At 35.4% G+C, this 144,177-nt stretch overlaps 3 protein-coding genes and 1 long non-coding RNA gene across 8 annotated transcripts; 1 reads left to right on the top strand and 3 right to left on the bottom strand.

The window, feature by feature from the left end:
• Positions 1–2,237: 2,237 nt before the first annotated feature.
• On the bottom strand, positions 2,238–8,822 carry LOC123535125 (3 beta-hydroxysteroid dehydrogenase/Delta 5-->4-isomerase type 4-like). The gene is made up of 4 exons (XM_045317670.2): positions 8,368–8,822; positions 6,444–6,608; positions 5,596–5,793; positions 2,238–3,331 (listed from the first exon to the last, which is right to left on the bottom strand). Exons 1-4 carry the CDS (start codon positions 8,522–8,524, stop codon positions 2,745–2,747), a joined length of 1,107 nt encoding a protein of 368 aa, XP_045173605.2. The 5' UTR covers positions 8,525–8,822; the 3' UTR covers positions 2,238–2,744.
• A 16,859-nt stretch (positions 8,823–25,681) lies between these two features.
• LOC123535266 (3 beta-hydroxysteroid dehydrogenase/Delta 5-->4-isomerase type 4-like) lies at positions 25,682–38,797 on the bottom strand. Of its 2 annotated transcripts, none has more exons than XM_045317855.2 (4): positions 38,482–38,797; positions 31,205–31,381; positions 30,000–30,197; positions 25,682–27,177 (listed from the first exon to the last, which is right to left on the bottom strand). In XM_045317855.2, the coding sequence occupies exons 1-4, from the start codon at positions 38,621–38,623 to the stop codon at positions 26,603–26,605; spliced, it is 1,092 nt and encodes a 363-aa protein (XP_045173790.2). In that variant the 5' UTR covers positions 38,624–38,797; the 3' UTR covers positions 25,682–26,602. The 2 variants fall into 2 exon arrangements, with proteins under 2 accessions (XP_045173790.2, XP_045173791.2); XM_045317856.2 differs by having other exon boundaries at positions 31,205–31,369; positions 38,482–38,793.
• Positions 38,798–45,790: 6,993 nt separating this feature from the next.
• Positions 45,791–76,460, bottom strand: LOC123533457 (uncharacterized). Its single transcript, XR_008366542.1, has 3 exons — positions 76,149–76,460; positions 49,206–49,434; positions 45,791–47,769 (listed from the first exon to the last, which is right to left on the bottom strand). It is a non-coding gene; the product is annotated as an uncharacterized LOC123533457 (long non-coding RNA).
• LOC128547437 (P2X purinoceptor 4-like) lies at positions 74,601–133,049 on the top strand. 4 transcript variants are annotated; one of them, XM_053520286.1, is made up of 12 exons: positions 74,601–74,740; positions 89,105–89,258; positions 93,603–93,674; positions 97,092–97,170; positions 100,445–100,544; positions 101,860–101,946; positions 106,192–106,339; positions 112,236–112,366; positions 118,481–118,640; positions 119,692–119,793; positions 124,914–124,942; positions 128,539–133,049. In XM_053520286.1, the coding sequence occupies exons 1-11, from the start codon at positions 74,607–74,609 to the stop codon at positions 124,923–124,925; spliced, it is 1,179 nt and encodes a 392-aa protein (XP_053376261.1). In that variant the 5' UTR covers positions 74,601–74,606; the 3' UTR covers positions 124,926–124,942; positions 128,539–133,049. The 4 variants fall into 4 exon arrangements, with proteins under 4 accessions (XP_053376261.1, XP_053376260.1, XP_053376258.1 ...); XM_053520285.1 differs by lacking the exon at positions 124,914–124,942; XM_053520283.1 differs by lacking the exons at positions 106,192–106,339; positions 124,914–124,942; positions 128,539–133,049 and adding exons at positions 109,163–109,310; positions 121,227–121,364.
• The last annotated feature ends 11,128 nt before the right edge of the window (positions 133,050–144,177 follow it).

Raw genomic sequence — 144,177 nt, 5'->3', positions numbered from 1 at the left:
ACACGACCCAGATTCAAACTTGACCTAGAGGTCATCAAGACAAACATGCTGACCAATTCTCATGAGTTTCAAACTTGAACTGTGGACTCTTAGAGTGTTAACAACATTTTCCTTTGAACTGGCCTAGTTTTTGACTCCACTTAACCCAGTCTCAAAGTTGACTAGTGATTATCTACATGTATACAAACATTCTGACCAAGTTTCAAGAAGATTGGGTTACAACTGTGGCTTCTAGAGTTTTAACAAGCTTTTTCTTTGATTTGATCGGGAGACCTAGTTTTTGACTCCATATAACTCAGATTCGAATTTGACCTAGAAGTCATCAAGACAAACACTCTGACCAATATTCATGAGTTTCCAACTTAAACTCTGGACTCTAGAGTGTTAACAAGATTTTTTACTTTGATATAGCCTACTGACCTAGATTTTGACCCTACATGACCAAGTTTCAAATTTGACCTAGAGATCATCGAGACAAACATTCTGGTCAAGTTTCATAAAAATTGGGTCACAAATGTGGCCTCTAGTGTGTTAACAAGGCAAATGTTGACGGACGACGCACGACGACGGACGCCGGACAATGACTAGTCACAATAGCTCACCTTCGCACAATAAATAGTGTATTCAAACACTTCGCACAAAGCCCAGTGTGTACTATTAGACTGAGTTTATCGGTACATTTATTTATTTGTTTTATTGGGATTAACGTGGCAACGACACAATTATAGGTCATATAGCGACTTTCCAGCTTTGATGGTGGAGGAAGACCCCAGGTGCCCCTCCGTATATTATTTCATCAAGAGCGGGCACCTAGGTAAAACCACCGATCTTCCGTAAGCCAGCTGAATGGCATCCTCACAAGAATTCAACGCCCCGAGTGAGACTCGAACCCACATCTCTCAGGGACAAGTGATTTGAAGTCAGCGATCTTAACCAGTCGGCCACGGAGGCCCCTTTGTCGGTTCAGGTGGAAGACTTCTAAAGGTCGACTTGGACTGAGGTGCTTGGATTTGTCTTCTGGCATGTTTCGTTGGGCTCTTAATGGTGTTCCACTTGTTGCTCTGCATTCTGCAAATGCATTATGAGCACATATGTAAATGCTTCTTTTTATATATTTTACATGGACGCTTTTGTATCTTACAATTTTTGCCTTTTGTTAACTTTACGCATGCAAGGAATTCACCTTGTAGTGATATGTTAATGTATACTGTCCTACAAATATTGAAGATAGTGAGGATGGTTAACTCGAAAGCGAGAGCGCAGATGTACAGATCGCGGGGTCGTGAGTTCGATCCCCGAGCGAGGCGGTATATTTTCCATGACGATATGATAAAAGACATTTGTCTCAAATCATTCGTCCTCCCCTTCTGATTCATGTCGGGAAGTTGGCATTACTTCCGGACAACAGGTTTTTACTGGTACAGAATCGTGTTAAAGGCTGAACTGAAATACTGTTGAAAAACGGCGTTAAACACCAAACAAGCAAAAGAAAACAAAGGCATATGAACCGGTGGTGTTTTGCCGGCGGTGCCCTACTATGCTCCTTTATGCGTTTATCCTTCTAGTCTACTTGTTTGACTCTTAGTCTATTTGTTTGGCTCTGTCTACATATTTTTTCTGTAGATGTCTATCTTCTACTTATCCATATATACAACACTGCATGGGGATTTTGGTTTTGGGAGGTTGCATTCATGGAACATAGCTTTTCCTGTTGGATCTTTGTGACTTTTATTAAAAGGGCATCATGTCTTAGAGAAGTGTATTTTTTGTTTTATAATGCAAAAGCACAAACTTCAATATAAAAAGGGACATCTATTTATTACGTTTCAATTTGGTGGCTACAAAGAACCTTAATATTCAAGATTTGGAATATAAAACGAGATCATTGGCTCACCTGACCAACTGTTTAAATGCTTTTTAGTTTTTTTTTGTTGTTTATTGTTTTGTTTATTTAGATTCAGTTGTCCCCTCAAGCACAACGATCTGAAAACACTTACTATGAAAGGATGATATTGGTACAGATCAAGTGTTTTATGAAAATAAGGTTGTTTTCTTTAACCTATAAATATTATCCAAGCAGGAACAAAATTTGCAAAGACAGCTGGATCATGATGAACTTTAAATATAAATAGTATTTTAAACCAACGGCTCAATGGTATCAAAACGATATTGTTGCTGACCTTAATCTGTTTGAATCATTGATTGATATATTTGTTATCAAGGATAAGGCGGTATGATGGTTCTTGACATCATTTAATCAAACAATACCAATGAATCAGAAATAGACATGTGTGATTATCTTAAACAGCATTGTCAATTTATCACAACAAATTTTAACATCACTGGAAACTTTGCAGAAAACGTAAAACTAACACAGTAAGCTAAATATGCCGTGTGAAATTTTGTCAAAGTAAGCCAGTCATAGAGAAAGTGGTCTTTACTTCAACATTGATTGCAATAGTTACTGAAATTACGTAACAGATACAGTAAAGATGTAAAGTTTCATTGTTACAGTTTCGACAAAAGGAACACTTACACCGAAGGATGATGCAGGTAGCGACGATGCAGAAGACGGTAAGCATTCAATTGACATTAGTCTGTTAACAGTACATGATACACTTTTGTTCTTCGCAGATACGTATAACCATGTGTTTATACACAATAGATATACCGATAATGTTGTTTCGGGGTCTTTAATTTTACTGATTATTCGCTGTGTAATCCAATATAACATTAAAACAATACTACCTATAGTATTGATAACGCTTTGGCAAATATGGCTTGTAGAATTCCACTATTCTTGATTTCGCTTCGGCAAAGCCGTATAATGGCTTATAGCCAAGCTTGGCTGTTGCTTTTTCGTATCTAAACCTATATATTCTCGTAATAGACGAAAATTCAGGGATTCCATGGGAGAAGTTTACTCTATATACTACTGAAATAACACTTAAAAGTAAGTACAGTATATAAAGCGGAAACTGAATACACCATAATGGTATAGGTGGTCCTAACGGCTTCAAACCTAGTTCTGTCATAATCTCACCCAGGAATGCAAAAACACTTGCTTTTGGAGAATCATCTACGATAAAATAACTACTTCCGGTTGAGTCCTGCTCCACTTTACCTCCATAGAGGCTGGTCTCTGCACAAACAAATCCCCATGCAACGTTTCCAACATAGACATGTTCAGCAATGCCATTTTTACAATCTAGGCGAACAAAAGATCCCATTTTCTGTGCTAGAAATCCGTTAACAAGAACTTCTATAGATCGGAATTCTAATTCACCGTACATCATAGATGGGCGTAATGCAAGCGTCTGTAGATTGTGACCTGTAATATATTGTAACATATGCAGATTCTTGACAGGGTATTCAAGCCATATAGCATTACAAAGAAGGTAAACATTGAATAAATTCTCTAACCGGAAGTCGTTGGCAATTTTGTTTCTTACGTTAGATATTTACTGTTGGCAATTAAGTGGTTTTGCCATAAACCTGATCAGTTCGAATTTTAACTGTTTTACACGGTAATTAACCAAAGACACAGAGAACGTACTTTAAAACTTACATTCTGTTTATTGTTGTATGTGTATTGTATAAACAATATATTGCTTTTTAAATATATATGTATTTGCTTTGACATGGACCGTGTTGATTTTATGCCCCGTTTGAGAAACTTCTCTGTACAAAAAGTCAATACTGAATATGAATTAGACAAGCCCCTCCCCCCACTATCCCAGTCTACATTGTGAAAACAAATACTTAATGCTTCGAGGTGTGCAAAAGTTTGTACATATGAAATGACCGAATAACCAATATCTTAAGGAGATGTAAAGGGGAGATAGTTAACAATTATCTTGGAGTAAATTGTGTTTCAAGGACTTAACACTTTCTCATTCGTGCCGTTAGTAATTCAAGAACCTTAAAAATTCCACCCTTAAGCAAAACAATCATTTCGCCAAAGGATACGTTTACTTTGGGCAAAATTTGAAAAAGAAAATAATATAGATATAAATTGCTGAAAATTACAAAACTTAAAACAAGTATATTTGTTTTGGTAAATAGGAAGGAGCGCATTTATTTATTTTATTTTATTTTGGGGGAGTGGGGTGTAAGGGATGAAGAGGGGAGGAGGCGTTTTAACTGGTGTATAGTCAGAACATGTGTATTATGACAATAATCTTTTATTCTGTTGGTAAACAGGGGAGGGACGGGGCTTTATTATTAGGGGGTGCGTTTGTACTTGGATATACAGTGCAACACAAGAATATGCGCAAGATCATTTATAGCAATGTATTTCTATTTGATTAACTAGCTTCCTTCATAACTATTTCAGAAGTTATTCGGTTAGCAAAATATAGCATTCATATATTAATAGTGGGCAACATAGGCCTACAGTATCCTTTTAAATGTCCTAGGGTCATAACTTCTAAACTGGAAACGGAGTGAAGTCACTTCGTAATAATATATTTCTATAAATTTGGCCTATATTTCTTGAAAACTAGGTAGGAGGAGCTATCCGAACAATGTTCATATTAGTATTGAGCTATTTCATCAACATTCTTCAAAGTTTCAAAGGAGCATGGTACATTCCTGTCCTGATATATGCTTTCGTTTCATAGTGAAATATTTCTGTAAGTATAAAAAACAAAGACTGATATCTAACAGAAAAAGCCGCGTTCCAACAACGCAGCTCCCCCACACCACAAACCCATAGCAGTATATGTATGATTAACGTATAAACAAAATTACATTGAGAAATAAGATCTGAAAAGTAAATCGATCCCTCGGAAGCACTGAGAACAAGGCAAACAGTTAAAATTGCAGACTCGGTTTGACTGTTTGTTTGTTTTGGGTTTAACGCCGTTTTCAACAGTATTTCAGTCATGTAACGGCGGGCAGTTAACCTAACCAGTGTTCCTGGATTCTGTACTAGTACAAACCTGTTCTCCGCAAGTAACTGCCAACTTCCCCACATGAATTATCAGAGGTGGAAGACGAATGATTTCAGACATAATGTCTTTATCAAATCGTCACGGAGAACATACGCCCCGCCCAGGGATCGAACTCGCGACCCCGTGATCCGTAGACCAACACTCTGAGTCTGTTCATGAACAGTAATGAAAAATGCAACACTGCCCACGCCCCTAGCACTGGCTTAAGCAGTATTCAATCTTCAAATCTAAACGAGTTGCAATCAATGATCCCGAATGACCAGAAAATATAACAACACTGAGATGAAGTCGGGGCGACTTTTTACGGCCGCCACACAGCACCAGGATTAATTGGGCTTCCTCAAGAACTTGACAACTTTCTGTATAAATCAGAGACTACTGATATTAGGCATATTGTCTACCATCAACTCGCACATTAACTTGGGATCAAACCCGCGACCTCTCGATATATAGTTCCATGTGCTGCCTAACCGGCTACCGTGTCAGTTTAACTTAGTATTTTTTATTGCAGACATGATGGCTGATTACTGACCAAAATCTTGACTGGGAAACATGAGGATTTGTAGCGGAACGATAAACTGTTTGAATTGATAAGTAACATTATGAAGTTAGATCATGTTGATCGGATAAATGTGCTTACAATTTGCTTCTAGTACAAGTCTTTCGGCTTCAATTTTTGATGGTCCATATGGTTTGAACAGATGACTGGTGGTGATTTCCGTATTCTCCTCTGTTCCATCATATATATTCCCTGTCCCAAGCACTACTTCTGTAGAACTCGAGTATAGCAGACGTTTCACTTTGTGTTTTTTACAAGCCGCTATTACATTCTTTGTGCCTGAAAATAAGACCGTTTTAACATCATATTTGAATCTTTATAATATTAACTGAAAGAGTCAAGGGCGGGGATAACTTTTATTTACTACTGTCCTGTGACTTTGGAACATGGTGGTGGTAAGAGTGAGGTTAGGTGCACCATAAACCAGTTTAAGCTCCCCAGTGGTGGTATTGCCACTGACCGTTCCAGGGCGGTGCTCCACTGTGTTCCTTTATTTGTTTGTTTTGGCCTTGTGTGTTTGCTTTGTGCGTGCGCGTGTGTGTGTGCACGTTTTTACATATCATTATCATATTACTAATTTGTTGAATGAAAATAGAAGTCTCAAATCAATTTCAACATCACAGAGCAGAAAATGTTAGTTCCTTTTCAAATGTTATTAGATTCATTGACTAGGATTTCGAGTACGAATGTCAGGTAATGTTGTCTTTACTGCTTCAGGCTAAGAAAAAAGCGTAGTTTAAACAATCCAATCGACTATATACTAGTTGACCATTTCGCAATTCACAAAAAGATATAAATTGCAAAAACGTGTTATAATACTAATCTAACCGTGTACCAAGATAAGGTTTGTAGGGTATTACGCGCGACACATATACTGCTACTTTCCTAATTGTTATAATGACATAACTACTGCCGTCTGAAATCCTTACCTTCAACATTTATTTTGTAGGTCCGATCAACATCCGGTATAAGAGAAATGTCAACTATTCCAGCCAAGTGCATAACACAGTCTACGCCCATACATGCTCTATGAACCAGGTCACTGTCCGTCACGCTCCCAACATACTGTTGCACGGGTATCCTTTCGGCATAATCTGAAACAGTCCAACCCGGTTACCTTGTTAAGTATTACACAGTATGACAGTTGTCAGGAGACACTGGGCCAGGTATATGTTCTACGTGGTGACTGTATGTGTCTAAAGCCCGGTGCTTCATGTGGGGAAGTTGTCAGTCTCTTACAGAGAACATAAAAACAGGAGCAATGATTAGGTTATCTGGCCACCGGTTGTATCGTTGACCTTTTCAGAAAAAAAACACATGCCGAACGTGAAGATTAATAGAACAATAAATATACTTAACCGAAATATGTGGCTATATAAATCATATTGTTTATCACATAAAGATATTTTGACAAATGCATTGTTTATCGAGCTCCCCGAAAAATCTTCAGGGCAGCTTCTTCCGTGCGACGTTGATGTTCAAATAACATTTATCCGGACTAATTCTCGTGCACTATTGGTTGAATTTGAATGAAACTTCATGGAATGATCGGTATGAAGCTTTGCTGTGCATATATTACGCGTTTAACAGCAGAAAATGTTTTCACTGGGTTTTAGACCTTTGATTTTTACAAAAAAAGTCTACATAAAGATTCTTATCTGGACTTACTTCTCAGGGTTTTAACGAAACTAAACTTAAAGCCGATCAAGAGTAAGAAAGGGCTGATTGATTTTTGTACATTAAAGCTATTTCAAAGAGTATGTCCCGACAGCAGACAAAGAGAGGAAAACTCTTTTGTCGCATGTCTGAATATTTTCATCCCGAAATTAAGATGAAAATAGTGTTTAGAAAAGGAGTTGCAGGAAAAGAATTTAAATCGAGAGTTCCTGAGATCGATACCCGGCGGATCCGTATCTTCTTCGTGACGATTTGACCAAAAATTGTCGCTCTTAGCCTAAGCTAACAGGAACAGCCGTTAAGATAAGGGGATTTACTTCGACTATTAAAAAGAAAAACAAAACAAAACAAAAAAAAAAGAAAACAAGAACTGATATTTTCTTTAAAATAGATACGATAATGAAGCACACACACATAAAAATCAATTTAGTATGTCAAATAAAGGTAACCATAATGTGTATTTTTATCTGAAGTTACCATAAGTCGTTGACAAGGACAAGGTAGATAATAATCTAATCTGACCTTGTTTTTTCTATCTGTCTGTCTGTCTGTATGTCACTATCTTTCAATTTTTAGAAATAATTTTAATAATTTGGATATCTTATAAAACAAGGACTAAAACATCGACAAACATGCATACTCTTATTTGATATAATTATATAGTAGACATCAAACTACACAATACGATTCTGTCTTTTTCTCTTTAAAATACTTAACAGCATGGTAGGATAAATATGAAATTATTGCAGGACTATGATATTACATCTGAATTCGCCTACATCTTACAATGTAGATTATCTATAAAATATTTGAGACGTCATCAGTCGAAGGACTGAATCTTTTAACGGAGTCTTGCCATTTTTCCTCTCTGATTAAAATGGCATATATGTTACAGTTCGAACTTATGACTTAATCGATCAAGACTCCCCTCCCCCCCGCTCTTCCCGACCCCTTTGAGGATAATTACGCTTCGTATAATGTGCCTTAACCCGATAACCTTGACGACAAATGAACAATTCGCTTCACAAAGATACAATACATGTATTATTTACACTCCACACTTTGTACAAAAACGAACGTTTTCTTCGGCATAAATATAACAAACAATTTTACGTGAATCATGATTTAAAAATACTGGTGATCAACATTTAGTTTCTAATACCTAAATTCACATACCAAGTTTACTTTTATATGGAGCAACATCTAGGACCCTAATTTCGGTCACATGGTCAGCACGTTCTTGAAGTAATCCAACCACATGTTGTCCCAAAAATCCGGATCCTCCTGTGACCAGAACTACACAAACTTTAGAAGAATCCATAAATATACGCATACGGTAATTGCTGTATTGTCAGTGCAAACTAAATATCAATGTGAAGTTTGTTCTTGTACTGATAATTGCGTATCATATAACATATACATGTAACACGAAACAACCTTCACGACCTACATATATTCATGTAAACCTTTATTGATCTTTAGTCCAATTGAAATGTCCGACAAGAGTCATTAAACTCAAATAATTTAAAAGTACCCAATGTGTAGTAGTAGCTTTATTGAGTTCTGATCAACCAGCTTCATTTTTCCAGTATATTTGATCTACAATGAACACACTTAAAAAATCAGATAAATCAATATTAACACGTCTAATTTGCTGTAATTTACAGGTGTTTTTACCTGTACGAATAGTATCCCTTGACAGAATCAGAGCGTCTTTATAATTGATTTTTAAATGTTTAACAGATAAAACGTACACTCGCTTATTCATCACGTCACGAAACACTGAATAATTTTTATTAAATCTAAGTAGTGCATTGGCTGTTTTAGAACATTTTTCGAATTGTTTTACATAAATTCTGCATAACTTCCTCTGTCAGGTGGCAAAGATGCATTTAAAATTTTAAATACTTAACCTGTATTTGATGCATTTTCATTGTTTTACTCTTTTAACACCTTCTTGATGGAAAAAGCCAGGCCGGTATTTTCTTGAACCATCCAGTAAGCATATTAAACCGGCTCCGTAGCCTAATGGTCTAATAGCAAAAGCATCCGTCGTGTGTAAAGAATTTGGAGTTTTCTGCTACTAACGTAATAAAACAGTGGTGTTTTTGTTTTGTTTTTGTTTATTTGAGTTTTAAAGGCTGATAAAGTTGAACAAATACGGATATCTGCTGGTAGTTGGTTCCAGTCACGAATGACTGACGGTAAAGAATTGTAACATAAAGAAGATTTAGCGTGTATACTATGTATGTCGTCAGAGTTTCTTGGTGAGAAACGTGAGTTACCAGCTTTTGGAACCAAAGATGAGTGATAATCGGGTGTTTGATTTGCCTGCATTTTGTGAAATTAGTGTCTGTGCTTGTCCGATAGAGGTTCCCAATTGATTTCCTGTTATAGATTTTCCAATGAAACGAGTTTTGTTGCTCCAGAGGCAATACGTGCATACTCGTTTTGTACTTTGTCAAGTTGATCGAATTCGTAATGAGCACAATTTCTCCAAACAACGTCAGCATAACTTCTACGGATTTACGGTCTATGGAATACTTTAATTTGCGCATTTCCAAGCCTTGTCTGTGATGTAGTCGATATGTTTGTGCCATGTACACTCACTAGATAGAAAATCACCAAGGTGTATATGCTCAAGGACCGTTGAATATTTGTAGAGGTGGATGCTGCTGACGGTTACGATTTCTGATTACAATAAGAGATTCAAATTTCGATGGATTGAATGTCGCTAACCATTTATCGGCCCAGAACGAATATCTTGATATCAGACTAAAGAAGTGTTTCGGCTGAATCAGGTTGTTCTGCTATTACATAGAGTCTAGTGCCATCTGCAAAGATATTTTTACAAGATCGTATGTCATGCACGATGTCATAAATAACACCTCGTATAAATAGTCGACTGCAGTGTTTTCTTATTATAAATAGTCAGAACAATAAAATGTTGTTATATTTTGTTAGGAACAATTAGTCTTTATTGAAACGTTTTGTAAATTTGATAGATTTTTGTACAGCAACAGGATGTACATGTAAAATGGTTAAGTTAAAAAGTCCCATGAATAATTCAAACAGTTCAACTGGGGCTAGAGGGCGTGGATGGTAGCTTGCATTTCCACTACCGTCCATGAACAGACTCAATCAAATCGAGCTTGTCACAGTTTCGTTTATGTCGTATTGGGCGACCTGTGGTTTTTCACTTTTTTCTATTTTATTCAAGTACTATATATAAACTTGGATGCAGTCAGTAAACGAACGATGGAAGCTCCATACACTCACCCTGGTTACCCTGGTAACTTTAAAATGAATCACTTTTGATTTCTTCGTAACAAATAATTGTTTCTTCTTTTTTTATTTTTGCATATGCTTTTATATGTTTGTTTTACAATTTTGCTCCTCAAGAAAACCTATTTGCGAACTGTGACTGGTGTTTGAATCTTGAAAAAATCTCTAATATAGGTAAACATCACCAAATCCGGCATTTCTTTATGTCACATAAAATCCACTTCCTTAATAACATACTTAATAACTTTATTTCAGCCTAGAATATCGGATTGTCTAAGACTTGTGTTCCCGTTACGAACAATATCGCTACCATAGAAAAAGAAAAAATGGGTGTGATGTAAGTTCTTTACATACAACAACTCACTGAATTTACTCTTTTTCGCTTCTTTCAATGTCTCTTTCCGAGATACAAATTTCTTCCGCAGTCATTCTTAACTAGCATGCGATAGGAGCATGCAGATTTCCATATAATTCAATACACACTGAAACGCAAATAGAGCAAATGAAAATACGATGCTGTTAAGAAAGGGCACGAGGAGAGAAGAAAGATTAGTTTGATTGTTTGGTGTTAGATTTAACGTCACACCGACACAATTATTGGTCATATGGCGACTTTCCAGCCGTTCGTGGTGGAGGAAAACCCCAGGTGCCCTTCCGGGCATTATTTCATCAAGGGCGGGTACCTGGGTAGAACCATCGACCTTCCGTAAAAAAACTGGATGGCTTCCTTACATGAAAAATTTCTTTGCCCCAGTCAGGCTCGAAGGGCAAGTGATTTGCAGTCAGCGACCTTAACCATTCGGCTATGGAGGCCCCTGAGAAAGACAGGACCATTCATATTTGGACTACACTTGCATAGGCTTACGTTTGATCTGGTAGTGGTCAGCCTTAATTTGTGCTAGACTGAAACCTACGCTGTAGATAATCTGTTACTGTTACTGACATGACTGGCTGAAACCCACACGAATCTATAAATAAACGAAAATCTCAGCGCAGGTATATTGTCAATTAACTGCTGTACCGGATTTTGCATTAAATGTGAGCAGACGAAAATATTAAATGTAGATCTACAAACAACTTAGAGGTCAGTGACCAACACCTTAAATGATTTTATACAAACATGAAATACAGTTGTTTTCTGTATTGAAAAAAGGCAGTAGATTATTTTGATCTGATCATTTTGTTGAAATTTTATAGAGGTACCTTGTCTGCCACCACATACAACAAGCGAGCTACAAATATTTGTTAAGTGTACCTTCGAACCGCTTAAGGTAGACTACAACAAGGCAAGCATGCAATTTTTAAAGGAAAATCCCAGACAGATAGTTACAAAGTACGACTTCTGCGGTCTATTGAAAAGCGTATTATAAGGTGTGCACGATGAATAATGCAGCAAGTGCGTTTCGTGCTACAGGAATACACCCTCTGAGTCTAGCTGTTATACATCCTGATGTATATGTCCCTCTAGAACATCACAGTTATTGACAAAGCAAAACCAAGTTAGTGGACCGAGTACAGATACTGTATCGGATAAGACTGCGTCAACAACCCAGACGCACAGGACTGGAAATATCAATGTCAAAGTTACCCCTAAATGCTAATGTACCATCGACATCAAAACCAACCGGGAAAAGAACCACTGCAAGATTTATTCAAGGTACAAAAGGTGTACAAATGTGTTAGCGATAACATTATCAAAACGAGCAAGCGAATAACTTCTGCCCGATGTCTGACAGCAAGAGAGGTTATTGAAGAATTAAAAGCAAAAGATAGGGAAAAGGAACAAAAACAAATAGACAAAGAAAATAGACTCAACGTAAACTAAAGAAAATAAACAAATCTAATACCAAAGACAAATCAAAAGCAGAGAAGTGTTCAACTAACGCTTTAAGGAAAGAAACAAAAGGAGATCAAACAGACTCTTCCAAGAACAACTGCACATACTGTACAGGCTATTATTTTGATGACGACTCCGATGACGAAGACTGGATAAAATGTCAGCAGAGAAGATGCAGCTCGTTGTACCATGAGTAAGGCACTGGAATGTTTTGCAAATCCATGTCTGATTTCTTAAATGAAAAACACATTTAAAATTGTTTCAGAATGTTGTAAAAACACGATTAGTCAATGTGTTTGGAGGTTTGGACAGTTTTTTATTAAGTGCAAATATCGCATGTTTAAGTATATAATGAACGATGATTAATTCGTGTTTAAATAACACCAAATTATTATCCCCCGCCGAAGGTGGAGGGATAACGTTTTGGCGTTGTCCGTCCGTCAGTCTGGCCGTCCTTCTGTACGTTCCACTGATTCAAATCTTCTTGTATTAAGAGCATTGAAATGTAATAAGTGCTTTTTTAACACACGCTGAAATGATTACAAAATGCGTTTTATGATTGTCACCTATGCTCAATACATGTTAAAATGTTAAAAATATTCGCTAAACTTAACCAGGAGCGGAAGAGAGTTGGGTGGGTGCATCGTCTCATTGTCGACACGAGATCAGACTTCTGAAATAATATTCATACAAGAATTAAATGTTATTTATGTGTGTTTACACAGGTATTTGTTTGTTTGTTTGTTTTGGGTTTAACGCCGTTTTTCAACAGTATTTCAGTCATGTAACGGCGGGCAGTTAACCTAACCAGTGTTCCTGGATTCTGTACCAGTACAAACCTGTTCTCCGCAAGTAACTGCCAACTTCCCCACATGAATCAGAGGTGGAGGACTAATGATTTCAGACACAATGTCGTTTATCAAATAGTCACGGAGAACATACGCCCCGCCCGAGGATCGAACTCACAACCCCGCGATCCGTAGACCAACGCTCTTACCTACTGAGCTAAGCGGGCGGGCTTACACAGGTATAAATAGTATTGGGACTTCTTGCAATTTCATGAATCACGCTTACGATTATTTAATAAGAAAATAAACGCTTTTTCCTTCCGTACAAAGAAAACGTTAATAGTTATAAATATTTGCCATATTCTACAGATTAAGCTTACATTACAGAGTCATACTGATAACGTGAATGTTGTAAAGCGGTAAGTAGATGGATGAATGTATCGTCATCTAGAAATATCATTTCTATTTGCTTGATAAGAGCTATATTTAAACAAGAGATCACAGAGTGATCTTGGCGCCCACCACTGAGCCATTTTTGAATGTTCCAAATTTCAGGACTATAGATCAAGGTCAAAATCAAGGTGAAAGTTCATTTTGGTACACAAAACTGTGCATGTGGTCCATGCATGTGGTCCAAATTTGAAGCTGTAGCTAAAGAAATGTGAAAGTAGGATCAATTTCAAAGTCAAAGTTAATTTCTGTACACAAAACTATGCATGTGCTTCAAATTTGAAGGCTGTAGCTTGAGAAATGTTGGTAATAGATAAAAATCAAGGTCAAATTTCAATTCAGAACACAAAACTATGCAAGTGGTCCAAATTTGAAGCCTGTAGCGTGAAAAATGTGAAAGTAGGTCACTAGGTCAATCTAAGTGTCAATGTTCATTTCGGTACACAAAACTATGCATGTGTTCCAAATTTGACGGCTGTAGCTTAAGAATTGTGAAAGTAGGTCACTAGGTCAAAATCAAAGTCAAATTTCAGTACGGAACACAGAACTATACATGTGGTCCAAATTTGAAGCCTGTACCTTCAAAAATGTGAAAGTAGGTCACTAGGTCAACCTCAAGGTCAAAGTTCATTTCAGTACACAAAACTATGCATATGGTCAAAACTTGAAGGCTGTAGCTTGAGAAATGTGAAAGTAGGTCACTAGGTCAAAATCAAGGTCAAATTTCATTTGGAACACAAAACTATGCATGTGGTCCAAATTAAATGTGAAAGTAGGTCATTAGGTCAATGTCAAGGTCAAAGATTATTTCGGTACAAAAACCTACGCAAGTGGTCCAAATTTGAAGGCTGAGCTACAGAAATGTGAAAGTAGGTCACTAGGTCAAGATCAAGGTCAACTCATGTCAAGGTTCATCTAGCCAATCAAAACTATACATAAGGTCCAAATTTGAATGTTGTAGGTTATGACAAGAAGATTTTTAAAGTTTTTCCCTATATAAGTCTATATAATTAAACCATGTGACCCACGGGGCGGGGCCATATTTGACCCTAGGGAAATAATTTGGACAATCTTGGTAGATGACCGCTAGATGATGCTACATACCAAATATCAAAGTCCTAGGCCGTGTGGTTTTGTATAAGAAGATTTTCAAAAAATTTCCCTATATAAATCTATGTCAATTATGAAAATAAACAAAGGTCCATAACTCAAAAATTGTTGAACCAGTCGGATTTTTAGGGGGACACAACTAGGATATCATTACATCATTCTGACAAAGTTTGGTCAAAATCCCCCCAGTAGTTTCTGAGGAGATGCGATAACGAGAAATTGTTAACGGACGGAAGGACGGACGGACGGACGGAAGGACGACGGACCACGGACGCAGAGTGATTTGAATAGCCCATCATCTGATGATGGTGGGCTAACAAGAAATACATGTAGGAAAGATGTTCGGCGCAGTGTAGTTGGAAAATAAGTTATATATAAAGCCTAAGTATTTGCCCTTGAAAAACCCTTGACTTTGAAGGTCTAACATTATGATAGGAATCCATAAAGAAATGAAAAGCTATGTCCAAAATTGAAAAATAAGGTTAGAGTTTGAACGTCAAGGTGTTACGTCTATACATCAATATATATGACTTGGCACTAGAAGTAATGTGTCTGAGTTGCAAAGAGATTAAACTAGAAATAAATGAGTAATAGGCAAGGTTAAACTTTGTGATAGACAGATGGAGCAAAATAAATTACACGAGCAGCGTAAAAATACCGGTAAATAGAAACAGCTAATGTAAACAAAAACCATTCCTGCACAAATCTAACGCGGGAAACCTACTTTCTTTCCGGCAATATCTTGCAGATCTACACTGAGAATGCTGTATTTGGCATTAAAACTATTTGAAGTGATTTCTTTCTACAGCTGAACATCAAACGGAAAACAAAATCATGCATGAAAAAGCTGTAGTTTATCACCCACAAGGGAAACGATTGTCAATTGAAAGGCAGTAACCCTACTTACATCGATAAGTTAATGGAACATGCAGTATGTACTAGTAATACGACCGTACATATTTATAATAAAATTGTATTTTAACGGGACTTTTATTGTATATATTTGACACACTTATTAAATTATTAATTAAGACATACTTATATACTTGCTAAATATGCTGACTGCCACATACCGTTAAAAGTGTAAACATGATTTCAGGACTAATACTTTGTCAATTCACTCAGCTTTTAACAAGTCACAGAGTGGAAAAATATAAAACTATTATCCAATTTGCATGACTGTTGCACGAATGTTTCGTATACCTAAAATACCTAATAATACGTTCTTAAGCAATCTGAGTCACTGGGCGTTTGTTTGTTTTGTGTTTATGCCGTTTTTCAACAGTATATCAGTTATGTAACGGCGGGTAGTTAACCAAAACGATGTTCCTGTACAAACCTGTTCCCAGCTTCCCTAAATAAATCAGAGGTGAAGGACGAATGATTTCAGACACAGTGTCGTTTATCAATTCGTCACGGAGAACCTACGCCTCAAACCTACTCTAGGGGAATGGTACCAAGGGAACAGATCTGTTCGCAGGGAGGAAGTTGTTCTTTCTCGCTGTCGAATAGGTCATACCCGTTTGACTCAACCCGAATGTGTACCATGTCAAACACCGCTAACTATAAAACACATTTTAATCGGCTGTGTGGACTTTGCTACACATATTATGACATTCAATCTTTGAAAGAGTAATTTGATAACGTTTCAGTCGGAAATATTTTATCGTTTTTAAAGCAGATAGGAATATATCAAAAGATCTCACACTTCAAATTTTTATTTACATCTTGCAATATTATTATGTTTGCAGCTGATATTTTAACACACACGTACATACATTTTTACATTACTGATTTTAGATATGCTTTACATTTTTACATGGATGCTTTTAGATATGTTTTACATTATTCATAGTGTTCTTTACATTTTTACATGGATGTTTTTAGGTATGCTGTACATTTTTATATCAATGTTTATGCTTTACAGTTGGCGTTTGCAATATGACTTCTTCTCGCCGATATATGACCATTTTGTGTCGATTCGCCGTAAAACCCAACTCACTCACTCACTCACTGAAAATCGGTAATAAGCAATACCAACAAAGGCATGGCCAAGTTACACAATATGTTTACCTCATAAGATGAACTATTGAAACCTGAAAAGACATAAAAAATGTACAAAGGAATAATTCTTTATATGTAAGTTAATGGGACTTGCACCAACAAACGTTATCTCACCTGTATAACACAGTTCTGAAGTTGTCTATGTATCACGGGTGTATTATATCAGCCAAAAGAATTATCCAATGGAACTGTATGTCGGGAAAGAAGTAATATCCTCTTATTTTTTAAAGTGTAACGTAATATTTACTAAATATCTCTGCGTGTCTTATATGGCAAAAGGAAAACTCTCTATGTGTCGAAGGTATATTTTTTCAATTGCATGTGTATATTATCAAGATAACGTGTTGTTGTTTTTTTTTTTTTCGTGAGAATCCCATCCCGAAGGACTGGTTAGTAACTGATGTTACAACACGGAAGAACATGCGTTAATGTCATTATATAGCGTAAAAAAACAAAGACAAATATCAAACAGAGAATGCCACGTAAATGAGTAGGAATAGTGATATTGTTCTTGCATTACATGTACGTGCATTTTCATGCTTGTATAGCGATGAAAATTATGTCGGCTATATTTTATCGCATATTTTAGATTTAACTGTAGCATATATCTTAAACAAATGAAAATTATGTTTGCTTTCCATTTTTTTTTCATTTTCTTTGGAATTACTGTTAAAGGTCCGTATTGCGTTTATGCTTTGTCATGGAACGCGCACATATAAAAAGGTATTTTAACAGGACATGAGTGCGAGACATTGTTAACACACGTTTACTCTCCTGTTAAAACACTACTTTATAGTTGTAAAACAAGCTATGAATGTTCATGTTGGAGGTAAACTTTTGTAAAGTTGTTTTCACATTGTATTTAAATTTCTTTCAAATGAATGGTTTTAATCAATTCAATAAACATACTACAAAGAACTAGGTTCAACGGACTAGTTGATTCTGAAGTTTTACTTTCAGAAGTTTTTTTATTCATTCATTGGAAAGTTACTGGATGACAACTGAATATCTGAATATGTCACGCGAATATATCTTCATGTTTGCTGATACCTCCTCATCCCTGGATGTATATGTTATGCGAATTATGCGAATACATCTTCATATTTGCTGGTACCTCGCCCCTGGATGTATATGTTATGCGAATATATCTTCATGTTTGCTGGTACCTCGCCGCTGAATGTTTGCTGGATGTATATGGATATAATACATCTTTTAATTCTTCTAAAATGTCTTTCGTATAAAAAGCTCGTCTGACTTTTTAATACTAAAACTATTGTTAGTATTGAAAACTGGTATGGCATGAACAACTAATTTATATTATGAAAAGATATGGACAAAAATAGCATGTTTGCTAAAAGTAAAATTCATGAAGGACAGACCGGTAAGATCAAAACTGGTGCAAACCGTCAGTAATTCAATGCCATTACAGTGCATCGCTATTTTCAAGTTTTCATACTTGTAGTGTTAGATTGTATCATTACCCTTTACGTTAAGCAGTTTGTCAGATAACTTTGACTCCACTAAGTTGAAGTGATACGGTCCTTAAAATATACATAGAGTTTGTGTGATCTTCACTTCATCACTTTGATGATAGCTGCACACTCGTTTTCATGCTAGATACCGTTACATATAGCCTGGTGTTTATCAAAAGGAAAGTGCATTTATTCATCAAGTGCACTTAGTTGTTTTTAATATATCATGGAGCAAGGTAATGGAACGTGATTTTCCCAAAGAAATTTAAACGACTATGACTTTGCATTAGTTGTTTATCCTTCAGTATCAGACCTTATGTATCAATACATTAAGTCTGGTACTGCGCAGTTGTTTTCAATGTCGCACCGACCTTGACTACATCATCGTCTTTATTCGCGAAGTGAGGAAGAGCCAGATTCAGTTGGTCTGTGCAACTTCAACGCTAAACACAAGATGTATCTCTCGCTACTTCTCATTAGTTCGTGTGTATTTGGAACAGTTTACCTACAGATATTTGGTAAGATTTTCTAAATTTATCATTAAGTTTTAATTGATAATAACTATTTTGCACTGAAAATGTAAAATGCCAAAGAAAACAAATAGAAAATTATGTCGGCTATATTTTTATCGCATATCTTATAAAACTATAGCATAGATTTTAAGTAAACGTAACACTATTTAAAGGTGTTTTTTTTTTTTATAGAAGTAAAGATGCTTCATTCCTTGTTCGTTTTATTGAGGAAAATTAATATGCATCTACCCTTATGTTTAAATATGTACTCGTACCCTGCAGTTAACACCCCAATCTCTTACTCGACCTCGCCGTTGCCAAAGAAAACTTCGTAAATTATTCCTTAAGACGACTGCCGTAGCCAAAAGATACTTAGTACATGTCCAAAAAGACGAACAGATGGAAAAGATGGTGAGGCGGATTTAGGTCATAACACTGAAGTGGAGTCGCACAACGGCTAGGTCTACTCCTCAAAATGTCATAGGATACAAGTTATTCTAGTTGCCGTTTATAGGGGCTGTATCCGATCTCAGTTATGTCGGCTGTATTCAAAATAGTGAATTGTTCTCAATTCGAACATTACCCCCATCTCCTTTGACCTCTTCCAAAACACTTGAGCTGCTACATATACCCGACCTGGGTCTTAAACGTTGCCAAAGAAAACTTCGTAAATTATTCCTTAAGACGACTGCCGTAGCCAAAAGATACTTAGTACATGTCCAAAAAGACGAACAGATGGAAAAGATGGTGAGGCGGATTTAGGTCATAACACTGAAGTGGAGTCGCACAACGGCTAGGTCTACTCCTCAAAATGTCATAGGATACAAGTTATTCTAGTTGCCGTTTATAGGGGCTGTATCCGATCTCAGTTATGTCGGCTGTATTCAAAATAGTGAATTGTTCTCAATTCGAACATTACCCCCATCTCCTTTGACCTCTTCCAAAACACTTGAGCTGCTACATATACCCGACCTGGGTCTTAAACGTTGCCAAAGAAAACTTCGTAAATTATTCCTTAAGACGACTGCCGTAGCCAAAAGATACTTAGTACATGTCCAAAAAGACGAACAGATGGAAAAGATGGTGAGGCGGATTTAGGTCATAACACTGAAGTGGAGTCGCACAACGGCTAGGTCTACTCCTCAAAATGTCATAGGATACAAGTTATTCTAGTTGCCGTTTATAGGGGCTGTATCCGATCTCAGTTATGTCGGCTGTATTCAAAATAGTGAATTGTTCTCAATTCGAACATTACCCCCATCTCCTTTGACCTCTTCCAAAACACTTGAGCTGCTACATATACCCGACCTGGGTCTTAAACGGCAGTCAGGAAATATAACTTCACGCTCGTTACTATATTTCCTTGCTATTTGGTCACCACTGGGTTGTAAATCATGTAGGTCTAAAACTACCCCGTCACCACTTAACACTCCAGGACGACCTAAGATACTATGACCAGGAACTTCTTTGTCCATATACATCATTTCCGAGTTAAGAAGTTGAAATTTCGAGTTAGAAAGATAACATATGACTTTGTTATATGGTATATCCATTCAAATCAGTGTTTATATAACGCCGCTTAATAAAATCATATGAAGATCCTTTGGAAGCATAGAATGCAACCAAGCAAAATAATAAAGACTTGATTTGATTGTCTGTTCATGAGAGGTAATGAAAAGTGCAAAACTCCTTCACGCCCCTTAGCACCGGCGTAAGCGGAACTCTATTACATAGGTATCGAGTCGTTTATTGGTGGCTCTAAGGATGTTGAACATTTCATAACCTCTTATAACAGACTCCTTCAAACCGAATCTGCTATTAATTTGTTTCATTGCGTTGTATGCTGCCTGTCGATCTTCTGAATGTTTTATATTTCTTAAAATAAACGGCGTCATATTTCCGTTTTCCGCTATCAAAAACATGAATGCCCATTTTCGACATATATTCGGGTAACTGATTTATTATCATTTTGATTTTAAAAAGAAAATTTTGCACTTGGTAAGAAGGCATATCAGTCAGACGGCACTACTGCAGGCAGAGCAGTGGATGGAAACACTTCACAGATTTTGATCAATTACGCCGGCTGATGTACATATACAAGGGGTGCAAGTGGTGCATTCTGGGAGGTTGATTTGGGCAGAAGATACTTTATTCACCATGTAACCATATACAATCGAAAGGATTGCTGTGGTGGGTACTAGTACATACAGTAGCACTTATGTTTTCGTATTATGTATAGTATGAGTAACATATATCGATCTTGCCCAGATAAGTTACTTAATTGTAGAATTACATTGAGTGTCAAAATGTTACATATATCAAAAAGACATGTAATGGTGTCAATTTAAATAATTACTAATTGTGTGTATGTTATTCCGTTTTCTAACTGTGAGTTCTGCATCAGTTTGAAATAAACTCTTTACATCACTAAAGAACAGAATTGTATTGAACGTCAACCATCCTTATCCTTATATTACTGCCAATATTGCAGTTAGATTTAAGGTAATATTATTCCGTACGTAAATTCAATCTTTAACATTTGCTGCAAATAAAAAGCATTGCCTGTAACAACACAATAACAGTCTCAACAGTATTACACACGCTAGTTCAAAGAAAAATGTATTTACTATTAAAACGGGCTCATGAGGACCAAAGTCCTTAAAGCATACATGGTGTACTCAAACACTTCTGTCACCAAGCGGTGTTGGTAAACTCTTATTCTAGTCTGTTAATATTTCTGGCGAAACCCTAAATAAATTTAAAAATTGATAATTACATGATTTGTTCTGTCAGTACATATAATTTTCCTACTTTGTATACCACTCTACTACATAAGTTGATAAACAACGTCTAATTTTAAATACTTTGCAAGAGCGTGCTGCGTTTCTCGCAAGCAATTTCGAGAAAGCGTTTTAATTAGTTGCTTTGTTAATAATTATATAAGTTGGACCTGTGTCGAAGTAGTTTGTAAAGCCATTTCCTGTTCGTTGAACAACATTTACGTCAGGTGTGGGGCTGCTGTTCTTCCAATAAGTAATTGGTATTCTCAAGGGAAAAAACTGTGCACCCCTTGTTGCAGATTTATTTATAAATATTTTATGCAGGACAATCTTTCTTCAGATACGAAGGCAGACATTATAACTGCATTTAACAATACATCACGCTATCTAAACGCTGTTTTTATGCTGCTCTAACTGCCGCATTTATGCCTCCTGGCTGAATATTTATGACTATGTCCATATGACATAAACTTTTGACATGTACGTTTATATGTCTTTGTATATCATGAACAGCCTCAATCAAATCGAGTCTGCAATATTTTCATTTTTGTCGTGTTGAGGGACCAGTGGAGTAGTTTCCACTTTTTCTATTTAATCCATTAAAAGGCTATATCAAACATTTTCATTTTAAGTCGTGTTGAGGGACCTGTGGCATTTAAACTGTTTATATTACTCAAACGTTGTAAGGCTTTTTGATAACATCTAAAGTTAGATTTTTTAGACTCCTTCGTTATACTAAGCAAAAAAATAGCAGACTTTGTTTCACTAAATTTGTTCATGAGGGGTAATTAAATGATCAATACCCCTCATGCGCCCTAGCTCCGGCTTTCACGGAATTATTTCATACAGAATCATTGAAATGACTAAACAAATACCAGAAATTATAACACCACTTATTCCAAGCATATGACACTTTAATACTGGTGTTGTGATAGTTAAAATCTAAGAGGATCCATTGGAAAAAGTAACTACGCAAAATAATTCTACAATCGATTACATAGAGTTTGTTAATGCGAGGGAATGAAATGTGCAACTTCTCTCACACCCTTGCTCTGGCATCAGCAGAATTCTGTTATAAAGACAAATTAAACGGACTCCATGATATAAAAACACCAGACAATATAACAACAACAGGTCCAAGCAATAGGAGACGACTGCTGTTATGGTAATTGAGAAAACCTATAAGAAGAGCCGTAGAACGCAACAGCAGACTAGGTTTGACTAAGTGTGTTATAGGTTAATAAAATGTACAACTTCCCTCACGCCCCGGCTTAAGCGATATTCTGTTAAACGACACGATGAATGACCAAAAGCCATGATCTAAAAGCACCAACAATGCGGAGTCCAAGTCTCAAACTAACTAAAGAATTGTGGTGACCCAGATTAAAATGACTCTTAAATACTTATTTGGTAAACATTGGATGAAAAAAGGCGTTATTGTAGAAACGTTTCGTATCTTACTGATCCGATAGCCTGATATTACAAATATATACCTTTTGCTATATTTTTGTTAAATGCATTTTGCCGTGTTTGTTTGTAACGTTGTTTAGCGTGTAAGCGTCACGTCAGTTCCGCTATTTATGTTTACCCTGATGAAGCCTTTCGGTGAAACGTCGATATATCAAAATTGTAATAGTTTTTTGTGTATGTAAAATCCACATTTAGTTCAAAATTACTCACTGACACAGAGGTTTAAATTGCTTTTTCAGCTGAACAGCAAAACTATATAGTCCCTTAGCCGCTAATTTAAGACACACCACAACATAGTGACCTACTTTTTATACGCCCGAAGGGACGTATTATGTTATGGTCCCGGTGTCCGTCTGTCCGGACGTCTGTCCGTCCGTCCGTTATCAATTTCGTGTCCGCTCTGTAACTCTTGAACCCCTTGAAGGATTTCAAAGAAACTTGGCACAAATGTTCACCACACTGAGACGACGTGCAGAGCGCATATTTTGGATGTCTCATTTCAAGGTCAAGGTCACACTTAGGGGTCAAAGCTCATAGGAGTGTGTTTCGTGTCCGCTCTGTAACTCTTGAACTGCTTGAAGGATTTCAAAGAAACTTGGCACAAATGTTTACCACACTGAGACGACGTGCAGAGCGCTTATTTCGGATCTAGCTTCAAGGTCAAGGTCACACTTAGGAGTGAAAGGTCATATATGACTTTGCTGTGTCCGCTCTGTAACTCTTGAACTGCTTAAAGGATTTCAAAGAAACTTGGCACAAATGTTCACCACACTGAGAGGACATGCAGAGCGCATGTTTTGGATGACTCGCTTCAAGGTCAAGGTCACACTTAGGGTTCAAAGGTCATATATGACTTTGCTTTGTGTATATTGCTATGCATTGCAGTGCTCTTGTTTTTATTTGGCAGATCCCTTTTGTTCTCTTACAATAATTTTTTTGAATAACTTCCCTTTTTTGTTACTATAAATAGCTTATTTTGAAACTTTTTTATTATTGGCAGTAGGGAAAAACCGAGACCACTTTTCTGTGGTACAACATGGATGGTACATCCAATTTTTAGATTATTTTGACATAACTTTACCTTATAAGAATTTTTTGTGGACTTAGAATGTTTTTTGGGGGGTGGGGTGTGGGGGGGGGAAATTTCTTCTTTTTGTTGTTCCTGTCCTTTGGGCTTCAACAGTCAAGTTCTTTGAATTTTACTCTGATGTAACCCTTCGGGCGTATATTGCTCCGCTTGGCGGCGCTCTTGTTCCTCCCACATGAACGTCGTGCAAATCATTCTGATAACACTGGTATAATACAGCTATATTACAAGATGAGAATTCAGGCTTTTCCCGAATTAATGTGTTTTCACAACTTCGCTGTCCGGAAAACTTGTTCAACCATTCCCTTTTCAGTACAGTTTTAAAAACTAGAAGAATATTTAATATCTTACACTGTAGAAACAAAGCAAAGTGTTATCTAAAGTCACCTTAATACATCAATTACTGTGCATACTACCACATTAATTTAATAATAGCTTTAGACATTAAACACATTGCCTAAGCCTTATATATGACACTGTAGATTTGTAACGAGATACTTGTTATTTCTCTTTTTTCATGCAAACCATGTTTAATTACCATGGTCGAACAAAAGAATACTGTTATTTTGTAGTGCGTCTTTAAAGAAAAAACAAACGACCGATATTTTCATAGAGTTTTAGTCCTTGTTTTGTATATAATAATTGTATTATGTAGTAGATAGTGAACTGATTGATTGGTTATTTTGAGTGTTTCAATGTTTATTAAAACTGAAAACAATGTACGCATTTTTGTTTTTAGTGAGACATATTAATGACCTGTCATGACTTGTGAAGAATGCCTGGCTGTATAGTATAGTATAAATACGTGCAAATGCTTATGAGTTACAGTGGGTCGGACAGACTATATTTACATGAACAGTTTATACTATAAAGACCACACATTCTTAACATGTTATGACAGTTCATTTACCTTGAACATTTTCTATCTATAAAAAGCAATTTGGGAGTGGAATTCAACAGTGCAATTCAAAGATAGACTTTTTCATTTTAACCTTTATCTTAAAGAAGTCACACGCAAAATGCCGTTCAGTTCGAATTTGGACCTTTATTAAAACCAATATACAGCAAAAGTGCTCCGTGTAACATGACCACGACCTTCGTCGACCGCTTGGCAGGTACATACCAATGCTGTCTAGTTATTTCGCTTGTTTCGTGACCCCTCTACATCGCAAGTCCATAGTTGGTACATTTGTACCATTGACCGGTCCATAGTTCAAGACTGGTTAGATTAGATAAAGTCAAAAACTGGAATTGATTTCTCATAAAATATATTAAGCACTTATTGTATGGCTTGCAAGTCAGTAGGCAAAACAATTAACTCCCAGTCCTTCGAAACGCGGACAAAAATTTTACTTTTGACCGGCAAGTCAGTAAATATTTAAGTTTAATTAAGGTCCATCCGCCCTTCCAGATACAATAAGCATAGCTGCCATGTAGAGTATAGACCACTGGACCGGCAAGCCATTTAGTAAGTGTATATTACAGCGTGTGTCATATACATATATAATGCAATCTTTTCTTCTAGCAATACAAAACAGACTTCTGCTGGACAATGCTACCATTGTGATATATTGTGCTGTTCTTACAAAGAATACATTCATCTGCAGGTTTCAGTTTGGGAGTGTTGAGGACAAGTACAATGTAACAAGATTTTATTGCATTAAACATAACACAAATACAAACAAATACAAATAAAATTAAGCGATGAAAACGTATCCAAAAGAGAGGGAAAGAAACATTCATGAATTGTCTGTTCCTACATATTATTATAATATATAAAGACTCACTGATTTCACTTAAATAAAAACAATTAAGAAAGTGCAAAGATAAGTTTACCAATGTATTTGCAAAGATCAAGTTAGTCTTTGATTAAAGCTGGCCATCGGCAAAAATAATCACCGAATTGCCATTTTGTGGTAAACAGTGCTAACGGCACAACTCGGAGTCAAGATCATCGGATCTGCTGTAACATACTTGTAATCACAATGGAGTGGTTGACATGTTTAGAAATGCTCGACCTTTGTGTTCGGTAATGTCGATACGTTCGGTAATGCATGCAATAGCACGTTATTTACAGTTTACATGTCGGCAACAAGCTCAAACGAAAAAGCACAGTTTACAGCGTGTAAATATTTTTTTTTCAAAATGAGTCATACGAGTATATTACCGGACAAACGAAATTGTCGTGTAAGTGTTTGGTAATATTTGGTCCCATTATACAAACATACCAATTTCGTGTTCATTAGCAGATGCCCATTCCAATTTCTAAGGAATTATATTTCTAATGACATTTCATGCGGCTGCAAGAAAAATTTTGCTTCATAACTTAAAATAAAAATAAACAGCAATCATAGAAAGTCATTGACTTAGTGCATTCGTTGCTTTGAATAATGAAATAGTTATCATAAAAACATCCCTGCAATTGAGATCACACGATAATCTGATTCTAATCACTTCAACTGACAAATTTCACCAGTAACTATAATTATGCGTTTAAAATCATGAAAAGGAACTTCAATAGATATGTATTATATCGAAGTATAACTGACACTAGCTCTACGAACGAGTAGACAAACATGACTGAAAAAATTTAACTGTTCTTTGTTTTGCTTCATCGTAGCTGTACAAAGGCTTATAGCCAAGATATTTGCTAGCTTTCTCATATCTAAACAGACAAATTCTATGCAAAGACATAAACGGAATTATTCCAACGAAAAAATTTACCCTGTGTACTATCGAAATAAGACTAAGTAATAAGTAAAGTATATAAAGAGGAAAGACAAAAATCCATATTGGTAAAGTTAGTGCGAAAGGCTTCAGACCTATTTCTAACAAAATGTTGTCCATGAATGCAGAGAGATTTGTTCTTGGAGAATCGTCTACGATAAAATAACCACATCCGGTTGAGCCCTGTTGAATTCTACCTTCGTGGAAGTTGTTTTCTGCAGAAACAAATCCCCAAGCCACATTGCCGACATAAACGTGTTCGACAAGACCGTTCTTACAATCTAAGCGAACATAACGACCCATCTTCTGTGCTAAAAATCCGGTCGCATGACGCCCTAGAGATCTCCATTCTAATTCTCCGTACATCACGGCTGGTCGTAATGCAAGCGTCTTCAGTTCACTGCCTGAAATAATTTATGTTCTGCAGGTTATTGCCCGTTATACTGATGGATATAGATAGAATACATGACGTTTATATTACCATACCCGGGGTAACAAACAAAGCATTCTAATGATTTTGTTGCCTGTCGTGTTTCGGTAACTGACCTGTTTCGGTGACTTTCTTTCCATGCATGCTATATTTTTTGCAGAGTTACACGATGTAAATCACTGTTCGGTTTTTAGTGTTAACAAACTTCTATCATAGCTGTCGAAAAAAGTCAAAATGCTCTTCAAAGACATAAGTACAGTCCGTATTATTGCATTCTTTTTTACTAATTATTTCAAATTTGCCCTCTAATGTCCTAAAAATAAAGAATCTTACTTTTTATCGATAATGCGTTAGTTGTCATCTGCTTCGCGAAATCACTTTGTGTAAAATAGACCCGTCAATTTTTCTATGTAATGTGTGTGCTAAAACATTTTTGTTATTTTCATTTCGACATCTTATTCAGGAAATGTACCAGACGTGTAAAGATTGAGGGCAATTAATTGATATTTTCAGGCTCTTCCCAAGAACATCAGATTGAACAGAGTTGCATTCGGGGCCTGTTTACCAGTACCAGTGGAGGGCTGGTAAACAACATTGCGCGATATAGCATTAGGATGAGCTATAGATCTAATATACTTTATTCATAGCAATATATATATATAGTCTATAAATTGTACTGTATAAATCAGCACTATGGAATATACAGAAAGAAATTATAATACTTGTAAAATCGTTGTCGAATTTATGATCTTCATTTCAACAATTCAGATGATGTAAGTTACTAGCCTTATCACTTTAGGTCCATCAACAGAGCTATATCAGGAAAAAATCTATCTTATGTAATATTTGAAGTATATGGCCAAGCTTGATTTTGAATATATCTCATCCGAAGAGATTAGTATCGTATCTAACTATACCATTTACTGAAAGAAATGAGATAAACATCACCCATGAAATGGTTCAAGGGTTTTATGAAACGATGGCTTGAACTTTGTAATCAAACCTAGGCCCCATTATAATTACAGTGCGTAAGTCATTGTGGGTGTTTAAAAGGCTTGAAAATGCACTGACTAATCATTACCTAAAAGACAAACCTCATTATGTAATACAGTGTCGACGAATACGGTAATATACAAACAGCACACTCCTCATTAAATTGTAAGCTCAGAATGGTCAGTGCCAGCAATTACATTTTGGGAATGGACATGTACGTGGCACCATGTTGCCACCCTTTTATATCTTTAAAGGTAAAAAAATCCAGAAGTTTCAACAACTGATGGCCCTGGTTTCGTGACTGACAGCTGTTGGTCAGATGCTAAAGCTTTTAGGGCCTTTTTGAAGACCACTTCATCAATACGTTGTGATCACCAGACAGATAATGGTATTTTAAGGACAGAAATCTCACATCAATACACCTATCGTAGAATGGGCAAAAGATATACAACATTGAACTATTCGTCCTGCCTGCATATACTAGCCAAATTATCAAGCCTTTAAATGTTTGGTGCTTTGGTCCGCTGAAAAGAATTTACAGAAGTGTATGTTAAAAAAGTCATTTGCAACAATCCATATTTTAACACGACACGATACAGTGTTGCAAAATTGTCTTCCAAGGCATATGTACATGCATTTTCAGTTCCTAAGCTCAAGTAAACCTTTTTGAGCACTGGTATTTACGAATTCGATCCCTTAGCATTGCACCTGATAAACTCATTTTCTGCAACTACATATGAACCCCTAGCTATATGTTCAGTATCAATTCAGTTCAAGGTGAACCACCATCCTTCAAAGAACAGGAATGCAGAGAAGAAAGAGTTCAATACCTTGAGTTAAAAGACAACTGATACTTGTATAACTGACACAGGAACTGTACAAATAATCAAGGGCCATCAAACAATACAGAAAAGCTCAACTGATAAACAAGAAGTTGTACATTAAAAAAGCAACACGTTCGCTTTGAAGAATCTCACGAGTGGCTAGACCATCCGGTATGCAACCTGCTGTTACTTCAGATGGTAAATCGGATGACAGTGAACTTCTAGAAAAAGACAAGTTTTATTTCTGTCAAAAGTTTCTGTCTGAGAACTGAAGCAGTATTATCATTGGTAATTACTAAATGGGACAATCTGATGTTCCACAGTGCTTTCACTAGACAAACCTGATTTAATGCTGCAAAGGAAGGATGGTAAAACGGCATAACAAATTTGTCTCTCCTTACCATGCTGAAGAATAACTTAAACCAATTATAACAGAGAAAAAAGCATAGTAATGTTTAAAACTAAATACAGACCGTATATTGGATAAAAATGTCACCGAAACAGGTCCTACACATTTCCTGATTACCAAAGTAATATAGGTCAACAAAATGGCAGCCTCCAGCGTCAGTTAACGCTTATTTATACAAACGATATTGCGCATCGACGGAAAATGAATTAAACTAAAGGTAAGATGTCAGTCTGTTGTACTGTTCATCGTTTTTAATCAATGATCTATTCTCAAGGTCTCAAGTCCGCTTGAAATGTGCGGATCTCTTAAATCATGGGGAAAATATTCAAAAATAAGGAGACGGAGCTCTTCAATAAAAGATAATACCGGTATATTGATTAACAAACATGTTGTCTTCCGTGAAACGTTTGCTTTGCCTGCGGGATGGGACTCCCGATTCATGTCTTTATCTACTTAGCTAACCATGTATGATATCTGACAGTCAGAATAATTTACAGAAGAAATGAATCAAACATAAAGCAAATGATGCCAGGTAAACTGTCCAATTAATCTGGTAAATGATTATCTTACAATTTGCTTCTAGTACAAGTCTTTCGGCTTCAACTTTGGTAGATCCATATGCCTTGAACAGATGGCTAGTAGCGTATTCTGTATTATCCTCTGTTCCATCATATATATTTCCTGTCCCAGTCACGACTTCTACCGTACTGCAGTATAACAGCCGTTTGACGCCATTCTTTCGGCAACCTGCTATCACGTTCTTTGTGCCTTGAAAGAAAAATGATTGAAAATCATAGCTGATGTAAGAATAGCATAGAATAAAATAAAGCATTGTCAATTATGATCTGATGATTTCACTCAGAATATTGTCTAGAAATGAATAACATAGTTATTGTATATTTTCTTAGATATTGTTAATAATCTCTTTGTCAAACAACAAAGGGTAATACATTTGTTATCCTGTCACTTGCAAATGTATCAAGCAGGAAAATATGTTCTTAATTTTAAATGATAATGCCACGATTCAGTCTTCAGTGTGAATTTCAATTAAATGTTGACTTTATAGAAGTTTGACAGATGTACATGTGTATAGACAAATAGAAAAAGGAAGCACCTGAACATAAACATTTATGAACAAGATCATTGCCACCCAAAGTACCGACCCTTCTTTTTACGTCATGTTGCCAGAATTACACTTATTAGTCTCAATGATAGAATCTCAAATGTTAAAGGTGTCTTAATTTTTAATTCTGCACTCCTGGCATTCTTATAGGGTAAACATAAATTGTATGAAGTGTAATTAAAAAAAAACAACATTAAATACCCAAGTTGTAACAGTGTTTTCTGGAAAAAATATCATTAATGTTCTGGATTTAAGTTAACATAGTATTATTCATATAAAAATCTTAAAGCCTCATTATGCCTTTGTTTAAAATGTGGCTAGCACATTTTTTATGAAAATAAAATCTATTAGTTTCTTGTAAAAATCCTATATTTGATAATTGTTTTCTCTAATGTTTGTCAAATGTTTTAACACTGATTAATATAATATAAATATGATAGGATCCATTGTCTTTCATTATCTCCCTTTATGGCTCTAACTTTATATGGTCATGTGCAGTAATGAAAGTAGTGCTTATCTGACCATGTAATTATGCATAACAACTATAAAGACACCTGTTTCATCTGTTTCTAACATGTAATTTTAAAGCCTTATGCACCTTTAAACTACCGAAACTATTGACACTTGAAAACGATGATCACAGTCACCTTACCAGCAACATTTATTTTGTAGCTCAGGTCCTCATCAGGTATAAGAGATGTATCTACTATACTAGCCACATGCATTACACAGTCCACACCCTTGCATGCTCTTTGAACCAGGTCTTTGTCCGTCACGCTCCCAACATACTGCTGCACGGGTAGCCTTTCTGCATAATCTATAATGATATCTGAACATTCATTCTGAACAATTAATACTGTTATACGAAACAAATCTGTAATTCTAACAATTCCCGTAGCATTATAAGTCATTTTTTAATATTGAAATAACAAGATAAATAAAATTACGTGATTGCATTATTAAGTTTTGCTGTATTATTTACAACTGGCCATTTAAATTTTCTAAAAAATAGGTTATTAAAAAAATATTGACAAAAAGCTTAGTGTTAGAAGAACACTTCTCAAAACTTGGATTGTGCACCCCTTATCACAGAGTGCTTTCATTTAGTAACAGTAATTTATTACCCGCCATATGTACACTCCAGTTCCTGTTTGATACTGGACTTCATGAGTAAAATGAATGTGTACATAAAACGTTTTTTTTATACACGCAATTTCCTCATGCAGTCTTATGTGAAACAAATACTGAACTTCGCGTGGCAAATAAGGACTGAGCCAAGTTGAAAGCAGTCAAAAGTTAAAATTACAATACTGCGAGTACAAAGCAGTAACGTCTTGGCGTTGTTTTAGGTGCAATTCTCTGGTTGAGAATATATTGTTCATCTATATGTCTGGATGAAAGGAATGTCACAAGCAAACATTTTTTTAAGAAAAGAAAATGGACATAAATCTGACACTAATAAAGATCATTTGATACATTTAGATATATTTACGTGAGAATGTACGTTGTATAATCATTAAATTAAATGTCACTGCCTAGTTTTCTGAAGCAATTTGACAGATGACCGATACATGGAACTCTTTATGTTTTTAAACTATAAAATTCGATAAGAACCATGCAAATGAGAATTTGTTTGTTTTGGGTTTAAAGCCGTTTTTCAATAGTATTTCTGGCAGTTAATCTAACCGGTGTTCATGGGTTCTGTACCAGTACAAAGCTGTTCTCCGCAAGTAACTGCCAACGTCCTCACACGAATCAGAGGTGGAGGACGAATAATGTCAGAAACAATGTCTTTTATCAAATCGTCACTGAGAACATACGCCTCGCCCGGGGATCGAACTCGCGACTCCGTGTTCCGTAGATCTGTGCTCTCCCTACTGAGCTAAGTTGCAAATTAGCTGGAGTGATTTATGTTACGATTTTAACAAACTAGGCCTTTAAATGAAGACAAATTAGGTGACTAGGTCTGAATGAATGAATTACATGCGATTTAAAACGAATGAGAAAATGTTTGCCTTCTACATACATCATAAAATAATTTTCAAAACCTTATTAAAAATCAAATGTGGAAACACACAGATCGCCCAACACGACAACATTAAAATTATCACAGGCTCGGTTAGATTTTGCCTGTTCATGGACAGCAAGGTAGAAATGTATAGAACTCAATCTGCGCAAGTAGTATGTATGCTTTAGTGTAATTTCTAAAGGTGTCATGAACTGCTCCATGAACATAATTGAAAAAAAGTCAGGAAAATTTAAGATTCAGATGATCCGAATGTACATTTTTCAAACACAACATGGCTAATTCTGAATGTGTGAAGAAAAACTCAGTTAATCTTTTCAGTGGTTACATTATTTCTTTTGCTGTCACAACAATAACCTTCAAGTTCGATCGTATGGATATTCAACCTGTCTCAAATCAAACATCCAGAACCTCGTGCCTTATATAATAGTGAAATTTTCTAATGCAATTAAACCTGTTAATATCACAGCATGATATTTTCTTTATCAAAAAAAGATATTTTTTTCATGTCCACCAAATTAAATATGCGTGTGAACTTTTTAAAGCAAACGTTTCCGTCGCAGTTTTAATCTGTTTAATTTTTTTAACAGCATACGTAAAGGTATCAGAAGAAAACGATGGATAGAACGGGGGTCCAGCTGTCACAGAAGCATTAAAGAAGCTCTGACTCTAATCCTTTTGTATTTATGTGTACTGCTAGATCGATTTTGAGTTTAAAACTTTCATATCTAGATTTAAGATGTTTTTGTGCGTTTATACGTGTATAAACCACATTGGAACTTCTTGCAAATCAATGAATCGCGATAGCAGTTTGCAAAAAGCCCAATTATGGGTTATACTCATATAAAAGCACACAAAGTAGCAATCGAGTCTTATACTTACATTTTTTACGGGATAATTATAATAATAATAAATTTGTTGCAAACTGTTCTGTGGACACTTCTGCTAGTAGTCACGGGTCAATGTCTCTGCGCGCCAAGTACCACGAATGAAACTATTCAGTGTGAACGTATTGGCAGTACATGTGATTCATAACACCTTACATAAAATTATTGGACAAATCATTTTCACTCCTCATTAGATTATTGTATGTGTAATCTAAATTCTTGTTAACTGTTTCTATGTAATGACAGAATCAGTTACTGCACACTCTTCAAAATACTAGAGGTCGAATTCGCTACTATTTCTATTCGGTATTCACGAACTGGTGTTACATTGAATTTTATGTACATGCTTTTCGGAAATTAATACGGCGAATTAGCAAAATTGTGCAAAACGGATGTTAAGTTTTAAAAAAAAACCCACGAAGTTCTTTAATCAAAACGAACTGTTAATACACTTTGTACAGACACTTTGGCAAAATTGTTGTCAATATTAAGACATGTTTGCATTTGTTTGTCATGTATAGAACATTTTCTGGAAAACATTCATCTGTTTGAAGAATGTCATGAAATAATATCTCCATTTTATCATTATTATGGTATTAATTCATTATTTTACTGGGGGTAGGAGAAGCGCCGCGGTAAATGGAGCGAAATCTGAAACGGTGACCCCCATTTTTCTTTTAAGGAATCGACAGCGATTGAAAATTTGTACGCTTGTTCAAATTTATTCAAAAAAATATCTAACAGTTTCTTAAATCGTTACGCAAAGTTTTTGGTGAAACTTGACGTCAGTTTTACGTGTTTTATGTTATTAAATCGTTTGCCCCCGATGTGACGTCGAAATAAACTTGACAAATCATATATCGTTGGAGAAATAACTTTATTTTATGTTTTTCGGTGGTTTATCGAAATATAACGGTGAATTATATCCTGATAAACTCACTGGCCACTCAGTGAAAATTATCAAATCTGATACCCGGATTAACGTCAAAACGTTTACCGAGCGTACTGAAAGCCGGAAACAATATGACGATGACGTCGTTAAAATGACGTCATCTTTGCGATGCTTTCTGATAAAGTTTCCCGCAAATTTCGACATTTTATTGAAATAAACACAACAAAAGTAGAGTTTTAGAAATAAAATAAACAGAAAAATTGTTGGTATCGATGTAATATCACGGTAATTTCACTCGTGAACACCAAAAGTTGTAATTTTCACTCGTGGCTGCGCCACTCGTGAAAATATCACTTTTTGTGCCCACTCGGTGAAATTATAACGTGATATTACACCGAAACCAACAATTATCCTCTATTTAATAACACAAACTTGAAAATAAAGATTTGTTGCCATATTTTTATGTATATAAAAACGCTATTTAAAAACTTGCCAAGTACGTCATTTTGTGTTCTGCTGAAAAAAAAATGCGTAAATGTTCATGCTTGAAGATTACAGCTACAAAATGGAGAATATCCGAGAACTGAAAAAGACCAGTCTTTCGGAAATATCGTCAACTTTAATTTATGTAAATTTCATAATAGTCCGTTGAAAATCGGTAGGTGGCGCATATTACCTTAAATACATTACAGTTTCAGGCAAAAAAAGCTTTAAAAAATGGTCATGCTAGCGCATGCTGGCCGAATATCAATTGCAATACTCTTTGAACGTTTTATTAAAAGAGGTTATGCTAAACTGTTTTGACACACACGACATGTTTGGTGTTCAGCCCTGTTACAATTGGACGCTAAGCTTACCCTTTGATTGTGTCTGATTGAACAGGCACTGAGTATATGCGTTTTTGCTTTTTATATACATTTACGAGTTTTTGTGTTTTACATCGCATGCCTTCTGTTGTCCTTGCGTATGTTAGGAATTCACCTGACGGTGATACCTTGTATCTACACTGTCCTGTGACTGGAACATGGTTAGGGTTAAAGTGAGGATATTTGTTCCAAGGCGGTGCCCCACTGTGTTCCTTTATATATTCGTTTTATCCTGTGTGTTTGGGAGAATGCGTTTTTAGAACATGGCTTTCGGTTGGATAGTTTTATCCTTGTTTTTTTTCTAAGAGGTTATAGAAATGTATAGACTTAAAATTTTCTGAAAATATCTTAACAAATTTCGTATTTAGTGTGCGAGTCCATGAACAGGCTCAATCAAACCGAGCCTGCAACATTTTCGTTTTTGTCGTGTTGAGCGACCTGTGAAGTTTCCACTTTTCTCTATTTTATTCTTTTTCATATTTTTCTACGCTATAATTTTAGACCATAGTCTATTTTCGATGATGAAGCTTTTAACAAGCGTGAAGTGAGTGATTTTAAGTAGGAGACAAAAAGCTCCCGTGGACTTTTTCACTTTGCCACAAATGGGATAAATCAACATGTTCTCTTCTGGTGTTTGTATTGTTAATAAGTATCGACCGAACACACTGTTTTGATAAAGGAATTATTTTTTTTCCATGGGCATCTACACATACGGATTCTCCTTTGAAACTCTGAAACGTTTTCACCTACATTTTGTATTTAATTTTTGTGTTTTCTGCTATAATCATAATGGGATTTTCACCTTGTACGTTTTGTTGAAAAAGGTAAGAATCGGTAAATGAAGTATTTTAAAACTTTTTACCCATCCCCCACCCCACTCACACACAAAAACATACACACCTCATCCCCATGGGAGAACATCTCAACATCTAAAATTTGCGGATTTTCCCATGGAAACAAGTATACCGTTTTCAAAATTGGATAAAAGTTTCTTGTAAATGGAAAGATTCCATTCGTTTCTTTACCCTTTGTACCATGACTTCAGATATACAATAATTATTAAATATCTTCAAATAGTTTGGCAAATAGATAATAGAATATGAATATTTAGAATATATTTTAAAATGTAGTTCAAAGAAAATATGCACAGAGAGTACATGTCTCAAACGCATTCAAAAGATAAGCAAATAGATGACATAAAAAGTAGATTTAGAAAATAAACTACTGTCATTATGGAAAACCGTAGTTCAGATAAAATACTTAGAAAGGCATATCGAAACCTAACTTTTATGGATATGTTATTTACAAACTTCGTATGGTCCCTCATGGCACTTTTTCAATTGTATTGTGTAGAATTACATAAAGCCCCTACTATTTTGAGTCACACCGCGTAGTTGGCATCTATCCCTTTTACAACTGGACGCTAAGCTTAAATCCTCTTTGATTGTGTATGACGGAAAAGATAGAAGTCTCAAGGATAGAAATTCTTAAAACCCACTTGGGCTGAGCTGTTTTGATGCGGTTTTCCTGGTCTGTTTCTTCGGGCGTATTTCTGTTTTTTGGAAATGGAAATCGGGTCCAATTTGAGAGTAAATGGGTGACTTTTAAAACTAACTGATTTCCTTAACATACGTGAAATACTACTGAAAAATGTACTTAATCCATATCAAAAAGACAGACAAGAGCATGTATTTGCAGCATAAATTGTTAAAAAATTGACCATTCATTAATTGCCTGGTTGAAATAAAGATGACTATGGCCGTATATATTATAGGATCGTATTGAATGCTTAAATGATATATGTGGGTTCAATTGAAATATTATACATGTTTACGACTGTGTCTGTTTAGAACTCATTTTATAGCAAGGCTGGAAAAAGAAAAAAAAACATAAGCTTCATCCACTCACACATCACTGTTATTATTAAGGCGTGGATTATCTATTACGCGTACAATGTTTAGAGAAATGTGAGGTTTGTCTTACAATTTACCTAGTCGTGCCCTTGAATGTAAACCTCTCAATGTTTAGACAAAGTAGAAGTTAGACAGCATAATCACACTATTGGGTCTCGTCTCGAATGAGTAATACCCCGGTCACAAGAACGCTATGAGCTCCGTACGAGTAGGTTTTCGGGCGAATTTTGGCAAAATCGTACGGCGTCCGTACTGACATCGTTGACTCGTACGAGCGTCGTACGGGATTTTTTAACAAACAGCGAGATATGTCAAAAACGAAACTGTCCGTGTAAATATTTGTTAAAAGACCTTACGAATCATATATTCAATGCCTTTAAGAAAAAGCAAAAATAGAAACACGATGATTAAAGGCCCAGCGAAACATGCCAGAAAAGACATATACTCCCTCTAGTCTTTATTTATTTGCGTTCTATACTTTCAAGGCATCTTTTCCCAGAATTCCTGGAATGGATATTTCCTGTTTCGTCAGACACGATCATTCCTGTTTCATCAGACACAATCAAACAGAAAAACATAATGTCCAACTGTAAAAGAGTTGAATACATACATGTAATGTGTCTCAAAGAAGTTGGAAGATAACCTCTTTTGAAAAACCGTTTTATAATTTTACCAATTACAATGAAGCTGACTCTTACTTAGTATGTAAATAATATCCTCCTAAAAGTTAAGATTTGATCAACCTTTCAAACCAAGTCTGAGTAACAATATCAAATTATGGAATAAACAAAATACAGTCTTTTATAACAATAACCCTGTTGTAATAGCTAATTGGTAATATACTGATCACATTGATGGACGATTCGACATGATTAGACATACCCCCATCTAAAATCAGAAAAGTAACATTGCAAAACTTAAGTCCATTTTCAAACATATTCATAGTAATAATGTTATTGTTTAAATGTAAAAGCTTTTTTTTTTCAAATACAGATATAACTGCTTTAAAAGTTCATATAATAATTCATTAAAAATCACTCTTTTATTGAATTTTCGGCCACCTGGCCTTTAAAATCACTCTTTTATTGAATTTTCGGCCAAAAGTTGTTAAAATCACTCTTTTATTGAATTTTCGGCCAAAAGTTGTTAACGTCGTCAAATCAGATAGAATGTTTTTCTTCTTTAGGGGAACCATGCAAATAATAGTCCCTGTGTGCTAGGACAGCCTTTTAGGCTGAACTGCAGTTGACCTGAAAACAGTTATATTTTGTTACAATAGGTAAAATAGGAGAGTAAATGCAACATGCACTTGTAAGTGGACAATTCGATAATTGAAATAACTCACCAAGTTTATTTTTATATGGAATGACATCTAGGACTCTGATACCCGTCACGTGATCAGCACGTTCTTGAAGTAATCCAACCACATGTTGTCCCAAAAACCCGGATCCTCCTGTGACCAGAACTACACATCCTTTAGAATCCATTACACTGGCTACATGTGTTACATGCGACAAATACTTTATATGTAAGTTATCACCTTGGTTTGCATTTGAGTTGATAACCTCACACAAAATCTATATGCATTATCATTATGTATATGAACTTGTTTTGATCACAAGTTAACCTGACACGTTCGGATAAATCGATTTTAATTAAACACTTGGATATCGCGAGCGCTGCTGAAATTGCTGAAACGTTAACAGCTATTGATCGTGTGATAGGCCGACTTGACATAGATATAGGACAGATAATTGTGTAACTATTCACTTTAAGTACCTTACATTTGTGTTTAGCACAGAGACCGAGACCATGCCCTGAAGTTAGTGTGGAAACATTTTAATCTTCATTTGAACAAGCTTTAAATAAGAATTATGAGTATATGAGCCAGAAGAACAACAGATTTACGGAAAGCCGGCATTAAATTTCTATAAAAATACTTTGTATAATACTAACACTTGTATAGAATCTTTTAAGGATTTCTGGCTGTTTTACTCATAGAAAAATATTTGTATTGTGCTTTATAACATTGTTTAAAACAATTACAAAAGTCCAACAGGAAAAGCCATTATAAAAGAACGCAATCGCTTATACAGCACCATTCTCCAAGGAATTCGGGTACGTATGAATGTAAACACGTGCACACCGATGGTGTACATATATACAGAAAAGAATACAGAGGTAAAATAACAGACAAACACAAACCTACATGCAGAAGGAATGTAGCTCGGTACCGTATTGTAAATGGTAAGTGGCAGACCGACGTAGAGAAGTTAAAACCAATTTAGTGGCATCAAGTCTAATTATTCAATTCTATCATGATCCTAAATTACAAAACAGTGTAATTAAGAATAAAATGCTTTTTGAGCGTTTATATGTGTATAAACACGCGCTAGCGATTCTTGGATGGTTTGCAAGAAGTCCCAAATATGGTTTGTTTTATACCCTATAAACGCACAAAAAATAACATTCAATTCTTATATTTACATTCTTACGGTAGTCTCTTCAAAAATAGGTTCATTTGCTCTCCAGGAGTGTAGGAAGATCAAATTAAATGTCAGGATATCGATCATTCCGACATCCAAAAAGACACGCCTACATTCAGTTGTAATTCGCCGTCCGATAAAAATACAGTCGCTGGTTTTTGTGTAAAATATTGTGAAATCCAATGAAATATCATACAGTCGTGTCAATTCAGTTTTGATTTTTATCGTAAAAAAATTAGATTAAGCTATAGTTCAATGTTCTTTCTTGAAATTTTGGCGTCCATTTTTGAAAGAATTTTTCGAAGACGCCGATTTGTTCATGTTTTTGTGTGAATGACGTCAGATTGCGCATGCAATCTCCTGGAAAGGGCCTTCCTTGATATTATTACAATGTTGTTTATACGAACATACAGTAAAGTGAATGTAAATATATGAAATTATTCCCCGCCAGACAAACCCGTTATGCATGAAACAGTAAACACATGAGCACACTCTAAATCAAAAAATGCCCAAGGCCGTTTTAAGATAATGCTTTTCAATACTATTTTTGAACGATTTCGTGTGTTCGAAACCAAAATGCATTGTTGCTTCATGCAAATCATTCAAGAATCGTATTCGTTTTTGTAACCGATCTTTAAAAACAAAATTATGCGTTATACTATTGAAATAGGGCATTATATACTATTGTTATAAAAGGGTTTGAAACTGAACAAGAAGTGCTATCGTTTTTCGTTTATACAGTATTAAATGACAGGCATATCAACTTTGGAAGTGGCTCACTTTCGCCCCCAAAAAAAGGCTTAAAAGTGAAATTTCTAAGTTATCTTTTATCATTCATAAAGGTGTATGATTTTTATCAAACTTCAAGCAATTTGATAAAAGTATAGTGCTTGACTATAATTATACTTACTGCCGTGCAATATCGCCGTACAATATCCTTTGCATGGAGTGTACAAGGTGCACGTGTATGTGATGATGATATTTCTCTAATAAGTATCTTTATTTTAGAGAAGTTGTACTTGTACACGTTGTTCGTGTAGGTTTTATTCTTTATTCCAGTAAACGTCTAAAGTGTGTTAATATATATTCGAGTTCCGCTTAAGCATGTACTAAGGGGCATGAGCGGCGTTGCGCATTTCATTACCACTCATTTACAAACGCCACCAAAACCAGCCTGCTATTATTTTTCTTTGTTGTGTTATATTCTTCCAAACGATCGTTTTGTAGATTTCATTGAATCAACAAATGAACATGCTGGACATTTTTCAGCACAGATTCATTAAAATGAACGAGAAAGACACACTCACAGTAGATCTATCAATATTATTGATGAATAAAAATGAAAAAATGCTCGTCACGAGCCTCGTGTTTTAATATATTAATCAACACATTTAATAAGACACTCATATAAGATCTTGTGTCATAGATTTCACTAACGTTCGTAAAATTAAGTAGATTCAGACTGTCAACATTTTCCTTTTAGATAATTTACTCAACTGAATATTTATCGAATTAAGTAGAATGCATTTATAGTACTGATACGTCAGCTCATCATCCGCAAGCGGTAAACCTTACAAAATTTGTTATAAGATAGAATAACTCTTTCTTCCTCATGACTATGTAAAAATAAAAGGTGTGTCTATTGTGGATATTGTTTATGTCTTGATTACAGCATATTCACGGCTTTCATAGCGTTATACTGTAGTGTATCATCACATTGACGTCAAAACTACATACACTGGTAACGTTCTTTCGCTACGACGTTCAAATACCTGTTTTATAGATGTATTAGCATTATTTATCTATAAAAATTGTCTAACTTAATGCTTTCAATATCTAGGCCATTGTCTTCATAGAAAACGGTACCAAGCCGTTTGATATTGAACTTGGGTTCTTATTTCCTTAAACTTACCACCATGTTTATATATTATCCTCATCGGTTGCTAGAGTGTATGATTATTTTTAGTGCAGGAGTAAGTAGGAATTAAACAAGCATTTAAAGGAGACATGGCGTGTTCACTAATTACCAGTGGTTCACAGATACCCGAACCCGCTCTATATTGCAACTGAAAGATATCGTTGAAGGTAAGTGATCAGTACAAAATATATCATAAAAATGTGCCCATAGGACATGGATGCATCCACTATGTGAAGCTAGGACACAAAAATGCGAGTCCTACAATACAGATCTCGTATATTGAACTAATATAAATGTTATTGGCTGGCAGACAAAAAGGGCATAACATCTTCGACCTCTAAGTAAGATCTTCAACTTAGAGCTTAAATGTTAGATATGGCACATTGTCTATTTATAATAAATGTTTGTGCCAATGTAGGCCTATAGAAAAGTGTGTAAAAATATGTTTTACCTCAAATTTTCACCTTGACCTATGTGACTTGAAAGCGACATTCGTATTGTCATCTTGACTGTTTGTGCCGAGATATTTTGATATCCATCTATTTATACAAAAGTTAAAGATTAGGCAAGGAAATAATATGTTAAATTAATTGATCCCAAAGTGTGATCTTGGTTTTTAAGGTGGTGGTATGAGTTTTGAATGCGACACATTGTCTTGGTGCCAGATTATTTGAATATCTATGTATGCGTAAAAAAGGAACAGGTCAGGCAGGAAAAACTGCCTAAAACCTCTAAGGGAGACCTTGACCTTGATAGTAATATTATACAAAACACGTTGTAACGATATGGTCATTTTTGCTAAGTTATTTTATAGTGCAACAAAGCCGACAATGTTATAGACCGGAAATGATTTCGTGCACGGACTGACGAATACACGTACACATGGACAAGGGCGACACTACATGTCCCCCATCTGTGATGGTGTGGGGGCATAAAAAACAACAGGGGATAGGGGCCATGCGGCTGACTTAGTATAGCTTGTTCACTGCATGTACTTTATATGTAGTATTAGCTTCCATGTGATTTGTAGAAGGTCGGTACCAACCCTTGACTTAAATAATGTCCTTATAAAAATTAGGGTGTTCCTCCACTATTAAGCTGGAATATCGGCATTTGATCTAACATATGTTATTATCATTTGAAACAACAGACAAAAAAGAAACAGAATCACAATGTGCATTTTTACTTTGCTTTATATTTCATTTAATTTTATAATCATCCCAAGCCAACATCACAATCTTACTGTGATCATTGTAAAAGTGTTCAAAATTCAGTCTGTATTCAAGTGCGTGTCATTATGATGAACATTAAAACTGGTCAGGTAAAAAGGTCTCCCTAAACCTTATTTGAATTCTAAACATTTGCAGCATAAAATGGCTAAAATAGCCATCATTTTTAGCTGTAAAATTTATATGAAACGTTTTAAATACATTGTATATTAGCTCATCGATATAGATGAAAGTTTGCGTCTATTTGCTTTGGTCGTTTAGATTTAAAAAAAATAACTTAAAAACAAATAAACACGTTTGTTCAAAGGCATTCAGTAGTTATGTTACACAAATTGTTGACCGAGAGCTGGACATAATTAAAGGGTTAATCTAATCCTTAGTGCACTCGTACCTAAAATGGTATAACCTATACATGCTACAAAATTTGTCATTTCATCTGTCTAGACGCTGAACTATGAAACAATCTGTAAACAATAAAACTGATATAACATTCATACTGATATAGTATCACCTATACAATGTCAAATATGTATATCTCGTTCTACATGATGATGTAAGCATGTACATATAATATTAGCAGTGTGTCAAAAATCCTAAGATTCTGTTGTCCTTACTTACCCCCTTGACTTATTTGATAATTTGCTTATGGTTGCAAGTTAAGTGAACTGGAAAAAACGCTTACATTTGCATAAATTACAGTAACTGTTTTTAAATGATATTTTTATCTCTAATGCGTCACATTTATGCTTAAATTACAGAATGGGGTCCGGTCCCACTGAAAAGCACAGTAATAGTTTAATCCCGGTCAGCAGCATAACATGACAAAAACATGTGGGTACAGTTTTACTTAATATGATGAATTATAAAATCTTTAAGAAAAACCTTTAGAAGCATAGCAAAATTATAGCATACTCAGTTCATGATGGGTAATGGATTGGGCTACACCCCACACGCCACCTAGCACCGACTTAAGCTGAATTTTAATAAGTATTTAATGGACCAAATGATCCCAAAGAGCCGGAAAATAACAACACACAGCATGACCGTTAAAGGGGATTTTATTTATCATTATTAATTGGCCCGTCGTTTATATGACTGAAAATTTGTTGGAAAAGACGTTAAACCCGAACACACACACATTACTAATTGGAATGACGGTACTTAAGGTACACAAGAAGACGATATCTTTAAGAGCAATTTTTTTCACGTACCCAATAGAAAAAGTGGAAACTCTACTTGACGATAAATTTTAGGACACTGTTTCTTCAGGCACACAACATGACAAAAAAACAGAGGACACTGTTACTTCAGCTATACAGCATGACAAAAACTTCGAGAACGATGGTGCTTCAGTATCAGCATGACGGTAACTTTGAGGACGCTGCATCTTGATAATAGGGACTGATGTGTCGTTAAAGTTACCGTTTGACAAATAAAAAGAAAATGTAAGTGATAAGAGTAGGCCAGCTGCTAGACACCAGAAAAAAAATCCCGTTCTCTCGTTTAAAATCACTATCATATATCTAGTGTGGGCTTTTTGCACCTGACACGTTTTAGAACAAGATAAGTTTTATGATTTAAAGCATCATCTGTATCAAAAGCTCTTAACTGACTTACATTCTTCTGATAGGTCAATACACTTTGATACGCGATATGTAGGTTACCCTTTATCAGCTGAGTTAATGTAGACCTAGGTGAAGAAATAAAGCTACGTTCAGCTCATTAGATTGCAAAATTGAACGTATTATACTTTCGTCGGTTTTGCCTTACGTCAAAGAAAAACTCCACGATGTAAGCAATTATAATAAAAATGGCAACTGCAAGCAGTAGGTCCGAGATTTCGATTTCGGCAAGATAATTTGATCGTAACTTATATGTTTAGATTATTTCTTTTTCACATAATCGTTTATCGTTTCTGTGTCAGTTTGTTAGAGCCAGACATCATGACAATTTACATCTGGAAATAGACGTGTGTGCATGCGCCGAAGTAAACTGTGCTATTCTTAAAGTTGCTTAGTGGACGACAGTATGTGGTTTTGTAGTACTTCCCATCGAAATCTTTGAAATTACACTACTTTTAATGATTCTCACTTATTCAATATTGAAAACAAAATTAATTGACCACGTAATAGTAGATTTTTTTTTCAGTAACTAAATTTAATTCTTTTGTTGAAAGTGGCTATAAGTATTTTGATGTTTCAGCATGTATATCTAACATGCGATAAAATAATATAATTACATTATTTTTGTGTCTTTCAGTGTTGTTATATTTTCTGGTCCATTGGGATCATGGAGTCCGTTTAATACATGTGTAACAGAGTTCCGCTTAAGCCGGTGCTAGTTGCACTTACCAATTACCTCTAATTAACTAAGTAATTCCATTACCTCTCATGAACAGACAGTCAAAAAAAACAAAGAAAAATATCAAACAGGGAATGCCACGCACCAAAAACGCAGCCTCCTCAAAACGAAACCCCCAGCACGCAGACGCGTGCACCACACACACACACACACACACACACACACACACCCCCCCCCCCCCCCACACACACACAAAGCCAACACATAAGGACAAAACGAACAACACACACGCACACAAAGCCAACACATAAGACGAAACGAACAAACAAAGGAACACATTGGGTTACCGCCTTCAAACCGAGTCTGCTTTTATTTTGCTTGGTTGCATTCTATGCTTCCAAAGGATCTTCTTACATATTTTATTTCCACATTGAATTTATTTAACTCTTTCAATAAAATTGATAAAATGCTCATCTTTTTTTATTTTACCCAACTCGTTAAATAAATTCAATAAGAGACATTAATGAAAATGTTTGAAATTACACTACTTTTAATGATTCTCACTTATTCAATATTGAAAACAAAATTAATTGACCACGTAATAGTAGATTTTTTTTCAGTAACTAAATTTAATTCTTTTGTTGAAAGTGGCTATTAGTATTTTGATGTTTCAGCATGTATATCTAACATGCGATAAAATAATATAATTACATTATTTTTGTGTCTTTCAGTGTTGTTATATTTTCTGGTCCATTGGGATCATGGAGTCCGTTTAATACATGTGTAACAGAGTTCCGCTTAAGCCGGTGCTAGTTGCACTTACCAATTACCTCTAATTAACTAAGTAATTCCATTACCTCTCATGAACAGACAGTCAAAAAAACAAAGAAAAATATCAAACAGGGAATGCCACGCACAAAAACGCAGCCTCCTCAAAACGAAACCCCCAGCACGCAGACGCGTGCACCACACACACACACACACACACACACACACACACACAAAGCCAACACATAAGGACAAAACGAACAACACACACGCACACAAAGCCAACACATAAGACGAAACGAACAAACAAAGGAACACAGTGGGGCACCGCCTTCAAACCGAGTCTGCTTTTATTTTGCTTGGTTGCATTCTATGCTTCCAAAGGATCTTCTTACATATTTTATTTCCACATTGAATTTATTTAACTCTTTCAATAAAATTGATAAAATGCTCATCTTTTTTTATTTTACCCAACTCGTTAAATAAATTCAATAAGAGACATTAATGAAAATGTTATTTTAAATGTCAGAAAAAGAACTGGGGCCGTATTCATAAAGCATCTTAAGTATAAGTTTTGACTTAAGTTTAAGATTTTACTTAAGTTTGTGGTGTTTTCAACTTAAGTCTAAGTAAAAACTTAAGTTCTAGTCATAAAACAGCTAAAACTTAAGATACGTAAGAAATGACTTAAGTCAGAAAATAAAATAGCGTGGTGAGTACGATTAAAGTGTTGTTTTCAGATAAAAGCACTTTAAACATAATTGTGCATGTTGTATCTGTCTGAAATTAATGTTGTTTTTTTAATGTTTTCGTCCACAATAAAAAACAAGAATTACTTATTAAGTTGTTTTATGAATAACAAATATACTTAATAAAATAAATTTCTAACCTAAGAAATACTTAAGTAAATAACCAATTTCTTATACTTATACTTAAGATGCTTTATGAATACGGCCCCAGGTCCTATTTCGAAAAAAAAAACAGATAAAGTCCACTTAAAGGCAATGAAATGCTTAACCGATGCTCAAATTTAGAGAGAAAAAAGTTTTATAGATACACGGATAATATACAAACAGTTGGCGATTTAGTGATTATAATTTCACAAAGCGTTAAACTCCACTTTGAAAACTATGACTTTAGTTCAATTTAGGTATCTAAAAGCGTCTCTTTCACACTTTCGATTAAGTAAAAATGACACCTTTTAAAAATTTGTTGCATAAAAAGTGTTTTGAGGAAAAGGCCTTGTAAGAATTTGGTTTTTGTAGAATGTTGTCTTCAAATTGAAATATACCATGGATGTTTCCAAACATCCCACTTTATTGAGGAAGTCCTTGTTGTCTTTGTTTTAATATTTATTGACTAGTACAATCGGATGTCTATCTTAAATTACATGCACAATGGTTAATATATTGCCTAGCAAAAATAGTTTCATCAAAACATAGAGTTAGCAGGGCTTCCAAGAGAAGTATGGCGTTTATCATTAACTATGTGACTCTGTATTGACCAGGGGTTGGATTGTAACCGGGTCCTCAGTATGGCGTCTATTAATAACTATGCGGCTCTGTATTAACCAGGGATTGTAACCGAGTCCTCAGTATGGCGTCTGTAAATTACTATGCGGCTCTGTATTAACCAGGGATTGTATCCGAGTCCTCAGCATGGCGTCTATTATTAACTATGCAGCTCTGTATTAACCAGGGATTGTAACCGAGTCCTCAGTATGGCGTCTATTAATAACTATGCGACTCTGTATTAACCAGGGATTGTAACCGAGTCCTCAGTATGGCGTCTGTAAATTACTATGCGGCTCTGTATTAACCAGGGATTGTATCCGAGTCCTCAGCATGGCGTCTATTATTAACTATGTGGCTCTGCATTGACGAGGGATTGTAACCGAGTCCTCAGCTGCTCGATGAATTCATTCAGGAGTTCTGAAATGAAAATGCATCAAGTACTTTTAGCGGTAAACATAGATAAACGTACATCGTTATTCATATGGGGTTCTGATCTTCTGTATGAATAGGTCTTTATGGCGGCTGAGCGGCTGCGTTCCTGCTTTGTAAGAAATATTCTAACACGATCTGATTCATTTTCATATTAAATAAAGAAGGCTGATAACAGCGAATTATACAACAAATCACTTTCTGACGTCACAATTATTACGTCATAGCGTCAAACGGCATAGCGGCGCGCTGAAAAAGAAACCGATTGAAAACGTGCAAATATTTAATGAATGCCGTCAAGTATGTACTTGAAGGTCATTGGTAACGTGTTAGAATCGAAATATTATTTCTCATTTAGTGATATGCTCTAGAATAAAACCATTGTTTGTCATTCAGATGCGTATTATTATATCACTCGGGCTGCGCCCTTGTGATATAATTCCTTCGCATCTGAACTCACCAATGATTTATTCAAGAGCATATCACTAAATGAGATATATTATTTCTTAAATATATCTCATTTAGTGATTTGTCGCTGAATAAATCATTGTTTGGAGTTCAGTTGCGATGGAATTATATCACGAGGGCGCAGCCTGAGTGATATAATACGCATCTGAACGACAAACAATGATTTTATTCAAGAGCAAATCACTAAATCAGATATATTATTTCGATTCTAACACGTTACCAAGGGTTTTAAAGTATATCCTTGACGGCATTCATTAAATATTTGCCCGTTTTCAGTTGGTTTATTTTCCAGCGCGCTGTTATGCCGTTTGACGCTACATAATAAGACGTAATAATTGTGACGTCAGAAAAATGAATTGTTGTATAATAATTCACTGTTTTCAGCCTTCTTTTTTAATAGGAAAATGAATCGGATCGTGTTACAATTTATGTTCGGTAGCATTCAGCTAGCATGCGTCGTATCGGATTTCCTACCCAGTTGCACAACTTTTCTAAGATAATGTCTTAAGAGATACCATACATGGTGGAAGTTGTCATTTGGCCTTAAGAAAGAAAACTTATTCTGTGAAAATAGTAGAGATACTTACTTAAACAAATAATACGTGTTTCTGAATATTTAGATCTACCTGTCTAACCATAAAAGTCCTTTTTACTGCTGTATGTATGAAATTCTTATAAACGTGTATACACATGTAGTTTAATTTGATTATTTTAAAACTAATATCACATGGTATGTATTTACACTGCACACGAATTCGAATTTGTTTTAACCTTTAGCCTGCTAAAGTGATTCTGCCTTTGCGAGCTGATTTGCACAGTTCGCTTTTCAGTCAGTAAATTTTCAGTGAACACCTTTTTGATAAACAAGTGGTACTGCCCAAATTAAATGATGGACCATCCACTTTGGAAATTTAGCAGGATAAAGGTTAAAGAAAGTAGAATCTGAAAACACTAACCTAATCTTCTTGCATCGCTTTCTGGAAGATATCCTCTAATAAGCAGTTGCTGATAGTAGCGTTCTATTTGTTCTAATTCTCGAATACTGTGTCTGACATCAGCTACCGTGGGGCGTTTTCTTAATTTTATGTTGTCGGCTTTAGCTGGTGATCCTGTTGGCCGTGATGACACATTCGGTATAATTACGAGAAGTATAATTAGCATAGAAGAGATTTTGGCCACACTGAACTGAAATATAAAAACATCACATAATGATATAGGATAGAATACTGATCCTATAGTAAAGGCTCGAACCAGGAAATGCTGTACACATACGCTTTTTAGAAAACTAACAAATGGAAGCAGACAAAACATCCATACTGCGGATTTCCTTACAGTGTTCAATATTTCTGACATCTTGGTAAGATTTATACAGCGGAGTTCTTTACAGTGTTGAATACTTCTGACATCTTGGCGGAATTCTTTACAGTGTTGAATACTTCTGACATCACCGTAACTCAGACAGAAGATACATCGTTTGAACTAACATACAGAACCAAATAAAGTTCTTTACAGTGTTGTATAACAGTCAGACTAATCACTGAGAAACTAGTTCACCAGTCGGACTCCTCAACAAACAAAATGTTAATGGCATTAAGACCATGAATCCTGAATAAAAAGTGCACGAGCAGGAAGATATTGTTTAAATAGAGTTATTAATAATCAGTAAAAAAGTCAATTAATTTCAAGTCAATTTATCATTATGAAATTAGTCTGGTAATTTCTCGAACAGTTTATATACTGTGATTCATTGGCACCTCTCTGAATTTTTAAGCTAAGCGCTCTAATTGTGTTGGTCAGGTCACATTATCAATTAAAAGCACAAACCGTCTATTAGATATTATGTGTAGTTAACTGCATCAAAGTTCAAAGTTTAAAAATAAAATGTATCAGTTTCTGAAAAATACTTGAGCCAAAAAAATGACCCTTAACGAAATGTTTAGAAAAAAAAATGACACAACTCCATTAAACTTTATAGAAGGCTTAGATGACTAGGTGCTTTTCACAACCTGCAAACTATGCACTTTTACCTTAAAGGTATGGAAAAATCAAAATGTATGCAACATTACTACAGACGGTTTTGGGGAAGACATTTACTTGGTCAGTATTCGGTCAAGGACTTTAAATGAATAGTATTTAAAGATCAAATCAAGAGATGCCTTTTGGAGATTGTGACATTTTCTTAAGTGGCATTTAGAGGAAAAAAAGGCGATGTTTTGAAAGAACTAGAAGTCTTAAAACCCGAGGATTTCACAAGCTAGTAGAAAAATCATGATGGAAAGCAAATAATTTGCGAAAACTGATGGTGGGCAGGACTTTTATTTGCTTTTAGTAATCTATATTTCATGTATTCATAAGCTTTATGGTCAGTTCCAAACTTGGTTATGTTAATACTATAAACGATATAAAGATTTGAATATTTTAGTGAATACATTTGAGCAGGTACTTGGTCCAGTTGTGTTTGACACTTTACTACAGAACTTACAAACTACAGAACACAGAGCAGTCGTCATTTCTCCTAGGAAAAAAATGAAACATTAAAAAGCAACTGCTGTCGTAACCATTGTGTATTCAATTGATGAAAATGATCAACTATTCAAAATACTTAGGATTATGAAAGTATCTATTAGTTTTGTACATAGATATCTAGACTCCAGTTTCTGCGTCTGTATATTTTGCAACTGAGACAATCAGAGCCCAAGTATAGCCTTCTTAAAAATAAATTATGTTCAGTTCAGTTATATTATACGGTACGGGTAAGTAGAAATAGTGCCAAAATTAATGTAGTCAGACCCTCTATAAATTTCCAACAACTTCTTATAAACACATCCCCTGATGTATCATCAACAGATCGCACATGTTCATGATTGTACGGATGCTTTAGAAGGCACAGAAATACTTGACAATTCTGCTGTAGTCATATGAGTTCTGTTTCTAGAGTATTTTTGTTCGAATAGATATCGTATTTAAGTATTAACGTTTGGACACCTCATTGAGACTTCTTACATATATACGAATTTATAGATTTGCAAGAGGTCCAAGTGTGGTTTATACCTGTATAAACGACCTTCTAAAATTAACGTTTAAAAATAGCTTGCTGCAAAATAAACTGTTTTCTTTCCATGAGTATCTGAAAATTAAAATAAATGTTAAGCTATTGATCCTTACAACATCTAGACAGAACGGCCAAAATATCCCGCCAACGATAGATTGTTATTTGCCCTCTTGATTTTGATTTAAAATATCCCTAAATCCTAGCCGTCAACTTTGAACGTTACCGTTGCCTAAAAGTAAATGTTCTTTTGAAGTTTTGGTTGCCGGTTTTTGAACGCCCTTGATATTATTGCGGAATGTTGTTATATGAAAATTAACGCTTTTTCCATATATACAAATAACGCAGTGAATGTAAATATCAAGTGATGAGAACAAATATCTGAATAATATGTCTATCATACATAAATGTTGCGTATAAGTAACTACTGAGTCAAACAGTCAGACAATTTTTAAAAATTACAATTTATTATAATTGTAAGATTTTTAAGATGAATTTAAATGCAGAGGTAAATGGATAAGAATGAAAGACATGACTTACAGAATTATTCTCGTTTGAAATCATGTATGAACCACTGTTATATATATTTAAATGAGCGGAAGAAAGGCGAAATGTAAAATGAAAAAATGAAAGTTTTATTAGGCAGCAATTTGCAGGTAGTAATTAATCTGTCACCTGTAGGAGAAGTACAAATATATAAGCAAATTAGAATTCCAACTTACTTTGGCATGAGATATATGTATGACTTTAAGTTTTGGTTATTGTTAAAAAGCAGGAAAAATGGCAAATTCTCCCTTATTTCGAAAGAAAGAAAAAAATCTCAACAAGAAACTAAATATTTTCCCGAATTATTAAATAGCAATAAAAGGTAAAAAAATTATATGACAATCAGAAGACTGCCTTTTCCGTTCCGCTATTGTACATTAATATTTGTTTAAAATCATTGGTGTTTAGTTTCAATGTAACAGAACATCAGTATTTAGTCACTTAAACCTTAAGCTGTCCAAATGCCTAGTTTTTATATGTCTATTGCAATTCCTAAAGCTTAATACTCAGTTCAATGTCCCCTTCTGTAGTCATATCATTCTAAGTCTTGAGACAAATAAAATCAGATTTTCGTAGTAATAAAACAAAAGTAATATATAACACTTTATAGTGGGATAAAAAAGAATGTATTCAAACCTCTAAGGACACTTTAATCCATAACGAGTCCATTTTAGACATCTCGAGAATGTTCGCTCTTGACAGCACCTCTGCTTAGTGTTTTATATTGAACAATTCAGTGTTTCGTATTGAACATTGATGTGACATTATACTGCCACACATAAGCAATAGCAACGTTCTCACTTAACAGAATGTCACGGTGGTGTAAAGTTTAATTTTTTACAGGAATAAGGTCAGTACAATTCGGTAAAAAATGGTAAGAACTCCACAGAAAACAGACCCCATTTTTTGTGTAGAACAATTTTCGTCTAGAACAGGCCGTGGCTATAATCATTTTTTTAGAATGCATGAAAGTTGATGGTATTCATGTTCATATTCCAACGATGGCATGTAGCAGTAGTTTATTTGCGTCTTTATAGGGTAGCAAACCACTGTTGTTTTTACCTGCTTATGTGTGTGTGTATTCGTGTGCTTGTGCGTCTGTGTGTCTTGGGCGATGACCTACAGTGTTGATATGTCTTACTTGTCTGTTTATCTATGTAAGTTAAGTATATGTGTGTAAGTGTGTTTAAAACTTTGTCTTTTGTACATGAGTGTCTGCGCTGCTGTGGTTTACGTTGTAGGGTAACTGAGATAAAGGAACATAGCATTCCCTTTTGAATATTCATCCGTGTGTGCCTAATTTGCAGATGCGTGGCTCTGAGGTTGTGTTTGAGGTGCTCTGTGCATCCGAGAAATCTACCCTTGCCTATTATCTCTTACGAAATTGACAGTGTAGTGTTAAATCATTTAATTTCGTTGACATGAAGTTTCGTGACTTCGATTAAAACTGTTGGTTTCTTTCGTGCAGGATGTATGTGTTGGATTTAAAACAATATAATTTAAAAAAAAAAAAAAAAAGAAATGTTTTCGTTTGGTTTGATTTTGTTGATCAATTCGGAAACGAAATCTGCGAAAAATGTCACTGACACTTTAAATCCTAATATAGATTTGTGTAAGAATTTACTAAATATTTTTCGGAAATTCAGTTAATTTTTTTTTTTTTTGGGAAAAAATGTTTAAGATAAGCCAGTCAGACCAAAACAATTCATGCTACTGTTGTATATATACCGGTATATGGAAAACAGAAACATTTGAGATTTTATAGTAAAATACAGCCCAACCAAGTCTTGTCTGAACTAACGTTTAGCATAAAATTGCGTATTCATATTCTACACAGAATATCAGTATATCAGAATCTGGCCAAAGGATACGGATGTCGTTGGGAGAACGGTGGTTTAGAGCCAATAGAAAATAAACTTCAAAAATGTGTATAGCAAAGTTTTATTAAACATATGGACCAATTTTGACCTAAGATTAAATGAAGTATTTTCTGACTATTAGCGGATAAGCATGTTTTCATAATAAATACCATTTGACTAAGATTTTGACAACATCTTTTGACAGCAATCCTTGCGTGTATCAGTGCTATACACTGGGCACGTTAAAGAACCAGGCTGTCTATTCGCAACGAGCTAGGCTAAATTAGCCGGACAAGCCTGTATCTGATTTCTGATCTCTCTGTCCTGGGGGCTTTGTCTCACTCTGTCCCTCTGGTACAGATCGCTCTGTGTCTGTACTAGTAGAGGATGAATTATGCGCCCTGTGTGGCTGCATTTGAAAATGTAAAGTGCCTTTGAACGTGAAATGTATAATGAAAGGGGCGCTATATAAATCTGGTATAATAATAATAATAATAATAATAATCTTTTCTGAATGTTTGCAGTGGAACACACGAAAACTTGGTAATTTACCGTTAAAATTTAGGTCGAAAGTGAAATCAAAGAAAAACATTCTTAACACTCTATGCCATATTTTCTACATGAAGCTTAGTCAGAAGATTTATCTTTATAAAGTGTAGAATTAATTTAAAACAGGTTTATCTAGCCACTAGGTCATATCAAAGAAAAACATTCTTAACACTCTTAAGGCCTATTTTCTACCGCTTCTACATACAAATTATCAAAAAGTCTTTATAAATCCAGGGTCAAGTTTAAAACTCGGTTATACTGTGTCAATAACTAGGTCGCTAGTTTAAATCATAGAAGTGCCTTCTAAGCACTAAAGAGGAAATATTTTCTGGCTGACATATATGAAATATAGTCAGAATATTTGTCCACAAGAAGTCTGGATCAATTTCAATATTGTGTTATCTGAGATTAAATAGAAAAAGTGGAAACTTCACAGGCCGCTCAACACGACAACACTACATGTCGCTTAACACGACAAAGACGAAAATCCTGCAGGCTCGGTTTGATTGAGCCTGTTTATGGACGGAAGTGGAAATGGATGCTACCGTCCACGCTCTCTAGCCCCGGGTTGAGCAGAACTCAACATTTACACATGCTACAAAAAAAAAATTCCGAGACATGTATGGTCCCCAGTTAAAATAATGGGTTTGCCCTAAACGAGAAAACAATGGACAGAACGAAACAAACTGGAATTTCAAGGATCTTAGGTTATAGAGATTGCATATCACAGGAAATGCCAAAAGACAAAATTAAAAAGCAGCACCATATCCAAGGGGTGGTTATTCAATACCCTAAGCTATGAAAGCGGGAATTTTGGAACCACCCAGGCCGAAATGTTCAAGCTGACAAACTAAAAAATACCAATGACACGACATAAAAGTCGTGCTAAACTATCTTAGATCGAACTATAACAGCCCTGACTGAATGTACGGTGAGAGTTTTACGACCGTCATACGGCACAAACAACGCTGCTGTGATAATTAAACAGAAAAAGTAGAAACTCCACTAAAACTAGTTCATATCATCAGATCATGGAAAAACTTAAGAAAGTTGTTTACTTGTTTTAGTTTTATAGCTAGAAACAATTGATAACATATTGTGTAGTATGAATGGTGTAGTTTACTTTTGACATGTCTTGTATAAGAACATTCGCACAAAATACTTGCAACAAGAAATATCTTTAAAAATGATGGTCGGCGAATTGTAATAAGGAAATAAGTTTATGAATTTTTCATCTAACATTCATCTTTCATATAACATTTTTCAAAATGCAAAACTAAACACCGCACTTTAACAATTTAAATGGTTCTCTTTTAATTTTTCGCAAAGGTTTCGTAGGGTTGCAATTTTTTTTCGTTTATCCTTAGACGAATAATTACAGCAGTAGTTTGATGAAGATTCATGAAGCGGTTCATGAGAAGAGGTCATTAAACGTGTTTATATTTTTAGCTAAATTGGTCCCTATCCCCATTTGTAACAAAATAGCAGGAGACCTTACGATATTGTTACACATCGAGTTTGATAAAAATCCATTACATTTTAGTGGTTAATGCGAAGAAAGGCATATCTACTTTTAGCTATAGTGGTCCCTAATAGGGCCCAAGTTCCTATATAAATAAATTTGGAAGAGGACCTTATAATGATGCTCCAGACCAAGTATGACAAAGATCCACCAAGCTGTTCATGAGACGCTGTATAAAGGCATTTCTAGTTTTAGCTCTAGCAGCCCCTAAAAGGGGTCAAATGTCCCAGCTGAACAAAGTTGACTGCGGGCCTAATAAAGATGCTACAAATCAAGTTTGATTAGAATACATGAGAAAAAATCAATTAAAGGATTTTTTGTTTATTATTTTTGTTTATTTCTAAAATAGGCCAACTGATCCCGCTTTAACAAATAGCATATCCGCTATTCATGAATCTTTGGACAATGACGTCACACCTATAAAAAAGTGAAGGTCAAGCGAAACATACAATTGTAATTATTTCAATATTTCTGTTTCAAAGGGCAAAGTTTGACCGTAGTCATATCACATAGATAAACTGTATGCAGCGTACCTTCATTTCAGTGTAATGAGATTCAGTCATTATATAGCATATATATAATAAAACAGATTTCAACTGAGTTAAATATTTGCATACCATACTAAAGAAAAATATTCATATATAATAAATCAGTTAAATAATTTATAACAAATATATCAAAGCAAACAAGTACTCATTTTAATATGCAATCTGAATAAGTCACAAAAGCAAGAAACATTTTCATATACAGACGACAATTGTAACAAGGAAAATCTTTTAAAAAGCACTTCTCTACATAAAAGACTGTTATCACACCCTTATTTATGTGATACGCAGACAGTATTCAGCTCTTTTTTTAATTTGATATATGTTGGTATTTGAACAGGTTTTTATCATATTTATTAAACTTACTTATCATTTTGAGATATATCAATATTCTTGCTAAATATATTGACCCAAAGTTAGCTTTAAAACTGTGAACAGCGTCGTTTAGGATAAACGCTTTGTCTACATTTCACTCAGCGTAGCACAATCAACAGAGTGAAACAAATTGACACCTCCTTACGTCCCAATACTAGCCAAGGCAAAGAGTCAGTGTTACAAAACAATTCTCCCCATTTTAATAAAAATTATCTTGTCCTGCTTTTTAATTAAGTAATTCAAAACTTCATTTTTCACTTACCCTTCATCCATTATTCAAAGTCATACATTATCTCATGCCAAAGTTAGTTTGAAATTAAACCATCATGGGCGTGTTGAGCTTTCAAATTTTAGTATGTAATTGGCCATGTGCACAAAAATCAGAAAACTAAAGCTTGAATAGTGGTCCCGTGATTGTTCGAGCCCAGTGCTGATAATGGACCATATACCTTCTCATATGACTACCTTAGTACAATTGTAAATTTCCCCAGGAAAGCAGACTCTTGAGAATGAGATTCAAAAATCCTTGAAGCTTTCACCATTATCGAGCTAACTAAATATGTATGAACTAAAAGTACGAAGTATTTTATCTTACCTTTGTATGTAGAAATGACAACAGCAAAAACAAATACACAATACATTGCAATACAAGGAAAAAGAATCAGTTTGACAGCTAACAATATATTCGACTCGTATGACAACCTAAAATACTGGGTATACAAAATTTACATTCAAATATCACATAATTCCAAGCAAAAATGCACTTAAAAATTAACGTTTAGAAATCTACTTTTCATTACCATAGTTTCTGAGCTGTATTTCCTCCTGAAGCTCGTATTGGTTATCTCAAAACTTTTATAAAACAATATAAACAAGTTTTTTTTTCTGTTTATGAAGACATGCTACAATTAATCAGCTTTTGCCGCTTTATATATTGTCAAGAATATTCCACAAATTATATCGTTAATAACACTAAGCTCCAATTCGACCTCCTATGATGTCATTTCCCGAACGTCATGAGGATTGTATGCCTTATTAGATTTCACCAAAAGGTATCAGGTAATTTGAATATGGTTAAAATGTCAAAGGTATCATTACGGTATTTCGATTAGGATGAAATTTGTTCCAGCGAAAATTCCAGAAACAAGTCTGAAACAGATTGAGGTAACATATGTGGTAACTTATTTACACATGTAGAAAATATACCGCAGAAAAATGTACGAACAATAGCACAAATGATCTGACATATATGTATATTCAGTTTACAGCAACAAAGTGTTTTGGAAATCTTTCCTCTAAACATATACATTTAAACTTGACTTTAATCTTTCATTATTCTAAAATTAACTTCATGTCTACTCGTGATTTATATATTTTATCTGTGTAGTAATGAAGTAACCAATTACGTGCTGATTTCTCACTAGATTCAAATTAATCAGTAGAGGTTTGCTTATTCTTTCAAAAAATACCAATGTTTTCTTATAATTATTTGCCTACTTTTAAATACAAAGCAAATTCCAACGTAAAACAATTTAAATTGAGGTTACGGAATTACCTCTCTTTTAGAGATATGAATTCTCTTTTTAAATGCATTACACACCTTTTAAAGTTTAATTAATACACTTAGCAATATTTCTGACCGAGAACCTTGATTATTAAATAGAACAATCAACGCAGTCTTGTCATGTGTATGTTAAAATGTTACACGACAGGAATTGTGTCAATAATACGTTCACCCCCCCCCCCCCCCCCCCCCCCCCCCCCCCCCCATTTCAACGAAGGGGTTGTTTGTTGTAGATTATTGTTTTACTAGTCACAATGTTTTGTCATGTTTTACAGATTTTTCTGTTACAACAACGTCCGAGTTAATTAACCAGACTGGTAATTTAGATAATCTAGCACCTGCTAGTATTCCAGATCATTAGTAGAGCTAATGATACAGAGCTTTTAGAAAGTACTTCTTATGATAGATTTGATGTCACAAAAGTACCACGTGTATTTTCAAATTATCTTTATGTATAGTACCATAGATAGACTAGAAGAGATTTATCAAACACAGTCAGCTAGATATAGATTGTGCTTTTAGTGAATAGTGTAATATTGTTAAAAATGACATGTATCAACATTTACCATACAAAACAATCAGTCCAGGTCCTGTTGTGGTATAACAGGGTCTAAAGGTTCACACTACTAAAGTGCAGCAACAACAACAACTGTTCATTATAATAAGTACTACTTAATATTCTACTAAGTTCTAAGATAATATATACATCAATGTCTGTCTTCATAATTCTCTAACATAGTTCATTAACATATTCTCAGTTATTAACAGAACTTCTATTCTTCGACATTAAATACTTCAACGTTAATTGCCTCGGTCGTAACCTAACTTATTCGGACATAGTGTCTAACCTAACGGAGTACCAGAATAATACTGAAATTCTATCTCAAAATTAGCGGTATTTAAGGAAAACTGAACGAATGTGACTCAATTGTTTTTCTCGAAAAGACACACGCACAATGGCCATTAGTAAATAAACATGTCAGGATTCCTATTTAGTCAGATTGTCAAACAATTAGTAATTGGACAAAACAACAATTATTACGTGGCTAGTGGGTAGTTAACCTGAATGAGATATCACGACCTGTCACTTTCTCATATGACCAAATGCTGAAATTATGTTAAGGAGCATTCCGAAGTTCTTTTATGTGTGACATATAACTGACCGAATAACCGGACGAGTAATGCTTATCTACCATGTATTATGAATTCCGAAAGTCATTATACCACACTGTAATAAACGATTTAGATCTGGAAAGCCCTGGTGGAATGATATGTTAACTGAACTTTGAGGAAATGTTAGCATGTGTGAACACCAACGGCTACAATGCAGTGCCCGAAATCAAAAATCTCTTTTTAAAGCGCAGTTTGTACAAGCGCGTAAAGTATTTGACCGAGAGGTGCAACGCTCAAAACGTTTACATTGGTTTTCTTTGCAAAATGAAATATTAACTGACTGTAATGTTGATCAAACGTCATTCTGGAAATCTATATGTAAAATTGGTGTAAAAATGTAAACGAGAGGGCCATGATGGCCCTATATCGCTCACCTGAGTTTAGTTGCTTGCATAAACTTGTGTCCCCCCCACTCCCCATCCCGGGGCAGGGCCAGTTTTAACCCCCAGGGGGATAATTTGAACAATCCTGCTAAAGGACTACTACATGATGCTACATACCAACTAGAAGACGTTTTTGTAGAAAAGCGCATGTCTCCCTCAATGCATAGTAGTAACAGGCAAGAATTCAATAGGGGACAGGAGCGAGGTCAAGAGACACTAATGGTTAGCTGCAATAGAGATCTTCTACTCGGCATTTCCAATCAACCCACAAACTAGGCCTATCGGTTCTCAAGTAATGCATTGGAAATGGTTTTCCATGTTCTGGCCCCTGTGACCTTGACCTTTGATCGAGTGACCCCAAAATAATTAAGGGTCCACTACTCTGCATCTCAACTCATCCTATGAAGTTCAAAATTCTGGGTTAAGTGGTTCTCCGGTTATTGATGGGAATGTGTTTTCCATGTTCAGGCCCCTGCGACCTTGACCTTTGCTCAAGTGACTCAAAAAACGATAGGGGTCATCTACTCTGTAAGTTCTATGAATCTAGGAAGTTTGAAGGTTCTGGGTCAAACGGTTTTTAAGTTATTGATCGGAAACCATTTTTCATGTTCTTGTCCCTATGACCTTGACCTTTCATCAAATAACCTAAAAAGTTAATACGGGTCATTTACTCTACATGTCCAATCACCCTATAAAGCTTTAACATTTTGGGTCAAGTGGTTCTCAAGTTATTGTTCAGAAAAGGTTTTCAATGTTCAGGCCCCTGTGACCTTTGATCTAGTAACCTAAAAATAATCAGGATTTTCTACCCTGTATGGCCTATCAGTCGTCGATGAAGTTAGAAGAGACTGGGTGAAATGGTTCTCCAGTTATTATTATTATTATTATACCAGATTTATATACCGCCCTTTTCATGATAAACACGCTCAAAGGCGCTTTACATGTAGCAAACGCAGCCACACAGGGCGCGAAATTCATCCTCTACTAGTAAAGACACAGAGCGATCTGACCAGAGGGATAGAGTGAGATAAAGTCCCCAGAACAGACAGAACAGAGAGAGATACAGGCCTGTCCGGCTAACTTAGCCTAGCTCTTTCCGAATAGACAGTCTGGTTCTTTATCGTGCCCAATGTATAGCACCGATACACGGGAAGCCGTCTTTCCTGGGAAGAACCAGTACAGACTTCTTAGTCAGGTGGGAGACACTCAAGAGCATCTCAGAAATTTCCAGTTTCTGGACCGGGATAATTGATTAAAAATGAAGAGTGATGGACAGAATGGCCCTGTGTCCTTGACCTTTGATGGAGTGACTCAAAAACAATAGGGGTCATCATTAACTCTGATTTACTCTGTAAGTGCCATGAAGTTTGAAGGTTCTAGGTCAAGTGGTTCTCAAATTACTGATTGGAAATGAATTTCCATGTTCTGGTCCCTACGACCTTGACCTTTGATAGAGTAACCCCAAAATCAATTGGGGTCATCTGCTCTGCATGTCCAATCATCCTATGTGAGTTAAATGGTTCTCAAGTTATTGATTGGCAATGGTTTTCCATATATATGTCTATATAAACCATGTGACCTCCAGGGCGGGGCCATATTTGACCGTAGGGGAGATAATTTGAACAATCTTGGTAGAGGACCTCTAGATGATGCTACATACCACATATCCAAACCATAGGACCATGAGGTTTAAGACCAGAATACTTTCAACGTTTACCCTATAAAAGTCTATATAAACCATGTGACCCCTAGGGCGGGGATAATTTGAACAATCTTGATAGAGGACCACTAAATGATTCTACATACCAGATATCAAAGCCCAAGGACCTGTACTGTTGAGTACATTGGTGTAATTATACCTTAGATTTACCTTAATTTTATATCTTACTTAAAGGTCCAATACTAAGGAAAGTGAACATTTAAATTTCTTTTAAAAAGCACAGAAACTATTTCATTTTATTGGAAAATGAAAGTTGGTATGTAGAAATTCGAAATAAATCGCAGTATATGTACAATTATTTTTCTATGAAGTATGAAGTAAGTTAAAAAGACCTGGGGGGGGGGGTCATTCTGTCGATTCATTGACACATACACATACATTTCTTTGAGTTCCAAAGACCTTCTGTAAATTTTGACCTGCCAATCTTCATTATTTAGTGTCTTGCAGAAGTCTATGCACTGGCTATGAAAAAAATTGCCAACTCACTTTCCCTTAGTAATGGACCTTTAATATTATCTGGTATTTTTTCGCTAATGTTAGAGCATTTCTCAGCGGGGATTTTATTTACATTGTATTGTCTAACTTGTTGAAAATAGGGTAACTGCGAGGTTGGCATGCCCTAAACGCGTTTAAACCCCCCAGTTTCCTTTATATACGTTATTGACCGTTCCAAGGCGGTGCCCCTACTTTCAACTGGATTTATGTCTGTCTTGTATTTTGTGTTGCGTATGTTGACTCGTTTGTTGTTAGCGTTTTTTCCTCCTTCTCCTCATCCCCACCCCCTGTAGCTCCAATCTTTTCCCCTTGCAATTGCGCTCCCTTTACTATGAGCAAGTTTTCGTAACCACTTTTATTTTGGCTGCCGGAAGCCTAAGGTGATACACGATTGTTTTTTCCTGCTTATATGTGTGTCTTGGGTGGTGCCTTACAGTGTTGTTGTATCTTACTTGTCTATTTATCTATGTTAGTTAGTTAGGTGTGGCTGTGTGTATTTATCTTTGGTACATGGATGTCTGCACTATTTTGGTTTACGTTGAAGTGTATCTGTGATTAAGATTCATCCTTGTTCTATTTTCCCTTCAACCTCCCCCGCCTCCCCATCTACCCCCACTTCTATCCCTTACCCCTTCCTCCCCCTCTATCTATATTTTGCATAGAATTTAAATGTAATTGTTGGATTTTTGAAGCAAGCCGTCTGTAATATTTTTCCGTTACAACTTCTTTTTGTTGTGGGCCTACTTTGCAAATGCGTGGCTCTAAGGCTGTGTTTTAGTGCTATGTGCTTTCGAGAAATCTACCCTTACATATTATCTTTTGAACAAAAAGATTTTCAAAGTTTTCCCTATATAAGTCTATGTAAACCAGGTGACCCCCAGGGCGGGCCATATTTGACCCTAGGGAGATAAGTCGACCAATCTTGGTAGAGGACTACTAGATGATGCTATATACCAAAAAAACAAAGCCATAAGACATGTAGGTTTGGACAAGAAGATTTTTAAAGTTTTTTCCTTTCAGTTGCCATGATACCCAGAGAACCAGAGTTCTGCTTAAAACAATATCATTTGAACAACTCTAGTCGAGGACCATCCAAGGATTATTCCTGTAAAGTTCCTTAAAATTAGGCCCAGTGGTTTCAGAGGAGATGTTATTTGAAGGCAAATGTTGACGGACGACGGACATCATGCGATCACAAAATCTCACCTTGAGCCTTTGGCTAAAAACAGAGTATATTAGCCGATGTCTCGATTTCAACGTCAATCCCAGTGGTTTAAGAAAAAATTAAAAAAATAATTTTAATTCATTATTTCGCACTGATGTGTTAACTCCAGTAGATTGAGATGTTTTGGATGTAGGTAGTACTGCATATTTGCCTTTTAATAACGATATTTCTATTTTTGAGGTTCAGAAAGCAGTAGTCTGCAAAAAATGGTAAAGCGAGTAGTACAGATAATATTCCAAGCAAAATGTTACAGAACAATACAATTATAATGTTCCTCTACGCTCTATTTAATATTTTAACATCTAAATTGTTTTAGAAAGAAGCGTAGTACCACGGAAATATATTTAAGTAAAGGAGAAAAGCCGAAAACTGTCCATTATGTGAAAGAATGGACAAATCGAGGCGCAACGCGCCGAGATTGTCCATTCTTTCACATAATGGATAGTTTGAGACTTTTCTCTGACTTAAAACACGGTCCTCACGAAAAAATCAAGATTGTCGTGATATTATATAATGTCTCTAATATTGTCCTCTTTGAGGCAAAGACAAATCATTGATTTGTGTCTCTGTGCTAAATAAAAATACCAAGTCAAATGGAATTTAAATTAGATTGCATATAAATGTTTATTGCAATTAAAGGTTTTTAAACACTAATGATATTCAGTGCTGATTCTTAGGAAAGTTTCGAACATATCTCGTTTTGTCATATTTATGAATGATTTGAAGTGCCTTTACAAAAAGTAAAATTAAACTTGGCCTTATGATGTATGTATTAATAGTTGCCCATGCTTTGTTCGTGCTAAGTTTGCAGTTTTATATAAATCAAGTAATTTAATAAATGACGGGTCCAGGTGAAGACATTCTAAAATGTATGTATATGTATTTTATATCGCTATTAGAAAACAATCGTTCTTATCTCGTAATTACGAGATATTCTTTCAATTTTATTAGAAAAAAATTACTCGTATCACATGAGATCTTTACTCGTTATGACTCATATGTCGTTAATATTTCGTTGTTACAATAAATAGCACCGTTATTGCAAGACAATTGTACTCAAGTTCAACGTAGATCATTACGGCCAAATTTTCTGGTAATACCGAAATGTGCAGTAAAACTTTAGGGAAATTGACGTTGTTTTTTGTCTTTGTAGTAGAAAAGTGAAATTGCACTTTTCTGGGTAGGACTGCAACAAATGTCAGTTATGTTACAAATTTAACCAATTTTACATGAACACTGCATGAGAAAGATATGTCTGCAGCATTTGAAAAAGAAAGGAAAATTATGTGTTTTAGCTCGACTATTCAAAGAATAGGTGGAGCTATTGGACTCCAGTTTGTTTAATTCTGCCCACTGTTTTCTTGTTTAGGGCACAGCCATTATTCTATCTGGGGACTATACGCCACTTTTCATGGATTTGCACTCTGTGCATCATTGAAGGTTCCATGTGCACCGTCGTATGAATACATCTGCGAATGTCTAAATTACACTTTGGTACTTATAACATGTGTAAATGTTGAGTTCTGCTCAACCCGGGGCTAGAGGGCGTGGACGGTAGCTTGCACTTCCACTACCGTCCATGAACAGGCTCAATCGGACCGAGCCTGCAACATTTGCGGTTATGTCGTGTTAGGCGACCTGTGGTTTTCCACTTTTTTATTTCATCCCTGTGTCGATGTCCGCGTCGGCGTCCCGATTTGGTTAAGTTTTTGTATGTAAGCTGGTATCTCAATAACCACTTGTGGGATTGGATTGAAACTTCACACACTTATTTACTGTGATAAATTGACTTACACTGCACCGGTTCCATAACTCTGTTTCGTATAATTTTTTATTAAGGTTTTATATGTAAGCTGGTATTTCAGTACCTACTAATGGAAATGGATTGAAACGTCACGCACTTGTTCATTGCGATGATCTGACATGCATTACTCATGTTCCATAACTCTACTTTGCATTTTTACAAAAGTATGCCATTTTTTCGACTAAACAGTTGTTGATTAATTTTTTGTATGCAAGCTGATATCTCAGTACCCACTAATGGGAATGGATTGAAACCTGCACATTTGTCCATTGTCATGAGCTGATATACTTTGTACAGGTTCAATAACCCTTTTTGCAATCTTACGAAAGTATGCCCCCTTTTCGACTTAAATATTCATTCAGTTGACAAGGCTGTTGAATAGTCGAGCGTTGCTTTACTCCGACAGCTCTTGTTTTTACATAACGTTGCCTGTTTTTATCTATTTTTGACTGAAAATGCCATACCAGGTGTATATCTGCGATACATTTCTATTGCGATTTAGGAGTACACAAAGAGAACATTATTACTTTCTAACGGTTGAAGATTTAAACTAACATTCTGTAATTACTTTTGGCACACTGTTTGATTTTCATTTGACTGATAATTTGTGGGGCGATTTAGGTTAAAGTCATACGTTCCTCTTCAGGTTTTTTTTATTGCAATTACAAGTTCTGTAAAACGTTGTAGTTTAAATTTCGAAACTTTCGAATTTCTTAGGTTAATGTACTCACACCTCTCAACGCACATGGTTGTTACTATACCTGTCCATTATTAACCTGTACCTGTCCATTCTTAAAGTATCCATTATTTTAAGAATGGACAGTTACAGGTTAATAATGGACAGGTATAGTAAAATAATCGTGTGTATAGAACGGTGTCGGTACAATAACCTATATAGTAGACAAAACTAACAAAGGATTGCATCACAACCGTGTTTTAAGCCTTGGCAAAAAGTTAAAGAAATCTACCTTCTGTGCCTTTGTATGCTTGTGAGTCTATAACGGTGCCCTATTGTTTTCTAATGTGTTGCTTGTTCGTTTTTCTATGTTATTTAGTTGTTCGTAGTTGTGTGTTTATCTTGCTACATGAGTGTCTGCGCTATTGTGGTTTACGTTGTAGTGCATTCCCTTGTATATTCGTCCTTGTTCAACTTGCCTCTTTGGATTCCTCCCCCCCCCCCCCCCCCCCACCCCCACCATTTCACCCCTTGCCGTTTCCTTCCCCTCCATAAATATTTAGCATAATTAAATATGTACTTGTTAGATGTTTGAAGCAACCCGTCTGAAATATTTTTCCATATCAGCTTCTTTTTGTTGTGGGCCTGCTGTGTAAATGCGTGGCTCTGGGGCTGTGTTTCTGGTGCTCTGTGCTTCCGAGAAATCTACCCTTACCTATAATCTTTTATCGATTTCTCTAAGGCCTACGACTCAATAAACAGAGACAAACGTTGGGTACGATAACATGAAACAGGTGTCCGTGGTAAAAGGGTTCTTGCTCTTAAATCACTGTATTCTTCTGTTTCATCTTGTGCTAGAGTTGATTCTTTTACTACTGATTGGTTCAATGTACAGTGTGAATAGAGCCAAGGCTGTGTGCTGTCTCCAATTGTGTTCAACTTCTACATAAATCATTTAGCATTGTATTTAAAGAGATTTAATGTCGGAATCACCATTGACAACGTGAACGTCTGCATTTTATTGTACGCAGATGATATAGTCTTACTGGCGGATAATGCTGAAGAGTTACAGATTTTATTAAATGCTCTGTCAGACTGGTGTAGATTAAATGATATGTCTTTTAATTTTAATATCAATAAAAGCAACACAGTGCACTTCCGTCCTAATTCATTTGTGAGAAGCGATTTTTGTTTGCAATGTGGCAATAATGTAATTAATAAACATCACTTATATAACACTTACATTGGGTGCACATCAGAAACCGGTTTAAGCTAGCTCCCTAGCTATTGGTGTTTTTGTCACTGACCTTTCCAAGTTTTTGGGAGGCTGTGTTTTTGGAAAGTGACATTTTCTTGTTTGTTTGTTTTTTGTATTATTCTAAGTGAACATTTACATTTTAGTGTTACAGCTAAGAAGGTGCTAGTTATGCTTGGTTCTTCCGAAGGATCTACTTTCCAGATTTTAATAGTTATTGCAAAGTGTAAGATTATTGGTGGGGTCCCTATGGAGGCATATTTCTCCAAGAGATAGCTAGGTTGCTATCGCGATAATAATGTAAACTTTCCAGAAAATGTGTGGGGTTTCTTTCTGCAAAAACATCCGCAATAGATAATATTTTGTGAAATTATTTTAGCGAAAGATTTCGCTTTGGAGATTCTAATGCTAGAAACTGCCAAGAGATGCTTGGTAACTATCACGATAATATTCTAAACTTTCCAGGAAAGTTGTGCAATTTTCTAAAAATATTAGCGCTATGATTTATTTTTCCAGATATTTTTCATTGTTTTTTGAAAACTTTTAAGTAACAGCGACGTAACAGCTGCTAGATAGCTATAAATAGATCACGATGATATCAATCAGTTATTGGCGCCAGACTTCAGACGGTGGTAAGTTCAGTGTTAAGGGATTCAACAGTGTTCCATTGATTCAGTAGGGTGCTATTTATAGATATCAAAATGGCAGCTCTGGGCACGATATCCAAAAAAATATCGAGCTAATACTGGTCAAAAACATTTCCAGGAAACCTTTCAAAAAAGTTCGAAATATCAAGATTTCTTTTCTTTCTCTAGCTAATAAATGGCAGTTGGCACTTACGCAAAAGTATCGAGTATTGCAATAATATTTGCCGAATTGTTAATATGGTGCAGCCGTATGGGGCGGTAAGTCTTTCTTGTATAAATGCCGTCCAAAATCGCGCCATGAGATACTTTTTAGGAGTAGGAAAGTACACACCAAAATGCAGCTGTCACGGGTGAAAAGGCTTGGCAACCGCTTTGAGTACGGCAGTGGAAAAGCATCTCTAGATACTGAGCCCGTCATTCTAACGCTGATATGATTGAAATAACATTTTAATGATAAATTTAACAGCAGTTATGTTGATCATGGAAGTATAAGACCAGTAACATTTGATGGAGCTTGGCTCTTAGAATTTATACATGGTGAATCAAGCTTAATACTACTGAATTAGACAATTTTTTAACAAACAATTCAACACAAACATTTCATGTACATTGATGCTTATTCACTCATATAAATTACTTTATATGACACTCTTCAGTTATGTATGTCAGCAGACATACCATTTGCAGTCATTATCCTACATAGACCTTATTCAAAGACACTATATTAGAACTGACCTGTAAATGTACACTGGCAGTAAGGCGATTTATTGACGAAAAACTGTTTTGTCATTAATCACTTTTCAGCTGAAATGATACTTTGCCGACCGCGCGCGAGAACCTTTGACTACCTGTTACATTAAGACATTATTGTGTTTAACAGTATGTGTGACAGTTCCTGTCAATGAGAAGTAATTAGACTGCATTCTAATGACCTCTCATCGGCATTCAATACAAACTTGATAAGAAGGTAGGGACAAATGTTTTCAAATAGAACTGTCCTGAACCACCAAGTATGTATCTGGTATTTCACATTCCCACCATATACATTAAGCAAGATTTCTAACCGGTCATCCCACATAACAGGATATATTTCCAAAATGAAAACAAATTTATCGCTTTGAACTTTGCAATATACTACTAAAGCGTGTCCTGAATCATATATTTTGTAATGTGTGATATCTACATAATTAGAGAATCATAAAGAACATATTCTAAAAAATTGAAGAAATTATCTTTACTATTTATGGCGTGTATTTTTTATGTCATTGTGCGACAAATTATGCGCATCACTAAATAAACATCACACATTTGAATATTGAGATTTAAATGGTTTTACTGAAAAAAAGAATTAACCGTGTATTTTTGGTTTCATCACGGACCTTTATTAATAATTTAATATACGCCTCTATACTATAATGGTATATGGGTGTTTTTGGAATTTCGGTTGCAAAGCAACACAAATAACATTTATTTGTGAAATACGGTAGAATTTGGTTTGCCTTAGGTAACTGAATTGCAATACTAGTTTCTGTATGAAAAAAAAGAAAACCATTCCAGAAGTTCAAACTATTTATTATGCAATCATTATATCATATCACTAATACAGGCTTTCTCATGAAATGACCCATTTGTGTGTTTCAATTTTATATTGAAATACATGTATATTTCACTGATTGAACACCATATTCAAATCACAATATTTACACTAGTGGCTATTCATATAGTTAGATTTATTTCAATCTTATATATAGACTAAAATAGTAACATAACATGTAAATGTATTTTATAAATACCTTTATTAATTAAGATTTAAGATTTTTGAGGACAAGGAGAAATAATGCAGAGATTGCTAGTCTCTGAGATACTGCCACGATCGCAGAATCTGTTCAATGAATGTCAGCACAGATGGGATTTCCTTGAGCGCTCGAACAGGGATGCAACTACCGTCAACTGTTTGCTGCAAGAGTTGCTGACCGTGTTTATTGTGTCAACATTATCAGACATACAAAATTTCACACGCTTTTCGGTAAGGTCAAAACTAATGTTGATGATGACAGTTTGTTTTTAATTATGACGGAAGTGATAATTAGAATAAAGCTAGTTTATTATGATGATGAATAATTTGAAATGATGATGATGATGTAAACTCAGATTAAATCAGATGTATATGGCTGCGGAGATGTTGATACAGTTGACGACCGACTAGTTTCAAAATGATGATGGTAATGAAGTAAATTAAAATGATGACTTTGAAAATGATGATGATGATGATAATGATGAAGAAGAAGAATAAAATGATGACTTTAAAACTGATGATGATGATGATGATGATTGTGATGATGTTGAAAAGAATAAAATGATGATGATGTTACGTTTCATATTCACTTGATTTTCATTGAAGTTTGTCCTTCAGGTGCTAAACGAGACCTGCTCAGTAAAGACGGCTTACACTTAAGTTACGAGGGGAAAGAACAGTTAGTTTCCACCATAGAGACGGCTGTAAGATCAACACCAGCTCCAACTGCACTTCACTCCTCTACTAGAACAAAGCACAGCCTGTCTGTAAAACCTCACTCATCTTTGAAAACTAAACAGCCATCCAGCCATCCTTGTCTGCACCTGCAAAGAGACCACGCTCAGTGTCACCCTCCATAACAGACCTTCCTTCTGCGCCAGTGAGTCACTACCTACCATCAAGAAGGAAAGTACGCAAAGTAGTTTATCATGAACCACCAACCTCTGTGCCAGCGAATACAATGCAATCCTCAACTAGAACCAACCACCAAACAGTCAGATCAAAGAACAGGAAACATACTGTTTATACCTCTGAAAAGATACAGTTGATGGAGACAAGTGAAGAAAAATATGTGTTAAATATTGATAGTGATACAGATAAGATTATTAGAGAAGTTCCACCTGTAGGTGGTGGAAAAGATGTACCAGTGTTTTCAGAAACAGATAGAAAAATGACAAATCATGAAGCAGCTGATATTTTGGTTCAAAACTTACCAGATAGCATAACAAAAGAATCACCATACAGACCAGTAGCAGGAACGGTATATATATAGGAGGACTCTGGTGACCAGAACAAAAGAAAGACTGGCGTGCTGATTATTATACATGGAGAAATGTTGTAAAACGCATAAATGACACAGTTGATGGAATGAAGATTGAACGGTCTTATTTCAAGATTTACAACCAAGGTGTTACAAGTGATGAGTGTCAGAAAGATGTATTCAGATTTGTAGAATAATTCTATAATGATCTTACAGTGTTAGTTTATTAGCCTACAAAGGACTTCCACATGGTAACCGTAAAAAGAACCAACGACAGTACGAACGCACCAAACCGTCTGCTATACAGGAAATAAAAATCAGAAGCGTTAATGAAAAACCACAAAAGTTACTTAATAAAATGAAATCAGGAAACAATCTCCAAATACTAGATTAAATGGTGTTGATGTACCAAAAAAAAAACTTGAAAGCTAAAGTAAGGAAAGACAATACGCTATCACATGACGCCTTATATGCATAACATCTGTTAGTAAATCAACTAGACAACTATATCTTAAGTATAAAAACAACCCCGGATCTAGAAGTCGTAATTTGAAAAAATGAAGTTTGATGAATTGAATAAATTGCTACAATTAAAGGACATTACAATGAACATTTTTTATGACACGTACAACATTTAATTTAGGCGACTTTTATGTATCTACAATGACAATTCAACATCCAATGTTCAAGGAAAAGCCTGTCATACCAATAGCATTTATGACACACGAAAGGAAGTTTCAAGCTTGTCATGAACACTTTATCGAAATCATTCAAAAAAAGGTTCCAAAATTAAGTTAAAAGGACGTTATCATTGTCTCTGATCGCGAAAAGGGAATAAATGCATTTTAAGTGTGTTTAGATAACCCGCAGGTTTTAGTATACTGGAACCACATATTTAATGACAATAAGTTCTGGGTTAAAAAGCATTAAAGTGTATGAAATTAGTGTTCAATGCCTACTGCAATGTAAAAACCAAGACAAATTTGAAAGAACATATGAGGAACTGAAATTAACATGAAATGAGGCATTTCTTACATATTTCGATTTACTCTACAATAAAAAAAAATACGCAGCTAGGTGGATACTGGAGGAAAAAGGAATATATAATCCCTATTCGGGAATAACTAATAATGTAAGTGAAAGCCTGAACGCACAATTAAAAAGACTTACTGGAAGGAAAAAAAACGCGTTGATGAAATTGTATTATCTTTTTATTATATGCAATGCAAGGCAGTTTCCAACTTGACTTTTGACTTTGATGAGAATCCTCAACTTCATCCGCAGGCAGACATCGTGTTGAGTGGAAGGGGTTAAAAACTGCAACGTGCTGTACAATTTATGGGTGTCGGTTGTTCCCAAAACGTGCACTCACTTTTTAAAATCCAACTGTTATATACACTGTACAAAGTTCCATTTTTTTTTCAATACTGGCATTTTGCGGAGAAAGTGACTTGACTCTTAGCTCACAGTTTAAGTATGCAGCACTTGACCCTGATACTGTCATACTTCCAAATAATGTCTGTCATCCTGATAAACTTATTAAATTAATTAAAGGAGAATTAACTTCATTTGTCAATCGATCAAGTAAAGCGAAAACAAACAAAGAAGACAACGAACACCAACATTTTGACAACATACCGGTATATCCTAAAACAAGGAAGACAAAAAAATCATCACAAGGTCCATTAACACAAAAATCTCTGGCAGCTTAAACAATTATAGACCATAACATTGTTCTTGTTCCTCAAATGAAGGCTTTTATGGTAAAAGGTACAAAAGATAAGAAACATTCTGTTACTCTGTTTCCTGAAAAATGCACTTGTCCATCTATCTGCAGATAGATATCTGCTATCATATTTTGGCAGCCATGATGGCAATAGGATGCCGATACCAGAGGATAAAAAGGTATACAACTTAACACAACTGCGTAGAAATTGTCGCCCAAAACAACAGAAAAAAAGTGGAACGAAAAAGGGCGATACAGACTTTGAGACAACAATAATTCCTTCACCAGATTCAGTTATGAAATCAGTAAATAAAAGTGACTTATATAAAACAACAGTGAATTCGAAACATGCCGACACAACAAAACGCAGCACAAATGTAAAAAAAGACTCTGTTTGATGATTCAATGCCCAACACTCCAAAGTCTGTTGTAAAAAGTATACCAAAAACACCTAAATCAATTCTGAAAATTGCCAAAAATACTAACATTCCAAAATCCAGTGACAGAAAGAGAAAACTACATTTTAAGAAAGAAGACAGTATTAAGGTACCAAAATTAGACGCTGACTTATCCGTTATCAATGAGAACAATGATTTAGTTGAGTTAGAATCTAGTCGTGACGAAAGCATTGAATTACAAGAAGCATCAACTTGGTGGATTGAAGACCTGCAGCTTACAATGGATGATAAATCAGCTATTACAGAAGGGGGCAAATTAAATTCACATCATATGGAAGCAGTCAAAAAACTTTTAGAAAGCAAGTAGGAAATTCTGTCAATGGTTTACAATTAACTGAAAATCGCTGGAAGACTAAATTCCCCCTTGATCCAGTAAAACAATCACTAGCATGTCAAATACATCATACCCATAAAGATCGCTGGGTTGTTTCCATGTTTCAAGACAATAAAGTGTATTTGTTGGACAGTTTAGGTAATGGTAGAAATGTGGACAGAAATATATCTGATGGACTGAAAATACAAATGTGTCAAATTTATGGTAGAGATGTAAAGTCTTTACATATTAATTTACCCAGTGTTATGAAACAAACAAATTCTATTGATTGTGTTGTTTTTTGGGGTGGGGCGGGGGATTTTGCAGTAGCATTTGCAACATCATATTGTCTAAGAAAAAATCTGTGTTTTGATTTAATCTTTGAAATTACAACATTCCGAAGACATCTAGCTGATACAGTGTTTTGAAAACAAACAAATGACAGAATTTCCTCTGACAAAAAAAGACGTTAAGTATTCGGCGGAGAAAAAAATTGAGGGTAGTTGATTTAGAACAATATTGCATTTGTAATATGCCAGCATGTATTGCTGATATGGTCCAATTTGATCGATGTTTATATTGGTACCATAAGTTTTGTGTCAATGCACCATCAGACATTCAAGAATTGACCAAGAATTTAACTGCGGGTTATGTTAAGAAAGTTATGTATATGTTATTATGTATATCTGAAAGATGATTTCTTCATGTAAAATTATGTTTTTGTATGACTGTTGTATATGTAATTATTATTATGCTTGTTAATTTATCCTATTGTTTTTTAAAAAAAAGATGATATCAGCGTAAAAGAAACCAGAAACATTTACTTTTCTTGTCTTATTTGAATATATGTCAAAATATTAGTAGATCTAACTCACTAAAATGGCATAATACCCTTATAGTATTTAACTATTAGTAACAATAAGATTTAAATGAGAATTATGGTTATAAAGTATTCAAAAATTATTTACAACTAATGATAAAAGCTATTAATTAATAAATTAGTTGATTTAATTAATTAATTGATAAAAAATAACAAATAATGATAATAATAATAGTTATTATGATTATTATCATTATTAAATTTCTATCATTATTACCTTTTACTATTGTTATTAATTGTAAATACTGTAATAATTCGAATATTTTATAAACCACAATTTTCATTTAAATCTTGGTCTTAAAATATAATACAAAATCAGTGATATCAGTTCACTCAACCATCCCTTATAACATTCACACCTTTTGTTCTTTATATATATTGTCTGCAAAATCCAATATCCTTCTTTATATATGTTGTCTGCAAAATCCTTCTTAGTGTCTAGTGTCTGCAGATCTTGTCTGCAAAGTATACCGTCCCTGTACGGAAACTGCCGAAAAATACCGAGGACTGTGAAATAAAGATCATGTGACATTCAAAATGGCGGCCGTGGTGAGCAAAGTAATTAGCGTTTTCTTTGAATATGATACGCCGAGAATTGTACATATCAAAAGCAAAAAAGTCGGTATTATCAACAGATTTCTACAACTATGTATTATAGGCTACGTTATAGGGTAAGTCGATTTAAATGACATTGCCTGATTTTCAATTATTCAAGTAGAGTCAATGTACCCGGTTTCGCACTGTACGTGGTTTCGCACACCCAGTAAATTCATGTACTTAGTGAGAATAAAGCAGAAAATTCAACAATTCTTTGTTAATATTTCACGAAAGTGGGTTATTCCCTACATAATTTGACACAAGGGGTCCTTCCCCACTGGAGCCTCGTTCTGGTAAGAGCAGACGAAAACAATAACAATATCAATTGAGACCATTAGATCAACTGAAAAATATTAAGTTTCATGAAAATAATGACTATGCAAACAACAACAAGGTGCAAAATAAATTGAAAAATCACTATTCCATCATACAGGTAAGTATTTGCCTACTAATTTACCTAAATGAAAAATATTTCAACAGTTATTGAAGTTCTCCCAACCTGCAAAATGCCTTCAACTTGATTGTTTGCTTTACGTTTTTATTAAAACAGAGAACTTAATCGAATAATTAGACTTGTGGGGGTCTTTTGTGATTCAACAGCTTCTATTACTTTATTTTTGTTTCACTGTATTCAGTTGTTTTAGCCTTTTCTGCTTTTAGAAGTAAAAATATGGTTTGGTACCTAGCTTTCACTTTCATCTGCTTTTAAATTTCAGTTTCTGATGTTTTATTGGAAAATACATGTTTAAATTGAATTATATAAATGGTTAAAAAGTTAATCAATATTTTTCTGATGAGTAACTGCATTGTTATCACTGAGTTCTATAAATATCAGGGTGTGCGAAACCGGGTACACTTAAATGCAACAACTGGTCAATATATGTTATCCGAATCAAGTACACTAAGAGGTATGACGTCATTGTAGTGGGAAGTGAAAGTAGCGCGTTTCAAACCGAAATAAGTGTGTTTATTAAAACATATAGAGGTAAATTCAAATGTAATAATTTTTAGCTAGATAGGAAGGTATTCTTAGGAAATGTGTGCGAAACCGGGTACACTGACTCTAATTTCAACTGCCAACCTGGCGATTGAGAGTAAACAACTGGCATCCCACAATATCTTTTCGTAATTGCAGTGCTATTTATGAAAAAGAATAATTGAAATGATAAAAAAGCACAGCAGAATGTAAAAATCTAACGTCAAATGGAAGGGTCTTGCTAATTGGCATGTCTGTTTTTTTTTCTACTTTCACTTTCTATATATCAGTTAGATCACAGGAGCCTGAAATTCTATCTATAATGCTCCAAATGGCTAAATATAAAAATTACCCCTCCTATATATATAAAAAAAGAACAGGAATGAAACAAAACCGTACCCCGCCCACTTTTTGTAAACAAGAAACTTCGAAAAACAGGAAAGCATCTCTATACGAGCGGTCTTATTTTGAAGAGGACAAAAAAATATACTAGAAACACTGCTTACTGTAAACTGTCTTCCTTTTAACTAACACAAAATCATCATTTTCAATACCTTTTCGTTCATCGCCGAAACCATTGCGTGACGTCACATATACATGTACCTGTTTCACAGCCTCGCAGTTAATTCGATGTACTTTCACTTCGATAAGAAATAAAGGTAAGATATTGTTTATGTTCTATATTTTATTGTTCATTTTTCCATGAATAAAAATTATATATTTGCATTTGTTTGTCAATGTATTCAACTAATATTTTCAAAACAAAAACGTAAACAAAAGGGGAAGTAACTCCATTATTCACTGGAGGGAAATTTAAAAATTGGGAACTTCCATAGTGACTATTTTTTATTATGGCAGATAACCTGAGCGCTGCGATATGGTATGGAAATCCTGTGTTTTTTATAAAAATGTTGCATTTGACCCTTAATTAGTTATGACACATCGAAGTGAAAGTATATCGAATTAACTGCGAGGCTGTGAAACAGGTACATGTATGTGACGTCACGCAATGGTTTCGGCGATGAACGAAAAGGTATTGAAAATGATGATTTTATGTTAGTTAAAAGGAAGACAGTTTACAGTAAGCAGTGTTTCTAGTATATTTTTTTGTCCTCTTCAAAATAAGACCGCTCGTATAGAGATGTTTTTCTGTTTTTCGAAGTTTCTTGTTTACAAAAAGTGGGCGGGGTACGGTTTTGTTTCATTCCTGTTCTTTTTTTATATATATAGGAGGGGTAATTTTTATATTTAGCCATTTTGGAGCATTATAGATAGAATTTCAGGCTCCTGTGGTTAGATTGTATGCAAAGAGGTCTGCTTGATGGATCTTCATCAAACTTGGTCTATAGCATTCTTATAAAATCCGCTATTTTATTGTTTTTATTCAAAAGGGGCCATTAGAGCTAAAAATAGAAATTCTACTAATGACATTTTCCCTTGAACTGCTTGGTGGTACTTCATTTAACATGGTCTAGATAGCATCTTTGTAAGGCAAGGGTTAAATTCAGCAATATTTTTTTTCACCAGCTAAAGGGAAAAGCTACTAGCTTAAGTTAAACAATGCTATTTTTTCATGTTTTATAAGTCGTTTTGTGTTACCGTTATTGAATCCCCTAGAACCATCTCAATTTGTCATTAATATCATCAAACAATGTTCTTTCTGCAATTTTGTAAGCTTTAAGACTGGTGGTTATTGGCTTTTCCTGTTTACATTTTTTTTTCGTGCACAGATCTCAATGTTTTTGTCAGTCATTGCTGCATCTGTTTGATAAAGTTTGTATGCTTTTACAGCAGTTTTGTCCATTAAGAATCCAGTAATGCAGCCTAATTATAGTAATTACCAAATTTCAGGACATGTTTGCAGAAAATTTAAAAACTGTCCACTGTTCTTCTCATTCTGTGACAAAAAAAAACCCAAGTCAATGTAGCTTGGTTTGAGCATGAACTACAGGCTCAAAAGTAAGTATACACACCTAAACAGGAACGAGAATGTGTTCTTATTTTTACAAATGTTTAGGTCACTCCAAATTAATTGAAATAATTTATACTAATATATTTTAGGTCAATTGTGTAGCAAGTTCTACAACTTATATTAATCACTCTTGACACCTCATTCCTGATGGAATCCATCGCCACGAGAATATGAAAATGGTTAAACCTCCTTGATAGCCTAGTTGTAGAGCGTCCACTTTAAGCGTGGGAGGTCATGGGTTAGATCCCCGACCATGTCATACCTAAGACATGAAAAGTGGTTCCATTAGCTCCCTTGCATGAAGCTCAGCATTAAAAGGGAAACTGGCTTCTCTTCTCTCACTCAAGTTGACTAATACCTCTTTTGAATTTTTTTTCAAAATAATACTGCAGATTGTTTAAAAATCTATATAGATCTAGATTTTGCAGATTGGAGTATATGGAATCTGCAAAAATTACATTTGTCCTCAAAATCCCAGGTGGACATTGTCTTGCTTATGATTTGTATAGTAATAAAGATCATTTGTGAGTTAATGCTTTTTTGCTGACTCTTGTATTTTTAACAGGTTGCTCACTTTAAACGTTAATGCTTTTTTGCTGACTCTTGTATTTTTAACAGGTTGCTCACTTTAACTTAACGTTTAAGTTAAAATATTTTGTTTAAATTCTGTTTACTTGATCATTTTGTTGTCATTTATCAGCAGCACAATTTTCAAATGTTTCTGTAAAGGTGAAATGTTTGATGTTGTTGTTTCGAAGAACTAAAATCAGTTTGGTATGGCCTTAATAAACAACTTCTTATTACGTAAAATATGGTTCATTAGGCCTATATGACTTGTTATGGGTATATAGGGTGTACCATTTTGGTTCAAGTGGACCCCACTAGTACAAAAGAGCCTTCTATCTGACCTGAGGAAGCATTGTCTAAAGGTTTTAAGGGTGAAATTCTGTCAAAATGATTTAAAAGGGACAAAATTTCACAAAAAAGAGCGAGATATGTGACAACAAGGGTGACATCAAAAACGTCAAAAGTTTCTAACTTGGCTAAATTGTGTTGATGTGGTTCTAAACCTGACAAGAAACAATAATATATAAATAATATATAAAGCAGACTAGAGCAATCACAGTACATTGACTGACACCCTGCTGATTGGTGCTAGGACTATATTCTGAATGCTGAGTGCTTAGCAAGAAAGCTTCTAAGAACCATTTTTATGAAGTATTTGGTTTGGTCCTGACTGCGATAGATTCCAGTCTGGGGTTGAACCCTTGTTTGACGGACACTACCACTGAGCCACTGCTTTGTTTTATATTGCAAGTAATAAAGAAACATTAAATAAATAAATAAATAAAAATAATACTGGTAGTGCAGTTATTAAATTTCAAGTACAGAACCACAGGTATGTTATATTATGATCAAGTCTTTTGAACTTCCAGTTAATTGCTTGTTTCCAAATACCTGATGGATCCCATATTTTTTTATTTTTTTATTTTTTTTTTTTTTGAGCAGATTTAATTTCATATAATCTTTTGATTGAATCAAATTGTTCAAGGTAAATGCCATGTCTTAAGCCTTTGGTGAGCAAATATAGCTTATATAATAATAAATTCTAGGCTCGGGTTTTGTGCCCTTTGGGTCCTGCTTAGTAATTACTCTCTCAATAATGCCCTTAAATTAAATATTTGAACAGAAATCTGTGCTTATAGACATGAGGCTTGCGCTTATAGACATGATTGCATTGTGTTACATAACTTGCTTTTGTTTCCCTTGTACATACCTGTATTTTCTCTTGAGCTAAAGGCCTACTGAATCTGAAATGAAATTTTCTTGGCATGAGCTGAGTGAGTGTGAGTGCGTAATTGCTGAAATTACGGTATAAATTTCATAAAATTATCTTCTTGAGAATTCAAGTTCATGGACATCATCTTATCTCATATTTAATCAGTATTTTATAAACTATACAGGACAATTTCATGTCTTTATTAGTCCTGTATTCTTTATCAATGTTGACATTTTTTGGGAGTGTTTCAGTCAAGTGCATTGGCAATGTTTAATAGTTATCTTTACTTGAGTCTAACAGCTGGGTTTTTAGCTTGACTCTACGAAGTATGGAGAGTTATCCTACTCAACCCGGCGCCAGCATCCTTCTGTGTCCGCACTTTGGTTGAAGTTTTGATGCACTTTCTTATTATCTTTGTTATTACTTGATGGATTTGCTTCAGACTTAGAATAGTTGTTCCTTATCATCGCCCACATCATATGGCACAAGGGACATAGCTCTTGCGTCAATATTTCATGAATTATCCCCCTTTTTATTTAGAATTTCAGGTTAAAGTTTTGGTGCACTCTCACTTTATCTCAGTTATTACTTAATGGACTTGATTCAAACTTTAAATAGTTGTTCAACATCATCACCCACATCATATGACACAAGGTGCATAACTCTGGCACCAATTTTTATACGCTCGTTTGAAAATATGGGAACGCCCCTGGCGGGCAGATGGGCGGGCAGCGTCCAAAGACTTTGTCCAGAGCATATCTTCTTCATGCATGGAGGGATTTTGATGAAACTTGGCACAGTTGTTCACCATCATGAGTAGGAGTGTCGTGTGCAAGAACCAGGTCTAAGGTCAAGGTCACACTTAGAGGTCAAAGGTCAAATTCAAGAATGACTTTGTCGGGAGCATTTGTTCTTCATGCATGGAGGGATTTTGATGAAACTTGGCACAATTGTACATCGTCATGAGACAAAGTGTCATGCGCAGGTCCCTTCTTTAGAATTACTTCCCTTTGTTGCTATAAATAGCTTAATTATATTGTAACTTTTTCATTACTAGTCGTAGGGAAAAATCGAGACCACTTTTCTGTAGTACAACATGCGTATTACATCCAATTTTGAGGTGTATTTTGACCAATCTCTACCTGGTAAGGATGTTTGTGTGGACTTACAATTTGTTTTTTTTAAAGATTAACTTCCCTTAGTTGTTACTATAAATAACTTATATTGTAACTTTTTTATAATTGTCCGTAGGGAAAACTAAGACCACTTTTCTGTGGTACAAAATAGATGTTACTTTCAAATTTTAAGTGTATTTTAAGGTATCTCTACCTTGTAAGGAGTTTTTATGTGGATTTAGAAAAATAAAAGAATTACAATAACTACCAAACAACCACAAAATTAAAATTCCATTTGCAAAATTCAATACAGGTGCTAGAGTAAAGAAATTTGCTGTGACGGGCGTATATTGTGACATTCTGGCACTCTTGTTAATGAATTATGCCCCCTTGTTTAACTTAAAATTTTATGTTATTTTTGATGCATTTTCATTATATCTGTGTTATTTCACAAGGGATTTGATTCAAATTTAAAATAATTGTTCATCATCACTACCTACATCATTTGACATAAGGGGCATAACTGTGACTCCTGTATTTTATGATTTACTCCCCTTTTTTACTTAAAGTTTCAGGCTAAAGTGTTGATACACATTCACTTTATCTCTGTTATTACTTGATGGATTTGCTTCAGACTTAAAATAGTTGTTCCTCGTCATCACCCACATCATATGGCACAAGGGTCATAACTCTAGGACCAATATTTCATGAATTATCCCCCCCCCCTTATACTTAGAATTTCAGGTTAATTTGGTGCACTCTCACTTTATCTGACTTATTACTAAATGGATTTGATCTAAACTTAAAATAGTTGTTCCACCTTACCACCCACATCATATGATACAAGGTGCATAACTCTGGACCAATTTTTCATGAATTATGCCCCCTTTTTACTTGATGCATTTTCACTATATCTCAGTTATTAGGAAATGGATTTAATTCAAACTTGAAGCAGTTGTTCCATATCATCACCCACATCATATGACAAAAGGTGCATAACTCTTGCACAAGTATTATATGAATTATGCCCCCTTTTTGCTTAGAATTATACTGACATGATATTTTGATACGCTTTATCTTTACCTCTCTTATTACCATGATTACTTAATATTTTTTACACAGACTCAAGCTATTGTGCAATATCTTCATCCATGATTGGAGTCATTAAACACTCCAGTGACAGCTCCAGTTTTCTCAGATGTGCCCAGTTTCACTATCCAGCACTGAAATCCAGCATTGAAATAGTCGAACGCGCTGTCTCCTGTGACAGCTCTTGTGTTTAAGTCTTTATCTGGGGGGTGAGTTTAAGGGCAGCCTTTTCTAAACTTTGTGTGATCTTTTTGTTTGAAAGAAGAAAAAAAATCTTAGCTAGAACTGAAGAATTGTTACATGTTGTAATTCTTATGAAACTGTCCAGATGTGTTGCAAAAATCTATATTGGCAATTTATTTCCTTAGGTTGTAGGGGCCATTTACAGGCTGCTTCCTCATAAAAATTCTTTAAATCAGGCAATTTTATCCTAAAATTGACTTTATATCAACATTTTTGCCCAGATACCAAGCTATTTTTCCAAATAACTAATGCAAACCCCTTCTTCTCTTAGTGAAAAGATAACATACTTATGTCAATATATCACATTGAAGTCTTCTTTACAATATTTTATGCCAGAGTCCTCTTTACAGTAAAGTTTAAACTAAAATTATCCTTAAATTAAAACATTGTCATGACGTCACTCCTTTGTTCTCGCTGTACTGTATTTTTAATATTGGACTGCTTTCAATGGGACTTAGTACAGTATTTTCCACGTGGAGTCCAATATTATTTTAATATTGGACTGTGTATTTAATATTGGACTGCACGAGGAAAACGATTTATATACAGAATTAATGTTTTCGTGTAGTCCAATATTTATCAATACATGTAGTGAAATTCCATATAGAAATATTATAATCAAATGAAAGCAGTCCAATATAATAACACAGTACTGATAATAAAAAGGAAAATTAATATCAAAACTAAGTTTTATGTATAGATCTTGATGCATAATATATATGGACAAAATCGCAAAAAGTTAAAAATAGCATTATACATATTTTGCATGCATCAACGTAGTCTTACTCCCTAAACAACAACTTCCTAGAGCAACAACTTTCTCAATATTGTTCACGTTTCCAGTTTCAAAAATTGTGCAAGAATATGTTGCTCTCTGTTTAAAAAGCAGTTTTATTAGACCAATCATGATAATTCTTTGAGGCCGTACTGTCAATGGCCTTTATGATTTTGTGAAGTTTACATGAAATGTCATAATACTTTTCAAGTAATGCTCCGGACAAGCCGTATTTTGTATAATAAAGGAAGCTAATTCAAAAGCTAGGTAAGGTAGAGTTATGGTCCTGTAACACTCCTCTTTGTCTCAATGGCCTCTATGATTATGTGAAATTTTAATAAAATGCCGTTAATACTTTTCAAGTTATACTACGGAACGGGCGGACGGACGGAATGACGGACAAAGTGTCAACTATATTCTTGCCTTTCGGGAAGCATAAAAATAATAGTAATAATCATTTACGATTTACGAAAGTTAAGTGAAGCATTACATCCTCGTATACATAGCTCATTTTTGTTATGTCACAATCCATTTTTTCCGAATTTATCCATACATCTGTACATAGAAAAAACTAAACAAATGCTTATACGTTTATCAATGTTCATGTAGACCCCTGAAAATGATTTGAGCCGCGTCGTGAGAAAACCACACAGTGCGTTTGCCAGGCTGGTTACATTGTCCGATCGGGCTTTCGACATATAGACTAATATTTCTTGAAAAATAGTAAAGATATTTCTTTCAAACTTGCTCTATTTATTAAGCATTTCATATGATACAAAGCGAAACAAAAATAACTTTGTTGCCTTTAGTTTTGGAAGAATTATTTCCCCTTTTCAATAGGATGGTTTTCGCATGGTGCAGCTCATGTTTTTGTTGTCGGTATTGATCGTTACAGTTTATGTTTATTTGAGTATTACATTCGTATTGAAAAAAAAATGTAAAAATAACAGGATGTTCATAAACCTTTCAAAATATAAACTGATAAACGTTTATAGCACCCTACTAAGAACAAATTGCCTTCATTTCTTGTGTTTGATGCCAGTATGAACTATGAAGCATTTGTTCACATTTGTTCAGTCTGAGACTGCCTATTGGAAAAGAAAAACAACTGCAATTAAGGGACACATGTACTTACATGAACCTTAGTTTTGCCGAAATATCTTTTAATTTTGTACTCGTATATTCTATTTCTGCTATTTTTTATGAAATACTGAGATTTTAGTGAAAATAAATCTAATAAATTCAAAGTGAATGATATCAAATATATTTTTCAGTACTCCAGTTGGGACCACATTAAACATCCATTGTGATAATAACTTAAATAAGAGTAGCTTCGAGTGCATAGATAAAATTCATATTGAAAGCAAGTTTTCCTTAGTTTTCAGCTTCCGCCTGGCTGTTATGTTCCGTGTATTAAACGGTTTAAAGGAACGAAAATAATATCACAAGTTTAGAATGGTTTTGACTTACCAGTAGCTGTATCCGATAATATATTAAAATTGTCTGTTCTGTATAAGTCTTCTTGCACTAAATTTGAAGATTTTCGGGCAAATTCATGTACAACCCAACAAAAACTGTCATTGAATTAATAAATCACAACAGTATATTGCCAGGCGTGTAAACAAACAACCCATTTAGTCATTTAGTGCACATGCAGCAATCATTTTCTCCAGCTGTCCTTTCAGTGAAACATTATCCTAATTCGCCATACCCTATATTTTAATTTGGCAAAGCAAGTTTCCTTGCTCACACTTAAATAAAAAGAACATAATCACTTTACCCTTGACATGAATTAAAATAAATCCAGTTTTTTTTTTGTTTCTAAAATGTCACAAAATTTCTTTCCTCCCACCGCCACTTGTGATAATACTACTGTTTATTCCGTACATGTGTAAACACAATTAATAGCATGACGAGAATCCCGGGCTAAAGAAAGTCCAATATTACGAAGGCGAGAAACCCGAGAAAAACGCAGTCATGCATTATGAGAAAAACGTGCGTAAAATAGTCATGAGGTTCTACTGAGTATTTCATAATCATATAGCAACTGTTATTAAATGCGGTAAAGTGAATAAAAACCGAATTAATTTAAGAGAATTTAACGTCAATGGCTTATACGTATTTTTTTATTGGTTATGCCATAAAAACAATGTTTTAAGTAAGATATAAGCCTCAAACGATCCAATATGTAAAATACTGGACGGTCCTCAGCGCTGACGCGCTTCGGACAGTCCAGTATTTTACATATTGGATCGTTTTCGTCATATATCCTATACGTAAAAATTTACAGTAAGTTATACTTATAAAGTCCTCCCTACTGTAAAGTTTATGGAAAAGTTCTCTTTACAGTTATGTTTGCACTAAAGTCCACTTGCTGTAAAGGTTACACAAAAGTCCTCTTTACAGTTATGTTTACACTAAGGTCCTCTCTACTGTAAAGTTTACACAAAAATCCTCTTTACAGTTATGTTAGCACTGAAGTCCTCTTGCTATAAAGGTTACACAAAAGTTAGAGATGGTACCTACCCAAATAAATCAAAGGGGGACAACTCTGAATTGATCAATAAACTGAAGCCAACATTAAACATTGATCAAAAGTGAAAGAAAAATCTGATAGGTCCTTTTTCAAACAACTTATCAGGCAGACAAAATATGACCTACATTTGTTTAAATCCCTTTGTATTCAATATACAATATGCACGCTTTTCTCATGACTTACACTGACAGTTATTTTGTAAGTTGTAGTGAGGCCCTGATAGAAAGTTTAGTAATGCACGAAGATTATATAGAATAATGCATACATTCCTTTGAAGAAAATTAACGACATTAAGAAACGTTATTAAGTTTTGATCTTTTAGCCAGAGTTGTTTATTTATTGTTCTCAATGGTGATACATTGGTTTACACAACATTTATATATCAAAATGTAAAATGTATATATCCAACAATGAGAAATAACAAAAAAAGTTAAATTGGTAACACAAAAATTCATTGTCGTCAAATATAATTACAATGTTTAAGGTAGCAGTTGTAATTACTACATGTTAAGGTAGCTGACAGGTAATGACTCTATGTAATGTATTTTAAGCAATTCTCAATCTAAACATTCTCTGGAGGGAACTAGCACGATCATTTGCTTTCCTTGAAAAATGAATAAATGCTGAAAAAGCATATGGAGATTACTTTTTTTGATGACTTTCGTTACAGGTCAACTACCCTAAACAAACTAAAAGGTGTTTTATTTATTGTTGAAAACAAAGTAATCGGATAATTTCAGATATCAACATTAATTTAAAACTTATACCGTTTACACAACTTGAAAAAAAGGCTTTTGTTGGGGCCTCTCATTTACAAATATATCAACAATTATCACCTGAATTGAATGCATTCATGAGTGGAAAATATTGATGGTAAAATGACGTAGGGTTTTGTTTACAATATAAAATCTTTAATAACTTCTTTTAGGTAAAATTTTGGTATGGTTTTGGTAAGCTTATAATAAAGAGCATGTCATTCTCTTTCACTCAGAATTTTTTCAAGCGTTTGAGACTCTTGGCTAGTCTTGGAATTTGACTTTATTTATCCCCCCGCCAAAGGCGAAGGGGATATTAGAAATGCTCTCCGTCCGTGCGTGCGTGCGTCCGCAACGATCTTTGTCCGGAGCATAACTCCAAAAGTACTGGAGGGATTTTCTTCAAACTTCATACACTGATAGAACACATTGGGAGGAAGTGCAGTGTGCAAGAACAATAACTCTACCTTGCCTATTTTTTGAGTTATTCCCCTTTATCTTATTTTCTTAAAAAATTTTGTCCGGAGCATAACTCCAAAAGTACTGGAGGGATTTTCTTCAGACTTCATACACTGATAGAACACATTGGAAGGAAGTGCAGTGTGCAAGAACAATAACTCTACCTTGCCTATTTTTTGAGTTATTCCCCTTTATCTTATTTTCTTAAAAAATTTTGTCTGGAGCATAACTCCAAAAGTACTGGAGGGATTTTCTTCAAACGTCATACACTGATAGAACACATTGGGAGGAAGTGCAGTGTGCAAGAACAATAACTCTGCCTTGCCTATTTTTTGAGTTATTCCCCTTTATCATATTTTCTTAAAAAAATTGTCCGGAGCATTTCTTCTTCATGCATAGAGGGATTTTGATATAACTTGGCACAAATGTTCACCACCACGAGACAGAATGTCATGCGCAAGATCCAGGTCCCTAGGGCTAAGGTCAAGGACACACTTAGAGGCCAAAGGTCAGATACAAGAATGACATTGTCCGAAGCATTTCTTCTTCATGCATGGAGGGATTTTGATGTAACTTGGCACAATTATACACCATCGTGAGACAAAGTGTCATGCGCAGGTCCCTTCTTTAGAATTACCTCCCTTTGTTGTTACTTTAAATAGCTTTTATTGTAACTTTTTCATTACTAGTCGTAGGGAAAAATCGAGACCACTTTTCTGTAGTAAAACATGCATGCTACATCCAATTTTGAGGTGTATTTTGACCAATCTCTACCTGGTAAAGATTCTTTTGTGGACTTGCAATTTTTTTTTTTTTTTTTTTTTTTTTTTTTTAAGATTAACTTCCCTTAGTTGTTACTATAAATAACTTATATTGTAACATTTTTATAACTGACCATAGGGAAAAAACAAGACCACTTTTTTGTGGTACAACATGGATGCTACTTTCCAATTTTACGTGTATTTTAAGATATCTCTACCTGGTAAGGAGTTTTTTGTGGACTTAGAAAAACAAAAGACTTACAATGATTACTAAACAACCACAAAATTAAAATTCCATTTGCAAATACAGCTGCAAGAGTAAAGAAATTTGCTGTGACGGGCATATATTGTGACATTCTGGCACTCGTGTTCCCTGTTAGCTTTCCATTCCTTCTTTTTACAGTAGCCATATAGAAAAACATCATAGCTATACTGTTCATGAAAATTAATAAAATTTAGCAGTAAACCACCTCACCACTGACTTATTCTTTCTTCCACATCTTTAAAACCCCTGATGCGGACCACAACTAAATGGTTCTTCAAAGCTTTCCCCAAAATTAATACTTTCAGACACTAACTTGCCAGGAACTTTAGCCTTCAGTTATGATATGCCCGGCGGGGGGATTGGCCATGTCTAACATGGCTCTTGTTAAAAGACAAAAGGAAGTTCAGTATAGGCTCTTCCAAAATGTTGAAAGTAGAGTAAACTTACCTTATACTCTATTGAATTTATTTAGCTGTGGGAGCTTTTGATATAGACTATAATTTGGGAAGTCCTAAAATCTTTGAAAAACGGTCAATACAAGAGTTGTCCATTTTGCTAAAGATATTTTGAGAAAGTCATTTTTTATATATCAAATATTTCTATTTTTGACATGGAGAAGAGGAAAACCATAAATATATTTAGAAAATTGGTGCACTTAGCTATCATTTCACTCAAAAAAAAAACTATAAAGATGAATTTGATTTTTTTAGGTACCATCTCTACAAAAGTCCTCTAAACAGTAAAGTTTTCACTAAAGTCCTCTTTGCTGTGAAATTCACTAAAGTCTTCTTTTCAATAAAGTTAACACAAAAGTCCTGTACATTGAAATTTAAACTGAAGTTCTCTTTACAGTAGTTTACACAAAAGTCCTCTTACTGTAAAGTTTATATTAAAGCCCTCTTACTGTAAAGTTTGTATTAAAGTCCTGAGCGACTCTCGGGCCATTTACAATAAGATTACACAAAAGTCCTCTACCATAAGATTACACATAAGACCTCTTTACGATAAGTTTAAACTTATGTCTTCTTTGTAATTTTTATGCCCCCAAAGGTGGTCATATTAAAATCGCACTGTCTGTCCGTGCATATGTAAATTCTTGTCCGGGCTGTAACTCTGCCATCCATGAAGGGATTTTAAAATAACTTGGCATAAATGTTCACCATAATGAAGTGACGTGTCATGCGCAAGACCCAGACCCATAGCTCCAAGGTCAAGGTCACACTTAGAGGTCAAAAGTTAACAGGGTCTGTTTCATGTCCGGTCAATATCTCTGCCATCCATGAAGGCATTTTGAAATAACTTGGCATAAAATTTTACCATAATGAGACGATTTGTCGTGCACAAGATCCAGACCCCTAGCTCCAAGGTCAAGGTCACACTTGGAAGTCAAATGTTAACTGGGTTTGTTTCATGTCTGGTTCATAACTCAGCTGTACATCAAGGGATTTTGAAATTACTTGGCATAAATGTTCCCCATAATGAAACATTTTACATGCACAAGATCCAGACCCCTAGCTCTAAGGTCAAGGTCACACTTAGAGGTTAAAATGGTCTGTTTCTTGTCTGGTCCATAACTCTGCCATCAATGGAAGGATTTTAAAATTACTTGACAGCTCTTGTTTATGAAATTTTTAGGTGGTTTTATTTTTATCCTGTTTATCAATTTAACAAAATAAAATAGATGTTAACATTCTGTTTATTTTCATCTTTAGGTACGCCATTATATTTAAGAAGGGGTACCAAGATTTTGATAACGTACAAGGCGCTGTTACAACTAAGCTGAAAGGAGTTGCTCAGACTCATAACCTTACAAATAATACAAATGGAAGAATTTGGGATGTAGCTGATTATGTGGTCCCGCCACAGGTAAGGCTGTATTTTCTAGACAATTTAGGGGACATTTCTTTGCTTAAGTGCCGCTATGGTATCCACAATATTTATTGTTATATAGATTCAGGAGTTCTGAGTCATAGTGAACAATTGATCCAGTATTGTAAGGCTGAAAAGTTTTTCAATGAATTAGTGTGTGTATGTGTGTTTGGTTTGAGTTTCTTTTTTAACAAATTTTCTGTCATAAAAATGACAGTGTCTGCTTGTAGAAGAGAGCACAATATGCCATACTTTACAGTGCTGCCTCACTGGAATATCCCACTGTAGATACATGACATGATACCCTACCCAGCCACATTATACTGACACCAGGCTAACCAGTCCTTGAACTACAGAGGTAGTCTTTCAGTGAGCAATGTTTTCATGAGAGGTTTAGCCAGAATAAAAATTGTGTCATCAAAAGTGAAGAAAAGTTTGATCTTTCATGTAAAACAAATGGATTGTCTTTAGAGTAAATGTTTTTTCAGTGGTTTTAAACGTTTGTTATCCATGATGCAACATCAAGCTCAAAGTTATGATGATTATGTTGTAAAATGGACACTTCTTCTATATTATCTTCATATGAGAAATTATGTTTATCTCTGCCTGGCATTTTTATGTCTCCGAAGGGAGGCATATAGTTTTTGAACCTTCTGTCAGTCTGCAATTTTCGTGTCCGGTCCATATCTTTGTCATCGATGGATGGATTTTCAAATAACTTGGCATGAATGTGTACCACAGTAAGACGACGTGTCGCGCGCAAGACCCAGGTCCGTAGCTCAAAGGTCAAGGTCACGCTTAGACGTTAAAGGATAGTGCATTGATGGGCATGTCCGGTCCATATCTTTGTCATCGATAGATATATTTTCAAATCACTTGGCATGAATGTGTACCACAGTAAGACGACGTGTCGCGCGCAAGACCCAGGTCTGTAGCTCAGAGGTCAAGGTCACACTTAGACGTTAAAGGATAGTGCATTGATGGGCGAGTCCGGTCCATATCTTTGTCATCCATGGATGGATTTTCAAATAACCTGGCATGAATGTGTGGCACAGTAAGACGACGTGTCGCGTGCAAGACACAGGTCCGTAGCTCAAAGGTCAAGGTCACACTTAGACGTTAAAGGATAGTGCATTGATGGGCGTGTCCAGTCCATATCTTTGTCATCGATGGATGGATTTTCAAATAACTTAGCATGAATGTGTACCTCAGTAAGACGATGTGTTGCACGCAAGACCCAGGTCCGTAGCTCAGAGGTCAAGGTCACACTTAGACGTTAAAGGATAGTGCATTGATGGGCGTGTCCGGTCCATATCTTTGTCATCCATGGATGGATTTTCAAATAAATTGGCATAAATGTGTACCTCAGTAAGACGACGTGTCGCGCGCAAGACCCAGGTCCATAGCTCAAAGGTCAAGGTCACACTTGGACGTTAAAGGATAGTGCATTGATGGGCGAGTCCGGTCCATATCTTTGTCATCCATGGATGGATTTTCAAATAACTTGGCATGAATGTGTACCACAGTAAGACGATGTGTCGCGCGCAAGGCCCAGGTCTGTAGCTCAAAGGTCAAGGTCACACTTAGACGTTAAAGGTCATTCATGCATGGATTTTAGAATAACTACGCATGAATGTGTGGCACAGTAAGACGACGTGTCGCGCGCAAGACCCAGCTCCGTAGGTCTAACATCGGCCATAACTATTCATTCAAAGTGCCATCGGGGGCATGTGTCATCCTATGGAGACAGCTCTTGTTGATGTTTTTATCAGAATTTTAATATAATTATTTACTCTTCATATTCAGTTGTAGACATTATGTTCCATATAAGTGTTCCCAGCACAGTTGGAGAACACTTCTTTCATTAATCAAATGACAGTTAGCGTACCCAGTATTGCTCGGATTATGACCCACTAATAACTTGTTCTTCCCCATATATGTCAGAAGTTTATGAGTATAATCTGTAAGTAACTGTCAACTTCCTCTACATTGATTAGAAATGGAAGAGTATCTGCAAGTTAGCGACATCTTTCCAACATTGGTCAGAAACAAGAGTATCTGCAAGTAACCGGCATCTTCTGCACATAGCTCAGAAACAGTTGGGTATCTACAAGTAACTGAAAACTAAAAATCCCTCATCGGTCGGACATGAAAAAGTATCTACAAGTAACTGACATCACCCCCATATGGGTTAGAAATGGAAAAGTATCTGCAAGTAACTGACATCATCCCCACATGGCTTAGAAATGGAAAAGTATCTGCAAGTAACTGACATCATCCCCACATGGCTTAGAAATGGAAAAGTATCTGCAAGTAACTGACATCATCCCCACATGGGTTAGAAATGGAAAAGTATCTGCAAGTAACTGATATCATCCCCACATGGGTTAGAAATGGAAAAGTATCTGCAAGTAACTGATATGTCATAACTTGAAGAGTATCTGTAAGTAACTAATACCGTCCCCACATGGGTCAGAAATGGATAGTAACTGCAAGTATCAGTGTTATACACATGCATGTATCAGTGCTATACACTGGGCACGTTAAAGAACCAGGCTGTCTGTTCGCAACGAGCTAGGCTAAGTTAGCCAGACAAGCCTGTATCTGATTTCTGATCTCTCTGTCATGGGGGCTTTGTCTCACTCTTTCCCTCTGGTCAGATTGCTCTGTGTCTGTACTAGTAGAGGATGAATTATGCGCCCTGTGTGGCTGCATTTGAACTATGTAAAGCGCCTTTGAACGTGAAATTGATCATGAAAAGGGCGCTATATAAATCTGGTATAATAATAATAATGATAAGTAAGTGACAACTTTCTCCACATGGGTCAGAAGTGGAAGAGTATCTGCTAGTAACTGACAACTTCCACACATGGGTTGGAAATAAAAGAGTATCTACAAGTAACTGACAGCTTTCCCACTGTCACATTGATGAGAAATGTAAGAGTATCTGCAAGTAACTGACAGCCTTCCCACTGTCACATTGATGAGAAATGTAAGAGTATCTACAAGTAACTGACAGCTTTCCCACTGTCACATTGATGAGAAATGTAAGAGTATCTGCAAGTAACTGACAGCCTTCCCACTGTCACATTGATGAGAAATGTAAGAGTATCTGCAAGTAACTGACAGCCTTCCCACTGTCACATTGATGAGAAATGTAAGAGTATCTACAAGTAACTGACAGCCTTCCCACTGTCACATTGATGAGAAATGTAAGATATCTGCAAGTAACTGACAGCCTTCCCACTGTCACATTGATGAGAAATGTAAGAGTATCTGCAAGTAACTGACAGCCTTCCCACTGTCACATTGATGAGAAATGTAAGAGTATCTGCAAGTAACTGACAGCCTTCCCACTGTCACATTGATGAGAAATGTAAGGGTATCTGCAAGTAACTGACAACCACCTCCCTCCTCTTCCCTACCCCTAAATGAGTAAGAAGTGGAAGAGTTCTTTGAGTGACTTACGATTCACAAACTTAAGAAATGGGAGTGCATTTAAGTACATGGCAATTTCTTCACATTATGTGGTATTGATAAATAGGTTACTTCTGCACATGAGTCAGAAATGGAAGAGTGTGTTGAAGTAACTGACAAGTTCTGCCCATGAGTGAGATTGAGTTGTATCTGCAAGTACTAAACTGATAATTTCCCAGCACAAGTCAGAAATTGAGGAGTATCCAAAGGTAACTGACAACTTCCCCATATGAATTAGAAACCTGGAGGAGATATTTCTTTGGATGTATACATTGTATTTTTCTGTCTTGTTGTCATGGAGAAAACTTGTCCATTAAATAGGTCAAACACGTTACCTATTTATTGGTTCAGGCTAATACTTATTGTGAAGCAAGTTCTAGAACTTAAAGTAATCTATCTTGACACCTTTTTCCTAATGGAAGCCATCACCACCAGAGTATAAGAGAAGCCTGAGTTTCCCTTTTTAATGCTAAGCGCCAAGCAAGGAAACTGCTGATACCATTTATCATATCCTTGATATGACACATCTGGGGACCAAACCCACAATCTTCTACATTCGAAATGGATGCTCAACCACTTAAGACTTTTAACTTTTAGCCTGCTAGCTGCAAGTGATTTTACCTTTGTGACCAGGGCAGACCTAGATCAGCCTGCACATCCATGCAAGTTGATGATTGTCTGCACTGTTCGCTATTCAGTCAGTAAATTTTCAGTGAACACCCCTTTAGATAATAATTTGTACTGCCCAAAGTGAATGATGGACCAGCCCATTTTAGAAATTTAGCAGGGTATATAGACAATGGCCTATTTGTTCGACTGCTAATTGTAATTTGTTGCCTTTGTTGTTGTTGTTTTTTTTTTCAGGAAAACAATGCTTTCTTTGTTATAACAAACCTGATAATCACAGATGAACAGAAAATTGGAATCTGTGAAGAGGTAAGCAAAAATACTGGTATGTTACTCTTTCTCAGAAAATCTAATCGTTATTGTTCCTCAGTTAGTTTAACATGCATGCATTTTTCTAAATCAGATCATTTTTACTTCACTTCTTTGAAGACTAGGTGGAGCTATAGCACTCGCTCATGCTTTGGTGTTGGTGACCTCATTTCAGTAGGCACTATGATTTGGTTAAGTTTTGTATGTAAGCTGGTATTTCAATATCCACTAATGGGAATGGATTGAAACTTTACACACTAAATGTTCACTGTGATGATCTGATGTGATATGCAAAGCAGTGGATTTCTAACTGCATTTATACAAAGGTGTTATTCTTCTTTCGCAAAGCATTTTTTAGAAATGTTTTTGTATATAAGCTCACCAGGTGTCTCAGTAACAACTCATGGAAATTGATTGAAACTGAACACTGCCTTTCACTGAGGTGATATAACATGCACTGCACAAGTTCTCTGTTTTGCTTTTTGACAAAAGTATGCCCCCTTTTTCAGCTTAGCAATTATTTTGATGTAATTTGTTGTCTCATTAAACATTATCAGAAGGGAAAGTTCTATGACTCAAAGCTGTTGCCCTTTTTGTAATTGTAAATGTCTTTTTATGTCTTCATATTTTCCTAATTACTTAATTTTTTTTATTTTTTAAGTAAGAAGGCCTTTGAATAGTAGAGTGTTGCTGTCTTCCAACAGCTCTTGTTGTTCATTGTTCTACTGTTATACACTGCTTCTGAAAGTAAACTTATGGTGGCAGGCAACTGATTTCTCAAATTAATCTTGGGTTATGTATTTGTAATTGTATTCATTATACCCAGCTCTGTCGCTGTTGACAATACCTGTAAGTGCAAACAACCAAGTGTTGACTGTCTTTGAAACTAGACATTTTGTGTAGTAAATACTAGTTAGAGCAAGAAATATCTCAGTAAAACTGATTTAATATTTCCAAGCTATGGTGCTACATTCCATACCACATTTCTCATTTCCCAGCCATGTATAGGTTTCAGTATTCCATGTAATGAACAAGTTTTAGTATTCTCAGCCATGTTGCTATATTCTCAGCCATGTTGCTATATTCTCAGCTCTGTTGCTGTAATGCCAGCCACGTTATTCTATTCTCAGTTATGTTGATCTATTCCTAACTGGGTACATGTTTCAGTAAGTCCAAGCCATGTATTTAGGTTTCCATTTTGCCATGTTGATTTATTCCCAGCCATGTATAAAGCTCAGTATTCCCAGCCATAGCCATGAAGCTCTGTTCCCGACTATTTACAAATTTCAATATATATTTCAACCCATGCTGCTGTATTCCTAGTCATGTATATTGGCTTCAGTTTTGCCAGTCCCGTTTCTATATTCCAAGACACATACAAGTTTCAGTATTCTTGACAATGCTGCTCTATTTCCAGCCATGTTGCTTTGTTACAAGGAATGCAGCCATGTTTCTCTTGTTACAGGCGTTACTGCTCTATTCTCAGTCATGTTGCTTTATTCCCAGCCATGTGCTTGTTGCAGTATTCCCAGCCATGTTGCTCTATTCCCAGTAATGTTTCTCTATTCCCAGCCCTATAGCTCTGTTCCCAGCCATATACACATTTCAGTATTCCAAGTGATGTTGCTCTATTCCCAGCCATGTACAAGTTTTAATATTCTCAGTCGTGTTGTATTCCCAGCCATATTGCTATTATTTCCAGCCTTATTCTGTTATTCATAGCCATGTAGAAGCTTCAGATTTTCCAACCATGTTGCTCTGTTCTTTTAGAAGCCATATTGCCCAGTCTGAAGCCATGTATAAGTTTCAATGTTCCCAATGATGTTGTTCTTTTCCCAGCAATGTACAATTTCTGTATTTCCAGCCATGCCATTTATAAGTGCCTGTTTTCTCTATCATGTTGCTTTATTCCCATCCATATACAAGTTTAAGTATTTCCAGCCATATTGTTTTATTCGTAGCCATGAGCAAGTTTAAGTATTTCCAGCCATGAGCAAGTTTAAGTATTTCCAGCCATATTGCTTTATTCATAGCCATGAGCAAGTTTAAGTATTTCCAGCCATATTGCTTTATTCATAGCCATGAGCAAGTTTAAGTGTTTCCAGCCATATTGCTTTATTCATAGCCATGAGCAAGTTTAAGTATTTCCAGCCATATTGCTTTATTCATAGCCATGAGCAAGTTTAAGTATTTCCAGCCATATTGCTTTATTCATAGCCATGAGCAAGTTTAAGTATTTCCAGCCATGTTGCTTTATTCATAGCCATGAGCAAGTTTAAGTATTTCAAGCCATGTTGCTTTATTCATAGCCATGAGCAAGTTTAAGTATTTCCAGCCATGTTGCTTTATTCATAACCATGAGCAAGTTTAAGTATTTCCAGCCATGTTGCTTTATTCATAGCCATGAGCAAGTTTTAAGTATTTCCAGCCATGTTGCTTTATTCATAGCCATGAGCAAGTTTAAGTATTTCCAGCCATATTACTTTGTTCGTAATCATGAGCAAGTTTAAGTATTTCCAGCCAATTGTTGCTTTGTTCATAACCATGGGCAAGTTTAAGTATTGCAAGCCATATTGCTTTATTCATAGCCATGAGCAAGTTTAAGTATTTTCAGCCATATTGCTTTATTCATAATCTGAGCAAGTTTAAGTATTTTCAGCCATATTGGTTTATTCATAGCCATGAGCAAGTTTAAGTATTGCAAGCCAGGTTTTTCTGTTCCCATCCACGCTACTCTATTTCCAGTAATATTACTCATTTTTCAGCCATTTTCAAGTTTAAGATCTTGCTGAGATAGTGACAGTTGAAAACAAAGTGTGCAAAAATGTAAACATTAGGGATGGGAACGAATACTGAAATCAATATTCGAATATTCGATTTGCCATATTCGAATATTCGGCATTTTCTAATGGCAGCTTTAAATTCTTATTAAGAGATTGGCATATACAAACAAATGTACACAATATATTTTGTTGTTTAAAATGTGAATCATTGTACGAAATAAGGCCTTAAAATGTTTGTTCCTACCTAATTAAACCCGCCACCCTAGCGTTTTATATCACGATTCTGTCAGTATAATCATGAACATATTTAACTAATCCAGCGTTTTAGCTTGAAATTGACAAAAAACTTTCAAATTGATTATAATTTAGACGGGCTCAACACGATTTCTAAAAAGTGTGCATTGCCTTTAGCCAGACTCGATTATATTTTGTAAGGGGAGATAACTGTAGATTATCTGGTAAATGTGTGTTTAAACTGTTTATTATATTGTGTTTGGGAAAGTCAGTGTAGATCATATGTTGGGTGTTTTAGATTGTATGTTTGGTGTTTCAGATTATATGTTGGGTGTTTCAGATTATATGTTGGGTGATTTAGATTATATATTGGGTGTTAACTGTAGATTTTCTGTTACAGGACATAAGAATTCCAGGAGCAAATTGCACAAGTGATCCAAAGGTGTGCAAAGAAAATGAACCTCTTTTAGCAGGAGATGGTAGGTACTTTTCTCTTTTGCTGAGTTCAGTGTCCATTTCAGCAGCATTAAGTGGTGAAAATTACTACATTTCTCCTCACCGAAATAATTAATAGTGTTCGTAGGGGATGAAATTTTTACATGGATGTACTTGTAATGTTTTTTTAGTTCACATAACTAATTCCAAATAGATGACTGATATATGCATGATTGATATATGCTTGTTTTCACTCACCTGACCACTAAGAGTTGAATGTGAGCTATTGTGATCACCCTGTGTTAATTGTCTGTTGGCGGCGGTGGCATCATATGTCCATAACAATTTGACTGATAACAATCTAGAGGTCACATTTTTGGCTAATGAAATTTTGTGGGAATGTTACCCTCAATAAAATCTTAGAGAGGATCATTATTGGGTCATCTGGGGTCAAAACCTAGGTCACTAGGTCAGTTAATAAGAAAACCTTGTTAACACTAAGTCTTTGTCAGAATGTTTGTCTCTTTAAAATATAGACATTTAAAATCAGATAACCTGATGTCAAGAACTAGTCAATTAGATTAGTATCTGTCAGAATGATTGTCTCTACCAAATCAAGTTCAAAACTTGGTTATCTGAGGGCAAATAAGTCACTAGTTCAAACCATAGAAAAACCTTGTTAACACTTTTGAGGCCTCACTTTCTACCTGATCTTTGAAACTCTTTGTCCGAATGTTTGTTTATTATGACATCATGGTCAATTTCAAAACTGGGTTACCTCAGACCTTAAACTAGGTCACAGGGTCAGATGTTGGGAAAATATTGTTAACACTTTAGAGGCCTGATTTTCGTAAAACTTTGTCAGAATATTTGTCTATAAAATATTGGTCAAGTACCTGAGATCAAAAACAAGGTGAGCCCGCCCGCTTAGCTCAATAGGTAGAGCGTCGGTCTACGGATCCCGGGGTCGTGAGTTCGATCCTCGGGCGGGGCGTATGTTCTCCGTGACTATTTGATAAACGACATTGTGTCTGAAATCATTAGTCCTCCACCTCTGATTCATGTGGGGAAGTTGGCAGCTACTTGCGGAGAACAGGTTTGTACTGGTACAGAATCCAGGAACACTGGTTAGGTTAACTGCCCGCCGTTACATGACTGAAATACTGTTGAAAAACGGCGTTAAACCCAAAACAAACAAACAAACAAACAAAAACAAGGTAGCTAGGTTAAATCATAGATAACCTTGGCCTTATTTTTACTTGATCTTCATGAGACTCCAGGGTCAGAGTGTTTATCTGTTTAAAATCTATGATAAATGTAACTGGGTCATTTTGGTAAATAACTAGGTCACTAGGTCAGATTGTTGAAAAGGTGCTTATAATGAATACCAATTTACTTAAAACTTTGTCTATGAAATCTAAGCTGAATTAGATAATAGGTTATCTTGGGTAAAAACTAAGTTAGGAAAGTGATATAGGGCTCTTTTATTTAGAAAGTGACATAGATAGAGGGTTTAAGGGCCCTCATTGTCTGCAAAAAATGTGTGAGCAAATGTGCGTAACATAATTTTTTTTTGATGGACAAAGGTGTGGGACCTAATGGCCTCCGTCACCCCTTAAGTGCATCAACAATTTCAAAGGAATTTCATTAAAACTTCATACAATTAGTCCTTGTAAAGGAAGCATGACATACTTTTTTGATGGATATAGTTGGGAAGGCACTTGTTTCCCTTTCCCCCTCAGGATCATGGAGCACATTACTGTCATAGCTTTACAGTGGATCTGCAAATATATGATTACCATGAAGTGTGCATGAGATATTTTTTCTTCAACGGACAAAGGTATAGGGGACCCCTGCCACCAGCCACTCTCAGATTTTGCAGGGTTTTTTTATTGTCTTTTTTTGGAGACACTGACAGTATATCACATTTTTATTGAAAAAGCAGTATTCGTGGGTTGGCTGCATGGAAAGGTAGATAAGGAGAGAGAGAGAGAAAATACCGTTAGAAATATAAGCTCTTATGTAATAGCTGTAATAGGAGACAACAAATGATTTTGTGCGTATACAAGCCTAGACAGGAAATTTATATTACATATCATACGTCATCATTTGTCAGTAATAATATCTACAGGTTGAAATGCTGATACTGGTGTCTTGTATTAAATGTAATAATTATTATATTATACCATCTTACTATTAAAATTGTTACTTTATGTGAAGAAATCATGAGAAATTAACATGAATCTTAGAAACCTTTCATTGAAAAAATTACTTGTGCAAATTAGTTCATGACAGCAAAAACACTGTAATTAAGATCTCCTTACCACAAACAAGATATTGTGTTTGTGTGTTTGATAATTATTAAATCACCATATTTATAATGATATCTTTTACAGTAGTTGCAGCAATTATACACTGAACTTTCTTGAGTGGGTGGGGGTTTCGAGAACTATATTCTAGTACTTGGTCACTTAAAAGAAATTTAAGGTAAATATTTTATCAGATTGTTACCAATACAAAAAAAAACTGTCAGTTACAAACCATTTAAATGACAAAATGGAGTCTGAAAACATTTTGAAAATTGCCAGGTGAAATTGACTTTAGTTGATTGTAACAAAAGAAAATTCAAATAAAATACAGTGAAATACCAGTCGAGCAGTGATAGCTCAAGTACCTGGATTCATTCGAGCAGCTCCTGTGGCACTAGCCTGGGAAGTTGTTGATAATTCCAGTTTTGTCAGAAGAAATCATACCTAATATCTAGGCATTAAAGATCCCACGAAATTTGCACTAATAAATATTAATTGGCATTCATCGAGTTTCTGATATTTTCAACAGTTATTATCCTTATATCTTCTATGTTTGGATTGCTTCAAACCCAAGATCACTAGAGTATTTTGCTCATGCCCTTGTGACCAGAAGCAATCAGTGGACTGTTTCTGGTCTGTATTCTACGCAGTCTAAACTTGCTGAACTGAATCATACAATTTGTGCATTTAATAACACCCCTCTCCCAAAACACCCCTCTCCCAACCGCCATCCTGGGGCCTCTCCACATTTAGAAAAAAAATTGATGGACAAAATGTCTTCTTTCCTCTAACAGCAGTGTAAAAAATTTGAGATTGCAAAGAAATTTCCAGAAATGTGTAGGTTTATATATTTTTTAAAGATGATTCAAAATATACAAACCTTTGAAGATTTGTGTCACCTTAAATGTTTGATTAAATTTTAACAGTCCTGCTTTTTTATAAGTGTTTTGCAGACATAAGACGATATTTTAGACCACATTATTGGCATTATTCTTATAAATATTTACAGGTTTTATGACAGGAAAATGTATAAACTCCTCCAGGGATAAAGGGTTTCAAACATGTGAGGTGAAAGCATGGTGTCCAACAGAAGACGGCTCTCTTAAAGCGTAAGTCAATGATTTTATATGTTTTGTTGAGCTTACAAATGTCATTTTATATATTATACTGTAGATTGAATCATTTTTGTGTCACTTCTATTTGACAGTGGTCTTGTTTGACTTATGAAGTATTTTTTCTTAGTAGGAGGATTATTGTACTTTAACAGTTAATGTTGAATAATATTTAAGACTGTTTGAGACTCATGGGCCATGCCTGTTATAAATATTAGCCAAAATAAAATTACATGGAATATATTTAACAAATAATCAAGGCCTTCTAGTTGTTTATCGTCTGATTTACCACGGTTCAGAGTTCAGATGTGTAGGAATTGAACCACGAGGGCGTTAGCCAGAGTTGTTAAATACTAAAGCATCTGAACGATGAACCATGGTAAATTAGACGATAAATAACAAGAAGGCCTTGATTGTTTTCATTCTGACATGCTCAATGATATATTTTAATAGATATTATACTGGAGTTCGTTTACGCGGGGAGTAATATATCGAACGTCATGCGGCAATATGACGTCATAATTGACGTCATAATGCTCTCTTACCGGTCCGTGCGTCAACCGTTGATTATCGCAGAATATATAGAGCTTGATTTTCTTCTTTGCTTAACTGGAAATCAAATCGAGCCATGTTAGAATGGTCAGTAAAAGAGTACTACATACACTAAACACATCCCTCATTAACTGGTTCTCCTGAAGTAATTGAGGACCTGTCAAAAGGCTCAAGAGATAGAAAACAATTAATTTCAGGTTTATTGTCTTCAGGACTTTTGGATTTATAATCTAGTGCTTGAGATATATGTGTAGCCTGTTTAAAGTCTAAAACTTAGACTTTCCAACTTGCTATAATTTTTACATGTTATATCTATACTGATAGAATTTTGTTGAGAAATTCCTAGCTGCTGGATGCTTATTTGTACAGTTTCATTAAGTCTGTCAGAATTCAGCAGTCACAGAATAAAAAAAAGGTAGTTTGGTATTTTAAGGTCTTAACATAATATGCAGTGGATAACTTTGTTCTACATCTTTCGTTTATAAATTGATCACAATATACAAGGATATGATAATAAATTAAGTAGTTTTTGAATGAATTAAATGTCATTTTACCAGATTTAGTGATCGAAATTTGTGGAAGAGATTTCCTGTTAACAACAAATATAGCAAAATGAACATTAAATTTTGACTGTTCAAGCCACCATCATTATTGGCATATGCAAATTGGTAATTAAGAAATTTAGATGGTGAAAAATGTCTGTTTTATTAAATTATGTGATTATGTTTGTATTAAAATTGAAGAGATTTTTCTTTTTCAGACCAGATCCACCTGCACTGAGAATAGCTGAAAATTTTACTGTCTTCATAAAGAATAGCATAGAGTTTCCAAAGTTTAATGTAAAAAGGTATGAAATTTGTAACAGATTATGAATTGTAATGCCTACAAGTTTTGATAGATTTGATATCTGAAAGTCGTGTTAAAAGCCAGGTTTGCCTGCTGTTTGTCAGCTGTTAAGGTGGTGGACCGTAAGAAAGTCAGCATTTTCTGTTTGATTATGTATTCAGTGTGATTTCGGCAGTCTCAGATTGTTATGAAGAAGCACTTTTCTGTTATGGTCGAACAATGGTGAAACAGCATAGAAGAATAGGTAAACACATGGAAATTGCTGATGGTCTTTACAGGCCAGCCACATTAAATCAGTTATGTTTGTTACTGGTACTTATAGCTTACATATATGAAGTATATGGTGAGCTATCCTACTTGACCTAGCGTCAGTGTCCGCATTGGCCTCCATTCTACGTCCACGATTGAATGGATTTTATTAGCCCACCATCATCAGATGGTGGGCTATTCAAATCACTCTGCGTCCGTGGTCCGTCATGCTTCCATCTGTGCGTCCTTCCATCCGTTAACAATTTCTCATTATCGCATCTCCTCAGAAACTACGAGGGGGATTTTGACCAAACTTTGTCAGAATGATGTATTGGTACCCTAGTTGTGTCCCCCTGAATATCAGACTGGTTCAGCAATTTTTGAGTGAGTTATGGCCCTTTGTTTATTTTTATAATTTACATAAATTTATATAGGGAAAAACTTTAAAAATCTTCTTGTTCAAAACAACAGGGCCTAGGGCTTTGATATTTGGTATGAAGCATCATCTAGTGGTCCTCTACCAAGATTGTTCAGATTATTTCCCTGGGGTCAAGTATGGCCCCGCCCTGGGGGTCACATGGTTTACATAGACTTATATAGGGAAACACTTTGAAAAACCTCTTGTCCAAAACCACAGGGCCTAGGGCTTTGATATTTTGTATGTGACATCATCTAGTGGTCTTCTACTAAGATTGTTCAAATTATCCCCCTAGGGTCAAATATGGCCCCGCCCCGCCCCGGGGGTCACATGGTTTATATAGACTTATATAGGGAAAAGCTTTGAAAATCTTCTTGTCCAAACCACAAAGCCTAGGGCTTTGATATTTTAATGTAGCATCATCTAGTGGTTCTCTACCAAGTTTGTTCAAATTATCCCCCTAGTGTCAAATATGGCCCCGCCCAAGGGGGTCACATGGTTCATATAGACTTATATAGGGAAAAGCTTTTAAAATCTTCTTGTCAATAACCTACAACATTCAGATTTGGACCACATGTATGGTTTTGAGTGGCAAGATGAACCTTGACATGAGTTGACCTTGATTTTGACCTAGTGACCTACTTTCACATTTCTGTAGCTACAGCCTTCAAATTTGGACCACATGCATAGTTTAGTGCACCAAAAGAAACTTTGACCTTGACATTGACCTAGTGACCTACTTTCACATTTTTGAAGATACAGGCTTCAAATTTGGACCACATGCATAGTTTTGTGTTCCGAAATGAAATTTGACCTTGATTTTGACCTAGTGACCTATTTTCACATTTCTCAAGCTACAGCCTTTAAATTTGGACCACATGCATGGTTTTGTAAACCGAAACAAACTTTGACCTTGACATTGACCTAGTGACCTACTTTCACATTTTTGAAGGTACAGGCTTCAAATTTGGACCACATGCATAGTTCTGTGTTCCGAAATAAAAACGGACCTTGGTTTTGACCTAGTGACCTACTTTCACATTTCTCAAGCTACAGCCTTCAAATTTGAACCACTTGCATAGTTTTGTGTACCAAAATGAACTTTGACCTTAAGATTGACCTAGTGACCTACTTTCACATTTCTGTAGCTACAGGCTTCAAATTTGGACCACATGCATAGGATTGTGTACCGAAACAAACTTTGACCTTGACATTGACCTAGTGACCTACTTGCTCATTTCTCAAGCTACAGCCTTCAAATTTGGACCATTTGCATAGTTTTGTGTACCGAAATAAACTTTGACCTTAAGATTGACCTAGTAACCTACTTTCAAATTTCTGTAACTACAGCCTTCAAACTTGATGCATATGCATAGTTTTGTGTACAAAGAACTTTGTCCTTGAAATTGATCTAGTGACCTACTTTCACATTTCTCAAGCTACAGCTTTCAAATTTGGACCACATGCATGGACCACATGTAGTGTTGTGTACGGAAATGAAATTTGACCTTGAGCTAGTCAGTAAGTCTTGAAATATGGAACACTCAAAAATGGCACATTGGTGGTCGCCAAGATCACTCTGTGATCTCTTGTTCAAACTTAAAATAGTTATACAGCATCATCACCCACATCATATGGCACAAGGCCCATAACTCTGGCACCAATATTATGTAAATTATCAGTGATCTGGAACAGTTAAACGGTTTCCAGATGATAAGTCAAGAATGCTTTGGCCTAGGATCATGAAGGTAAATAGGGACGTTGTTCATGACCAGCAGATGACGCCTATAAATTTTGATGTCAAAGGTCAAGGTCACAGTGACCCGGAACAGTTAAACGGTTTCCGAATGATAACTTGAGAATGCTTTGGCCTAGGATCATGAATGTTGATAGGGAGGTTGATCATGACCAGCAGATGACCCCTATTGATTTTGAGGTCAGTAGGTCAATGGTCAAGGTCACATTGACCCAGAACAATACAACTGTTTTTACCAGATAACTAGAGAATGCTTTGGTCTAAGATCACATTTGATATGGAGGTCACAATGACTCATAATGATTATTGATTTGAGGTCAGTACGTCAAAAGTCTAGTGCACAGTGACCAAATAATTTCTGTTCCTTATGCAGTTACTGAATGCATCAAGTGGGGCATTCGTGTTCTACGAGCTCTTGTTTGCTTTTTATTTTGTTTTATGTTGCTAATATTAGCATATGCTTGTCTTTGTTTGCTTGCAGGACACCCTGCATTCCTACAATAATAGAATAGCAAAAAAAATACAAAAGATACACAGAACTCTACTTTCTTGTTATTTTGTGACACCCCCAGATTTATTAAATCTGCTCTACAAGAAGCCTCTGTTACACTTGAAATGGTTGTTCCACATCATCATCCACATCATATGACACAAGGTCTATAACTTTTGGACTATTATTTCATGCATTATGTCCCCTTTTTATTTAGAATTTTAGGTTAACTTTGATACATTCCACTGTATCTCAGTTATTACTAAATGGATTTTTGTTCAAACTTAAAAAAGTTGTTCCTCAGTATTAGTCATGAAGTCACATGATATGACAGATGGTGCATTATTCTGGCAGGAATATTCCATGAATTATGTACCTGTTTGTGTGTTATACTAAATTGATGTTTTCATATTCTTTCATTCTGTCTCTGTTATTACTATATTTTGACTCAGGCTTAACTATTGTCCAATATTGTCATCAACATTGGTGTCATTAAACACTCTAGTGATGCCTCCAGCTTACTCAGATGTGGGCTATTTCACTATCCAACATCGAAATAGTCGAGCGCGCAGTCTATGGTGACAGCTCTTGTTTTCAGAAGTTATTGAAGCTCAGTTTGGTTTATTTAACATTTTCTGCACTGAGAATCATGTAACAGATATCAGTTTAGCTTGATATTTTAGCTCACTTAAGCCAAAGCTTAGGTTTAGCTGTTTAAAATAGTAACAATTTGGTGCCCATTATCCAAATTCACTTTAAACAACTTTACTCAAGAATCACTTGTATCATCACTTTACATAAAGTGTGTCAGAGGTAAGGATAGAAATATCATTAATTGTTTCCTTGCTGTGAACCACTTGATGGATCTTCAGCAAAGTTGATTGGTAGATGGCCCTCTCAGGTGTTTGCTCAAATAGTTCAGTTTTGTCGAATAGACATTGTAAAGGGAACTTTGTAAGAGAATTTGCAATAATGTTCATCAGATTTGAATAAGCCACTTGAAACAGGTATTAGAGTGAAATAACTATCTGGTATTTTCACCTGGTATTTTTCACTGGTAAGAAATTATTCAATGGGTAAAATTTACTAAAAACATGCAGTTTGCAGGAAATTTGTTTTACATGTAAAATCTAAATACTTTTGAACACCAGATTTTACATTTTCGCTCATGGCTGCTCCACGTGTGAAAATACTGCACATAGATCTTACACTGAAACAAACAGATACCCTGTTTTTCATTATTTTTGTACACTTCAGTATTAATAGATAAATAGATCTGTACAGACTTTCAGGGTACACAAGCGTGACTTTAATATACACTTATTCATTGTAGGCGGAATATACCAAAGACTGTGAACAATGAAACCTATCTTAAAAGCTGCAGATTTGATATTGGTGACAACAAACTTTGTCCCATATTCCAACTTAAAACTATAGTCCTTAATACGGGTACACCAGATTTCAAGTCTATAGCATTGAAGGTATATCTTGGAAATATTAATGTATTATGTACCAGGTGTATTTGTGAGACAAGTTTAACTTTTTGTTTGCTTGTGATATGTTTCTAAAAAATAAATCAAGGATCTGATTTTAAAAACAGTGACATAACGTGTGTAAAACATAAAAGCAATACAGGTTGAGTTCAGTATTTGGCTTTTATATAATATATTCACTTGCCTGAAAGTAATATTCAATGCAGTCTGCAACTGTTGCATTTTATACCGGAGATATTATATGAAAGACCAAGCATATATCACTTTTTCATATGTGGTCCTTAAGTTATTTTTTGGAGTATACTTTTGTATTCATAATTATTTGTAGGTGACTAATATAAGTATAAAATTTATAAAACAAAATTTATGGAGACTAGTTGAAATGATGCATAACTATAAGTAACTTGAAATAATATGTGTCACTGACTTATTTTGATGATGCTCAGCTCATACAAATTCTCTTAATTGTTAAAACCTTTTCTAAAAAGCTAAACTTGTCTCAAAATATAGAAAACATCCTTTATGTAGTAGCCTAGGTATTAGTTTTGACCCTCTTATGATATGGTGGAGGTTTGGTTTTTAAATATATATTTGTCCAAATTTGGGAAAATTGCAATGTGTATTTTTTTACACCATACGTGCCAATTTAAATATGCTGTATAAATATATAATATGCTTTTAGACCCATGGGGGCATTACATTTTGCAAAAGCGAGAGGGGCAATTTAAAAAGCCCTCAAAACTTGCTTATTTTACACCAGGTCCTGTTAAAATGAGTATTAACCTTAAATTATCTTCTAATGAATGAGTTGTTAACAATTTTAGCACTACCAGGGTGCTAGTATTCACTTGTTACCTGAATGGATTTTGATTTTTTTTTAAGTATGGGGAAGCCATTAAGGACAGTTTGGGAAGGTATGGTATAGTGAAAAATCCTTAATTAAGTGTGTGTACTTAGTATGAAATTTCAGCCTCTGTTTACCATGGTTACAACAATAATATGCTATGAAAAACCTTACACTTGTGACAAGTTTGATAAAAGTAGACCATTTTCATGCCACACTTAGGTAATGCCTTAATTATCTATAAAAGTATTTTGTAACATAGCAAACTGTGATAATTCATTTCTAAGAATGCCCTTTTGAACCATAGAATACAACCAAGCAAAAAATGAAAGTAGTTTGGTTTGATGGAGTGTGTCCACCGGAGGTAATGAAATATGCTTCACACCTCATGTCCCCTAGCACTGAATTAAGCATGATACCAATGGACAAGAAAACATAATAACAACACTGAGGTCAAGTATGAGGAGACCTTTTACACAGTTGTGTCATGTATACATGTTACCAATTGCCATTTGCTACACCAAGCCTTAAGGTCACATTTTCATGTCAAAGAAGGGTGACATTATTAGAGTAGGATCTCAGAGGTCAAGGTAACAGTTGGAGGTCAAAGGTCATGTAAGATCTTGTCCGACCCATAACTTTGACATGCATTGAAGCATCTTGTTTATATTTTGCATGAATGTTTAACTCAAGGGGACAGAGTGTCATGTGCAAACCACAGGTTCCTATCTCAAAGTTCAAGGTCACAGTTAGGGGTCAAAGGGCGGGCTCAGTATGTTGACCGTGGGCATCTAGTTTTAGGAAATTATTGTTCTTAAATAACAAGAGTTGAACAAATATTTTGTAGAAAATGCGCCAACTCTATAATTGTAATTAGTTTGTGCTACTTGTGATAACCCTTTCAACAGTGTTTCAGTAGATATAGGTGTTATGTATGCAAGATCAAGGACAGCCTGTAAGAGCAGGCATATTGCATTGTGTTGCAAAATTCTTGTACTTGATTTGTATTTTTTTGGTGAGGTCTTAAGTTACATTATCCCTTTACAATGACTCATTTATACTTATAGAGCAAACATTTTTTCTCTCAGTTACCAGTAAAATTTTGGTGCTTAACAGTGACCAGTGATACAAATTTATTGGTATACGAGTTTTGCAAGATATCTTGATAAAAAGCAAAAAATATTGTGCATATAGGAATAAACCCATTTGTAATGCATTTGAAATAATTGGGACGATCAAAATTTTCTGGCTTTTTAACCGCCTTGTTAGCCTTAGCTAGAGCCGGCCAACTTCAAGTGTGGGAGGTCATGGTTTAGCTTCCCGGCAACGTCATAACAAAGAGTTGTAAAATGGTATTACATGTAGTAGCTTCCTTCCATGGCACTAAGCATTAAAAGGATTATTCTAGAACTGGCCAGCCTGGTGTCAGTGACTGGTCAGCTTGGTGTCAGTGATTGGTCAGCCTGGTGTCAGTGACTGGTCAGCTTGGTGTCAGTGACTGGTCAGCCTGGTGTCAGTGACTGGTCAGCCCAATGTCAGTATAATGTGAGTGGGTGAGGTATAATGTCACATTTCTAACGTGTGATATTCCAGTGAGGTTGTTCAATGTGCACACTGATACAAGTAGGTAACATTGTTTATATGGCTGGAAACATGTTGAAAAAAATGCTAAATCCCCCCCTCCCCACCACTCCACACACACACACACACACACACACACACACTTGCTTTTCATCAGTATCTAATAGTTCCACTCACATTATCATTTTACAGTGCCATATACATATTCTATGCCAGACTTTGTGGAAGTAAACATGATGAAAAATGTCACCCCAGCTGTGTTGCTTAAAGTTGAAATGGGTTAATTAGTTTTTTCTATTGATGAGTAATTTGTTTCAGGAACCAGTTTTTTCTCTAAAATTATTAGCTATATTTACTGGAGAGCCTGAAATTCTTGTACATTTCAGGAGAAATATATTGGGTTATGATGATGACAATGAGTTGAGAAATTGCCGTTTTAAGAAGGACCATGCAAAATATCAGTTCTGCCCTATTTTTGTTTTGAAAGACATAGCAGAATATTCCGGAGTTGACTTTGCACATTTAGCTTATAAGGTAACTGTTTTGTACCTTAGTTCTTTTGAATTTGACCCATTCTTAGGGCTTGGAAAATAGCAATGAAAACTTTAGTTTCCTAAGGCATTTAGGATAACAGTTTTAACATGGTTTCTGATGGGTTTTTGAAAGAACGGTTTTGGAACACTGAAGCAACATGAAAAATATGCTTGTCACCTTAAGTGTTGCACATAATAGCATTCATAGTAGTTTTAAGTTTTGTTGCAATTGAATCGCATCAGTGGAAGTCACTTACATTGAGAGTAAGAAAGGCTAGATATTGTCTCTTGTTGTATACCCAGTTTTTCAAGAGTCATGATACAGTCTTACCTGTCTTAAGCTGAGCCAGTCAAGGGAAAAGATCAGATTGGCTGATTAAGGCAGGTGACCACTTTATGATAGGTAGTGATTTTCGGGAGTACAATTTGTTGGAGGGGAATACAAAATGACCATTAATTATAGGTGACCACTTACGAAAGGTGACCATGCATAGCACAAATTTGACTGTATTGTACGTTTCCTAAATAAAAACAATAGTAACAACAGAACAATTATCCTTCCCTGTACAAACCTGCAAATTAACCTTACATGTAACAAAAGGTGTATCTTGCTTCAGTATGCAATGATTTTTTGTATGAGATTGGCATTGCATTGTATCCGGCTCAGTTTACATTGGCAGACAGAAACTAACTGATTGGCAATTTATATTAGGAATCATAAAATTATGATCAATGTGTGTATACCTCAGCTTCATATCACACCTAAACCCCACGTAAATGGAGGTTATGATATGGCTTCTTTATTTGAATGCACTAATATCCACTTTTTTGCACTGAGGAGGTGATGAGAAAGCTAGCAGACAATATATTTTGCATGGTCTTTCTTTGTTTCTTACAGTAGTAAAAGAATTATGGCATGTGTATGTTAAACAAATTCAAAATTGAAAAAAAGAAATTTAGGTGTTCGCAAGTGTCAGCAGTTTAAAGAAGTATATAATGTAGGGTTAACTTGCAATTTTCTCATGCAGAATCCCCTTGTCAACAAGTAACATATGACAGTAAGTGGGAGGTACCAGTGACCTATGGACACACATCTGGTTTGAGCTCAATTATGATGTTAGCTTGAAGCTCATTTGAATCTGTTTCCTAGTAAAAGCCAGTACTGATATCATATGTGGAAGTCAAAGTTGTGCCCTAGATGTGACTCAAACCAACAATTTTCTGTTGAGTGGCCGATACCTTTATCATTAGACTCAACCTGTCTTGTTTTCACTTGCATACATTGACATCTACTTCATATCTGAAATACTGTTGATCCAGTAGAAACATGAAACAAAAGAGATAGGTTTTGTTACAGTAAACCAGATTTTATGATTTTTAACATTCATTTTGCTGTCTGTTCTCTTTTATTTATATATTCGAGCCATGTAAAGGCATACCCCTTCAATCTAACTTGTATTTTTTCTCCCGGCTTTGTAACTTTCACACCAAACAAATGTCTTAACTTTCTCCCAGCTTTGTAACATGCACACTAGCTGAATGTATTCATCTTTCTCCAAGCTTTGTAACATGCACACTAGCTGAATGTATTCATCTTTCTCCAAGCTTTTGTAACATGCACACTAGCTGAATGTATTCATCTTTCTCCAAGCTTTGTGACATGCACACTAGCTGAATGTATTCATCTTTCTCCAAGCTTTGTAACATGCACACTAGCTGAATGTATTCACCTTTCTCCCAGCTTTGTTATCTTCACACTGAATGAGGGTCCTCCATGGTCGAGTGGTTAAGGGCGCTGACTGATAATCTTTTGCCCCTCACCAGTGTGGGCTTAAACCTCACTTGGGGCATTGAATTCTTCATGTGAGGAAGCCATCCAGCTGGCTTATGGAAGGTCAGTAGTTCACCCAAGTGTTTGCCTTTGATGAAATAATGCACGGAGGGGCACCTACCATCAAAGCTGGAAAGTCGCCATGTGACTTTAATTGTGTTGGTGGGATGTTAAACCCAACAAAAAAAATCACAGTGAATTAATATCTTCATTTTCTCAAAGCTTTGTTATCTGCACCAGATGAATGTTGTATTCTCCAAGTTTTTTAATCTGCACACGGCTAAAAGGTCTTTACTTTCTCATAGCTTTATAACCTGCATAATGACTAAATGTCTTTTATTTCACAAGGCTAGTCTTCCGTAATATAAGACAGTTTTTTGAGACCAGTCCAAAAACGCATGAGCCTCTGTTTGGCTGATTCTGATAACAAGTTTTAAATTGACTAGTGGCTGAGTTGCACCTTTAGACTGGTCCAAATGTCATTTTTTATATGCTGGTTTGAAAAACAGGACGTATTATGGGAACGCCCCTGGCCGACAGGCAGAAGGGCGGGCGGCGTGGTCCACAAAATTTGTCCGGAGCATATCTTCTTCATGCAATTGGAGGGATTTTGATGTAACTTGGTACAAAATTAATGTTCATTATCATGAGACGGAGTGTCATGCACAAGAACCACGTCCCTAGGTCTAAGGTCAAGGTCACACTTAGAGGTCAAAGGTCAGATGGACCTCAAAAAAGCTTTGAAACTCAAGTGAGCGATCTAGGGTCAACAACAAGGCTTTCTTTATTTGATTTTCTATCAATTTCTTAAATTATCATTTTATATTCAGTTATAAATTATGATTATTAAAACTGTGATTCTATCTTAAAAAGTTTGATAATAACATGAAAGGTGAGAAATGTCTACATTGCTTAAATATTTGTAAACTTTATGAAATGCTTTTCCGTTATATAATTCAAAGTTATTTCATCGCTTGTTTAATTTTTCAGTCCTTCGAAATTCAAGATGTAAAGTTACATTGTATTTCCATGTGTTACTTTTTAACCTGTTTTGATTTTGTTGATATTAAAACAGCATATCTGTAACCATTTTAGGGTGGAGTGATACAGATAATCATAAATTGGGACTGTAATATAGACTACAATGTAGAGGACTGTATCCCCGAATATTCATTCCGAAGGCTGGACAGTGATGAAGATATTTTGTCTAAAGGATACAATTTTCGGTAAGTGCTAGAAGTGTAATTCTATGTTTTTGTCATGACAAATGTTCAATTTTAGCAGTGTATGTTATATAAAATATACTGCTTTAAACTCTTTATTCCTCCAGATACTGAGCATATGGAGCTATGATGTAGTCATTGGTCCTGTCAGTCCAGCCATACATTGTGTCTGGTCCTGTCAGTCCAGCCATACATGTGTCTGCTATGATCTTCTTAACCTCTGGGAAAATTTCCATAAAACTAAATAACAATCATTATGGTTCTTCTCATCAAGATGATTTTCAGTGTACACAACCTGGGTGACTATAGGGTCAAGATCAAGGTCACACTTGGAGGTTAAAGTTCAAATAGCTTAACTAAGTGTCCACTCCATATCTTGTTAACCACTAGCATCAATTGTTAATCTCATTTGCAGATCAGACAACCCAGGTTGCTAGATCCAAGGTCAAAGTCAAACTTAGAGGTCAATGGTAAAAAGGCATAAATTTGTCTGCTCGATATCTTCTGAAATGCTTGTAAGATTTTCATAAAACTAATTTTCATAAAACTAAAAGAAATTGTCTTATCAAGACAACATGCACCACACTTAACATAGGTCACTAGATCTAAGTTCAAGGTCACACTTTGAGGTAAAATGTCTAATAGCTGAACTTCCTGTCCACTGCTTGAAAGATTTTCATAAAACTAGTATCAGTTGTTTACATTCTGAAGATGGCATGCAAAGCATATGATAAAGGACATTTAATTGAATGTCAGGGTCACACAAAGAGGTCACAGATGGTAAAATGTAAATTCATGTGTGCTTCATGTCAAGGATTTTTATAAAATCAGCATCAATTGTTAACTTCATCCAAGAAGCTGTAGAGTACAGGGCACAGGTCAAAGTCGAAGGTCAAGGTCATACTTAGAGATCAAAGATGAAATAGTGTATATTGGTTTCCACTTCATATCTTTTTAACCACTAGAAGAATTTTTATAAAATATCATCAGGTACTAACCTCATCAAAAGGACTTGCTAAGTATACAACCCAGGTCACAAGGTCTGAGGTCAAGGTCACACTTGAAGGTCAAAGCTCATGATCACAACAGTTTACTTTTTCAGTTATAAAATCTCCTTTAATGATAACTCTAGCTTAATTTTGTTGGTATAACAACTTAGTTTAGGGAAAAAGAATTAATTTTTGTAGACATGAATAAGTTTGTTTTGAATATTTAAGATAAAAGTGATGGAATGTTACAAATGTTTGAATTTAATTTCATGGATTGACACAACCTTGATATCTGTGAAAGTAAATGCAAAACAGGTATTCATGCCTCAAGAATTATTTCATCAATTAATTCTGAATAATATAGTGATAAATAAGTATTTTATTTTTTATCTCCTAAGGTGTATGTTTTCTTTTATTATAAAGAGGCCAGTACTGGTTCTTCTCAGGAAAGTCAGCCACACATGTATAGGTCCTATACACTGGGCACTTTAAGAAAGCCAGACTGTATATTCACAAAGAGCTAGGCAAAATTAGTCAGACTGGCTTGTATCTACAGGATTTCTCTCTGTACTGACCACTTTCTCTTGCTCTGTTCCCCTGGTCAGATCGCTCTGTGTCTGTAGAAGATGAATTTGGCATCCTGAGATGCTGCCATTGTACTATGTAAAGTGCCTTTGAACATATTTAACATGAAAGGGACTATATAAATCAGGCATGATAATGATAATAATCATTAATTTTAACACTTATAATATTAGCTTAACTATTCAAAGAATAGTCTAGCAGCAATTCTACTCACATTGGTGTCACACCTTGGTTTAAATTTTGCACTGGACTTAGAAAATCCTGGATAATATTTTGCATGCAACATAGTGACATATATATTACTATCTCCAAAACTAATGCAGATATTGGCTTGAAACTATTTTGATATTTTAACATAAAAATATTCTTGCTTCTGGGATCGCAATTTGAATAGTTGAGCATTGGCTGTCTTATGGACAGCACTTGTTGTTCACATGTACTTGAGCTAGAGTCGTAAGACATTTTATAGTATGTGAAGTTGTTTAGTTACAGTTGTTTGGTGGGATTTCGCTCTGCTAGACCAGATTTGTGGTCCTCGACTTAATGAAAAATACACAAACTTCATAGAGGTTTGTGTCACAAACAACTTAAAAATATTTCACCTAGAGTCATGAAACCATGTACAGTTACAGGAGTTGGGGGCACCTGTGTCCTCAGGACACACATCTACTTTTATCTTGATTTTTATTATGCCCCGCTTCAAAGAAGGAGGGGTATATTGTTTTGCAGATGTCGGTCGGTCAGTCGGTCGGTCGGAATGTAGACCAATCCGTTTCCGGATGATAACTCAAGAACGCTTGGGCCTAGGATCATGAAAGTTGATAGGGAGGTTGATCATCACCAGCAGATGATTCCTATTGATTTTGAGGTCTGTATGTCAAAGGTCAAGGTCACAGTGACCCTGAATAGTAAAACGGTTTCCGGATGATAACTCAAGAACACTTGAGCCTAGGATCATGAAAGTTGATAGGGAGGTTGATAATGACCAGCAGATGACCCCTAATGATCTTGAGATCAGTATGTTAAAGGTCAAGGTCACAGTGACCCTGCACAGTAAAACGGTTTCCGGATGATAACTCAAGAACGCTTAGGCCTAGTGTCACGAAAGTTGATAGGGAGGTTGGTCGTCACCAGCAGATGACCCCTATTCATTTTGAAATCAGTATGTCAAAGGTCAAGGTCACAGTGACCAGGAAGAGTAAAATGGTTTCCAGGCAATAACTCTAGAACACTTGGGCCTAGTGTCAGGAAAATTGATAGTTAGGTTGGCCATGACCAGCAGATGACCCCTATTGATTTTGAGGTCATTAGGTCAAAGGTCAAAGTCACATTGGCCAGGAACAGTTAAAACGGTTTCTGATCTTCTTGTCCAAAACCATAGGGCCTAGGGCTTTGATATTTGGTATGTAGCAAAATCTAGTGGTCCTCTACCAAGATTGTTCAGATTATTTCCCTGGGGTCAGATATGGCCCCTGCCCGGGGGTCACATGGTATATATAGACTTATATAGGAAAAAACTTTGAAAAACCTCTTGTCCAAAACCACAGGGCCTAGGGCTTTGATATTTTGTATATGACATCATCTAGTGGTCCTCTACTAAGATTGTTCAAATTATTCCCCTAGGGTCAAATATGGCTCCGCCCTTGGGGTCACATGGTTTACATAGACTTATATTGGAAAAAAGTTTGAAAATCTTCTTGTCCAAACCACAAAGACTATGGCTTTGATATTTTATAATGTAGCATCCGTAGCATCATTTAGTGGTTCTCTACCAAGTTTGTTCAAATTATCCCTCTAGGGTCAAATATGGTCCCGCCCCAGGGGTCATATGGTTCATATAGACTTATATAGGGAAAAACTTAGAACCTTCATGTCCACAAATTGCATCATTCAAATTTGGACCACATATATAGATTTGAGTGGCAAGATGAACCTTGACATGAGTTGATCTTGACCTAGTGACCTGCTTTCACATTTCTGTAGCTACAGCCTTCAAATTTGGACCACATGCATAGGTTTGTGTATTGAAAAAACTTTGACCTTGTTATTGACCTAGTGACCTACTTTCACATTTTTGAAGGTACAGGCTTCAAATTTGGATCACATGCATAGTTTCGTGTTCCGAAATAAAATTTGACCTTGATTTTGACCTAGTGACCTACTTTCACATTTCTCAAGTTACAGCCTTCAAATTTGAACCACAAGCATAGTTTTGTGTACTGAAATGAACTTTGATCTTGAGGTTGACCCAGTGACCTACTTGCACATTTCTGAAGGTACAGGCTTCAAATTTGGACCACTTGCGTAGTTTTGTGTTCTGAAATAAAATTTGACCTTGATTTTGCCCTAGTGACCTACTCTAACATTTCTCTTCGAAGAAGGAGGGGTATATTGTTTTGCAGATGTCGGTCGGTCTGTCCATCTGTCGGTCAGTCGGAATGTAGACCAATCCGTTTCCAGATGATAACTCAAGAACGCTTGGGCCTAGGATCATGAAAATTGATAGGGAGGTTGATCATCACCAGCAGATACCCCTACTGATTTTGAGGTCTCTATATCAAAGGTCAAGGTCACAGTGACCCTGAATAGTAAAATGGTTTCCGGATGATAACTCAAGAACACTTGAGCCTAGGATCATGAAAGTTGATAGGGAGGTTGATAATGACCAGCAGATGACCCCTAATGATCTTGAGATCAGTATGTTAAAGGTCAAGGTCACAGTGACCCTGCACAGTAAAACGGTTTCCGGATGATAACTCAAGAACGCTTAGGCCTAGTGTCACGAAAGTTGATAGGGAGGTTGGTCGTCACCAGCAGATGACCCCTATTCATTTTGAAGTCAATATGTCAAAGGTCAAGGTCACAGTGACCAGGAAGAGTAAAATGGTTTCCAGGCAATAACTCTAGAACACTTGGGCCTAGTGTCAGGAAAATTGATAGTTAGGTTGGCCATGACCAGCAGATGACCCCTTTTGATTTTGAGGTCATTAGGTCAAAGGTCAAGGTCACATTGGCCAGGAACAGTTAAAACGGTTTCTGATCTTCTTGTCCAAAACCATAGGGCCTAGGGCTTTGATATTTGGTATGTAGCAAAATCTAGTGGTCCTCTACCAAGATTGTTCAGATTATTTCCCTGGGGTCAAATATGGCCCCTGCCCGAGGGTCACATGGTTTATATAGACTTATATAGGAAAAAACTTTGAAAAACCTCTTGTCCAAAACCACAGGGCCTAGGGCTTTGATATTTTGTATATGACATCATCTAGTGGTCCTCTACTAAGATTGTTCAAATTATTCCCCTAGGGTCAAATATGGCTCCGCCTTGGGGGTCACATGGTTTACATAGACTTATATTGGAAAAAAGTTTGAAAATCTTCTTGTCCAAACCACAAAGACTATGGCTTTGATATTTTGTAATGTAGCATCCGTAGCATCATTTAGTGGTTCTCTACCAAGTTTGTTCAAATCATCCCTCTAGGGTCAAATATGGTCCCGCCCCAGGGGTCATATGGTTCATATAGACTTATATAGGGAAAAACTTAGAACCTTCATGTCCACAAATTGCATCATTCAAATTTGGACCACATGTATAGTTTTGAGTGGCAAGATGAAACTTAACATGAGTTGACCTTGATATTGACCTAGTGACCTACTTTCACATTTCTGTAGCTACAGCCTTCAAATTTGGACCACATGCATAGGTTTGTGTACCGAAAAAAACTTTCACCTTGTTATTGACCTAGTGACCTGCTTTCACATTTTTGAAGGTACAGGCTTCAAATTTGGATCACATGCATAGTTTTGTGTTCCGAAATAAAATTTGACCTTGATTTTGACCTAGTGACCTACTTCCATATTTCTGAAAGTACAGGCTTCAAATTTGGACCACTTGCATAGTTTTGTGTTCCGAAATAAAATTTGACCTTGATTTTGACCTAGTGACCTACTTTCACATTTCTCAAGCTACAGCCTTCAAATTTGAACCACATGCATAGTTTTGTGTACCGGAATGAACTTTGATCTTGAGATTGACATAGTGACCTACTTTCACATTTCTGAAGCTACAGGCTTCAGATTTGGACTGCATGCATATTTATGTGTTCTGAATCGAAATTTGACATTGATTTTTACCTGTTACCTATTTCTCAAGCTACAGCCTTCAAATTTGAAGCACATGCATATTTCTGTCTACCGAAATGAACTTTGACCTTGAAATTGATCTAGTGACCTGCTTTCTTATTTCTCAAGCCTTAGCTTTCAAATTTGGACCACATACACATTGTTTTGTACAGAAATGAAATTTGACATTGATTTTGACCTTGAGCTGGTCTTGAAATTTGGAACATTCAAAAATGGCTCAGTGGATGGCGCCAAGATCACTCTGTAATCTCTTGTTAGGTTAATAGGTTAAAGGTCAAGGTCAGATTAAACCAGAATAGTAGAACTTTTGTTTACAGTGAGCATATAATTTCTGTTCCTTGTGCAATTACTGAATGCATCAAGGGGGGCATTTCATGTTCGACGAGCTCTTGTTTATTTTCAGTTACGCACATTATTATAAAGATCAGACTGGAGTAGAGACCAGAACATTATACAAAGCCTATGGTATTAAATTCATAGTAACATTACAAGGCAAAGCAGGGAAGTTCAGTGTGGTACCACTTATCATAAACATTGGCAGTGGCTTAGCTATATTGTCAGTAGTAAGTACACTTATCTTAAACATTGGCACCGGCTTGGCTATATTGCCAGTAATAAACTATTGGCACCAGTTTTCAGCTTGGCTATATTGTCAGTAGTAAGTACAGTTATCATAAACATTGGCACCGGCTTGGCTATATTGTCAGTAGTAAGTACAATTATCACAAACCTTGGCAGAAGCTTAAAATGACATCTGCGCAGTCTGGTCAGGATCCATGCTGTTAGCTATAATTGGTTCTCTAATTGCAATAGGCTTTGAATGCGAACAGTATGGATCCTGACCTGACTGCAGATGCGCAGGCTGGTCTGATCCATGCTGGTCGCAAATGCACTATGTTGGCTTTCTCATGGCTCGGCTCAAATAATGCAAAGCTGTATGCATTGTTCCCAGTTTACTTTTGGGATTTGAGGCCACAATATCATTGTCTGTTTCATGAAAATTTCTTTAATTAACTGCTGGCACACCTGGGGTCTCAGCTAGATGTAGTTTTTATTTTATTCATATTTCTAAGGGTTAAAGTATTATGTTGTTGTAGCACATACAGGTAATAACAACAACCTCCTACATCTTCATGAACTCATTAAAAGGAAACAGTTTTTAATTTTCGATAAACATAAAAGAATATAGAGTTGCTAGCAATTAAAATAATCTTCTATATATATTTGGAAGGTTGTTTATATGATTTATACATAAAATTAAAAGCTTTATAGACATTTAAAGGGTGATGATTTCTAATTAAATTTGGGTGATCCAAGAAAGTTTTTCACGAGGAATGGATGAGACGTTAGTTCTAGCCAAGTCCACAACAGGTAACAGATCATTTACCTGCTCATTTTAAATGCATAAAATGCAGGGTCAGTAGCTGTCTATATTAGGTAAGACAACAAATGATAGAAAAACTGAAAGTTGACCTTTAGTTTGAAGTGTTTCATTTCAGACGACTGTATTATCTTATATGAACTTAGGGAAGAAATGATTTTTTTTCTGCATATTTCAGGGTATGCAATATGGTGTTATGTGTATTAAAGACAAGAAATGTTTTATTCTTTCAGGCAACCATATTGTGTGATATCATGGTATTATACATACTGAAGGCCAAATATCTATATCGTGACAAGAAGTACCTGCAGGTTGAAGGGGATGATGCATACAAGGTATTATATAGATACTGCAACTATTTCTGATACAGTATGGCTGCATGCCTTATTCATTTACATTTTGTTCAAAAAATCACCTCATGCAAAATTATTTAAAGAAAATTCACACACCATAGCATAGATGTTCATTGGATGGTCCTCTTCCAACTTTTAAATGGATGTGCTTAGCTCCACAAATGGGGAACCAGAACTAAATGTACCTTCAAACGCCATCTCTCTAAATTGTTGATCCAAGTTTGAAATAGTTCAGATAGATGTTTCTTTGGTGGGGATAGTTTTCCTGATATATCTGTATGAAATATCTCCCCTTAATCTGCCTGACTACTTTATCACTCAGCTAGAATTATTTAAACTGTTACAATTAATTATGCTAGTGGTTAGCTTTTAGGATCATTGGATGTCCTGTCAACAATTTGTTAAAGAGTATCTACTAAACCACAAAGCCAGTTTCAACTAAACTTCACTGGAATGTTCCTTTTGTAATAGTGTAGAATTCTGATTGCCATTGCAAACAAAAGGGAACAATATTAAAAAGGCTTCACCTCAAAAACCACTTAAATGATCGTAGAATAATTTCTGACAATACGTATATGAGAATAATTTCTTTAGTTACCCGATTTCAGATTTCTTCAAATTATTTTACTTTGTTTAAAAACATGGTCACAAGGGTACAGGGCTAGCTTTCCTTATAACTATGGCGAAGTGAATGTTTTCAAGCTTCATTATACCCTCACAAATGAAGTGTTCAGGAAATATAGGAGTGAACTTGTCAGGCAGTCTGTCAGTTGGCCTGTTGGTTTTCATGGTTTCAGGACAATAGCTCATGAAAGGTTTGACAGATTTAAATAATTTTTAGTACAAAGGTGTAACATCATAAAATACAGGTCAAGTTTGACTTTGAAGTCAGTAGGTCAAAGGTCAAGGTCTCAATGACCCGGAACAGTTAAACAGTTTCCAGATGATAACTTTAAAACATTTGGGCCTGGCATCATGAAACCTAACAGGTTGATCATGACCAGCAGATGACCCCTATTGGTTTTGAGGTCAGTAGTTCAAAGGTCAAGGTAACATTGACCCAGAACAGTAGATTTTTTTTTGCAGGGTTGACAGATTTAAATCATTTTTGATACACAGGTGTAACATCATCGAATATAGGACAAGTTCGACTTTGACATTGGATTACTTCTGTGACAAGACCTTATTGTGGGGGTATAATTCCTTACTCCTGTGACAGCTCTAGTTTGTTTTAGGGTATCTCCTTTTCAGTATCCTTAATTTTTACAGAATCCAGGAACACTGGTTAGGTTAACTGCCCGCCATTACATGACTGAAATACTGTTGAAGAACGGCGTTAAACCCAAAACAAACAAAATTAATTTTTGGTGTACCATTCATATTCTAACATTATGTATGTATGTATGTATAAACAGCCAGAAGAAAAGCAGTATCTCCTTTCTAAAAGTTCTTCACATACTGACCTTCAGAATTGTAAGGTAAACTGTTCAGAGTATTTTCAATTGGAAATATTTTATTCTAAATTAAGAGTTCTTTGATACTGATTAATATTTACTACAAGAGAAGCTTTTCTACCATTTAATTATAATAGTGACACTGATGTTATTTTGATGTCTTTTTTTTTTTTTTTTTTTTTTGAGGGAGAAGGGGGCATTGTTGCTGTTTTTGGGGGTTTTTAGCTCTCCTGAGCACAAAGTGCTCAAGGTGAGCTTTTGTGATCACCCTGTGTCCGTCGTCTGTCGTCGTCCATTTGTCTGTTGTCATCAACAATTTGACTTTTAACACTCTAGAGGTCACAATTTTGGCCCAATCTTAATGAAACTTTGTCAGAATGTTACCCTCAGTAAAATCTTGGACGAGTTCGATATTGGGTCATCTGGGGTCAAAAACTAGGTCACTGGGTCAAATCAAAGGAAAACCTTTTTAACACTCTAGAGGTCACAATTTTGGCCCAATCTTAATGAAACTTGGTCAGAATGTTACCCTCAGTAATATCTTGGATGAATTCGATATTGGGTCATCCTGGTTCAAAAACTAGGTCACCAGGTCAAATCAAAGGAAAATCTTGTTAACACTCTAGAGATCACAATTTTGGCCCAATCTTAATGAAACTTGGTCAGAATATAACCCTCAACGAAATCTTGGACGATTTCGATATTGGGTCATCTGGGATCAAAAACTAGGTCACCAGGTCAAATCAAAGGAAAAGCTTTTTAACACTGTAGAGGCCACATTTTTTGACTGTATCTTCATGAAATTTGGTCAGAATGTTAATCTTGATGATCTCAAGGTCCATTGTCATCTGGGTCATGTAGGGTTAAAAACTAGGTCACCAGGTCAAAGGAAAAGCTAGTTAACACTCTATATCTTAATGAAACTTGGTCAGATTGTTAATCTTGATGATATATAGGTGAAGTTCAAATCTGGGTCAGATGGGTCAAAAACAAGGTCACTAGGTCAAATCAAAAGAAAAGCTTGTTAACACTCTAGAGGCCACATTTATGACAGTATCTCCATGAAACTTAGTCAGAATGTTAATCTTGATGATCTTTAGGTCAAGTTCGAATCTGGGTCTTATGGGGTCAGAAACTAGGTCACCGGGTCAAATCAAAGGAAAAGCTGGATAACACTCTAGAGGTCATAATTTTGGCCCAATCTTAATGAAACTTGGTCAGAATGTTACCCTCAGTATATTCTTGGACGAGTTCGACATTGGATCATCTAGGGTCAAAAACTAGGTCACCAGGTCAAATCAAAGGAAAAGCTTGTTAACACTGTAGAGGCCACATTTATGATGTATCTTCATGAAACCTGGTCAGAATTTTAATCTTGATAATCTCAAGGTCCAGTTTGAATCGGGGTCATGAAGGGTCAAAAACTAGGTCACCAGGTCAAATCAAAGGAAAAGCTTGTTAACACTCTAGAGGCCACAATTATGACCATATCTTAATAAAATTTGGTTAGAATGTTAATCTTGATGATTCCTAGGTCAGGTAGCGATACAGTACCTTCATGGACCTCTTGTTTGTTGTTTTTTTTTGGGTTGGTGGGGGGGGGGGTTCGAGAAAAAGGAAAGTGAAAAATATTTTAAAAGCTTTTATTCTGAGAGTCGAAGGTCTGGTCTTACTGGTTAGGTTTCACAACTAGCTGATGTCATGTTACTTCCTGATTGATATAAACAAGTGTTTCAGATTCACCACTCAAAGTGCTATTAAAGTTAACAGAAAATAAAACATTGCCAATATTGTTCAAGCTGTAATATTAATTTAAAAAGAACTGGGAAAAAATTACTTCTTATTCTTAATAAGAGAAGAAGGTTTAGAGAAATTATTTAATTTTTTCCCCTTAACTTATGAAAGAAATTGAGTAAATCATAAAAGAAATATTTCTGAATGTTTTTCAGGCTATGAAATAGCAGTTAGTATCTTGCTGTGTAGTGTTAGTAATTAAAAATGGTTGTCAAAGCATCATTGTTAAAGATCATTTGTTAATCCCCTGCCACAAGTGGTGAGGGTTATAAGAATGGTCTCCATCCTTCTGTCTGTCCGTCCATAACACTTTTTGTCCACTCTGTATCTCCTGAACCCCTTAAGAATTTTCATGAAACATGGGCCAAATGCTCACCTCATCAAGACATATGCAGAACTCATGTGTCAGCCAGGTCAGTTCAAGGTCACAGCTCAGTTTCAAAGGTTTTTGTCTTCCATTTTGTGTCCTCTCTGTTATCTCCTAAACCCCTTGAAGGCTTTTCATGAAACCTGGGTCAAATGATCACCTCATCAAGACAATGTGCAGAACTTATTTGTTAGCCATCACACATAGGTTCAAAAATGATATGCACAATGAGCCCCAACGTGCCGAGTTGGGGGAGTGTGTAGGAGGGGGTTTCCCCAGCCCACTGATGGTGGTTGGGGTCTCCTGCGGAAAATTTTGGAGACTTAGATAATTTTGTTGCATATAATTCAAGGGGGCTTTGGACATTTAAAAGGTCAATATTTCGAACAAACTTATCTGGGTATTTTTACAATACACATGTGCGTACTGTGCATAATTGGCGCTACACTCTCGTCATGATTGAGTTATGTTGGCCCAAAGTTGAAGTCATAACTCGAAGTCAAAGGTTTGAGCCTTTCATTTTGTATCCACACTTTATCTTCAATTATTGCTGTCAAGTTATAAACATTTTTCAAAAAAGTTAATTAAGGGGTTCATATTATTATTTCTTAAACATACAGATATGAGTATATACCTGTTGTTATAAGATTTCCAAATGAAAATACTCCTCAAGAACTTTTTGTATTACCTTACACAGAACTCCAACTTTCCTGCATAGAAATGTGTACTTCAAAAGCAAGTATATACTGTGAAATCATGTAGTTTCATTGGCATGAAACTTTATGGTTATAGTCAAAATTCATTTAATGAATGTAAAATGAATGGGAATTTTAATTGCTCATTTGGATTTTTTAACCATGGATTTACTGAACCATTGAATCCATGGATTGAATGGACCATTAATTCCATAAATTGACTGAACCATCAATTGACTGAATCACAAAATCCATGGACTGACTGGACCATGAACTCCATTGAAATTAGTGCCCCATGAATATGGATGATTTCACAGCTTTTCAAAAACATTCTACCAGTAATATCTGTAATATTATAAATGTACCTCCTGTCCTGGTCTTGTCATTAAGGGATCTTTCAATTTGTTACCCTAACTGTTCAACAGAATTAAGAAAAGTGTACCTTCTTGTAGTTATATAGTGCTTACTCCAGTGAAGAATGTTGATAAAATACATATTAAGTGTTTTAAAGTAACCCAGCAATAGGAGAAAAGGTACACTTAACTACTCCAGTTATGGTCTATAACCAGCTTATGTATTGCCATCTACTTCTTAAAGTAACATAATAGAAGTAAGCAAGTAGTTAGAAAGTTTTGAAGGCAAATGAAATGTTTCTACTAGCCAGACAAATTTAATATGCAGTGTCCTCAAAAGGTTTGACAGTAATTTCAACCACAAAAAAAATAACATTATTATTGGCAAACAGACAACTTTTAAATGGTATTACATTTAATATTTGTTATTCCTTTCTAGGGATTAGAATAGTTGAACAGTAGAAAAATGTAAGCAGAACTCTCCTTTTCTCATATACACATAGATACTTTTCATATAAACTTTATCCTAGTGTGCCGAAAATGCACAGGCATTTGATTATTACCCCTGATCACTGCACTGGAATCTTCCTGAATAGTTGCATGATAATACAGCTATATACCCATCTTAATATCTTTTCATATAAGAATTACAAATAGAACTGAGAACTAATATAATGTAACTATTCAGGAAGTTATTATTTCTCAGTTCCTTTTATAGTTCTTATATGAAAAGATGTTAAGATGGGAAGTGTTGCACTGTGTGAAATGACAAAAATTTGCTGGAAAGACTTGAAGCATTAAAGCTACAAAACTGAATTGGCTTGAAATGAAATGCCCATGAATCCCATTTGCACACATGAACTTACAAATTCTGTGTTTTTCAGTCTTCAATAAAATTTATTTAACTTAGCTTCTGCCATTATAAAATAATGGATTTTGACAGCAGTTTGGTCACATTGCATCAGACAGTTTTGAGAGTTATTCCACCTCCATGTCCATGCACAAGCTTTAGCCCAACCCACAAACCCAGTACACATACCTGTTTAAACACCTAGATCTTGTAATGATTACACATTTGAAATAAAACCAAAGAAAATTTTTACATTTTCATTATAAAATGATATTTATGGTGCGTAGACTCACATTACATTGAAAAAAAAGAATAAATAATTTTACATAGCCTTTTGTCAGTAAAAGTGTCCTCAAACATGAAAATATTGTTATATTATAGTATAATATATTCTTATTATCACCATAACATTTGCTAAACAATTTCCAAAAGATTTTTTTTACGGCAGAAATATTTTAAATCTTTTTAGCTCATCAGAGCACAGAGTGCTGAAGATGAGCCATTGTGATCGGTCATTGTCCAACGTCAGTCGTCTGTTGTTCGTCATGCGGCAACATTTGCCTTGTTAATACTCTAGAGGACACAGTTATGACGCAATCATTATGAAACTTGGTCAGAATATTTGTCTTGATGATCTCTAGGTTGATTTAGAAACTGGGTCATGTGGATTCAAAAACTAGGTCAGTAGGCCAGATAAAAGGAAAATCTTGTTAACACTCTAGAGGCCATATCTTCTTGAAACTACCGGTATGTCAGAATGTTTATCTTGGTGATCTTTAGGCTAAGTTCAGATCTGGGTCATGTGGGGTCAGAAACTAGGTAACTTGGTCAAATCAAAGGAAAACCTTGTTTACACTCTAAAGGCCACATTTATGATCTGTCTTTATAAAATTTGGTCAGAATGTTTATCTTGATGATCTATGGCAAAGTTCGAATCTGGGTCATGTGGGATCAGAATCTAGGTCACTAGGCCAGATCAAAGGGAAATCTTGTAAAACACTAGAAACCACATTTTAAGTTTGTAACTCATGAAAATTGATTAGAATGTTTGTCTAGATAACCTCTATGTTAAGTCCAAAACTGAGTCATGTTGGGTCAAAAACTAGGTCACCCAGTCACATTAAAGGAAAAGCTTGTTAAAGACTTGCTCCAGTCCTACCGTTTGACCTTAAATTGTCACTGAAAAAACATGAAAATCCTATGAACAGTGATGCCTGTCAAAAAAGAGTCTAGGTATCCTAGTGGTAAAGCGTTCGCTTCGAGTGTGGGAGGTTATTGGTTGGATCCTCAGCCGCGTCATACCAAAGACATAAAAATGGTACTAGTAGCTTCCTCGCTTGGCACTTAGCATTAAGAGGGTAGTGCTAGGACTGGTCAGCCCAGTGTCAGTACAATGTGACTGGGTGGGGTATCATGCCACGTGTCTATGGCGTGATATTCTAGAGTGGCAGCACTATAAAGTTGGGCATTGTGCTCACTGCTACAAGTAGACACCGTCGTTTATAGGACTGAAAAATTGTTGAAAAAGACGTTAAACCCAAACACACAAATAGAGTCCATTTTATATAAAATTCTATATGTATACCTGCGGTTTTGCGTGCTAAAGTGTGGCGCGTGGCCTTTAACTGTTACCCATTGTTATCATGGGTTGCATACATACAATAGAATTTGAATAGACGTGGAACAGGGCTTTAACACTCTAAAAGCCACATTTATGATCCTATCTTTATGAAACATGGTCATAATGTTTATCTTGATAATCTTTAGGCCAAGGTTGAATTTGGGTCAGATGGGGTCAAAAACTTGGTCACTTAAAAGGCCAGATCAGAGGAAAATCTTGTTAACACTCTAGAGACCACATTTTAAGTTTGACTCTCATGACAATTGGTCAAAATGTTTGTCTTAATGAAATTCAGGTAAATTTTGAATATAGGTCATCTGGGCTGAAAAACTAGGTCACCCTGTCAAATCAAAGAAAAACTGTGTATGTGCAATAGAGGCTGCATTTTTGAAAGGATATTCATGAAATATGATCAGAATGATCTTCTTGATGAAATCTACGATTATGGGTCATCTGGGGTCAAAAACTAGGTCACCTGTTCAAATCAGATATAAACCATGTGTATGCAGTAGTGGCTACATTTTTCATCAGCTGTGCATGAAACATAGAATGTTTTTCTCCATGAAATATTGGATGAGTTTTTATCTGGGTTACATGAGGTGAAAAACTAGGTCACCAGGTCAAATAAAAGAAAAAGCTTGTATACACTCTATGGGCCACAATTTATTTTTTCAGTCTTCATAAAACTTTGTCAGAATGTCTGGTATCATGAATTATTTCATGATTTTGAATCTGGGTCATATGGGTTCAAAAACTAGGTCACTTGGTAAAATCAAAGGAAAAGCTTGTTTACACTATGGAGGCCACTTCTTTGCTCCAATCTTCACAAAACTTTGTCAAAATATTTGTTTTTATGATATCATGAATGGTTCTAGTCTGGGTATGTTTGGTCAAAAACTAGGTCATTAGGTCAAATCAAAGAAAATGCTTGTTTACTCTCAGGCCACATTTTTGATCCAATCTTAATGAAATTTAGTCAGAATATTTGTCTCCATGAAATTTCAAAGGGGTTAAAAATTGGGTCTGGTTAGATAAAAAAACTAGGTCACTAGGCCAAATAGTGGAAAAAATCTTGTTTACACTCAAGAGGCCATTTATCATGAAACTTGGTCAGAGTGTTAATCTCCATAAAAACTCAGATGAGTTCGAAACTGGGTCATGTGGTGTCAAAAGCTGGGTCTTTAGTCAAAGACAAACATGTTTACACTGTTATGGTGTATCACTCTGGTGTGCAACCTAGGGCCATCTTGGCCCCCTTGTTTACTTACTAACTGTTGTCAGCTTAGTTCAGCAAATGTCATTGAGAATTCTTTGCTGAGAAAGGTTACATAATTTGAGCTGTGCCATGAGAAAACAAACATAGCGGTTTTGCAACCAGCATGGATCCAGACCAGCCTGCGCATGTGAGCACTCTGGTCAGGATCCATGCTGTTTGCTTTCAAAGCCTATTGCCATTAGAGAAACCTTTAGCAAACAGCATGGATCCTGACCAGACTGTGCGGATGTGTAGGCTGGTCTTGATCCATGCTGGTTGCAAAGCCAGTACATTGGTTTTCCCATGGCACGGCTCATTTGTTTTTTCTGTACTTTCAGGGAATGGATGATGAAGACAATGAAAATTAGCAAATTTCTTAAGGACGTCTCTTAGCAAAATGGTTGTAGTTGAAAGCTGACATTTAGAATTGAGAAAGCTAAAAATAATAGTGATAATGAATTCATATTCTGTCCATTCCACTTGTTAATTCTTGTTGATGCCTTCTGTGATGTTAAGTTTTTGTATTGAAATTTTTCTTTGTGGTTTGTCGATTTATAACATCATTTAATGTTAGAAACCATGGGATATCGAGTATATTTTTTGCTTCCTCAGAACTTTGAATGTGGAAGATAATGAATACCAGAATTCTGTATAAAGAGAACAATACAATTTACAAACAATTCAGAACTAAATAAAAATTTAGTAAAAGATATTAAAAATAATCGAAATGTTTAAAACATCAGTTTTTGCCTCCAACTTTAAAACTTTTTCTGTGAAATGTGGCAATGGCTTGTTGACCTAAAAAAAACATAGGACCAAATTGACTCATGCCAATTGTTTTTATTAATTTTATATTTTCATAGGATTTCATAATCACAATTTTATTTATTCACTTTTTACAATAACTGCATAAAATTGTGCCATATCTTTGTACATGTCAGGTTTGATTTCCTCACTTTATTGTTAAAAGTGACAATTGTGCTATATAGTTTCATGACTTCTTGACAGTTGTTCTATATATAAATTCTCACTTAAAGGGATAAAGTTACCAGTATATATATATATATATATATATTGGACAGTTCATAAAGTACTTTTAAAAATGCAGTGTACTTTATATCAATATGATATATAACTATATAACCACAATTCATTCCTTTTGTTTATATTTTTGTTTTTCTCTTTCTTTCACATTTATGTATCTGTCTCAATATGGAATACTAGTAAAGAAATAAATTTCTGAAATAATAAAATCGTGGACTAACATAGGCTATTGGAATAGCAAAATTTCTAACTTTACATCACAAATCAAGTTTTCCATAGGCAGATGGGAAAATGCATTTGTTTTCATGATGATGTAATATATGTTAACATACTTGCACAGTGTTTTTTTCTAGCCAATTTGGGACTGAAATAAGGCCCCAATCCCAATGGAAAATGGTATGTTTTTTTCCCAATTTCAAGGCTAAAATTCCCAAAGTTAATCATATTTTCTTTTTTTTTTCCCAACTTTTTCAAACAAGACCAGAACTATAAACATTTGAAACACAGACAATTTGCTAAATTAATGCAGAATGATAAATTATGGCCATTTTCTCTCTTAAATGTGACATTTTAACAGAAGATATGTTTTAACAATTCCCAAATTAGGCATTTTCCATCGTATTTTTCCCAATTGTAAAGGCCCTGGCCCCATTCCCAAATTGGTGGGAAAAAACACTGTTGCACATCTGACTGAGGTTTCCAGTGAATTTACCCATGCCAGCAAAGCCCATCCAGCACCTTTGGTGCCAGATAACTCTTGTGGTGTTAATGTCAACTAACAATTCATGCATTAATTATATATTTTTATGTATAGTTTGATAAAAATCAAATACCTTGATAGTTTATCTTTGTTCTTTATAGTATATTTCTCTGTTCAAAAACAGTTATTTTAGGGAAAATACATGATGTTCTGCTACAAATAATAAAACTACACTGGAACTTGTTTGTTGTGTATCATCAAAATGCCAGGACGTCATTTCTGTTCAGAATCATTAATTTCCCGCTCTCTGTTTTAAATACGCTACTGTAAGAATATGCTACTGTAAAAATACGCTACTGTAAGAATACGCTACTGTAAGAATACGCTACTGTAAGAATACCCTACACGCTACTGTAAGAATACGCTACACGCTTCTGTAAGAATACGCTACACGCTACTGTAAGAATACGCTACACGCTACTGTAAGAATACGCTACACACTACTGTAAGAATACGCTACTGTAAGAATAGGCTATACGCACTGTAAGAATACGCTACTGTAAGAAAAAGTGATAAGGAAGTATTTCCCTTTGCTTTATTTGTAATGTAATTTGTAAAATACGTTCTGCCACAAAAATAATATACCACTGGTAGTAGATGCAGAAGGAAATATCCTACTCTCGGGTAACACTTTTGACTGCAAAACAGCAGAGCCTTGTTACTGCCAAAACAAGTACCCACAAACTCAATATTACCATCTGCATCTGCAACTATGGACAGATTTGTATAATCTAAGCCATGCAGTCATGAATTGTGACTTCTGGTCACAAGATTTGTTGGAAATATTGGGAAGCATGCGCTGTATATCAATTCATCTAAGAAAATGCATTTGAACTGTACTGTTTAAGCTTATATTTTCGCTGGGTCAAAATTTCGCCAATTTGAAATTTTGAGTATGTTCGCAAAGTTAAATATTTGTGAGATTGTTAAAATGGTATCCTAGTTGAATTTGAATTATACTAATGGTGAATATTTACGTGAGGATTAACTTTCGGGAAATGTAGGGCCTCATGTATATAGCAAAATTTAAACCCTCACGAAAATTTCTTGCTTTTATAGTAAATATCTTTAGGTAGAAGCAGTCTTATTGTATCATTAAGTTATTTAATGCTAGTGAGACAGTGTTAGGGTATATATCATTGTATATTGATTCATGTTATATACATGCTGCTAGCATAATATGTTATAAAATCCATTTGTCTACATGAGATTGAAGAAATGTGTAATTCAGAACTACTTCAGAGTGCAGTTGCATGAGATTAAAGAAAATGTGTATGAGTGATAACTGCTTCAAAATGAAATAAAATGTGGTGGGTTTTATAGTATGTTATTGAAAAATTTGTTTTCTCGTCTGGTTGATACATTTTCTTTATTAGTTAATCAAACAGAACAAAGACTTAGTTTTTGCTACATTAAATTTTGATACAAATATCAGATATATGCCTATGATTAAAAGCTGATTTTAGACATCAACTGAAATTTTATCAGGTGCCAACATTTTTGTAATGAATATATCTGTTATCTTCAGAGAGTTAGTAAAATTGCCATTTTTATAAATTAACAGACCAATCGCAGTTAATTCATAGAATGATTTTCGTTGCTGTATGATGGGTCCAGGCTTTATTCTATTTTTTCCAGGTAAAAGACATTATGCCATTACTAATGGTTTATCAAAAGGCAGAACTACCTAAAGAATCACTGATAGATCAAAAGTTCTCGATGGTCAAATATTAAGAATATTATGGTAAAATTTAATCTGAGCCAACTTTAAACCATATAACTGAAAATATTTCTTGTGTGTAACAATAAACTTTACTTTCTTTTAGATTTTATTATGTCTCCCACACCACTGTGTGGTGGGAGACATATTGATTTACTCCTGTCTGTGTGTCCATCCATCTGTCTGTCACAAATCTTGTCCGCACTCGTAAGTCAAACATTTCTCATTTGATCTTCACCAAACTTGAACAAAATGTGTTTGCCAGTAAGTCCTCAGCTAAGTTCGATAATTAGCCAAATCGGCCCAGGCACTTCGGAAATATATGGCCCTTGAATTACCGAAAATCTGCCTTTTTATTCTTGTCAGCGCTCTAAGTCGAACATTTTTCTTTCGATCTTCACCAAACTTGAACAAAATGTGTTTGACTGTAAGTCCTCGGCAGAGTTTGATAACTAGCCAAATCAGCCCAGGAACTTTGGAATTATTGGCTCTTGAATTACCAAAAATACTGATGCCAGTGATACAGGTCTAAGGGCATGGTTGACTCAGATACACAATGGAGAAGAAATGCTAATCTAGATGATTAGGCAGTTGTGGGAGACATGTGCATTTCTCAAAAGCAGCTCTAGTTTAGTTCTGATTTCTTTCTTCAGTGTATCTCATGTGTGAATTACAGGTCCATTTAAGCTAAGTGGAGAATGTTAGAATTTTAGTGTTTGTGTACAATTTTAGGGGCCAAGTGGGAAAAGACAGGGTTATCCCAGTAATAGATCACCTAGTCTTTTCTCTGAGGAAAACATGTGCATTATGACATTTTTTTACCTCAGTAACTACATAACTCCCATGTGCAATTTATATCTCAAAATATATTTGAAAATGTTGAAGGTAGACACGAAAAATGATATTATATATCTACCTGTGTAAAACAGGTGTTTTCCCAATCATTTCTTGCACTATTCCACATTCCATTAAATTTGTAAAAATTGGTGATTTGAATGATTTTACATGCTTTGCAATTTTCATACATGACACTGTGACATAGGTTGAAAATGTCTCTAAATTTGTAGATAAATGTGTTGAATTTTTTCAGATGTTTATGTATCTATTGAAAGAATTGTTGTTTATTTATATAACTGTTATGTGTGTAAATTATGGAGTGATCTCCCCTTTACTGTGGTAACATTATCGTGACACTTTTTACTGTTACTACTAGAGTCTTTTAAAAGACACTGACCTCCAGATCTTGGCTAAATATGATCTTTCTTTAAAATTGAAGTCAAGTTATTAACTTAAGAAAGACAATAAATTTAAGTTCTATAAAAGTTGGACTTTGTCCTTTTTCCTTTTTTCCTTTCATTTTTATGTTTTTGTAACATATTTTTTAAATCATGAACAGTACTCTAGTTAATAATGAGCATGCAGTTAATAGGTTAAGCTTGACACATACAAGAGAAGAAAAATAAAAGCATGCTGAAAACAAGCCTTTTTGGGGGATCAAAAATTTCTAATCTTGAGAAGCTATCTTTTAAAAGGCTATTGCAGATTCTCTTCCTAATAAAGATTGGACTGTAACCTATATTTATTAAATGAGTTCTTTGCATTGTTGTTTTTGTAAAGCACACATTAAGTTTGTAAACTATGCAGAAAAGGTTTTTATTCCAGTAGTAACAGAGTAATAAAATTATTGTAAAATAGAAGAGATTTAGCCTTTCTTTGTAGAAAGCCCATGATATCTGAGAGATTGTGGTGTGCTCTTGGAGTCGCACTTCTTTAATCAATAAGATATATCATTCTTATATATCATAGTTGCTAATAATGTACAGGGTGCCTTTTTCTACACTTAACTAGATCAATCTGTATGTCGGTGAATCGGTACTAAAAGTTCAGAAACACTTTTACATAGACTTGAAGTATTCAAGTTACTTCTGACTTCTTCATATTAAATTTCTTACAATAAAAAATCTACAATCATGAAACAAATTTGTACTTTTTAGCTCGACTTTTCGAAGAAAAAGTAGAGCAATTGCACTCGCGTCGGCGTCGCCGTTGGTTAAAGTTTTTGATAAAGTCAAATATCTCTGTTACTATCAAAGCTATTGACTTGAAACTTAAAATAGTTATTTACTATCAAAGTCTACACCAGGAGAAACAATCCCCATAACTCTGATTTGAATTTTGACAGAATTATGCCCCTTTTTAACTTAGAATTTTTGTTTAAAGTTTTTGATAAAGTCAAATTCCTCTGTTACCATCAAAGCTATTGACTTGAAACTTAAAATACTTATTAACCATCAAAGTCTACACCAGGAGAAACAATCCCCATAACTCTGGTTTGAATTTTGACAGAATTATGCCCCTTTTTAACTTAGAATTTTTTGTTAAAAGTCAAATATCTCTGTTACTGGTAAAGCTTTTGACTTGAAACTCAAAATAGTTATTTACTATCAAAGTCTACACCAGGAGACACAATTCCCATAACTCTGGTTTGAATTTTGACAGAATTATGCCCCTTTTTAACTTAGAATTTTTGGTTATAGTTTTTGATAAAGTCAAATATCTCTGTTACTATCAAAGCTTTTGACTTGAAACTTAAAATACTTATTTACCATCAAAGTCTACAATAGGAGAAACAATATACATAACTCTGATTTGAATTTTGACAGAATTATGCCCCTTTTTAACTTAGAATTTTTTGTTAAAAGTCAAATATCTCTGTTACTGTGAAAGCTTTTGACTTGAAACTCAAAATAATTATTTACTATCAAAGCCTACACCAGGAGACACAATTCCCATAACCCTGATTTGAATTTTGACAGAGTTATGTCCCTTTTTAACTTAGAATTTTTTTTACTGGCAAAGCTCTCATTCAGAGTCAAGCACTGAGAAAAGTCGAGCGCGCTGTCTTACGGACAGCTCTTGTTGAATGATGTTATTATTATTTATTTTTTTAAAGTTGCTTAATGTTATGTGAGAATGTATCTGTGAATGTTACAAAATGTGTGTGCAACAGCAGGTTTTTATGTTTGTGTAATATTCTTGTGTCTTGAAGAACATGTTTTTAGATTGATCTATTTTTAGCTCACCTGTCACAAAGTGACAAGGTGAGCTTTTGTGATCGCGCAGTGTCCGTCGTCCGTCCGTTGTGGGCGTGCGTCGTCGTATTTTGCTTGTGATTGGTCTTTTCAGGATCTATGTAAATGGCAGGTTCTTTTGATCTAGTGTGACTGGTCACGTGCGTCACTACATTCTGCGTCCCTCAGAGGTCACATTTTTCATGGGATCTTTATGAAAGTTGGTCAGAATGTTCATCTTGATGATATCTAGGTCAAGTTCGAAAACTGGGTCACGTGCGGTCAAAAACTAGGTCAGTAGGTCTAAAAATAGAAAAACCTTGTGACCACTCTAGAGGTCACATTTTTCATGGGATCTTCATGAAAGTTGGTCAGAATGTTCATCTTGATGATATCTAGGTCAAGTTCGAAACTGGGTCACGTGCGGTCAAAAACTAGGTCAGTAGGTCTAAAAATAGAAAAACCTTGTGACCACTCTAGAGGCCATATGTTTCATGGGATCTTTATGGAAGTTGGTCAGAATGTTCATCTTGATGATATCTAGGTCAAGTTTGAAACTGGGTCACGTGCCTTCAAAAACTAGGTCAGTAGGTCTAAAAATAGAAAAACCTTGTGACCTCTCTAGAGGCCATATATTTCATGAGATCTTCATGAAAATTGGTCAGAACGTTCACCTTGATGATATCTAGGTCAAGTTCGAAAGTGGGTCACGTGCCATCAAAAACTAGGTCAGTAGGTCAAATAATAGAAAAACCTTGTGACCTCTCTTAAGGCCATATTTTTCATGGGATCTGTATGAAAGTTGGTCTGAATGTTCATCTTGATGATATCTAGGTCAAGTTCGAAACTGGGTCACGTGCTGTCAAAAACTAGGTCAGTAGGTCTAAAAAGAGAAAAACCTTGTGACCTCTCTAGAGGCCATATATTTTATGACATCTTCATGAAAATTGGTCAGAACGTTCACCTTGATGATATCTAGGTCAAGTTCGAAAGTGGGTCACGTGCCATCAAAAACTAGGTCAGTAGGTCAAATAATAGAAAAACCTTGTGACCACTCTAGAGGCCATATTTTTCATGGGATCTGTATGAAAGTTAATCTGAATGTTCATCTTGAATATATCTAGATCAAGTTCGAAAGTGGGTCACGTGCCATCAAAAACTAGGTCAGTAGGTCAGATAATAGAAAAACCTTGTGACCTCTGTAAAGGCCATATTTTTCATTGGATCTGTATGAAAATTGGTCTGAATGTTCATCTTAATAATATCTAGGTCAAGTTCGAAACAGGGTCATGTGCGGTCAAAAACTAGGTCAGTAGGTCTAAAAATAGAAAAACCTTGTGACCTCTCTAGAGGCCATACTTCTGAATGGATCTCCATAAAAATTGGTCAGAATATTCACCTTGATGTTATCTAGTTCAAGTTTGAAACTGGGTCACGTGCCATAAAAAACTAGGTCAGTAGGTCAAATAATAAAAAACCTTGTGACCTCTCTAGAGGCCATACTTTTCATGGGATCTGTATGAAAGTTGGTCTGAATGTTCATCTTGATGATATCTAGCAAGTCAAGTTTGAAACTGAATCAACTGGTTAAAAACTAGGTCAGTAGGTCTAAAATTATTAAAATCTTTTGACCTCTCTAGAGGCCATATTTTTCAATGGATCTTCATGAAAATTGATCTGAATGTTCACCTTGATGATATCTAGGTCAGTTTTGAAACTGGGTCATGTGCGGTGAAAAACTAGGCCAGTAGGTATAAAAATAGAAAAACCTTGTGACCTCTCTAGAGGCCATATTTTTCATGAGATCTTCATGAAAATGAGTGAGAATGTTCACCTTGATGATATCTAGGTAAAGTTCAAAACAGGGTCACGTACCTTCGAAAACTAGGTCAATAGGTGAAATGATAGAAAAACCTAGAGACCATATTTTTCAGTGGATCTTCATGAAAATTGGTCAGAATTTTTATCTTGATAATATCTAGGTCAAGTTCAAAACTGGGTCACATGAGCTCAAAAACTAGGTCACTATGTCAAATAATAGAAAAAACGATGTCATACTCAAAACTGGGTCATGTGGGAAGAGGTGAGCGATTCAGGACCATCATGGTCCTCTTGTTTTATGAAGAGGTATGATGAGAAGCATTTGAAAGTACAAAATCCTTCTGTTCATTTTATATTAAAGGCAGATAAAATTCCCTCGTGAGCTTTACAACTTCCATCTGGAGAATAATAGACTAAATTCTATAGTAGCATTAATTTTGATTTTGAATAGGTAACTATGTATTTATTGTATTTGAGTTTATAATGGGAGATTATTTGTGACTTTAACAAGTAGTGAATTAGAGGGAAAATGTCACACCATGCATTTATAGTGGCTTCAGCATCCTGCACACTCTCAAATAATTTTAATTGAATAAATGGTGTAGAATCTGATATATATTTCTATTTTAACCCTTAGCCTGCTGCAGGCGAATTTAACAGCCTTTGCAAACAGCTTGGAACCAGATCAGACGCCGATTAAATCGGCGTCTGATCAGGTTCCAAGCTGTTTGCTACTCTGACAATATTTCTTCCAATTTTGGAGCAAATTGAATGAACTTAACAATTCTAGCAGACGAAATTTCCAGCAGACGACAATTTATCTAGCATGCTAAAGGTTTAAGGAAGGTTTGTATGCTTCACTTGAGGGTTGTAGCTGATATGAGGAGTTTTGCATGCTCCTTTTTTGACTGTACATCATTAGAATTATCATGTATGTCAAAATATGTGAAAACTCTGATATAAGCATGTTTTTTATGTTTGATTGAATTTTGAATTGTGTTTTTGGTTGTTTTTTTAATGTGTATAACATAAGTTCTAATTTGTAAGGAAATCCACAACTGTTTATTTTTAATACCTGAAACCTGAGTTTTCTCCCTTTTTAGCCAACCTGAGGTGAGCTTATATATATATTTTGATCACCCTGTGTCTGTCATCAGTTGTTGTCTGTTGTCCATCTCTACAATCTACTTGTTAACACTCTAGAGGTCATAATTATAGCTTAATCTTAATGAAACTTGGTCAGAATATTACTATTACCGTAATAAAATCTGAGACAGTTTATTACTGGGTCTTCTTGAGTCAAAAACTAATGTAACCAGGTCAATTAATAAGAACACCTTGTTAACACTCTGGAGACCACATTTTCCACCTCTCCTTTATGAATTTTGTCAGAATGTTTGTGGCTATGAAATCTAGGATAAGCTTAAAACTGGGTTACCTGAGGTCAAAACAAGGTCATTTGGTCAGATCATAGAAAAACAATGATTAGATTTAAATGGAATCCACATAGTGAAAATAATTTCAAATTTATCTTATAATTGTATGTATACAAAGCTGTTATATTATATCTATCACACTTAAGTTGACAGCAAAATCTAGATATGGTCAGCCGGGTTAAAAAGCGTGTACCTTTCAGTCTGTCAGCAGTTAATTTCTCCTTTCTTACCTCCATATATATCACAGTGTCATTGCACTGAAGAGCAGTATCACAACCTCTTGCAAATAATTTGTGGTTCTGTATGGAAAGCCCTGCATTTCAGAGTCTGTCAACAATGGAACCAAAATGCTACATTACTACTAACTTAAATATATGTACAGTTAAAAGCATCAGCTCTTTTCTTTATAAATAATTGGTAATATACCACAGTGTTACAGTATACCTTCTCACAATTTCTAATTAACCTATTTTCATTTGAGAGTATGAAGGACATGTACTATATTTCATATCCATGTCAATTTGTAACTGTAGGAGCATAGGAAATGCTCTTATTCCTGACAGAACTGCGTCAGAGCAGGTAATATTGCTCCATTGAACTTACCACACCTCATATTAAGTGTTATCATGCTGGACACGATTGATTATGCCTTTGTGACCAGTGTAGATCTGTGCAGTCTGATCATGATCTGCACTGTTCGCCATTCAGTCAGTATCTTTTTGGTAAGCATCCCTTTTAACAGTTAATGGCACTGTCCAAATTGAAAGATGGACAAGTTCATTATAGAAATTTAGCAGGGTAAAGGTAAAAACTTTTCTCTTCGTGATAATGCCTCACACTCAGAAGTCAGATCAGCATATGTTGCACAGAGGATTTCTGAGTATGAATCTGCTATATGGCTTCTGTTAAACCATGTCTGCTATGACATGCTCACTGTAGTTCACATATTATTTAAGAAGTGCCTAAATGAAGTTAATGGTTCTGCCTCTAAGACCTACATTCCGCTCTACAGAATCATGTCCAAGTTACATATTTTATTACTTAGGTATTTTCTGTCGACGGATAATTTGATAAATTATATGTGGATCTATACCAACATTCAGTCTTCAGGAGAACGACAGAGAGTATGTCTCTGTTACAAAACAAGAACTGTGAAATCTTCGTATACCCATAAACTGTAATTATTGTCCGGCATATAAACACACAGTTTGTGAAAGAATGGTACTCTACTGCGGGACTGTTATGGTCAGAACAATCTGTTTTGCTGTATATCTCTGTAATTCCATCAGATAGAGAAGTTTTGATTCTTTACCTTATATTTTTATTTTGATGTAAATGGGATTCGAAACTAAAATTTTTAATCCATTATAGCACCATATAACCTTTGTTGGGTTGAAATACAGTGAAACCTAAATCAAAAATAGTTTTGTGACAAGTATGATTGAGTTTGTTATATAGACAACATTCACATTTATCAGTTTCTTTTGATGGGGATGGTTGATTTTGCTACAGAACGTTTGTTACGTTGAACATAATAATTATGACAATACATGTTTTAAGATTTATATTTTTCAGAATAAAAAACTGTCTTTAAAATGTCAAAATTGTGTTTTTATTTTACCAATACCAGTGCAAGATAAATCTTAGCATCTTGTTTAAGAATAAGTCATACATTTCGGCTGGAACAACTGATAGGACCTTCCTGACTTTGGTAAAGTTTATTTGTGAATAATTTGTAGTTGTGTCAATAAGGCAGGGCATGTCCCTTTATTTTTTTGATACCTTGATGTAAAAAGGGACAGTTGTTCGTATTTTAGGATTGAATCATTTTGCTTATCACTTATCACTGTCTTCTTTTTAGCTCACCTGAGCCAAAGGCTCATGGTGAGCTTTTGTGACAGCTCAATGTCTGTCGTCCGTCGTGTGGCCGTCAACATTTTCTAAACAAATCTTCTTGAAAACCACTGGGCAGAATTACACAAAACTTCACAGGAATGATCCTTAGGTGGTCCCCTTTCAAAACTATTAAAAGAATTTAATTCCATGTAGAACTCTGGTTGCCATGGTAACGGAAAGGAAAAACTTAAAATATCTTCTTGTCCAAAACCGCATGGCATAGAGCCTTAATATTTGGCATGTGACACCATCTCATGGTCATCTACCAAAATTTTTCAAATTGTGCCCCTGGGATGAAAAGAGGCCCCGCCCCGGGGGTCTCAAGTTTTACATAGACTTATATAGGAAAAAACTTTAAAAATCTTCTTGTCTAAAACCACAAGACCTAGGCCTTTGATATTTGGTATGTAGCATTGCCTTGTGGTCTTCTTCCAAAATTGTTCAAATTATTACCCTGGGGTGAAAAGAGGCCCCGCCCCGGGGGATCTCCAGTTTCACAAGGACTTGTATAGGAAAAAATTTAAAAATCTTCTTGTCTGAAACTGCAAGACCTAGGCCTTTGATATTTTGTATGTAGTATTGCCTTGTGGTCCTCTATGAAGATAGTTCAAATTGTGCCTCTGGGGTAAAAAAGAGGCTCCAACCCTGGGGTCCCAAGTTTTACATAGACTTATATAGGAAAAAAATAAAAATCTTCTTGTCTGAAAGTTCAAGGCCAAGTGGACCTGTAACAGGATTGTTCAAATTATGCCCCTAGGGTGAAAATAGGCCCTGCCCTGTCGGTCACTTGTTATATGAGTTATATAGGAAAGAATACTTAAATAATTATCAGATCATTTTTCCTAGTCTGTTTAATTACATTTACCTGATGTACCCAAGTGATTACGGGTCACCTTACTGTGACCTTGACCTACTGTCCTACTTCCTTTTTTTTTAAGATACAGCCTTGAAATTTGGATGACATGTACAGTTTTGCATACCGATCTTAAAAACTGACTTTCAGTGACCATGAATGTGACTTAATGACCTACTTTCTTAATATTTTAGCATCAGTTTGCCATTTGAAACACGTGGCTCATATTACTCAGGTGAGCGATTCAGGGTCATCATGACCCTCTTGTTTGAAAGAAGCTGGCCTCCAGATTTATGTCCGGATTTTCTATGTTGTGAAAATTACCTGAATTTGTTAACATGTGTAAGTAACAAACATCTAAGTAATTCAGTTCTTTTGCCGCGTGAATATTTCTGTAAAGAATACACTCGTAGGGCATATAGTTAGAAAAAATGTTGAAAAACTATTAATTTCTTCGGTGACCAGAGTAAATGTAGAAAAGCTACTTTAGTTAAGTAAAACAAAAATATCAACTTTATGGGTTTTTTTTAAAGATTTCATAGATTATTAAAAAAATCCATTTTTACTGCACATGGAAGTGGGTGAATCATGAAGATAAATTTGTTTGACGGGGTCGATTTCGTATGAGCCTTCTTGTTCTATATGATACTTAAACATAAAAAGAAGGATATTTGTCTCCGCCTTGTGCAAATTGGGCAGGATGACTTTGTCCTAACTGACATGCATTTAAACTGTATTGTTAAGTACGGTAGATGGAGAAAGATGCTTTAATTGACATCGAAACCAGCGCAGTGTGTCAGTATGTCAGTGGAGCAAATCTCTTATATTTCAAACTTCAATAAGATTTAAAGTGTAACGCAGTAAGAAATGTACTGTTAAAACATATTACTTCATTTTCAACTTCAAAAATCATGTGATTAATTGATAAATAATGGTATCATTTTACCGCTTGTGATAATATCACTTTCCTATGACGCAAATTTAAGTAATGAATAATCATTTCAAAGGACCATCCTTTATTACTCCTGTTTAAAGATGACAAAACGAGATGGGTACGGCGTCAGACCTTATCTGGGTGATAGAAGGTTAAACTTGATGAAAGCATGAAGGTCTAATATCTAATATCCGTATCAGTTGTTCCAGATGAAAGATGCGAAATTTACATCGATACCTGCCTAGTAGATTTATAGTACATTTTCTGTGTAGAAAATTCCAAAACGTTTAAAGGCTTAGCAGTTCATAAATTCATTTTCCCCAAAATGTCTTACATAATAATTACGCTGTTTTATATCTAAATATTCTGAAAGCTTCCCTAAGATATTGTCTATCACAATTAGTACGTGTATCGTGGAATGTCCGGATGTGCTTCCAGGGTCCTTAACGCAAAACAAACGAACTTCTGAGGTCAGACGAATTCTCCGGAGACAAATCATCGCTCATACGATGATCAAACTCGCGACATCTGGTGCTAACAGCTTGGCGGAAGGGTCGCCTTCTTTTGATGCAAGACAGTTGCAGGTATTAAGTAAACACTAGTGCAACAAGCTGACGTTGTTGTTAGGCGTATGTAACCTGCCTGAGCGGTCACTTCTATTAAGCAACCACCTGCCTTTAGCAGTCAGATTATGCTGCTCCCTTGGCTGGCTGCATAACACAGGTTTGACTGTATTTAATACTTCAGTGAAATCAAACAGAACACAACGAAATAGATTTGTGACCAGGCAGAATATAGAGTGAAAAATGTGTACAAAATCAGTGTCATCGCAATCGATATCAACCATCTTTCGACATCTGATATGTCATTAAAAGGCAGTAGTGATTTAAATGAAATTTATCATTATAGACTATAGTTTTAAGTCAGGCAGTGAGGCAGTGTGTCAACAGTTTTTCACACGGATTAAGCGTTTCAATGTCATCTTAGTTTAAGAGTACGGTGTTCCGTTTGGACCATCGCGTTTCTTTATTTCTGAACCCATATACCGCAAAGGTTAGAATCTCGAAACTAGGTGAAAGTCGGAATTACAATGGTTGAAATCCGAAACTACGATGATGAAAGCCGAAATCACGAAGTTACAATATTCGTGTTTTCATCATCCAGGTTTGGACTCTCGTCAACGTATAACAACTTTCAACATCGTATTTTAGACTTTCGACTTTCATCATCGTAGTTACAACTTCCTACATCGTTGTTTGGATTAATCATACTTATAAAAGTAATTTTCACTGATACTGTTCTCTTGCAACATGTTTTCTTTAATCATACTTATAACAGTAATTTTCATTGCTACTGTTCTCCAGTAACATGTTTCCTATAATCATACTGAACAGTACTTTTCATTGCTACTGTTCTCCAGCAACATGTTTCCTTTAATCATACTGAACAGTATTTTTCATTGCTACTGTTCTCCAGCAACATGTTTCCTTTAATCATATTTATAACAGTAATGTTCATTGCTACTGTTTTCCAGTAACTGTTATACATGTAGTTTAAAATTTTCATTTATTACTCATTATACATGTATTATCGAATTAGAATTATAAAAATTATGGAGGACAATAACAATGGCCGTTTTCCAATGTGTCACTGTCTGTTAAATGTATGTATTTGTATATATTATATGCTGTTAATGCTGCCCACATAAGTGGGACTTAACATTTGCTTGAATAAACTTGAAACTTGATTTCTGTCATCGTGGTTTCTACTTCTGTAATCGTGGTTTCGGCTTTCAGTATCCTGGTTTCGACTTTTAACATGATAATGTCAAAAGTACGACCATGAAGTCGAAACCACGTTTGTCGAAAGTTTAAACTACGATGTTGAAAAGACCAAAGTAGACAGTCGAAACCACGATGGTGGAAACGCGAAACGATATCGCTTTTTCAGCATCGTCGTTTCGTGATTTCGAGTTTTCTTCATCATTAGTTTCATGATTTTACCATCGTGATTTCGGATTTAAACTTTTGACCTTCATCATCGTAGTTTCTTGTTTTCATCATCATATTTTCGACTTTCATCATTGTGGTTTCAAGCATCAAGGTGTGTGGAGAAAAATAAAAATGCTCTGGTCAGAACGGTGGACTGCATGCGAAACTATATTTAGTCATTCAAAACAGAAACTGAACTTAGCGCTTTATGGGAAAGACAGTTTGGTTATTAAAGACAGATGTCTTACAGTTTATATATTTTATTACAGCAGTAGAATAGGGGTCTCTTGTCTCAACTACTTACAGCAAGAAATAAGGGATTCGTGGAAATTCAATGTCGAGATTGTGCTTGGAGGTAAAAAAGACAATTAGTTCTAGATGCTCGAAATTTGTGAGTGATTTATGACTTCTGTCAGGTCGGATCCACGACACCCTCGACTCCGACCTAAGA

This window comes from Mercenaria mercenaria, chromosome 12 (genome assembly GCF_021730395.1).
Source record: "Mercenaria mercenaria strain notata chromosome 12, MADL_Memer_1, whole genome shotgun sequence".
Classification (NCBI taxonomy): Eukaryota; Metazoa; Mollusca; class Bivalvia; order Venerida; family Veneridae; genus Mercenaria; species Mercenaria mercenaria.
Note: the sequence above shows the minus strand (reverse complement) of the source record. Positions and strands in the feature narration are given on the sequence as shown.

Coding starts and splice junctions, on each gene's coding strand:
- LOC123535125 (XM_045317670.2), bottom strand. CDS start 8,524: ATGCGTATATTTATGGATTCTTCTAAAGTTTGTGTAGTTCTGGTCACA. Junction 5,794..6,443: donor CTACAAAATAAATGTTGAAG/GTAAGGATTTCA, acceptor TCTTATTTTCAG/GCACAAAGAATGTAATAGCG. Junction 3,332..5,595: donor ACTTGTACTAGAAGCAAATT/GTAAGCACATTT, acceptor AATATATTACAG/GTCACAATCTACAGACGCTT.
- LOC123535266 (XM_045317855.2), bottom strand. CDS start 38,623: ATGGATTCTAAAGGATGTGTAGTTCTGGTCACAGGAGGATCCGGGTTT. Junction 31,382..38,481: donor TCCATATAAAAATAAACTTG/GTGAGTTATTTC, acceptor ATGAATGTTCAG/ATATCATTATAGATTATGCA. Junction 30,198..31,204: donor CTACAAAATAAATGTTGCTG/GTAAGGTGACTG, acceptor TTTTCTTTCAAG/GCACAAAGAACGTGATAGCA.
- LOC128547437 (XM_053520283.1), top strand. CDS start 74,607: ATGGCGGCCGTGGTGAGCAAAGTAATTAGCGTTTTCTTTGAATATGAT. Junction 74,741..89,104: donor ATTATAGGCTACGTTATAGG/GTAAGTCGATTT, acceptor TTTCATCTTTAG/GTACGCCATTATATTTAAGA. Junction 118,641..119,691: donor GCTTAGCTATATTGTCAGTA/GTAAGTACACTT, acceptor TTATTCTTTCAG/GCAACCATATTGTGTGATAT.